At 37.4% G+C, this 125,055-nt stretch overlaps 5 protein-coding genes, 1 long non-coding RNA gene and 2 pseudogenes across 6 annotated transcripts; 7 read left to right on the forward strand and 1 right to left on the reverse strand.

The window, feature by feature from the left end:
* Window positions 1-4,676: 4,676 nt before the first annotated feature.
* On the forward strand, window positions 4,677-6,068 carry LOC122968992 (GTPase IMAP family member 4-like). Its single transcript, XM_044334554.1, has 2 exons — window positions 4,677-4,716; window positions 4,970-6,068. Coding segments are annotated over exons 1-2 (549 nt in total). The 5' UTR covers window positions 4,677-4,715; the 3' UTR covers window positions 5,518-6,068.
* Window positions 6,069-11,773: 5,705 nt separating this feature from the next.
* LOC122970077 lies at window positions 11,774-20,171 on the forward strand (annotated as a pseudogene).
* A 1,020-nt stretch (window positions 20,172-21,191) lies between these two features.
* LOC122969354 lies at window positions 21,192-22,484 on the reverse strand. Its single transcript, XR_006399000.1, has 3 exons — window positions 22,446-22,484; window positions 22,123-22,193; window positions 21,192-21,331 (listed from the first exon to the last, which is right to left on the reverse strand). It is a non-coding gene; the product is annotated as an uncharacterized LOC122969354 (long non-coding RNA).
* A 2,602-nt stretch (window positions 22,485-25,086) lies between these two features.
* On the forward strand, window positions 25,087-27,339 carry LOC122968960 (GTPase IMAP family member 2-like). Its single transcript, XM_044334510.1, has 2 exons — window positions 25,087-25,525; window positions 25,788-27,339. The coding sequence occupies exons 1-2, from the start codon at window positions 25,441-25,443 to the stop codon at window positions 26,333-26,335; spliced, it is 633 nt and encodes a 210-aa protein (XP_044190445.1). The 5' UTR covers window positions 25,087-25,440; the 3' UTR covers window positions 26,336-27,339.
* A 5,230-nt stretch (window positions 27,340-32,569) lies between these two features.
* LOC122970081 (GTPase IMAP family member 8-like) lies at window positions 32,570-36,378 on the forward strand. Its single transcript, XM_044336196.1, has 4 exons — window positions 32,570-32,591; window positions 32,855-32,911; window positions 33,243-34,637; window positions 36,335-36,378. The coding sequence occupies exons 1-4, from the start codon at window positions 32,570-32,572 to the stop codon at window positions 36,376-36,378; spliced, it is 1,518 nt and encodes a 505-aa protein (XP_044192131.1).
* Window positions 36,379-39,740: 3,362 nt separating this feature from the next.
* LOC122968564 (GTPase IMAP family member 8-like) lies at window positions 39,741-56,884 on the forward strand. Its single transcript, XM_044333910.1, has 5 exons — window positions 39,741-39,913; window positions 40,694-40,748; window positions 41,917-42,003; window positions 52,688-52,747; window positions 53,674-56,884. Exons 3-5 carry the CDS (start codon window positions 41,982-41,984, stop codon window positions 56,109-56,111), a joined length of 2,520 nt encoding a protein of 839 aa, XP_044189845.1. The 5' UTR covers window positions 39,741-39,913; window positions 40,694-40,748; window positions 41,917-41,981; the 3' UTR covers window positions 56,112-56,884.
* Window positions 56,885-65,616: 8,732 nt separating this feature from the next.
* On the forward strand, window positions 65,617-66,559 carry LOC122968931 (GTPase IMAP family member 5-like). Its single transcript, XM_044334476.1, has 2 exons — window positions 65,617-65,648; window positions 65,805-66,559. Coding segments are annotated over exons 1-2 (711 nt in total). The 5' UTR covers window positions 65,617-65,647; the 3' UTR covers window positions 66,515-66,559.
* A 114-nt stretch (window positions 66,560-66,673) lies between these two features.
* LOC122970090 lies at window positions 66,674-72,864 on the forward strand (annotated as a pseudogene).
* The last annotated feature ends 52,191 nt before the right edge of the window (window positions 72,865-125,055 follow it).

A 125,055-nucleotide genomic window follows, 5' to 3' on the forward strand; every position in this document is an offset into this window, starting at 1 on the left:
CTAAATGTTTTCTGTCAGTTTAAGAATATCAAGAGACTCATTTATTAGGGATTTTTCTAGTAGGCCTAAACAACTACACATGAACCCAAATAGCCTATAGCAATCGAGTACTTACCAACTTAACACTTTCTTAACACTTTCCCTATAATTTGTACCAAATTGCACCACCCTCTCTGTAAATTGTCCTAAAAATTGACCGTTAAATTCCTGCAAATTACTCTGAAAATTGACAGTAAATTTATATGAAATTAAGGGACCTGTAAAATAAAGTGTTATCGGTTATTTTCCTTATATTAAAATGATTCATTCTTTTTTCTATAAGTCCAGTGTGAACATACCAGTACAGATATAAAGACCATGGAAACATTACACAGTAAAGTGACACTGAGGCTGGTCAGCAGGTCAGACTGTGAACAGCTGCTGCTGAAATCTAATTTTCATTCCACCATCATCATGATCATCATCCTCAGACCTAATGATTCATCACACAGATCAGGTCTGAACAAACATCTGTCAGAACTGTTATATCTTGCCAGACTTTTATAGTTTTTATCATCGCACTCAACAATGTTTTATCATTTTATGTCACTTCCAGAAAAAATAGATCCCGTGAAAATCTGCCCATGTGATTGACAACTTTCGTTACCTTTTGACAGAACAAAGCGTCCTCATCCACACATTGCGGACGTAATGACGTAGTAAGCATAACCCATTTTTTTATGTGAACACGTTCATCTGTGAGGAGGATGGGTGGCGCAGAAAGAAAAAGTTCAGCCGGTGAGTAAATTCAGCTAATAGCTATACAATAACAACAAATAGAGTAAAAACTTTTTCTATCAGTGATGCGGGTGGATCAACAGAACCGATCACTGAACTTGACGAAACTTTAGTTTAACAACTGAAAATCGATCATTGATCAGGTGATTCTGTTCAGATCAGATTTAATCCACATCTTGTTATTATATCAGTAACTTCACTAACTGAGCTGGAAATAATTTTGAAACAGGTAGAAGCGAACTAGTGTCTGACAGACATCAGCTAAGGTTGAAAACACTTCAAAATTATTTCGATTGTTTGAAACGGAAATAAACCAAACGGCCCGCAATGAAACGAATGATTGTCTATATTTTAATATAAAAGAGTCTTAATTATTTCAGACGGTCTTTAATCAGATATTTTTTTCTCTAAAACGTGTCTGTGCGACTCTTACAACGTTTGAATTGTTTTATATCAGATTATCAACATCAACCGTGAAGTTAACACAAATAATAACCAGGAAGAGATGCAGCCATGTTGAGCTGTGAAGCTCCATGACTGACGACGTTTAACTCAACTGCTTTAATGCGTCCTGTAGACAACTTGAATAAATATAGATAGTTGCAGTGTAGTATTGATTAGTATTTCAGTGAGCTATGTTCCCTTTTTTTAATATAGAAATGATATTTATGATTCAATATATTTTATCACGCTAGTGTTACCATGATAATGGGAGTATGTAAGAAACCATTTAATAATAGATAATATTGAACAGACCTATAGTTCAGTGTAGTTGTAGCTCATTTGTAAAAATGTTTAGGCGGTATTGCCTTAAAAATGAGGGAAAAAATGGGGAAAAAAGAATGAATGAATGAAAATGAAAGAAATTAAATGTGTGTGTGTAGGCTGCAGTTTCCATGGCTTTCTGTCATTGTGAAGGGTTAGTAAATGCTGAAAGGTTTGGCCAAAGTACTGCTATAATAAAAATAGACTCTCTAGCATTCATTTGTGGACAAAAGGACAAGACCTTCCAGATGTACAGGATGAGTTATGTATGCCCATAAGTGCTTGTGATATTTGATAGAATTATAGCAGAAATGTGTCTGGATTTGTCCATATTGACATTAGTTACATAACTGCAGCTGTAACACAAAATGAACAGAACTCACCTGCTGCAGGCTGTGTTTCACTGCAGGTAGCTGGAGGGTTTGATATGATGTTAGATGTTGCTGACCTGCAGCTGTATTCAAACATACAGAACATCCAGACTGTTACACCACTGCACCAAGTCCTTTGTGTCATTCTACTGCATATAAAGTAGCACTGTACAAATAAACTTTATTTAATTTGACTAAGACCTACATTTAATTAGTAACAATGTGTAATTGTAACATTGAACAACAGCAAAAACAACAACAGTAATAATGATGATGATGACAACATAGACATATTATCAGTTACACAGAGACAACAAATATCTGGCTGAACTTCAGAGATCGGTGGAGATGGGAGATCAGATGTAACTTCTCCAGTAGCTGGAGGCTTCTGCAGATACGGTGGAAACCGCTTATAGTGATCACGTCTGTCCGGATCAAATTGATCACTATAAGCAGACAATTATTATAACCGATTTTTTTTCCTTTTTCTCAATTTCTCATGCAGATAACGATGATGACAAACAATCTGTGTAAAACAATCCCTGTGCAATAACTCTGTATTACCATAACATGTACAAATCAAATCATATTTACAGTTAACTGTAAATGTAAGTCCAATCAGACTGTTATTATTATTGTTGTGTGGTAAACAACAAAACAGTAATTTTTCACAAAGAAGCTTTCAGCTGACATAAGGCAACTTAAAACTCAAGATAATTTAACATGTTGTGCTTTTCTCTTTTTAGCCCAGCAGTTGGTCTCCTGTTAGTCTCTGATATTTCCAGCAGAGTGACATCATGGGGGCCACATCATGTAGTGAGTCCAGTCAGACTTTTAGTCTGGATAACACACTGTCCACATATTACACACATTATAAAAGAACTGTGCCCAAATAATTTTTTAGTTCTGGTTTCTGTTTGAGGTCATTAATATAACTATCATAATTTCATGAGGGGCACATGCTGTTTTTAGTCGTGCAAGTAAATGATCTTAATTTCTTTGTATTTCTGTTAAGATGAGACAGGTGGGTCAGAAAACAGCCACATTTAAAAACTGAGTCAAAAAAGCAGTAGAGTCATTGTTGTTTAACATCTGGTGAATTTCTTCCTTTAAAATCAACATGTTACACCAATGCAATCAACTCATCATCCAAATACCCAAATATCAGGACAGTTTTCAAATGGTGATGAAATTTTGAGCGAGCCAGTTCTCTGAAACTTTAGTTACAATAAATTGCCTGAGTGAAGATATTTTGGACACAGAATAGTCAATCTTTGATTTGACTTTTTCTGATCACATATCCTGTTGCATCTCTCAGCTCTAGACATATTTTACAAAAACTGTGTTCTGTATCTATTTAATTGTTCAGATACAGTAAAATGATTCTTGTTTCCATGCCCTAAACTTTCATTTATGAAATGAATATAAATATTCATGCCAAGAATAAAATACCGCAACTGATGATACTTCTCTGCATTTATCTACCACAAAATATCTGATGAATTAATCAAAAAAGAATCACAACTTTGTTCTGAAGGAGTCGAGTTTCTCTTCTTCTCCTTGTATTTATGTTTAAATGAGTCCAGACATCACAGGTACTGAGGTGTGGCCTTCAGATACTGATACAGATACAAGTATAATGGACTCAGTTCAGGCAGAGTAGATAATACTTGTATCAGTCTATTGAGGCTGTGAAAATGTTAATGCTGCTTGTGGACACCAACAATCATGAGACGTTTGAATGGTCGTTGTCATGAACAGAATTATTACTGATTACATGTGACTGAATGAATGATTTTATACATTTTCTGTATCTCTACAGAAGCATATCCCCCGAGACCCTCTGGTGAGTAAACTGGACTGAGACAGAATTACTCTTGTGTATATTAACACATTAAATTACAGTGTTTTTATTTTACAAAAAGTACAGCTGTGTTCTGTATCTATTTAATTGATCAGATACAGTAAAATTATTCTTGTTTCCATGCCCTAAACTTTCATTTATGAAATGAATATAAATATTCATGCCAAGAATAAAATACCGCAACTGATGATACTTCTCTGCATTTATCTACCACAAAATATCTGATGAATTAATCAAAAAAGAATCACAACTTTGCTCTGAAGGAGTCAAGTTTCTCTTCTTCTCCTTGTATTTATGTTTAAATGAGTCCAGACATCACAGGTACTGAGGTGTGGCCTTCAGATACTGATACAGATACAAGTATAATGGACTCAGTTCAGGCAGAGTAGATAATACTTGTATCAGTCTATTGAGGCTGTGAAAATGTTAATGCTGCTTGTGGACACCAACAATCATGAGACGTTTGAATGGTCGTTGTCATGAGCAGAATTATTACTGATTACATGTGACTGAATGAATGACTTTCTGCATTTTCTGTATCTCTGCAGTGCCAGGTCCTTCGAGACCCTCTGGTGAGTAAACTGGACTGACACAGAATTACTCTTGTGTATATTAACACATTAAATTACAATGTTTTGTATTTTACAAAAAGTACTGCTGTGTTCTGTATCTGTTTAATTGATCAGATACAGTTAGATTATTCTTGTTTCTATGTCCATCTGCAACACAAAGTCTAAAGTTTATGTCACAGAACCACATAGCATGTATTTATTCTTTAAAGAAATATATTTGAAAGATCTTTAGATATATTCATTCACATTCTGTGTAGGGAGCTTATGAGTGTGAATTCAGGCTTGTAGTTGTTAATTTTCTGTATCTCTTCTGTTTCAGATGTGTCAGAGCACCTTAGACGCAGCTTTGAATTACTGCCACCTAACAGTGAGTAGAACTGAACTGAGACAGACATTATTCTTGTGTATATTAACATTTAAAATTATAGTGTTTTGTAGCTGGTAGGTACAAACTCACATTTTATTTCATTTCATATTTTTAAGCTCACTGGTAAATATACAATTTTAAGAGAGATTTTCTTAAGCTTACTGTAAAGAATCTAGTTGTGAATCCACTTTTAATATAATCAGTTTGGATGTGATCAACACTGAGTTTATTTTCTAATTACTTTTCTTCTCAGTGTCTGAGCTGAGGGTTGTTCTGCTGGGGAACAGCTGGTCTGAGAGGAGTTCAGTGGGGAACTTCATACTGGGAAAGACTGAGTTCAGCACTGAGGAAGAACCAGATTGCTGTCTGAGAGTCAGAGGACAGTTGAAGGAGAAAGAAATAGTTCTCATCAACACCCCAGATCTGCTGCGTCCAAACATCCCTGAAGACAAACTAAGACAACATGTAGAAAACTGTGTGAGTCTCTCTGATCCTGGACCTCATGTGTTCCTGCTGGTTTTACAGCCTGAAGACTTCACTGAGGAACACAAACTGAGGATGCACAGAGTCTTGAAGAACTTTGGTGGTCGACCATTTGATCATTCACTGATACTGATATCAACACCTAGAGAGGAGAGTCCAGGTTTTATGGAAGAATACAGGCAACACCCACCCTTAAAAGACCTGATCAGAATGAGCAAGAACAGATTCCTGTGGAGGAAAAACCTTGAGCTTGCAGAGCTGTTAACACGGTTAGGTCAGATTGTGAGAGAGAACAACGGAGAACATCTGAACCTGTAGTTATTAAACTGCTAAAAGTGGATTTCAGTTAGTTGGACTTAAGTAAAAGATAAATTTAAAATGCTTTACTTTTTACTCCAAATGTCCAACTCAAGAATAAAATCATTTCATTCATCAGAAAGTGGTAGCCAAATTGTATAAGTTGCTGTATAAGTTTGACTGTCAGTATCTCTGAGCAGTCTGATAATGTGCACATATCTTAGCTACAGAACATAAAGGTAAAAGAGAGAGTCAGTAAAGGAAGGATTTAAAGATTTTCTTGTTTATTCAAAATGTTCTTTGAGCCTGTCAAGATGTAAAGAGGAACATAGTGTGTATATATGCAACCCAGTCTCACAGCAATTCATGAAATAGTCATGAAATTTAATGTAAATATTCATGTACATGGACATGATTTTTCCATTTTTTTCTTGACAGTCAGCATGATTTTCAAATTAATGTATTTTAATTTGAAGTTGGTTTTGTACCTTTCGCACTTTTTTCTGTCAGTTGGGACACAGGGGCCCAGAGGCTGTATTGTTTTTTCTCATTTGTTATTCATTTTTTGACTATAACTGCTACATTACTCAACATTTAATCATGAGATTTGATCCTTATTTTTATTTCTTTATTTTAATATTACCAGCCTGGTGGGTAGCTGTGTATGAATATGTTCCTCACTGTCAATTTTAATATCTTTACCTCTATCTAACATTTCTCAACACAAAACACAAAGTTGTCCTTGATAACTCAAGAAATGAAAGGTTATGGCCATTTACTTTAATTATTTCTCCTTCGATTCTGAGAAATCAAGTTTTTTTGTCAGTTTTAGATGATAGCGGCTACATTAGCCTACCCATGATCCTCAGCCACCGTTACTATGGTGAAGATGCCAGCTAAAGTCGTGACATAACCTGTATTGCAACTCCCTCACATAGTCAGTTAAGTTTCTACCATGGATGTATTATAAGAGCTGGATACTGAACTAAAAATGGTGCCCATTCAGTCTTATAGGAATTGCTTGGCTGGCGCATACGCCAAAAAAAGTTTCTAGCTTCCAGGTTTACTTCCATTTTGTGCGGCCCACTGAATATACGCAGTAGTGTTTCTCCTCTTGGTCCGTGAGTTCCCACTCGGTCCATAGACTTTACATTGTGATGACATCACAGATTTTTAAATCACTTTTCTCGGCTCTAGGAAAGTTTTACAAATATAAAACCTCCATGGGTCAAAAGTTCATTATAGACAGAGTCATAATTAATGTTGTTTGCAGTTCGATGTGTCCTGTCAACAGTTTTACAGATGTCTCTTTTAATATGGTGGTCTATGGGGAAAATGCTTTTTGGGCTGCAGGGGGATTTTTCGCTGCAATACCACAAGTGACCACTGGGAAAAAATGGCTGCAAGGCTGAGTGGCGGCGCCCTATCCAGCTCTTATTATACATCCAGGGATACTACTTTGGCACCATTTGGGTTATTTTTTGGTTCCTACCTATAATATATAGTAGACCTAGAGGCAGAACTAACTTCTGCCACTCCAGTGTTCTGCACATAATTAATTAAATAAACACCATGTAAGGCAAAACACCAAAAAAAGCACAAGAAAGAACAACAGCATGAGAGTTTTAATTATCAAGTAAATATACAAACATATGTATACAGTCTATACTAATCTAGATGAAAGAAAACAAGAACAAGGATGAAGCGAGCAAGACTTAGTCCCTCTTAAGTAGTAAGCAGCCTACGAGGTCATAAACTATTCAGTAAAGTTATCAGACAGGGATCCTACATCTTTTCAAATATGGGTCCGTGGCCTGATGTGTATCAATCTGGGGGTCCTTGACACCAAAAAGGTTGAGAACCACTGTGTTAAAACATCTGGAGGGGATCTTTAAATACGGTTTCATGTTCATGGTACATTTAAACTGCTGTGTTCAAATTTTGAAATCGACAATAAAACATTTTCTCTGAGGAAAACTTTCCACAGCATTCCCAAACCGTCATGATGGGGAGAGGACTGTGTTTAAAGGGGATAAAAGTAGTGAATGAGAACATGATTGTCGCTGCCTCTGACATACCCATCTGTATTGTATGATAAAGTATTCTTTCTGATCCCACCCTGTATACAAGTGTGTATTTGGCTCACCCTCTATCACATTGGGCAGGGCCTGAAACTTGACTGTGAGTCACAGCGCTGCTGGATCCATGAAAATAGAGCCCAATAAAGGAGCCACGTCTCTGGAACACTTTCTCCAGTCCAATCATGATCATAGTTGCTCAGAGGGTAGATCATATATTTTATGCACAATTTATTTAAACACAGTGTTTGTTTGCTTGGTGCTGTCAAAGTAAGATGCTATTTAAAGTTTGTTGTCATAGTTCAGACCAAAATTTAAAACAGAGTTTGTTAAAAGAACTTTTCTGTATGTTGCTCCTGATACTTTGAATCTCCACTAAATGGGTTTAAATTACAGTCACTGGTTTCTCTGGGCAGGTTTGAAGCTTTGCTGCAGGAACTCTGTTCATCATCATCTATCTACCAGTCAGTGATGTCAATGAGGTTTTTAATGCCATAAACAGACACTGTTTCTCAGTCCAATTTATTAAAGTTGTATTTTTATTTTCTCTTTTATTGTAGTTTTTATTCATGGTTTTATTATTTTATATTGACTAACAAGAGGTCAGTCTGTATTATTTGTTTTCATGGTGTTTGTCTGAAACTTGTTTCTGTCAGTGTTGGTTGGGACACTCTCACAAGATTTTTAATCTCAATGAGGGTTTCCTGCAAATAAAGATTAAATAAAATAAAATATTTAAAGTATACTATTTGATTTGAGCTGACGCGGAAACAAAATTCACCCATTTATCAGTGGATCAGACGATAAGCTGGTCTGTTACAGAAGCTGAGCACCAGACTAAAGATGAACAAGGAAATAAAACTCACTGTAAAGATTAATCAGCAAGATTATTGCTACAACTTTCTTTATTAATTATTCTAATTATGTCACTGATGGGAATACAAACAGTAATGAAGCATTGTGTAGAAATACTTTTACTCAGAGAATGTTCAGCAAACCCAGATACACACTTGTGTTTATGCACACACACACACACACACACACACACACACACACACACACACACACACACACGCACCAGACTATATTTCTGAATGAATGAAGCAAAAATAATTGTTTATTATACGGATGATATTGATGATTGAAGAGTTGTCACAAGTCTTTGGCTCTTAGACTCTACAGGGAGATTTTGAATCAAGGGACATCAGTCCTGAGCAGCAGCAAGATAAAAAATCTCATGGAGACCAGATACTGATGGTGGCTGATGACTCCTGCTGAGACTGATGAGACTGATGAGATTGATGAAGTGATGCACTGATGAATCTGCAGAGACTGGACGGTGATGGGGAGGTGACACCCTGAAAGCACTAAAGGCAGAGAAGGAGAAAACATATTTAGAAAGACAGATGCAACATGATGGGACTGAGAATGAAGGTGTGTCATCATGTTATTGGTTAGATGTGACCAACTGATGTTAATAGTTGATGTCTTAATTGATGCAATGACACACGAATCATGTTGTAGATGGAGATTTAATTAACTATGATGATTTGTAGAAAAATAGTCTACATGAAATCAAATAACCTGTAAAATGTTATATAATTATAATTGTGCAGTGTTATAATTGTTATTAAGACTGTGTCAGATTAGATTCTATGGTGGCTTTATAACTGTGGTTTGTGCAGAAAAATGGTTTCAGAAACACATTTTTAATATTAGTCCACAACTACAACACCAAAGTCAGCTACGGTCTCAAAAATTAGTTTGTAACAGTCAACACTCAAACAAAAAAAAATCAACATTAGTAAAAATTGAATATTACTAAGATACTTCTGTTCAATTTGCATTTTTATTACATCATATTTCTACTTTTCATATTCAAGTCTATAGTGAGTGTGAGATAATGCACAGCAGCAATACCTAAATACATCACCAGCAGGGGCATCACTAGAGATTTATGGTTACGGGGGCTAAGCCTTTACAGAAAGAGGAGGGGGGGGGGGGGGGGGGGGGGGGGGGTTAAAGGGCCCCAAAAAGTTTGTCATGAATTTTTAGAGTAGCAATAAGTGTAAAATCAACACAATAGATCTATCTCTTGATAGTTTGTATTAGGCACAGATCTCCTATGACTTAAATGCTTTCCATCCACTTACAACAGGCACAGATCAAGCAAAGGCATTGAAGTCAAGGAATGCTGCCTCCTCTCTCTTATATTTGTTGCAGGTTCTAAGTATGTTATTGATACACAGACTGATGTTTGATGTGTGAACCTCTAAAACTAAAAATGTCATAAAATCATTAGGCTAGTTTATTCCTATTATAGTATTCCGAGTAATAGGCCTATGTCATACAATTCAGTATTAGTTTTAACTGAAAGCTTAAACAACTCCCACTCGCTTTCTTTTTGATCACTAACCTCCATCAGACCTGCTCCATCAGACACGTCTGTCTGAGTCAAATTAATTTTTTTTTTCTTTTTCTTTATTTCTCATTCAGATTATCATCTAATTGACATTTGTATATTTATTACACCAATAAAAAAGTAATGAAATGGCAGCTTTGCTATTTACTGTAGCTGTAAAAATAAAAATAGAGTTACCGTAATTTTATTTTTCTCCCCATGTTTTCATGTATGAAAAGACCCAAAATGAACACTGTAAGTGGACTATTGATTACTATAAGTTAATTATTTAAACAGCATTTGTATAGGAATGATTCTGTCCTGAGCTTTTTGATCCATATAAGAGGTTGATCACTGCAACTGTGATCATATAAGTGGTTTCCACTGTATAATGTTAGTGTTATATAGCCTATCCTTTTGTCTTTTCTTCACTTAAACCTAAAGTTAGCTAATGTTAAGCAAGAAACAAATAAGTAACAACTTGATAACTCACTACATTGACCATCATTTGCCACAAGTTCATATTACAGCTTGGTATCTTCACTCTGTCACAACTTCAGTGGTTTCTGACCTCCGTTACAGTCTCTACTGTGGGCTCTGAGTGAGCAGCACAGCCAATGGAAACGCTGGATTAGAGCACCAGCAGCCTCTCCCGGGTCCTAGTGTCCAGCCATCTAGGTATATAGTGGATTTGGAGACACAGTGGCACAATTCGATTGACTTTAATGAAAAACGAATGAGATCAAACTACTGATGATTTAAACTAATAATGTACATTTATTTTGGGGGGGCTAAAGAAGATTGAAATAAACCTAGCGATGCCCCTGATCACCAGACATATTTTATGGTATGCGCTTGTGTAACGGGGACTATATTAACCTCACAGTTTATAATGACTCGTTAAGTCTCTTTACATTACTGATAACAGTGACAGACTACAGTCTCTGCATTGTGTTGTGATGATGATGATGGACTAACAGCTGACAGTTAGTAGTTGACTCCAACAAAGACACACAGTCAGCAACCTTGACCAGGATCAAAGACTTTCTATATTACAAATTACATAAAAGACACTATTGATACAGATGAATCAGTACACATAGATAATCACTCTGAATGTCAATATAGTTATAATTAGTAATAAAGTCTATCTCAGATAAGCTATACATTAATATTTACAGGTTTCCATTTAACAGTCACACACTCACCTGGGGGATACAAGCCCGGTCTGACTTGTTCCCCAGTGATGGGCTTTATAGCTGCATCATTACCTTGGATACTGTAGAGCCAGGTATTAAATATGAAATATAAGATAACAGCATGTAAATATGAAAATAACACAAATATGTACACCTTACAACTATTAAATAAAGGTAAAGTTAATGACAAAATTATATTCTATGTTACAAGATTTTGCTATTAAATATAGTGACCTTTTAAAGCACAAATTATGTATTTAATGTAATATGCAAGAAGCATATGTTACACTTAGAGAATTAAAACTGTGGAACTGAGGTGTGATTTTTTTTCCCTTTGGTCTAAAAAAATTACTGCCCTATCTTTTAATATATGATATTACACACGTGAAAGATCTGAAAACTTGAGTAAAAGCCCTCACTTTGGACTTTAATTGCTCCAAGAGTACAAATCACAACACAGAACACAACTTTGAATATTCAAAGTTTGCTGAATGTTTTAAAGTTTTAATGGGGTCAGTAGGCCAATGTACAAGTACAAGAGTGTCCGACTTCATATAAACTGCTGAAATATACTATAAATAAGAAAAGTAATAGCCTACATGGGCAAACAGGCTTCCAGCTGTAAGCGTGTGTGAGTAGTTAGGCCATGCAGAAGACAGAATGACAATAATAACTAGAGCACTTCACAATTTCTTGCCAAAAGCTGAAATTGATTGTGTTGCATCCTAAATGTAAAGGAAGAAGAGAGATTAATTTTGAGATTTAATAGAGAGAGGGACATAAGAAAAGGGAATGGAAAAGAAAATTTTTAAAACTTTTATATAATCACCGTAATCACTCCAGCACACTCCAGTCTTCTTTGCAAAAGGGGTATTGTTACCAACATAATAATGCAAATTTTATAAATGTGAAAAAGAGAATAATATGCTGTTATGGTTTTGTGCTCTTACAGATAGCAAAGTGACAGAACTCCCGAGGGTCCACAGCAGCATGAGATTACCACCTTCCTGTGAGTAAAATTAAACTGAGATGGAGCTGCTCTTATGTTTTATAATATTTTTCAAAAGATAGATGCACAGTTATAAGATTGACTTAATTACGCCAATTTCATGAAAAAATAAGGAATCATATTTGATTTATTTTATGATTTACAATATCAAAGGACAGTATGCAAATTTTGAAAGTTTGAGTGGCTACAAGACTCAAGCCTTAAAGAGTAGACATGCCATTTTTCTGACTGATCTCAGTCATGTAAAATGATGCTTGGTGTATTGTTGCTCGGATTAAAGCTACTAACAGTTGGCTTTTCTAATTTAGTGTTTTTATTTCAGTGTCTCAGGAGGTTGTTTCATCACGTAAGTCTCCATCTGAATTCAAACCAGTTTTAAACCTGGTTCTGTGTGGGAGGAGAGAAGCAGAGAAGACATCAGCAGTCAAGGCCATTTTAGGTCAGACAGAGCTTCATTCAGTTTCCAACTCATCAGAGTGTGTTAAACATCAGGGAGAGGTGTGTGGACGTCGGGTTTCCCTGGTGGAGCTGCCTGCCTTGTATGGAAAACCCCAGGAGGCAGTGATGGAGGAATCATTCAGGTGTATCTCCCTCTGTGATCCTGAGGGCGTCCATGCCTTCATCCTGGTCCTACCTGTGGATCCCCTCACTGACAAAGACAAGGGAGAGATAAAGACCATCCAGAACACATTCAGCCCTCAAGTCAATGACTTCACCATGATTCTGTTCACTGTGGAGTCAGATCCTACAGTTCCAGCTGTTGATGACTTTGTAAGAAAGAACAGAGACATTCAGGAGCTCATTCAGAGCTGTGGAGGAAGACATGTTGTTCTCAACATCAAGAACAAGCAGCAGATCTCTGAGATGTTGGATATTGTGGAGAAGATGAGAGATGAAGGATCCAGATGCTTCACAAAGGACATGTTCACCAAGGCTCAGATTGAGAAGCTTGTAGAGCAGGAGAACACCAACACAAGACTTAAGACTGAACTGCAGAATGTGACACAGAGAAGTGATGATGAAAATCAGAGCAGAGAGAGTCTCAGGATGGTGCTGAAAGGGAAGACTGGCAGTGGGAAGAGTGTGACTGGAAACACAATTTTAGGCAAAAATAATTTAAAACCAAAAATTAGCCCAAAGCAGCGACCAAGTCTTGCGAGCAGGCAACAGGAGAGATAGATGGCCGGCCAGCTGTTGTGGTCAAAACCCCCGACTTGTTTGATACGACTCTCTCTGATGATGAAGTTCAACAGGAGCTTCTAAAAGGCATCAGCATGGTGGCTCCTGGACCTCATGTGTTCTTGTTGGTGCTGCAGATCGGGAGCTTTACACAAGAAGAAAAAGACTCTGTGGAGCTGATCAAGAGGGTTTTTGGTGAAGGGTCCAGAGATTTCATCATCATCATCTTCACCAGAGGAGAAGAACTGAATGATCAGTCATTTGAGAGTTACATTGAAGACTGTGATGACTTTGTCAAACAGCTAATAAATGAGTGTGGAGGCAGATACCAGGTCTTCAACAACAAAGATCAGACAAACCGCACACAGGTCAGAGAGCTGCTGACCAAGATTGAGAACATGGTGAAGAAAAATAGCAGCAGCTGCTACAAAACTGAGATGTTAGAAATGGCAAAGGAACAGATACAGGGACAGAGGATCAACAAAAGAAAACATGACGAAATGCAACAGATAGAAAAAAAACTAGAAGCAAAAATATCTGAAATGGAACAGAGAGCTAAACATGGGGAACAAAGTAATCTAAAATTGGAAAAACAAATAAAAAAACTGAGACAAGAACTGGAAGATATGAAGATAAAACATGATGAGAACAAAAACAAATGTAACATCCTGTGATTAGTGGGCAGAACCACTATAAATGAAAACGTGATGCTAGCAGCTGGCACCAAGGCCTAACCTCATTCCAAAGAATGAGATTCTTTAGCTTTATTTTACGTAACTTGAGAAGCTTCATTTTATATATTGTCTGGATTTAGAGTTTAAATATTTATGTGCTTAAATAGCACTTTTAAGAAAGAGTTAATTCCTCTGCTCTCTTTTTATCCTATAAAGTTACACCATCTCTCACTCTATTATCTGAAAAATCATAAATGTAGTAAATTTATATAGAGCTGCAATGATTAATCAGTGAATTGATTAGTTGCCAACTATTAAATTAATCACCAAGTATTTTGATAATCCTTAAATTGTTTGGAGTTACACTTAAAGAAAAAAATGTCCAAATTCTCTAATTCCAGCTTCTTAAATGTGAATATTATCTTGGGCTTTGGGAGACAGTGATCAACATTTTTCACCATTTCCAGACATTTTGTAGAACAAACATCTAATCAATTAATCTAGAAAACAATCAACAGATTAATCGATAATGAAAATAATTGTTAGTTGCCCTAATCTCCTAAAATTACACCGGCTCCCACTCTACATTTTATCTGACTGATAAAAAATTTAGGAATCAAATTATATTCCTTTTTCTTGATTTTCTTCTCTCAACACAGTCCCACATTGGTGCACTCTCAGATCATCTCTGGGTAATTCAATAAACTGGGGAATTATTAGTGTAGAAAATACTCCTTCCTGCCCAGACCTAGGTGGGCGGGACACCATCTACAAGCCACACCTGAACTGATAAGAGGCCTGGCTCAGTCTCTTCCCATTGTCTGCTGCAGCATGGTGAGCTGTGCGTATTAGCTTCCTTCTCCTGTTGACTGTGCATCAGATGCATTCTTAAACCTTTAAATCATCATCATCATCATCATCATCATCATCATCATCATCATCTGCCAGTCAACTATTCATTGTAAACCTGTGGACAAGACAATAAACTGTTGAACAGCTCTCATCCCTGGTCCTAGTCCTCATACTTTAACTGGTGTGCCAATGCAAAGGCATTTACAATATCCAGCTACCACAAAAGTCAAGTTTTTTACAATTATTGTAAAAAAATCATTAATCATTAATCATTATATTTTAATGCTATGGGGAGTTTGTGAAATTTGCAGCAAATGAACAATTATGTGTTTTGTATATGTAAGACCCATTTTTTGTTAAACTTTTGTTTGCTAAAACTTCCACCACTTGGGGGAGTGGTTCCACTTTCAATTACACGGAGGTTAATATAATTACTTGACACAGGTATTGCTGACCTGGGAGAAGCAAACAGCTATTGACAGTGTGGTAATGGTTGTAAATGAATATTATGTTTTCTTTTGTCTGTATTATGGAAATAGACTTATTACAGAAAAAGTGGATGTACTATGTTTGTCTTACAGATTGTAAGTAATAAATCACATTTGTACTGGAAACAGTGGAAAGTTTGTCATCTTTGCATCAAAATAAATCAATCAGCAACTGTTGTGGCCTTTTTTGATAGGCAAAGGGGTCAGTATGTATATATATATATATGAGATGGGATGGAAGCCACCAAATGTCAGACATGAATGTGAGATTATTCGAATTTGACACAGACTTGCAAATATGCCTGAACAACAGCTCACTAAAAAGAAATTTAGTTGGGACATTTTGTATAAACACCCCTCAAGTTGTCAGGTGAAGTTTTGATGATTCCCTTTATATTTTCCATAACAGATTACAGCGTAATATTCAGGATGCCCAGTGCAAACTGTTACTAATGTACAAAGAAAGATGGTGTGTTGATGTTTGGTTCAAACTTACATTATGGACATATTGTCTGATGAATAACAGCGTGGAGCCTTATGTGAAGCAGAATTTATCCAAAAGTCAGAGATCTCCGAGGTGAGACTGAAGACGAAGTCCATTTTGTTTTATTGCTCATTGTTTAATGATTTAAGGGCTACACTGTTTAGTAAAATGTCTTTAATTTCTGATGACTTTTTCTGGATGAATGACTGTAAGAAATGAGCCGTGTTTCAGGAAGGAAATCTTTTGTGTGGCTGATTTTATGTGTAAATCACAGAATAGAAGACAAAGTTCTCTGTTTGTAATGTCAGTTTGTTCTTGTCTATGTTTGACAGTGTTTCACCACTACAACTATATTTTGGTGTCTTGTGAGTTCATTTGGGCTGAGCTCCTGTGTGTACATGACACTAACTGACTCACTAACTCACTCCATCACTCACTTAGCCAACAGGCAGCTTAGCAGGCAGAACGAGTCATCCATTAATCATAGAGGTGGGTGGTTTGATTCCCAGGTCCTGTTTATAAATGTCCTTGAGCAATACGCTGAACTAATCAGCACCCTGCATGGTTTCTCACTGCAATCAGTGTGTGAGTGACAAGCAAAGTGAAAAGTGCGTTTGATTAAAATCGCAATTAAAAAAAAAAAAAAAAACTAGACTATTTACCAGTTCATTAAGAGTGGAAATCATTAACCTGAACAAGGTGTTTCCTCAGTTTGTTTTATGGAGCTCCCTGTCAGAGGTGTTATCAGGTTGGTACTTCTGACGTTAATTGTCTTTCAGTCTGTGTTGTATCTACTGTGAACACATATGTTTAACTGTTTGGCTCATGTGACCTTTGATATCTTCCTGAGAACTCTTAATGGCTTTTCCCTTTTTACACCTGTGATTTAGTCACTAGACACAAGTCCTGTTTCCATATTTTGCTTTTGTCCACCTTTGTAAATCAGAATTATGAAGGTGGCCACAAAATCAGGTCAAGTGCAAGTTTATCAGAATGTGTTTTAATGGAGGTCAACTTTATTTTATTTTATTTTTTGTGTGCAAATGTTTAGAAATCAACACAAAGTTAGATAGCTACTGTCTGAACTGCATTAGTCTCAGACACTGTTAAAGAATATGATGTGACAGAGGGAAAAGTCTCATCTATCATGAGGACACATGTTGGTCCAATCACAGGAAAACTATCAACCACGACCCCTGCAGGTCCTCACCAACACTGACTGAAAGACACAGAACAAAACTACAAACTGCAGCCTCCAAAATGACCCCTGAGCTGAATCAGCAGCTCTGGCAGCGTCACACATTAATAACATTATGAGCTTCACAAAGCTTGTAGCTGCTGTCGCCTTGTAGCTTGTGTTCTTGTTATTTTGTCCACCTGCTGTATAATCAGTGGATGGTTTAATATAGGTGGGATCCTCTATGATCCACTGAACCTGTCTTGTGTGTTTTACACTGTTGTGTCCAGCAGGTGGAGCTCTCCTTTTGATAGTCATGAAGACATGACTGGTCATCTGTTTTTATTGGTTTATATTTATATTCTATTTATGTGTTCTCTCTGCAGTGCTGTTGTGTTTTTGAGATTTTATCCACATTTTTATTTATTTTCCCCTTGACCCTCAAACTTCTGTCTGTGTTTTTATTTGATTGTCATTCTCAGTCTCTGTAAAGCACTTTGGTCAACATTTGTTTTTTTTAAATATGCTCTATAAATAAATTGACTTTGCTTTGACTTGACCTTGTCACGGACCATTTAGGCCTGAGGACATTAAAGGACAGGTTCACAATTTTTAAGTGTGTCTTAAACCACCGTTAGGTGTCCACGTGAACAGTGAAAGAGGTTTTCCTCGCTGTAATCATTCCTCTTGTTCATACTGGATATTAAAAGATCCCCTTCAAATGTGCTTTCAATGGAAGTGATGAAATTACTATTTCATACAGAGTATTTTTATCTGTCTTAAAATATGTCTGGCAGTAGACTCAAGTCAGTCTCTAAATGGTTTGCTCAACTAGAGACTGAGGACAATCTCCAAGCTTTTGTTGGTAGAAACAATTAGAGAATTTAAAAAGAAACCTGCATTGCAGAACCAATCCAAAGTCTTTAGGGCAGCCTTTCATATTGGGACAGTGACTTGAAGTTCACTACAGAGGAGAATGGGTGCAGAGCATTATTTCCAGTAAGGTGTGTCCTTGACAACATGTAAGGGGTGTACGTTTGTCAGCAGCTGTACTCTCCACTGTTTGAGCAACTACCATGCATTCAGAAATCCATAGATGATCTGCAGGCAGGGAGATCTCTGATAGTCTGGTATCGCAAGACTAGTCTGAAGTTGATCCTTAAATACATTTCCATTTTCATGGTACATTTAAACTGCTCTGTTCAAATTTTGAAATCCTGGATGATAAGACATTTTCTCTGAGGAAAACTTTCCACAGCATTCCCAAACCATCATGATGGGGGAGAGGCCTGTTTTTTAAGGGGAAGAAAGTAGTGAATGAAATTGGACACGATTGTCAGCGCCTCTTACAAACCCATCTATATTGTATGATAAAGTGTTCTTTCTGAATCTTTCCCAATAGGGAGCCATGTCTCTGGAACACTTTCTCCAGTCCAATCATGATCATAGTTGCTCAGAGGGTAGATGATATATTTTATGCACAATTTGTTTAAAAGTTTGGTCTGAACTATGCCAACAAACTTTAAATAGCATCTTTTTGTTGACTGTACCAAACATTCAAACAGAGTTTGGTAAAAGAGCTTTTCTGTATGTTGCTTCTTATACTTTGAATCTCCACTAAATGGGTTTAAATTACAGTCACTGGTTTCTCTGGGCAAGTTTGAAGTTTTGCTGCAGGAAGTCTGTTCATCATCATCTATCTGCCAGTCAGTGATGTAAGGCAGGTTTATTTGTATAGCACATTTCAACAACAAGGCAATTCAATGTGCTTTACATAGAGCATAAAAGGCATCAAAACAGAATATAAAAGCAACACAAGTAAAAAGACATAAAAACAACTAAAAAGTGTTAAGTTTGGAAATAAAAAGAAGCTTAAATAGAATAAGAAAGATAAAACAAGAGACTAAAAGTTACAGTGCAGTGTAAAATATTAACCCTCAAATTTGGTTGAATAAAAGGAAAACAGAAAAGTCTTCAGCTGCTAAAAGAACTGAGAGTTGCAGCTGACCTGCAGTTTTCTGGGAGTTTGTTCCAGGTATGTGGAGCATAAAAACTGAACGCTGCTTCTCCATGTTTAGTTTTTACTCTGAAGACAGAAAGCAGACCTGATCCAGACCACCTGAGAGGTCTGGATGGTTCATAATGAAGCAGCAGATCAGAAACGTATTCAGTGGGATGTCAATGAAGGTTTTAATGCCACAAACAGCCACTATTTCTCAGTCCAATGTATTAAGGTTGTATGTTTATTTTCTGTTTAACTGTAGTTTTATTCATGGTTTTATTATTTTATATTGACTAAAGAGAGGTCTGTCTGTATTACTTGTTTTTATGTTGCTGCCTGTGTTTTTTAGGACTCTCTAAAGTATACTATTTGATAAACTGTTAATGTATTTTTGGAATGAGGATTGTTGTAATTTGAACTGACACAGAATCAAAATTCACCCATTTATCAGTGGATCAGCAGATAAGTTGGTCTGTTACAGACACTGAGCACCAGACCAAAGGTGAACAAGGAAATAAAACTCAAACTATAAAGATTAACCAACAAGATTATTGCTACAACTTTCTTTATTAATCTTTCTTATTCTGTCACAGCTGGGAATACAAACAGTTATGAAGCATTGTGTAGAAATACTTTTATTCAGAGAATGTTCAGCAAACCTAAATACACACTTCAGTTTATGCACACACACACACACACACACACACACACACACACACACACACACACACACACACACACAGTCTTGGTTCCATCACTTCAGAGGCCATTACATTAACTAACTCTAACCACTGGCTTAACTTTAAACCAAGTCTTCACCTTAAAATTAATGAATTACATTATGTGGACTTACTTTTTGTCCCCAAAAGAGAGGTGAATCCCCACAATGTGAGGAATACTTGTTACACACACATACATACACACACACACACATGCATGTCCACAACTAGCCCAGGGCAGTGGTTCCCAACCTGGGGGTCAGGACCCCCACAAGGGGTCGATGGATTAATCTCAGGGTTTGCAAGAGGATAGGACAAAATTAGCACCGTGTTACTGGTTAAACATCTACCAATCTGTGTCATACCTGTTCAGCGTCCTGCCCACTCTCCTTGGAGGAGGTCGTATCAGGTGAGGTTTTTATCAGTGTGGAGAGGTTGTACTTTCATTTATGTTCACGGAGAAAGAAGCAGTAACAGTTTCATTGGTAAGTGATATCAATTTAAATTAAATCTGAACAAATAGGAATCAGTATAACTGTAAGGACTATTTCTGTCAATTGTTCATTGATAACTGATTGTTGATAATCTGTCTCAGGTTTGTGTAATACCATGTCAGTCACATTTTGCCTTGACTAGGCATGAAAATTACATGCGTGTATGAAGGTGTAGTACCAGGAGAGGACCATGATTTTATGGTGTGACAACACTGTAGTTAAGGTCTGGTTAGGTTTAGGCACAAAATGATCACTTGACAGGTGGTGTAAGTTAAAGTTTAAAAAACTGTCCTGACTCATATTTGGAAACGCAGGGCCGGCTCTAGGCAAGATAAGGATTTGGTGCCCCCCCACCAACCACATTCCACTCAAAGTACCCTACCAGTACCCTACCAGTGCTGCCTCATCACCACCCGCTAGTTCTACAGTAAAAATATGGACAACAAACATCAGACACCACAATGGTTGCGAGACAAAAATATATATTTTTATAAATTAAATTTACTCCTCAAACAAATTAATCACATATCAAAAAGAATGAATAAATTGTTAAATGTTGCCAACTACCTGTTAGTAACATACAGACACTGGCACTTGGTTATTCATAGATTACACTCGATAGATGACTCCCTCCATGATGTCATGTGCCTAAAATATTCTGGGCTGTTCTCATGGCTTTTGAGTATTTCACTGCAGTTTTTACATTCATTCAATCCATTACTGATTAGTTTGTAGTTGTTTGTTTTGTGAGAACAGTTTGCAGCAGAAGCAGTAAAGACTTTTTTTTTTCTTGGAATATACCACCCAGCTTCTCTTGATTTTCTCTCCATTCACTAATTTTCTGTAAAGTGGTGGTGATGGGAACTTCTCTCATCCTGTCATTTTGGAAATGTAGAGTCTTATTTGACCCGATATGGCCTCTGCTGACTAACAGCATCCTCATCATATCAGACAGGATCTATAGCTGCTGCCTTGATGGACTCACATACTTCAGGATCTGTTTCAGTTGATGGTGTCTGCAGGCTGTAGAGTAGCAGCAGTGGATGTTGTGTCTGTTGTTCCTTCACCTGCGGCCAAATCTAAACATACATGCAAATATAGTTATTAATACTTTAGTAAGAACACACAATGATTCATAAATTACACATCAGGCAATAAATACATCTGAAGCATAAATTATAAATAACAGTTGACCAGAACTGTTCAATTACATGAGTGAAAAAAGGTCAAGAATCCAGGTTTAAATTACTTTTGAATAAGTTATTCTAGCTTTAATGTGTCCTGTAGACAACTTGAATAAATATAGATGGTTGCAGTCTAATATTGATTAGTATTTCAGTGAGTTATGTTCCCTTTCTTAATATAGAAATGATATTTATGATTCAATATATTTTATCACGCTAGTGTTACCATGATAATGCAAGTGTGTAAGAAACCATTTAATAATCAATAATATTGGTATTTGACTTGAACCTTAAACAGACCCATAGTTCAGTGTAGTTGTAGCTCATTTGTAAAAATGTTTAGGCGGTATTGCCTTAAAAATGAGGGAAAAAATGGGAAAAAAAGAATGAATGAATGAAAATGAAAGAAATGAAATGTGTGTGTGTAGGCTGCAGTTCCCATGGCTTTCTGTCATTGTGAAGGGTTAGTAAATGCTGAAAGGTTTGGCCAAAGTACTGATATAATAAAAATAGACTGTCTAGCATTCATTTGAAGGACAAGACCTTCCAGATGTACAGGATGTGTTATGTATGCTCATAACTGATTGTGAATATTTGATAGAATTATAGCAGAAATGTGTCTGGATTTGTCCATATTGACATTAGTTACATAACTGCAGCTGTAACACAAAATGAACAGAACTCACCTGCTGCAGGCTGTGTTTCACTGCAGGTAGCTGGAGGGTTTGATATGATGTTAGATGTTGTTGACCTGCAGCTGTATTCAAACATACAGAACATCCAGACTGTTACACCACTGCACCAAGTCCTTTGTGTCATTCTACTGCATATAAAGTTGTACAGTACAAATAAACTTTATTTAATTTGACTAAGACCTACATTTAATTAGTAACAATGTGTAATTGTAACATTCAACAACAGCAAAAACAACAACAGTAATAATGATGATGATGACAACATAGACATATTATCAATTACACAGAGACAACAAATATCTGGCTGAACTGACCTGCTTCAGAGATCGGTGGAGATGGGAGATCAGATGTAACTTCTCCAGCAGCTGGAGGCTTCTGCAGATACGGTGGAAACCGCTTATAGTGATCACGTTTGTCCGGGTCAAATTGATCACTATAAGCAGACAATTATTATAACCGATTTTTTTCCTTTTTCTCAATTTCTCATGCAGATAACGATGATGACAAACAATCCGTGTATAACAATCCCTGTGCAATAACTCTGTTTTACCATAACATGTACAAATCAAATATATTTACAGTTAACTGTAAATGTAAGTCCAATCAGACTGTTATTATTATTGTTGTGTGGCAAACAACAAAACAGTAATTTTTCACAAAGAAGCTTTCAGCTGACATAAGGCAACTTAAAAATCAAGATAATTTAACATGTTGTGCTTTTCTCTCTTTAGCCCAGCAGTTGGTCTCCAGTTAGTTTCTGATATTTCCAGCAGAGTGACATTATGGGGGGCTCATCATCATCTGGTGAGTCCAGTCAGACTTTTAGTCTGGATAACACACTGTCCACATATTACACACATTATAAAAGAACTGTGCTCTCTTCCCTGTTTTTGTGACAAATCACCAAATGTTGTTTTAGTTCTGGTTTCTGGAGCTGAAACTAGCTGTTTGAGGTCATTAATATAACTATCATTATTTCATGAGGGGCAAATGCTGTTTTTAGTCGTGCAAGTAAATGATCTTAATGTCTTTGTATTTCTGTTAAGGTGAGACAGGTGGGTCAGAAAACACATTTAAAAACTGAGTCAAAAAAAGCAGTGGAGTTGTTGTTGTTTAACATCTGGTGAATTTCTTCCTTAATATCAGCATCTTACACCAACACGATCAACTCATCATCCAAATACCCAAATATCAGAACAGTTTTCAAATGGTGATGAAATTTTGAGCGAGCCAGTTCTCTGAAACATTATTTACAATAAATTGCCTGAGTGCAGATGTTTAGGACACAATAGTCAATCTTTGATTTGACTTTTGCTGATCACATATCCTGTTGCATCTCTCAGCTCTAGACATATTTTACAAAACTGTGTTCTGTATCTGTTTAATTGATCAGATACAGTAAAATTATTCTTGTTTCCATGCCCTAAACTTTCATTTATTAAACGAATATAATATTCATGCCAAGAATAAAATACCGCAACTGATGATACTTCTCTGCATTCATCTACCACAAAATATCTGATGAATTAATTAAAAAAGAATCACAACTTTGTTCTGAAGGAGTCAAGTTTCTCTTCTTCTCCTTGTATTTATGTTTAAATGAGTCCAGACATCACAGGTACTGAGGTGTGGCCTTCAGATACTGATACAGATACAAGTATAATGGTCTCAGTTCAGGCAGAGTAGATAATACTTGTATCAGTCTATTGAGGCTCAATCAGCTTTTCCTCCATTTCTCTCACACCACAAACCTTTCTTCTTCTTTTGTTTATTTACCAGTAAGACTTCCTCGGTGACACACCATCAGTCATCATGCCAAAATCAGATTCAGTTTTTATTATGGACCAATCTCTGTGCTGAAATGTAGAGAAAAGCCTGAAACACTGGAGGCAGCAGTGGCCCCTCCACTCACTGTAAAAGTAACTTTACTGTCTGCCTGCATCCTCAATACTTGTATCAGTCTATTGAGGCTGTGAAAATGTTAATGCTGCTTGTGGACACCAACAATCATGAGACGTTTGAATGGTCGTTGTCATGAGAAGAATTATTACTGATTACATGTGACTGAATGAATGATTTTATACATTTTCTATATCCCTGCAGTGCAACGTCCTTTGAGACCCCCTGGTGAGTAAACTGGACTGAAACAGAATGACTCTTGTGTATATTAACACATTAAATTACAGCGTTTTCAATTTTACAAAAAGTATAGCTGTGTTCTGTATGTGTTTAATTGATCAGATACAGTTAGATTATTCTTGTTTCTATGTCCATCTGCAATACAAAGTCTAAAGTTTATGTCACAGAACCACATAACATGTATTTATTCTTTAAAGAAATATATTTGAATAATCTTTAGATATATTCATTCACATTCTGTGTAGGGAGCTTATGAGTGTGAATTCAGGCTTGTAGTTGTTAATTTTCATTTGTTGTTTGCTGTTTGCTCCCATTTAGAATAAGTACTGTAGGTGTCCGGTGCCTCATGTGTAAGTATCTTTAGAAGTCACTGGAGGGCAGTGCAAACTGGTTTTGCAGCTGGGAGAAAGTCTTCAACTCATTTCCAACAAATATTGATTGATTCCAATCAGACTTTTCTCTGTCCACCTCCTGAAAGCAGCATCCCACATGGATGGGAGGAAGTCTCTGTTAGCAGCTGCTGACATGACTCTGGACAGAGAAACCTGCCCTCCCAGTTTCTCCCTAACTGTGTCCCAGACCCTCAATGTGTGTCTAATCCATTCATTCTTTACTTTAAGTTTGCTCCGAGACTTTTTGTTCAGAAAAGGTCAAACAGACAGAGAAATCTCTGGGTTGAGCTCTTCTCTATCTGGACCCATCCAGTCTCCTGATTATTACTAATCCATGTCACCACAGCACTGAACCGAGCTGCCTAGAAATATCATCTGAAGTTAGATTGACCCAGACCTCCTCTGTCTTACTCTAGATCTAATCTTTACATCACCAAATATAACTGATGATCATATTTCATAGCAGTGTGTCACACAAACCACTTGTGTTGCTTCTCTGTATTCATCTACCACAAAATATCTGATGAATTAATCAGAAAATAATCACAACTTTGCTCTGAAGGAGTCAAGTTTCTCTTCTTCTCCTTGTATTTATGTTTAAATGAGTCCAGACATCACAGGTACTGAGGTGTGGCCTTCAGATACTGATACAGATACAAGTATAATGGTCTCAGTTCAGGCAGAGTAGATAATACTTGTATCAGTCTATTGAGGCTGTGAAAATGTTGATGCTGCTTGTGGACACCAACAATCATGAGATGTTTGAATGATCTAATGAATGGTTTTGTACATTTTCTGTATCTCTTCTGTTTCAGATGTGCCACAGCACCTTAGACGCAGCTTTGAGTTCCTGCCACCTTTCAGTGAGTAGAACTGAACTGAGACAGACATTATTCTTGTGTATATTTAAAATTGTAGTATTTTGTAGCTGGTAGGTACAAACTCACATTATATTTCATTTCATATTTTTAAGCTCACTGGTAAATATACAATTTTAAAGATTACAATGGCTGACAGATTCTCTTAAGCTTACTTTAAAGAAACTAGTTGTGAATCCACTTTTAATATAATCAGTTTGGATGTGATCAACACTGAGTTTATTTTCTAATTTAATTTTCTTCTCAGTGTCTGAGCTGAGGGTTGTTCTGCTGGGGAACAGCTGGTCTGAGAGGAGTTCAGTGGGGAACTTCATACTGGGAAAGACTGAGTTCAGCACTGAGGAAGAACCAGACTGCTGTCTGAGAGTCAGAGGACAGTTGAAGGAGAAAGAAATAGTTCTCATCAACACCCCAGATCTGCTGCGTCCAAACATCCCTGAAGACAAACTAAGAAAACATGTAGAAAACTGTGTGAGTCTCTCTGATCCTGGACCTCATGTGTTCCTGCTGGTTCTACAGCCTGAAGACTTCACTGAGGAACACAAACTGAGGATGTGCAGAGTCTTTAAGAACTTTGGTGGTCGACCATTTGATCATTCACTGATACTGATATCAACACCCAGAGAGCAGAGTCCAGGTTTTATGGAAGAATACAGGCAACACCCACCCTTAAAAGACCTGATCAGAATGAGCCAGTACAGGTTTCTGTGGAGGAAAAACCTTGAGCTTGCAGAGCTGTTAACACGGTTAGGTCAGATTGTGAAAGAGAACAACGGAGAACATCTGAACCTGTAGTTATTAAACTGCTAAAAGTGGATTTCAGTTAGTTGGACTTAAGTAAAAGATAAATTTAAAATGCTTTACTTTTTACTCCAAATGTCCAACTCAAGAATAAAATCATTTCATTCATCAGAAAGTGGTAGCCAAATTGTATAAGTTGCTGTATAAGTTTGCCTGTCAGTATCTCTGAGCAGTCTGATAATGTGCACATATCTTAGCTACAGAACATAAAAGTAAAAGAGAGAGTCAGTAAAGGAAGGATTTACAGATTTTCATGTTTATTCAAAATGTTCTTTGAGCCTGTCAAGATGTAAGGAGGAACATAGTGTGTATATATGCAACCCAGTCTCACAGCAATTCATGAAATAGTCATGAAATTTAATGTAAATATTCGTGTACATGGACATGATTTTTCCATTTTTTTCTTGACAGTCAGCATGATTTTCAAACTAATGTATTTTAATTTGAAGTTGGTTTTGTACCTTTCGCACTTTTTTCTGTCAGTTGGGACACAGGGGCCCAGAGGCTGTATTGTTTTTTCTCATTTGTTATTCATTTTTTGACTATAACTGCTACATTACTCAACATTTAATCATGAGATTTGATCCTTATTTTTGTTTCCTTATTTTAATATTACCAGCCTGGTGGGTAGCTGTGTATGAATATGTTCCTCACTGTCAATTTTAATATCTTCACCTCTATCTAACATTTCTCAACACAAAACACAAAGTTGTCCTTGATAACTCAAGAAATGAAAGGTTATGGCCATTTACTTTAATTATTTCTCCTTCGATTCTGAGAAATCAAGTTTTTTTGTCAGTTTTAGATGATAGCGGCTACATTAGCCTACCCATGATCCTCAACCACCGTTACTATGGTGAAGATGCCAGCTAAAGTCGTGACATAACCTGTATTGCAACTCCCTCACATAGTCAGTTAAGTTTCTACCATGGATGTATTATAAGAGCTGGATACTGAACTAAAAATGGTGCCCATTCAGTCTTATAGGAATTCCTCGGCTGGCGCATACGCCAAAAAAAGTTTCTAGCTTCCAGGTTTACTTCCATCTTGTGAATTGAATATACGCAGTAGTGTTTCTCCTGTTGGTCTGTCAGTTCCCACTCGGTCCATAGACTTTACATTGTGATGACATCACAGATTTTTAAATCACTTTTCTCAGCTCTAGGAAAGTTTTACAAATATAAAACCTCCATGGGTCAAAAGTTCATTATAGAAAGAGTCATAATTAACGTTGTTTGCAGTTTGACGTGTCCTGTCAACAGTTTTACAGATGTCTCTTTTAATATGGTGGTCTATGGGGAAAATGCTTTTTGGGCTGCAGGATTTTTCGCTGCAATACCGCAAGTGACCACTGGGAAAAAATGGCTGCAAGGCTGAGTGGCGGCGCCATATCCAGCTCTTATTATACATCCAGGGATACTACTTTGGCACCATTTGGGTTATTTTTTGGTTCCTACCTATAATATATAGTAGACCTAGAGGCAGAACTAACTTCTGCCACTCCAGTGTTCTGCACATAATTAATTAAATAAACACCTTGCAGGCAAAACACCAAAAAAGCACAAAAAAGAACAACAGCATGAGAGTTTTAATTATCAAGTAAATATACAAACATATGTATACAGTCTATACTAATCTAGATGAAAGAAAACAAGAACAAGGATGAAGCGAGCAAGACTTAGTTCCTCCTAAATAGTAAGCAGCCCACAAGGTCATAAACTATTCAGTAAAGTTATCACATGGGGATCCTACATCTTATCAAATATGGGTCCGTGGCCTGATGTGTATCAATCTGGGGGTCCTTGACACCAAAAAGGTTGAGAACCACTGTCTTAAAACATGTCTGGAGGGGATCTTTAAATACGTTTTCAGGTTCATGGTACATTTAAACTGCTGTGTTCACATTTTGAAATCGACAATAAAATTTTTTTTCCTGAGGAAAACTTTCCACAGCATTCCCAAACCATCATGATGGGGAGAGGACTGTGTTTAAAGGGGATAAAAGTAGTGAATGAGAACATGATTGTCGCTGCCTCTGACACACCCATCTGTATTGTATGATAAAGTATTCTTTCTGATCCCACTCTGTACACAAGTGTGTATTTGGCTCACCCTCTATCACATTGGGCAGGGCCGGGAACTTGACTGTGAGTCACAGCGCTGCTGGATCCATGAAAATAGAGCCCAATAAAGGAGCCACGTCTCTGGAACACTTTCTCCAGTCCAATCATGATCATAGTTGCTCAGAGGGTAGATCATATATTTTATGCACAATTTGTTTAAACACAGTGTTTGTTTGCTTGGTGCTGTCAAAATAAGATGCTATTTAAAGTTTGTTGTCATAGTTCAGACCAAAATTTAAAACAGAGTTTGGTAAAAGAGCTTTTCTGTATGTTGCTCCTGATACTTTGAATCTCCACTAAATGGGTTAAAATTACAGTCACTGGTTTCTCTGGGCAGGTTTGAAGCTTTGCTGCAGGAACTCTGTTCATCATCATCTATCTACCAGTCAGTGATGTCAATGAAGTTTTTAATGCCACAAACAGCCACTGTTTCTCAGTCCAACTTATTAAGGTTGTCTGTCTGTTTATTTTCTTTTTTATTGTAGTTTTATTCATGGTTTTATTATTTGACATTGACTAACAAGAGGTCAGTCTGTATTACTTGTTTTTATGGTGTTTGTCTGAAACTTGTTTCTGTCTGTGTTGGTTAGGAGATTTTTAATCTCAATGAGGATTTCCTGCAAATAAAGACTAAATAAAATAAACATTTAAAGTATACCACTTGATAAACTGTTAATGTATTTTGTAATGAGGATTGCTTGTAATCTGAGCTGACACAGAAACAAAATTCACCCATTTATCAGTGTTCAGATCAGCAGATAAGCTGGTCTGTTACAGAAGCTGAGCACCAGACCAAAGATGAACAAGGAAATAACTCACTGTAAAGATTAATCAACAAGATTATTGCTACAACTTTCTTTATTAATTATTCTAATTATGTCACTGCTGGGAATACAAACAGTAATGAAGCATTGTGTAGAAATACTTTTACTCAGAGAATGTTCAGCAAACCCAGATACACACTTGTGTTTATGCACACACACACACACACACACACACACACACACACACACACACACACACACACACACACACACCAGACTATATTTCTGAATGAATGAAGCAAAAATAATTGTTTATTATACGGATGATATTGATGATTGAAGTGTTGTCACAAGTCTTTGGCTCTTAGACTCTACAGGGAGATTTTGAATCGAGGGACATCAGTCCTGAGCAGCAGCAAGATAAAAAATCTCATGGAGACCAGATACTGATGGTGGCTGATGACTCCTGCTGAGACTGATGAGACTGATGAGGCTGATGAAGTGATGCACTGATGAATCTGCAGAGACTGGACGGTGATGGGGAGGTGCCACCCTGAAAGCACTAAAGGCAGAGAAGGAGAAAACATATTTAGAAAGACAGATGCAACATGATGGGACTGAGAATGAAGGTGTGTCATCATGTTATTGGTTAGATGTGACCAACTGATGTTAATAATTGATGTCTTAATTGATGCAATGACACACGAATCATGTTGTAGATGGAGATTTAATTAACTATGATGATTTGTAGAAAAATAGTCTACATGAAATCAAATAACCTGTAAAATGTTATATAATTATAATTGTGCAGTGTTATAATTGTTATTAAGACTGTGTCAGATTAGATTCTATGGTGGCTTTATAACTGTGGTTTGTGCAGAAAAATGGTTTCAGAAACACATTTTTAATATTAGTCCACAACTACAACACCAAAGTCAGCTACGGTCTCAAAAATTAGTTTGTAACAGTCAACACTCAAACAAAAAAAAATCAACATTAGTAAAAATTGAATATTACTAAGATACTTCTGTTCAATTTGCATTTTTATTACATCATATTTCTATTTTTCATATTCAAGTCTATAGTGAGTGTGAGATAATGCATACCTAGCAATACCTAAATACATCACCAGCAGGGGCATCACTAGAGATTTATGGTTAGGGGGGCTAAGCCTTTATGGAAAGAGGAGGGGGGGTTAAATGGCCCCAAAAAGTTTGTCATGAATTTTTAGAGTAGCAATAAGTGTAAAATCAACACAATAGATCTATCTCTTCATAGTTTGTATTAGGCACAGATCTCCTATGACTTAAATGCTTTCCATCCACTTACAACAGGCACAGATCAAGCAAAGGCATTGAAATCAAGGAATGCTGCCTCTTCTCTCTTATATTTGTTGCAGGTTCTAAGTATGTTATTGATACACAGACTGATGTTTGATGTGTGAACCTCTAAAACTAAAAATGTCATAAAATCATTAGGCTAGTTTATTCCTATTATAGTATTCCGAGTAATAGGCCTATGTCATACAATTCAGTATTAGTTTTAACTGAAAGCTTAAACAACTCCCACTCGCTTTCTTTTTGATCACTAACCTCCATCAGACCTGCTCCGTCAGACACGTCTGTCTGGGTCAAATTCAGATTACCATCTAATTGACATTTGTATATTTATTACACCAATAAAAAAGTAATGAAATGGCAGCTTTGCTAAAAATAAAAATAGAGTTACCGTAATTTTATTTTTCTCCCCATGTTTTCATGTATGAAAAGACCCAAAATGAACACTGTAAGTGGACTATTGATTACTATAAGTTAATTATTTAAACAGCATTTGTATAGGAATGATTCTGTCCTGAGCTTTTTGATCCATATAAGAGGTAGATCACTGCAACTGTGATCATATAAGTGGTTTCCACTGTATAATGTTAGTGTTATATAGCCTATCCTCTTGTCTTTTCTTCACTTAAACCTAAAGTTAGCTAATGTTAAGCAAGAAACAAACAAGTAACAACTTGATAACTCACTACATTGACCATCATTTGCCACGAGTTCATATTACAGCTTGGTATCTTCACTCTGTCACAACTTCAGTGGTTTCTGACCTCCGTTACAGTCTCTACTGTGGGCTCTGAGTGAGCAGCACAGCCAATGGAAACGCTGGATTAGAGCACCAGCAGCCTCTCCCGGGTCCTAGTGTCCAGCCATCTAGGTATATAGTGGATTTGGAGACACAGTGGCACAATTCGATTGACTTTAATGAAAAACGAATGAGATCAAACTACTGATGATTTAAACTAATAATGTACATTTATTTTGGGGGGGCTAAAGAAGATTGAAATAGACCTAGCGACGCCCCTGATCACCAGATATATTTTATGGTATGCGCTTGTGTAACGGGGGACTTATTCTCGGACTATATTAACCTCACAGTTTATAATGACTCGTTAAGTCTCTTTACATTACTGATAATAGTGACAGACTACAGTCTCTGCATTGTGTTGTGATGATGATGATGGACTAACAGCTGACAGTTAGTAGTTGACTCCAACAAAGACACACAGTCAGCAACCTTGACCAGGATCAAAGACTTTCTATATTACAAATTACATAAAAGACACTATTGATACAGATGAATCAGTACACATAGATAATCACTCTGAATGTCAATATAGTTATAATTAGTAATAAAGTCTATCTCAGATAAGCTATACATTAATATTTACAGGTTTCCATTTAACAGTCACACACTCACCTGGGGGATACAAGCCCGGTCTGACTTGTTCCCCAGTGATGGGCTTTATAGCTGCATCATTACCTTGGATACTGTAGAGCCAGGTATTAAATATGAAATATAAGATAACAGCATGTAAATATGAAAATAACACAAATATGTACACCTTACAACTATTAAATAAAGGTAAAGTTACTGACAAAATTATATTCTATGTTACAGGATTTTGCTATTAGACATAGTGACCTTTTAAAGCACAAATTATGTATTTAATGTAATATGCAAGAAGCATATGTTACACTTAGAGAATTAAAACTGTGGAACTGAGGTGTGATTTTTTTTCCTTTTGGTCTAAAAAAATTACTGCCCTATCTTTTAATATATGATATTACACACGTGAAAGATCTGAAAACTTGAGTAAAAGCCCTCACTTTGGACTTTAATTGCTCCAAGAGTACAAATCACAATACAGAACATAACTTTGAATATTCAAAGTTTGCTGAATGTTTTAAAGTTTTAATGGGGTCAGTATGCCAATGTACAAGTACAAGAGTGTCCGACTTCATATAAACTGCTGAAATATACTATAAATAAGAAAAGTAATAGCCTACATGGGCAAACAGGCTTCCAGCTGTAAGCGTGTGTGAGTAGTTAGGCGATGCAGAAGACAGAATGACAGAGAGAGATTAGAGATTAATTTTGAGATTTAATAGAGAGAGGGACATAAGTAAAGGGAATGGAAAAGAACATTTTTTAAACTTTTATATAATCACCGTAATCACTCCAGCACACTCCAGTCTTCTTTGCAAGAGGGGTATTGTTACCAACATAATAATGCAAATTTTATAAATGTGAAAAAGAGAATAATATGCTGTTATGGTTTTGTGCTCTTACAGATAGCAAAGTGACAGAACTCCCGAGGGTCCACAGCAGCATGAGATTACCACCTTCCTGTGAGTAAAATTAAACTGAGATGGAGCTGCTCCTATGTTGTATAATATTTTTCAAAAGATAGATGCACAGTCATAAGATTGACTTAATTACGCCAATTTCATGAAAAAATAAGGAATCATTAAGCTCACATTTTATTTATTTTATGATTTACAATATCAAAGGACAGTATGCAAATTTTGAAAGTTTGGGTGGCTACAAGACTCAAGCCTTAAAGAGTAGACATGCCATTTTTCTGACTGATCTCAGTCATGTAAAATCATGCATGGTGTATTGTTGCTCGGATTAAAGCTACTAACAGTTGGCTTTTCTAATTTAGTGTTTTTATTTCAGTGTCTCAGGAGGTTGTTTCATCACTTAAGTCTCCATCTGAATTCAAACCAGTTTTAAACCTGGTTCTGTGTGGGAGGAGAGAAGCAGAGAAGACATCAGCAGTCAAGGCCATTTTAGGTCAGACAGAGCTTCATTCAGTCTCCAACTCATCAGAGTGTGTTAAACATCAGGGAGAGGTGTGTGGATGTCGGGTTTCCCTGGTGGAGCTGCCTGCCTTGTATGGAAAACCTCAGGAGGCAGTAAAGAAGGAATCATTCAGGTGTATCTCCCTCTGTGATCCTGAGGGCGTCCATGCCTTCATCCTGGTCCTACCTGTGGGTCCCCTCACTGACAAAGACAAGGGAGAGATAAAGACCATCCAGAACACATTCAGCCCTCAAGTCAATGACTTCACCATGATTCTGTTCACTGTGGAGTCAGATCCTACAGCTCCAGCTGTTGATGACTTTGTAAGAAAGAACAGAGACATTCAGGAGCTCATTCAGAGCTGTGGAGGAAGACATGTTGTTCTCAACATCAAGAACAAGCAGCAGATCTCTGAGATATTGGATATTGTGGAGAAGATGAGAGATGAAGGATCCAGATGCTTCACAAAGGACATGTTCACCAAGGCTCAGATTGAGAAGCTTGTAGAGCTGGAGAACACTAACACAAGACTTAAGACTGAACTGCAGAATGTGACACAGAGAAGTGATGATGAAAATCAGAGCAGAGAGAGTCTCAGGATGGTGCTGAAAGGGAAGACTGGCAGTGGGAAGAGTGCGACTGGAAACACAATTTTAGGCAAAAATTATTTTAAACCCAGAATCAGCCCAAAGCCAGCGACCAAGTCTTGCGAGCAGGCAACAGGAGAGATAGATGGCCGGCCAGTTGTTGTGGTCAAAACCCCCAACTTGTTTGATACAACTCTCTCTGATGATGAAGTTCAACAGGAGCTTCTAAAAGGCATCAGCATGTTGGCTCCTGGACCTCATGTGTTCTTGTTGGTGCTGCAGATCGGGAGCTTTACACAAGAAGAAAAAGACTCTGTGGAGCTGATCAAGAGGGTTTTTGGTGAAGGGTCCAGAGATTTCATCATCGTCATCTTCACCAGAGGAGAAGAACTGAATGATCAGTCATTTGAGAGTTACATTGAAGACTGTGATGACTTTGTCAAACAACTAATAAATGAGTGTGGAGGCAGATACCAGGTCTTCAACAACAAAGATCAAACAAACCGCACACAGGTCAGAGAGCTGCTGACCAAGATTGAGAACATGGTGAAGAAAAATGGCAGCGGCTGCTACAAGACTGAGATGTTAGAAATGGCAAAGGAACAGATACGGGAACAGATAGAAAAAAAACTAGAAGCAAAAATATCTGAAATGGAACAGAGAGCTAAACATGGGGAACAAAGTAATCTAAAATTGGAAAAAAAAAAAAAAAACTGAGACAAGAACTGGAAGATATAAAGATAAAACATGATGAGAACAAAAACAAATGCAACATCCTGTGATTAGTGGGCAGAACCACTATAAATGAAAACGTGATGCTAGCAGCTGGCACCTAACCTAACCTCATTCCAAAGAATGAGATTCTTTAGCTTTATTTTACGTAACTTGAGAAGCTTCATTTTATATATTGTCTGGATTTAGAGTTTAAATATTTATGTGCTTAAATAGCAAATAGCACTTTTAAGAAAGAGTTAATTCCTCTGCTCTCTTTTTATCCTACAAAGTTACACCATCTCTCACTCTATTATCTGAAAAATCATAAATGTAGTAAATTTATATAGAGCTGCAATGATTAATCAGTGAATTGATTAGTTGCCAACTATTAAATTAATCACCAAGTATTTTGATAATCCTTTAAGTTTTTGGAGTTACACTTTAAGAAAAAAATGTCCAAATTCTCTAATTCCAGCTTCTTAAATGTGAATATTATCTTGGGCTTTGGGAGACAGTGATCAACATTTTTCACCATTTCCAGACATTTTGTAGAACAAACAGCTAATCAATTAATCTAGAAAACAATCATCAGATTAATCGATAATGAAAATAATTGTTAGTTGCCTTAATCTCCTTAAATTACACCGCTCCCACTCTACATTTTATCTGACTGATAAAAAATTTAGGAATCAAATTGATAAGAGGCCTGGCTCAGTCTCTTCCCATTGTCTGCTGCAGCATGGTGAGCTGTGCGTATTAGCTTCCTTCTCCTGTTGACTGTGCATCAGATGCATTCTTAAACCTTTAAATCATCATCATCATCATCATCATCATCATCATCATCATCATCATCATCATCTGCCAGTCAGCTATTCATTGTAAACCTGTGGACAAGACAATAAACTGTTGAACAGCTCTCATCCCTGGTCCTAGTCCTCATACTTTAACTGGTGTGCCAATGCAAAGGCATTTACAATATCCAGCTACCACAAAAGTCAAGTTTTTTACAATTATTGTAAAAAATCATTAATCATTAATCATTATATTTTAATGCTATGGGGAGTTTGTGAAATTTGCAGCAAATGAACAATTATGTGTTTTGTATATGTAAGACCCATTTTTTGTTAAACTTTTGTTTGCTAAAACTTCCACCACTTGGGGGAGTACTGCCACTTTCAATTACACGGAGGTTAATATAATTACTTGACACAGGTGTTGCTGACCTGGGAGAAGCAAACAGCTATTGACAGTGTGGTAATGGTTGTAAATGAATATTATGTTTTTTTTTGTCTGTATTATGGAAATAGACTTATTACAGAAAAAGTGGATGCACTATGTTTGTCTTACAGATTGTAAGTAATAAATCACATTTGTACTGGAAACAGTGGAAAGTTTGTCATCTTTGCATCAAAATAAATCAATCAGCAACTGTTGTGGCCTTTTTTGATAGGCAAAGGGGTCAGTATGTATATATATATATATGAGATGGGATGGAAGCCACCAAATGTCAGACATGAATGTGAAATCATTCGAATTTGACACAGACTTGCAAATATGCCTGAACAACAGCTCACTAAAAAGAAATTTGGTTGGGACATTTTGCATAAACACCCCTCAAGTTGTCAGGTGAAGTTTTGATGATTCCCTTTATATTTTCCATAACAGATTACAGCGTAATCTTCAGGATGCCCAGTGCAAACTGTTACTAATGTACAAAGAAAGATGGTGTGTTGATGTTTGGTTCAAACTTACATTATGGACATATTGTCTGATGAATAACAGCGTGGAGCCTTATGTGAAGCAGAATTTATCCAAAAGTCAGAGATCTCCGATCGAGGTGAGACTGAAGACGAAGTCCATTTTGTTTTATTGCTCATTGTTTAATGATTTAAGGGCTACACTGTTTAGTAAAATGTCTTTAATTTCTGATGACTTTTTCTGGATGAATGACTGTAAGAAACAAGCCGTGTTTCAGGAAGGAAATCTTTTGTGTGGCTGATTTTATGTGTAAATCACAGAACAGAAGACAAAGTTCTCTGTTTGTAATGTCAGTTTGTTCTTGTCTATGTTTGACAGTGTTTCACCACTACAACTATATTTTGGTGTCTTGTGAGTTCATTTGGGCTGAGCTCCTGCGTGTACATGACACTAACTGACTCACTAACTCACTCCATCACTCACTTAGCCAACAGGCAGCTTAGCAGGCAGAACGAGTCATCCATTAATCATAGAGGTGGGTGGTTTGATTCCCAGGTCCTGTTTATAAATGTCCTTGAGCAATACGCTGAACTAATCAGCACCCTGCATGGTTTCTCACTGCAATCAGTGTGTGAGTGACAAGCAAAGTGAAAAGTGCGTTTGATTAAAAGCGCAATTAAAAAAAAAAAAAAAACTAGACTATTTACCAGTTCATTAAGAGTGGAAATCATTAACCTGAACAAGGTGTTTCCTCAGTTTGTTTTATGGAGCTCCCTGTCAGAGGTGTTGTCAGGTTGGTACTTCTGACGTTAATTGTCTTTCAGTCTGTGTTGTATCTACTGTGAACACATATGTTTAACTGTTTGGCTCATGTGACCTTTGATATCTTCCTGAGAACTCTTAATGGCTTTTCCCTTTTTACACCTGTGATTTAGTCACTAGACACAAGTCCTGTTTCCATATTTTGCTTTTGTCCACCTTTGTAAATCAGAATTATGAAGGCGGCCACAAAATCAGGTCAAGTGCAAGTTTATCAGAATGTGTTTTAATGGAGGTCAACTTTTTTTTATTTTATTTTTTGTGTGCAAATGTTTAGAAATCAACACAAAGTCAGATAGCTACTGTCTGAACTGCATTAGTCTCAGACACTGTTAAAGAATATGATGTGACAGAGGGAAAAGTCTCATCTATCATGAGGACACATGTTGGTCCAATCACAGGAAAACTATCAACCAAGACCCCTGCAGGTCCTCACCAACACTGACTGAAAGACACAGAACAAAACTACAAACTGCAGCGTCCAAAATGACCCCTGAGGTGAATCAGCAGCTCTGGCAGCGTCACACATTAATAACATTATGAACTTCACAAAGCTTGTAGCTGCTGTCGTCTTGTGGCTTGTGTTCTTGTTATTTTGTCCACCTGCTGTATAATCAGTGGATGGTTTAATATAGGTGGGATCCTCTATGATCCACTGAACCTGTCTTGTGTGTTTTACGCTGTTGTGTCCAGCAGGTGGAGCTCTCCTTTTGATAGTCATGAAGACATGACTGGTCATCTGTTTTTATTGGTTTATATTTATATTCTATTTATGTGTTCTCTCTGCAGTGCTGTTGTGTTTTTTAGATTTTATCCACATTTTTATTTATTTTCCCCTTGACCCTCAAACTGTCTGTGTTTTTATTTGAATGTCATTCTCAGTCTCTGTAAAGCACTTTGGTCAACATTTGTTTTTTTTTTTAAATATGCTCTATAAATAAATTGACTTTGCTTTGACTTGACTTTTTCATGGACCATTAACATTTAGGCCTGAGGACATTAAAGGACAGGTTCACAATTTTTAAGTGTGTCTTAAACTAACAGTTAGGTGTCCATATGAACAGTGAAAGAGGTTTTCCTCCTGTTCATACTTCAAATGTGCTTTCAATGGAAGTGATGAAATTACTATTTCAAACAGAGTATTTTTATGTGTCTTAAAATATGTCTGGCAGTAGACTTAAGTCAGTCTCTCAACGGTTCGTTCAACTAGAGACTGAGGACAATCTCCCAGCTTTTGTTGGTAGAACCACTACCTTAACTTTAAACCAAGTCTTCACCCTAAAATTAATGATTTATGTTATGAGGACTTACTTTTTGTCCCCAATAGAGAGGTGAGTCCCCACAGTGTGATTGTGTAAACAGATTTATGTCCCCACAAGATGAGGAATACCTGTTACACACACATACATACACACACACGCGCATGTTCACAACTAGCCCAGGGCAGCGGTTCCCAACCTGGCGGTCAGGACTCCCACAAAGGGTCAATGGATTAATCTAAGGGGTCGCAAGAGGATAGGACAAAATTAAAACATATTTCTGGCACACAAAATTGTTTTTTTGCAAGCTTTCTTTAAATTGTCACTTTATTTATTCTAAATCACTGCATTTTATCTCTTTAAGTGTCTAAAAGTTATTGAAATAAAATAAAATAAATCCTCTTTGATGACAGTGCAATGTGTGATGAGGGTCCCAGGTAGACTTTGTTGTATTTTATGGGGTCACAAGCCAAAAAGGTTTGGAACCACTGGCCTAATGGACTAAGATGTCAGCATGAACTGCATGAACTGCAACTCAGCACATTAAACATATTATGCTTATTGCTGTTTGATGTTTTTATTTTGTCCACATTTCTGTTCATGGTTGTCATTTAAATAATTTTACAGTTGTGATATTTTTAAAGATGGTTTGTGGTCAGACTGACTTCAGTTTAATATCTCATATTGATTGTTCACCTGTCTGGTTGTGTGTTGGAAGAAAGAACATTACAGTACAGTGAGTGGTGGGTATGATGTGTGTGTCTGTATATATTTGCTACTAATATGTTTTAAATACGTTATTAAACATAGTTTCTAGTATATATGTTAAATAATAATAAGTAATTGAAGGCATCAGGTGGAGACATAGTGAACTGATCATTTCATTGCATTGATAACTTGTTTATTTCTGCATATGACAATAAAACCTTTGGATCCTTTGAATTACATCGTTTTGACTTTAATGAGACAATTTCTGTCTGTGTTGAAATTATGAGCAAGAAGTGAAATATTTCATCATTTAAGAGACTAAAGAGGAAACTGAAAATACAACAAAGCATTTATAGATTCTCCTCTGATAGAAAGTTAATGAGAAATAAAGAAGAGAACACTGCACAAAATTAAAATTCCTAGTCTGTCAACAAGATTTAATGGGAATCTGTTTATCTGTACATATGTTCTGATAAAGGCCATCATGAGATATTCAGCAAATATTACATTTAAACAAAACATATGAATATCATTTAAACAGCAAATAATCACAGAAAACCTACTACAACCATTTTTTTCTTTTTCTTTCTGGTTTTTTGTTTTTAGAAAGGAGTCTGAACGTGTTGTGATATCTGCAGGAAGTCTTAAACTGAGTTTCACTTTCGATTCTTGACTCATGTCGCAGCAAGAATTTCACCGAGGAGAGAAAAGCAGAAAAGACACAAACTGACATCAGTGACCGAAAATTCAACATCATCAGGTGAGTTTATGTTCAGATCATTTTACTGTTGTATTAATTTATCACATTTAATCACTAACTGAGCCGTTAAGTTTTCTGTTCATTAACTTTAAACTGATGGACAGACGAGCTTTAAAAAAACTGACGATTTTCTGTTGTTGCTTGAACTGCAGTCAAAGGATGGTTTCAGTCAGTGTTCAATCTGAAAAATCATCTCAAGTCGTTTCTGTGCAACAAAGTTGAAGGTTTCATTAGTTTTATTTCATATCGATATTCATTAATGTCGGCGGTAATTCCGCCATTTCGGATTTCAGAGAAAAACACAGAATCAGGAAGTTAAAAAAACTCTCATTAAAGTTACATTTACGGACATTTAGATTGATCACTTTTAAATGAAACACAAGTCTTTCTCGAGTTCAGCTTCATCAGTTAAAACACGTTTTATATTAAACCCTTTATTTTAGGAACACACACACACACACACACACACACACACACACACATGCACAGGTTTGTCTTTCTATAGTTGTCAGGACACTCATTGACATAATTTATTCTCTGATCTCTAACCAACTTTAACCAGAACAACTAAATGTTCAAACCTAAACTGAAACTAAACCCAACTCTAATCTTAACTAAAACTGAGTTTTAACCCTTTGAATCTTTTGGTCTTTGTCCTTTGAAGTAGTGACCAACAAAATGTCCTCACAAAGACAGAAAGACACACATACACACACAGTAAAATATTTGGTGACTAAAGAACTATTTAATGAGCTTTATTTCTTCGTCTCTCCCCTCCAGCTGAATCAGTCTCTGATGTTTCCAGCAGAGTAGATTATGGCGACTGAAGGATCTGGTGAGTTCAGTCAGACTTTATTAGTCCCAGTGATGGAAAGTAACCGAGTACATTTACTCAAGTACTGTACTTAAGTACAGTTTTGAGGTATTTGTACTTTACTTTATACTTCCACTCCACTACATTTCAGAGGGAAATATTGTACTTTCTACTCCACAACATTTATTTGACAGCTTTAGTTACTTTTCAGATGAAAATTTGACACAATGGATAATATAACAAGCTTTTAAAATACAACACATTGTTAAAGATGAAACCAGTGGTTTCCAACCTTTTTGGCTTTTGACGTATTACAAAAAGCAGTGTGTAGTCGCGGTCACATTTCACATGTCTATGAGTTGTTAACAGCTCCACCAAATAGTGATTTTTCCCTCTAAACTTCTCAAATGCTTTCATTTCAATAAATATTCAAATGATCCAATATTTCAGCAAAAATCAAAGATTAGAGAAAAAGTCCAAAAACTGAAAACAGATTTGTGTATCAGAACTTTGTTTTTTCTTCTTTCCTCTCCCATTAATCATCTCACCACCCCTCAGATTTATCTGCTGACCCTTTGGAGGGGCCCGACCCCTAGGTTGGGAACCACTGGACTAAACTAGCTAACTGTATATAAAGTAGTGTAAACTAGCTCCACCTCCAGCAGCTACAACAGTAACATGCTGCTCTAACACTGATGCTTCACTATTAATAATCTAATGATGTCATATATAATAATATATCAGTCAGAGGGACCAAACCACTACTTTTACTGCAATACTTTAACTACATCAAGCTCATAATACTTATGTACTTTTACTGCAATACTTTAACTACATTGAGCTCATAATACTTATGTACTTTTACTGCAGTACTTGAACTACATCAAGCTCATAATACTTATGTACTTTTACTGCAATACTTTTCTATATATCATACTCCTAAAAATAGATGTTAAGAGACTGCTGCAATCCTTACTTGCAGGCCTCCCCACATGTACATTCAAACCTCTGCTGGTGATCTATAACTTGTAAATTTCAGACACATAAAGACTGGTGTCATCGTCATAAAATAACATGCCGGTAACTGAGACAACCACAAAAAGAGAACTGGCTCCAGGTTGTTGAAACTGTCCTGGAGAATGATTATTTTTAAAAGAATGAGAATCATTTTGTTCTTTTGTGTTTGAAGGGTTTTAAAAGCAGACCACTGGTCTTCAGCTGAGCTTCTTCTGGTGTTTCCAGCACAGTGACAGGATGGCAGCTGCTGCAGCATCTGGTGAGTATAGTCAGATTTACAGCAGAAATATGCAAAAACTCTATCAAGTTGTTCAGAGTTACTATGTTTGATACTAAATTGAAAATACGTAGTTGGGCAGGCTAAAAGTTCATCCTCATATCTCAGTTGTAAGGCCGAATCTTTACCACTAGGTGGCGACACAGCGTTACACATTTACTAGCAGGATTAATTCGCACATATTAGACAAGCCTTTCACCACAGAGCATGAAGTGCAGTGCACCTGCTGCACTTTATTACATTTTAATATTTTTTCATGTGAGAAAGTAACCATGTAGATTCCCAATATGTGGTACGTTTACCACATATGACGACGCAGGACTTGGGTTGCAGCTCTTTGGTGATTTACCGCTGGCTCTAATGTCTCTGCAGCATTTTGATGTAGGAGTGTTAATACTTTATTAATGAATTACCTCGTCATTAGGGCACCACCTCCTTTTTGGTTAGGATTTGTTGGTGCTAGGAGGGAGCACTAACCCTTGTTCAATTTAATTAATGATTCAGTCTCATAATCGTAAGTTCTTGTCCCAAACAGTGACCTCTGTTTACTGCAGCTCAAAGAAACAACCAAACACTTTTTAAATTAAATGAAGACATTTATTAATAGTTAAACGTCTTGAGGGTACATGATAAAGCATAGATGATATACAGAAAATAATAAATAAAAAGAAATTAAAATAAATAAATAAATAAGGCCTAAGAATGATAATAAAAATAATAAAGAAAATTATTCAGCAAGAGTAGCTCAAAGTGCGTGACTCGAGGCTTTACGTATTGCACCAGGGAATGCTAAGGGGCTAATGCTAAAGCTAATTCAATTTCTCTAAATAAATTCTTTAACTTTAACGTTATTTGACATCAACCTTTGACCACAAAGCCATGTTATGCCTTACTGTTGAGGTGTCATGTCGTGGTAGAGGTGTCATCTTGGCAGGTCCAGCGTTGTTTGACGCAGCATCACCAGCGGTGTTGCTGTGAGAGAGCCCGTATCAGCTGTGGGCTGTGGCGCATCTCCGTAGATGCAGAAGCGTTGAATGCCGGTAAAGTATCAAGCCGTTTCAGGCTGTTCTGAAAGAGTCTTTAGGCCGGCTTCACTTCTGGTTTTCAGTATTGCAGAGAGCATTTTCTTCTTCTTCTTCTTCTTCTGGAGCTTACGTTCAGGCTTTACTTGGCTTGTAATAACTTGAGTTAAGTGTTGATAAAGTTTAGTCTGACTACGCTCAAATCTTCAGCATCGTCTACTTCAAAATAAAATACTGTACATATTTACTTCAAAATTAAATCACTATACATGGAAATACAAGACTTAAGGTTACTAATAAAACAGAAACAAATTAACTTGTTACAATAAAAGACTAAATACGGATATATTTGGTTGAAAAATAAAAGTGACGTCTTAAGAGTTTTCTTGAGTTCTTGAGGAATTTGGGGAAATCTAATTCTGAGTTTTAACATGCAAAAACTCACACTTCAAGTCACTGTCGCTTATTATTTCACATTAAAGCTGTAAACACATTCTTTTCATAATGTCCAAGCATTCATGATATTTCTGATTAATAACAGTCCTGTCAGCTTGTATCATATTTGTAAAACCATTCAAGAAACAGTTAAACAGTTTACATGATTCATGATAAGTCAATTCTTCTAATAAGGAACATTAACCTTCATATTAACACTTCATGATGTCTAAACATACAATTTTCTCAAACTATTTACACATCTTAAACCATCTGAAATAAAGTTTAAAACTATAGTGAAAGGAAATAAAGTTAGGCAACACTTATGTGATAAGATTATTTTCAGAAACATATTTAAATCTAAGTTGCTAAACTCTTACTTCATAATATAATTTATTATTTAGCAATAAAAGAAAAGTTTAAACTCAGATCCTTCAAATATTATCTTTACATTCCTATTATTTTAGAAACTTTATTCTTTCAACACAACTACTTGTCTAATTTAACTACTAGAATATGATTGTCTATGAGATTAATAAATCACAAGTTAAACACTTTAAATACAAATACATGGTTATCAAACATTCATTAACTCTTCACACAGGGGAATTTAGCTCTTGTCAATAGAAGGCAGTATTGTTACCTGTAGTATAAAAGGTTAATAAAATGTAAGTCCTGTATCTCTTTAGTAGATAGTCATACATATATGAAAGTTATACCATTCTTCTTGTATTTACATGACAAATAACATGACATAAGTTGCATAATGATCAGACTTTTAATTCACATGAATTTCAGGTTTGCCTCAGATTTGCAGGGAGTCCCCAGGAATGTGGATTAGTTTATGGTGTTGTTGATAAGAGTCTGTCTTCCCTCTAAGGTGGGAGTTGTTTTCCTCCAATCCAAGTGGCCTTTAGGGTCACTTCATGCTTTTAGTTCGTGTCATAATTCAACTTATCGAAATGGTTTATTAGGAGCTTTCTGAGTCTGTTGAGCATCACTGATCAAACCCCCACTTAGGGTTACAAAGGTCAGTTCTGCAGGCCGAGGGTCTGCTCTTACGAACTTAGGAATCCAGGGAGTCTGTCTCTTATTTTCCTTAAGAATCAAAGATTAGTTAACACAATCAAAGAACAAGCGGTTGTCCCCCTACATTGATATATGATATAATTCCTTTTGGAAGATAAATGTAGGTCTCACTGATGAAATCAACACTTGTAACTGCCACTTCAGTTTGTCTGAATGTAAAGTGAACATTGCGTTTCAGCAACATTTTGCTACATTGTTATGTAGCAAAATAAATTAGAACGGAATCTAATATAGACTGATGTGTTCTTTTTAATACATTTGTATTTATTGAAATGTGGTGATATCTATAGCTACATATAGAGCCAGCAGTGCCGGAATGAGTTTTCAAGTGGGGAGACATCCAGCTTTAGACGTAATGACGAAATAGTCATGATCAAGCCGACGCTATTTCAGCGACAACTCTAATGTAGCCTGTCTCGCCTCGTAATTTGGTCGCATGGTTTAGTAATTAATGTTACACAATGTTTAAACTGCAATGTGTCTCAAGAATAAAACATGAGACGCTACTTTTGCTGAAAAGAAAGTTGGAAAAGAGACTGATCAGCCCTGCTAACCCAACATCTCATTCATGAAAAGGTAGAATATCCAGTTATAACCGACTATCAGATTTAATGAGCCATAAATGTTTTCATATCAACATGATGCCTGCTCCACCAGTCTGTACAGCTGTCAGTGAAATAAATGAGAAATAAAAAGAACATAAAAGGACAGAACTCCCCATGCACAGCCAGTATTTTCAGACAGGTGCTGGTCGGTCACAGGAACATGTAAGGTGAAAATCAAAATTAACCAGTGCACACTGAGATGACTTTACTGTGACTTTATTCAGAGCGAACAACGCGTTTCGCCTGTAGCTTCTTCAGGTTCGCTCAGTACAACTGCTGAGTACTCACAGGTGTGATAAATACATTTGAGTCACATGACTAATTATCACAGTCTTCATTTTCTCAAAGTGAACATTTTACAAAGGGCAAGAAAATGAAAATATACATATTACAAAAAACATGACATGATTAATGTTGCACAAAGTTACAAGAATTACACCATTTTATATAATTAAACTTCATTACATCCCGTAAACAACTGACTGAATAGGATGGGTAAAATTACCTCAGCAGAATGGACTACAGGTCCTACAGCCGTCCCTCTACATCACTAAATGGGGACCTAGTGGCTCATCTCTCCATAAGAGTCCAAATAGCCTGTGGAGAGAAATACAAGTTAATATTTACATATCACAGACAAAAACTCAAATCCTGTGTTTCATAAAGTCCATAAGGTTCAATAGTATTCAATTCATAAATCAAAAATGCCTCCCTTCTTAAGAGCTGGTTAATCAAGTTACCACCTCTTGGATTGGGTCGCACTCTTTCAATGCCGATAAATTTGATGGACGTAGCCGACCCATGGTTTTTCTCCTTGTAGTGTCTAGCAACGGCATAATCCATATCACCATTTCTACTGGCAGCCTTATGTTCGGCAACTCTTAGATTGCGCTTTGTTTGGCCTACGTACATTAAGCCACATGCGCATTTCAAGATGTAAACGACATGTGTAGAGAGACAGTTAATGAATTCTTTTATGTCATATTTCTTTCCTGTATGAGGGTGATTAAATGTCTTGGTATCAAATGTGTTTGAACAGTGTGCACATTTTCCACATCTATAATTTCCATACACTTGTTGAGAAAGCCAATTAGTTTGTGTAGGTTCCTTATACATAGAACTGACAACAATATCTCTGACATTTCTGCCTCTTTTGAAGCAGAAACGAGGTCTAGAGGATGACAAATGATTCAAACTAGGGTCACATTCTAGGATTTTCCAGTGTTTGTTTATAATCTGTTTGACTTGCATAGATGCCGTACCTTATTCAGACACAAAAGTTACTCTGTTTTCAATGTGTTTCGGGGGAGGATATAATAATACTTCCCTATCCACATTGTTAGCTTTATCAACAGCTTGATCAATGAGTGTCTGGTCTTATCGCCTTTGTTTAAAACGTTGAGACATTTCTTTAGCCTTAGTTTGATAATCCTCTTCTTTACTACATATTCTTCTCAACCTCACAAACTGGCCATATGGGATGTTACTGATCATATGGTGAGGGTGGAAACTTGTAGAGTGTAGAATGGTGTTTCTGTCAGTTTCTTTTCGATAAATAGATGTGTCCAATTTCAATTCAATTCAATTATTCCATAGTAAAATGCAAAGAGGGATGAGTGCTATTTATATAGTCACTAAATGCCCTAACTTCATCCTCAGAGCCTGTAAACCCCATAAAGATGTCATCAATGTATCTTCTAAAAAACAAGATGTTGTTAGCAAAAGGGTTGTTGTTAAATATATGTCTGTCTTCTCACAAACCCATGAACAAATTGGCAAAGTTGGGAGCAAATGGTGACCCCATGCTTGTACCTCGAGATTGCAAGTAATACTTGTTGTCAAACAAAAAGTAGTTAGATTTTAGAATAAACTTAGTGAGTGACATAAGCAATTCTGCTGGAAGTGCATCTTTTCTAGGTTCAAGGTAAAAGTCCATAGCTTCCAGTCCACCATCATGTGGAATGTTGGTATACAAACTCTCCACATCGAAAGATACCAAAAAAGAATCGTCAGGCATAGAGATGTCCGCCACCAATTTTAAAATATCTCCAGTGTCCGCCACATATGACGGTAGTGTCTTTACAATGTCTTTAATGAAGTAGTCCACAAATTGGCTCAAAGGTTCAGACAATGAGTTGCTACTCGCTACAATTGGTCTACCAGGAGGATTTTCCAAGCTTTTATGTATCTTTGGCAATAAGTAAAAGACAGGCGTAATAGGATGTTCTATTTTTAAAAAATCATATTGACTCTTAGTAATCCACTTATTCTCAATTGCATTGTACAAAATGTCATCTCTCTCTCCCATGTATGTCTCCACTGGGTTTTGCAGCAATGGTCTGTAAAAAGTGGTATTACTTAACTGTCTTAAAGCTTCAGTTACATAGTCCTTTGTGTTTTGTATCACCTCAGCTCCACCTTTATCAGCTGGTTTTATAATAATTTTTGGATTATTCAATTCAATTCATTCAGAGCTTTTCTTTCTAATAGACTGATATTACAATTTTTGAGACTGTTTTTAGATTCAACAGCTGCCTCAATATCCTTTTCCACTAGTTTACTAAATGTAGCAAGTGTGGAATTTGGGACGCCAAGAGGCATGAAGGTGGATTTTTTCTTAAACTTGTTCAGAGGGTCTGATATTCCCCCTGTTGCTTCATTTAACTTACTGTGGAAGAAGTGTTTTAAGTGTAGCTGTAGCTGAAAAATTTATAAGAATCAACTTTCGATTGAAATGCATGTACTTTATTAGTAGGGACAAAGGATAGTCCACGATTCAAGACGTTTAATTGAGGGGTAGTCAGAGTATAATCAGAGATATTAATTACCGAGTTGTCATTCCTCCGATGGCGCTTCTGTCCCCTTCTGGTTTTCCTCTTTGTGGGCGCCCTTTTCCCCCTAAAAAACATTCATCCGTGGAGGACGTGCTTGTTTGCCCCTGATCACTCGTCACCTCCTCGCTAGTCAGAAGAAGCTCCCGGCATCGTCCTGGCCGGCTGCGGTCCCGGTCTCTTGGTGTGCATCTGTGTCTTGGTTTCTGGCTGCGCCGTGTATCAGATTTCCAAACAGGTGTCCAATTGTAGACAGTTCCTCTTCTATAATCCTCCGCATCTCGTTCATACTTTTTTATTTTGTAGGCCTTTAGTTCATCCTCAAAGCTTGTCAATTCCTCTCTCAGTTCAGTTTCCATCGTGGTGAAATTAGTGATGTCCATACGGTTCTTTAGCATAGTTCTTAGGTCTTGTAACTCAGTCTTTACTTACAAAGCCTCTTGCTTAGTTTGTTCAATAATCAGTAAAGTCAGATCAAACAAGCACTTGTTAAGAATCTGTTCACACTTTTTTCTAAATTCAGGATCTTTATTGCCCAGTATGGGTTTCTTATTTATTCTCAGTCCTCTGGGAATTTGTTTGTTATGCCAGTATTCAGACAGTGCAATCCTGTGCCATCTCAGGCGGATATCTTTTTTCTCCAGATACATTATCTTCAATCTCTGATCATTTAGACTCACTGTTGACTTTTAATTTTGGCAATCCTCAAACAGAGAATGCTGAGAAATTATGTTGTATGCCTCCGCATCACATAAGGAGAGGCACACCGCTTGGTTCAGGTGCTCTGCTTGGCCGCCCATCTTGGTCCGTATTGTGGCGTGCAATCAAGGGCAAGGAAACCTCCCGCAATGTTTCCAACAGTATATAAAAGGACAGAACTCCCCATGCACAGCCAGTATTTTCAGACAGGTGCTGGTCAGTCGCAGGAACATACGGTGAAAATCAAAATTAATCACTGCACACTGAGATGACTTTACTGTGACTTTATTAAGAGCGAACAACGCGTTTCGCCTGTAGCTTCTTCAGGTTTGCTCAGTACAACTGCTGAGTACTCACAGGTGTGATAAATACATTTGAGTCACATGACTAATTATCAGTCTTCATTTTCTCAAAGTGAACATTTTACAAAGGGAAGAGAGAAATAAAAAGAGCCGTTTCACTGATTGTGTTGCACTGGTGAGGTTCTCTAACAGTAGAGCAGCTGTCATTGCGTGCGGCTATTTATAGGGCCCATATCGTTAATTCATCACCATCGTCAGCAGTGATATCTCAGATGTGGCTCATATCTAAACCAACTTTACAAGGTGTGACACAAGTAAATTACAAAGTAATTACTCAATGTTACCTTAATAAATACTCCTTTGATTGGCATTTTACAAATCAGTGTAAATGCAAAAAACAATCACACAATCAGTGCAGCTGGTTATCAACATAAACAAACAATGTTTTACTAAAAGATTCCGTCTCAGCTCATCTCCACCTCATCACATCACCCTTAGATCGCTTTAGAAAAACATGTGTACGCCTGGTCTAAAGAATGCGTGAGGTGAGCACATTCTGCCTTTATAAATACCAGTTTATGTGCAGGGAATGGCTTATGGATGGTTTTGGATGGTCATATACATCATTCATGTATCTGGCCACAGGTGTTTTTTTCAGCCGATTTAATGAAGGTAAACATAGTGAACGAACGCGCATAACGGCACTGCACTCTAGTGCAGCATCTTAGAGGCTGCAGATTTATCAATACCGCAGAGATTTAATGAACTGAAGGAGAGGAAGATTGAAGATTCTGGGGCAGTGGAATTTATCGACCTTGTTACTAGTCTAGACTTTACCCAACATGTGAGGAACACTACTCACAACCATGGAAATACACTGGACCTTATATTACAAAACGTATTGATGTTGATGTTTTATCTATTTGACAGGTTCCTTTTTCTGATCACTCTTGTGTCTTTTTCAAAGTTTCTCTCTGCACTCCAACTAAGTGTTCAGAGCCTGACACATACACTCATCACCATAATGACACCACTGCTAGGTCTATACTGGCTGAGTGTTTACCTGATATACTTGACTCCAGTAGTGCAAATTCTGATTCCTTTAATCATCTCACAGACAATCTGAATAGTGCCTTGCTCAAAACGCTCGACTCTTTTGCTCCTCTTACAACCAGAAAACGTACTTGGATTAAATCAGCGCCATGGTTTTCAGATGACACCAGTGCACCCAAACAGATCTGTAGAAAACTTGAGCGCAGGTGGCGTATGACAAAACGAGAGTTATCACCTTGCCTGGGTTGAGTTTTAAGAAGTGTAAACATGCACTTTCAGCTGCTAGGACAGTATATTTCTCTTACTTGATTAACATTAATAAAAATAATCCACGGTTTCTGTTTGATACTGTTGTCTAACTCATACAGAATATCCCTGCTAATAGCTCTTCATTCAGTGCTGATGATTTTCTAAAATTCGTCACAAATAAGATTGACTCAATTAGAGATAAAGTCACTGGTCCACATTCCTCTCAGAATGATATCTATGAACTCTCTAATACCTGGATGGATGCAGGCACTGTGACCCAGACCAACTGCACCCTTTCACAGTTTGAAATAATTTCCCCTGAGGCCCTTACCAGCCTGGTAACTGCTTCCAAACCTACAACCTTTTAATAAGATCCTATATCATTTAATCTTTTTAAGGAACTGTTTCATGTTTTAGCTAGTCCTGTCCCCATGGGCTTAGTTTCCTCAGCTTTTAAAACTGCTACTATTAAACCGTTGCTTAAAAAATCTAATATTGAGCCCCAAATTCTGAACAATTATCGACCATTTTCCAATCTTCCTTTTATGTCAGAATTACTTGAGAGAGTAGTCGCTGATCAACTCACTGCCTACTTATCCAACAACAATCTTTTTGATAAATTTCAATCTGGCTTTTAGTCCAATCATTCTACTGAAACTGTCTTGACCAGAGTAGTCAGTGATCTACTAATTACTGTTGATTCTGATCAAATATCATTGTTGCTGCCTCTTGACTTGAGTGCAGCTTTTTACACCATGGGTCACAGCATACTTCTAGGCCACTTAGAGAAGCATATTGGTATCCAGGGGACCGTGCTTTCATTGTTTCATTCATATTTATCAAATAGAACTCAACATGTAAGTTACAATACAATCTCTGAAGTTTCTGAAATAAAGTTTGGTGTACCCCAGGTTGTATCATTGATGGCTGTATTACTTCTGAAAGCTCGACCATCAAAAACCTTGGTGCGATTTTTTTATTCTTGTCTGACATTTCAGCCTCAGGGCTATTACCAAGACAGCATTTTTTCATCACTTCATTACAGCCTCCCCTAGGACAGACTGATGGTAGCATTACGGTAGGGCCCTATAGTTTCTGTGATAACAGAGTCATGGATAGAATCACAGAATTGACTATTTCAAAAGCTATAACACAGATTCCACAGGGGCCTACATTAAGTCAGTGCTCAAAGCTGACTGGAGATTTGAAAATATGACTACATAATGTGTTATAAATAAGTAATTTATTCAACACACATTTTAAAAAAATCAACAAATATAGGAGAGCCTTACAAAGAATCTGACAATGTAAAGTCTTGGAATGCTGTGTTTTCAACAGCAACAAAAGACATTAAATTATAATAAATAATATCAAAGTTTTTGCACTCTACAAAAACCTTGAAAACAGTCCTGATTGCCTACTGATTCTTAGAACCTTGGAATGCCAGGCACATTTCAACAACAACAAAATAAATTAAAATAAATAATATCAAAGTTTAAAGTTTAGTTAAAAACTGGTATTCAAGTCCTAATACACTGTCCGATACACTGTTATAGATTCACATAGTGCCAAGTATCGATACATGTTTTTTAAACAGGACTGGTCAGAATTGATTCAGCTACTTTAGTTTACCACTGCCAGAGCACCACAACCCTCCACCTCCTTATGGTGCTAACAGACTGGTGATGATCAAATGGACAGCAATTGTAGGTGACAACAAAGAAAAAATGCAAGCAAAATAACCAGACATGAGCCGCTGCAGTCCAACTCTCCTGGTCTGAGCTGACAGTCACTTGTGTTGAAGCTGAGCTAGTGGCTCAATACATTAAAAAAAATCCCTGATGCTTTGGCCCCACAGGGGCTCAACTTAGTAAGAAATTCAACCTGCAAGTTGCTCTTTAACACTGACATGATAATTAAAAGGAAAATATTCAGGGCTGCTCTCACCATAAAATAAGGCAAAGTGAAAATATAACAGCATGAATTATTAGCAACCTCCAAGTCCCTCATAACTTGTGTCCCCCACAAAATTCCCTAACTCTTTACTACTGTGAACATTTCAAAATGAATCAAAAACCTTCACATGGTGTTAGCTTACAGTTAGCTAACAAGCGCAGTTAAGTGCTAAACATTACAGCTAAGCTAACATTGCTGAGTCACTGAGGTTGATTTGATAAGCAGCATACATGCTCTGCCTTTAAATTAAAAATAATATCAACATAGATAATTTTTGATATATTAAGTTTTTGAAATATCGTCCAACTCCTGGTTTTAATGGACTTTTTTCCTAGAGTCACTGTGATTTTTCTACTGAGGAAAGTCTCAACAGTATAAAGGAATCTGAAGTGTAAAATTTGTCTAAAATATAATTTTTCTTACAGAAGGAAACAAAGGGAGACCTCTGAGCCACAGCAGGAGCTATCAGTTGCTGCCCCCTGACAGTGAGTTCAACTGACTCTGTTTAGGTGTTTTGAGGTATAATTTGCCAGCATTTCATAGTACATGGACACAAACTATGAGATTAATTTAAGTAAAGGAAGTGTTTGCAGCAGAATTTATAGAATTTTTTTCAAATTGTAATTCATTTGAAAACTCGTACATTTAAAGGTATTTAACAAAGGCACAAGATGTTGATCTTGTTCTTCCTATGTTGGTAACTGAGTTTATTGATGTACTGTACTGAGGTATTTGATTGCTGATAATTGACACAAGCCAAACTGGTTTAAAGTGTTGAACAGCTGCCTGCTGCTGCCAAAAACGACACTATGAGAGCAGTGACAGTGAACTAAAACAGTTAAGTTGCAGCTGGGTAAATCAGAGCAAGAGCGGAAAGATGCTGAAATGCTTTATAGAGCTGAGGGGAGCTGCTGAGGCATTTGAAGGACCAAGCTATAACATAATTTAATAATAATTTTATTAACATAATTTAACTGGATTAATTAAGCCATGTTTGAAGAACAGGGCCAGGACACAAACATTTATTACTAACATTTTAGTCATTTCGTCACCACATTGCTCAAGAGATAAAACTATTCAGTCTGTAAGGCTGCTTGGATTTTATTAACTGATCATATTGTAAGTAAATCTATGTATAATATACTGTATATAGTACACATGAGTTGAGATGATCTCTGGTAAATATGGCCACAAATAGCACAAAACGCCTACATCTGTGCTGAGAAGTAGTTTGGATTGGCAGAGGCACAGGCATGTGTAACTGCACTGCATCACTGTTTTTGCATTAAAAATTCAAATTCTGGGTGGCTGACAGATTTTCTTCAGTTCCACTAGTGAACAATCATCTTGTATCATAATCCTGTTCTATTCAGTGCTGGTTCATCTTTCTAATTCATTGTTTTGTTTCCAGTGTCTGAGCTGAGGGTTGCTCTGCTGGGGAACAGCTGGTCTGAGAGGAGTTCAGTGGGGAACTTCATCCTAGGAAAGACTGAGTTCAACACTGAGGAAGAACCAGACTGCTGTCTGAGAGTCAGAGGACAGTTGAAGGAGAAAGAAATAGTTCTCATCAACACCCCAGATCTGCTGCTTCCAAGCATCTCTGAAGACAAACTAAGAAAACATGTAGAAAACTGTGTGAGTCTCTCTGCCCCTGGACCTCATGTGTTCCTGCTGGTTCTACAGCCTGAAGACTTCACTGAGGAACACAAACTGAGGCTCTGCACAGTTCTTCAGCTCCTCAGTGATCAATCATTTGATCATTCGCTGATACTCATATCAGCACCCAGAGAGGAGAGTTCAGGTTTCATGGAAAACTACATGAACCATCCACCCTTAAAAGAAATGATCAGAATGTGTAGATACAGATACTTGAAGCAGAAGGACCTTGAACTTCCAGAGCTGTTAACACGTTTGGGTCAAACTGCACAAGAAAACAATGGAGATCATCTGAGCTGTGAAGCATTTGATGATGAGGATGCTGGTTTAACCATGACACTAAAGTCTGAACACATTAAACCAGTTTTAAACCTGGTTCTGTGTGGGAGGAGAGGAGCAGAGAACACTTCAGCAGTCAAGGCCATTTTAGGTCAGACAGAGCTTCATTCAGTCTCCAACTCATCAGAGTGTGTTAAACATCAGGGAGAGGTGTGTGGACGTCGGGTTTCCCTGGTGGAGCTGCCTGCCTTGTATGGAAAACCTCAGGAGGCAGTGATGGAGGAATCATTCAGGTGTATCTCCCTCTGTGATCCTGAGGGCGTCCATGCCTTCATCCTGGTCCTACCTGTGGATTCCCTCACTGATGAAGACAAGGGAGAGTTAGAGACCATCCAGAACACATTCAGCTCTTCAGTCAATGACTTCACCATGATTCTGTTCACTGTGGAGTCAGATCCTACAGCTCCAGCTGTTGACTTTGTAAGAAAGAACAGAGACATCCAGGAGCTCTTTCAGAGCTGTGGAGGAAGATATGTTGTTCTCAACATCAAGGACAAGCAACAGATCTCTGAGATGTTGGATATTGTGGAGAAGATGAGAGATGAAGGATCCAGATGCTTCACAAAGGACATGTTCACCAAGGCTCAGATGGAGAAGGTTACAAGACTTAAGGCTGAACTGCAGAATGTGACACAGAGAAGTGATGATGAAAATCAGAGCAGAGAGAGTCTCAGGATGGTGCTGATTGGGAAGACTGGCAGTGGGAAGAGTGCAACTGGAAACACCATTGTGGGTGAAAAGCATTTTAAAACCAGAATCAGACCAAAGCCAGCAACCAAGTCTTGTAAGAAAGCAACAGGGGAGATTGATGGACAGCTCATCACTGTGGTCACCACCCCCGGCTTGTTTGATAAGACTCTCTCTGATGATGAAGTTCAACTGGAGTTCAACAAATGCATCAGCATGGTGGCTCCTGGACCTCATGTGTTCTTATTGGTGCTGCAAATCGGGAACTTTACACAAGAAGAAAAAGACTCTCTGGAGCTGATCAAGAAATATTTTGGCAAGAAATCAGGAGATTTCACCATCATCATCTTCACCAGAGGAGATGAACTGGACGATCAGTCATTTGAGAGTTACATTGAAGACTGTGATGACTTTGTCAAACAACTAATAACTGAGTGTGGAGGGAGATACCAGGTCTTCAACAACAAAGATCAGACAAACCGCACACAAGTCAGAGAGCTGCTGACCAAGATTAAGAACATGGTGAAGAAAAATGGCAGCGGCTGCTACAAGACTGAGATGAGTAATGACACTGAGGAACTCAAAGAAATGGAAGTGAGGAATATCTTGAAACAGAAGGAAGAAGAGATGAAGAAAAAAGAGGAGGAACTCAGGAGAAAACATGAGGAGGAGATGAAAACACTAAAAAGAAAAATCAGTGAACAGAGTGGAGAAATTGAACAGGAGAAAAAACTGAGAGCAAAACAGCTGAAGGACAAGGAGGAATGCTTCAACAAGGAGCGTGAGGGGAGAAAGAAAGAACGTGAGGAAGAGGAGAGAAAACGGAAAAAACAAGAAGAAGCTCAGCGTCAGGAATGGAGAAGAAAACTGGAGGATTCAGAGAGAAGAGTTAAATCAGAAAGAGAGGAAAAGGAAAGCGCTGAGAAGAAGCTGGAGCAGTGTAGAAAAGAGATGAAGAGAGATCGAGAGGCCTGGGATAAAGAAAGGAACAACATTTGGGAACGAGTACATCAGGAAGATAAAGAGAACCTGGAGGAGGTGAAGACAAGCCTCAGAAATCTCCAAGAAGAGTACCATCGCAAGAGAAAGAAATGGACATATTGTTTCTTTGTGCTGTCGTTGTTCCTAGTATTGTTATTGTATTATGTATTTCTGCATCATACATAAATACACGCTAAGTTAAAAGAACATGCACAAGATTTTTACAACTTGATAAAGGATAGAGTTACACATTTTACAGATGAATGCCTACATGTTCAGTTTCAGATTTCAAAAGGCTGTATTCATGTACTTGAAATCTTACTTGTAAATACTTTTCTTAATGTGAAAATAATGTCTAATGTGTTTCTTTTAATTATCTGTGCATCTGTCCATGTTTAAACTATGTGTTTATTCTTATGTACAGGTCTATCCTGAAAAAGATCCCTCTCAATGAGACAGATATTGTCAGAGATGTACCTTTCAGCAAAACAGATGCTTTTCTATGTGATTTAAATGTAAATATAATACATGAGAGCTCTTTATATATTTCAATACATATCTTTATTTTTAAGTACAATAAAAGGAGGGTTTTGTTTTATAAATTGTTTGTACATAAAGTACCAGTCAAGAGTTTGGAAACAACTCCCCATTCACTTTCATGAGAAAGTGTGTTAAAACTTTTGACTGGTACTTTATTTTATTTAATAAAACTTTTTAACATCCTTAATGGCAATTCACACAAAGCAAATGTACTGTGTTTATCTGATAAAACATAACCTCAGATTTACCTGCTTGTGTCCCCTTAAAACAAAACTTACATCTGTTGTCTTGGTTCATGTATGTGTTGGTTCAGTTTTGTTAGATGACACTGGGAGGCTTCTTAATGAAAAATCTGGAGACACAGATACTCTATTTATATAAATAACCTGATCCCAGATTAATAAAATATGTTCTGTGAACTGTATGTCCTCCATTTGTTCCATAACCAGAGTTTGCATTTAAAAAGATACACACAAGATATTATAGGTCTTTATTTTGTGCACACAAGATAAAAATATTTTGGGACTGGTAGCTCCATAGTATCAAGCAATGCAGACAGTTGCAATTTTATGTTTCTGCTGCCACAGCAGTACGAGGGAAGTTCTGTCTTGTCAGGTTACTAAAGTATAATCTGTTTTTCCGTTTGAATCAGAAATGGAAAAACAGCTGTTTTTCATTTTTTCATTTTAATCTAAAAATGAAAAACTGCTCAGTTTATAATTTTTTCACTGTCCATTAACATTGAAAATCAAGTGGAACAAAATGGGAGAGACGGCTTGTTTTTTGGTTTGGTGTAATTTCCATTTTTTAATTTTTCCCTTGTGAATTGAAGACCACAGATAACTGAAATGAATGAGAGGGTGAACCAGAAGTAAAAGAAAAAATAATAAAAGTGAAATGTGCAAGAACTTTACTGTCAGGAGAATGAGGCACTTTCTTTGTAAATGAATTGGTTGCCTGTAGCTAAAGTTAGCTAGGTAGTGTGATATATAGTGATATTATTGTAGTTGAGTGGCATTAATTAATATTGTGGAAACTGTTACCCCATTCCATATTCCCTAAAATAAAGAGCATCTATAAAATCACCAGCAGAGGCCCCCATCACCACTATGAAGGTTGTAACATGGACATACCTCTAAACAACTATAATAATAATAATAATAATAATAATAATAATAATAATAATAATAATAATCATCATCATCATCATAATAATTTAAAATTTTAATTTTTAATTAAATCTACATTCCTCTATCATTACAAGTGGGGTTACAGACTAATTTTACTGACGTGGATCTTTCTAGAAGTACTTGCGGTGGATGGTGGCGGGGCTGGACTAATCGTACTCCTGCTTGCTGATCCACATCTGCTGGAAGGTGGAGAGGGAGGCTAGGATGGAGCCACCAATCCAGACGGAGTACTTCCTCTCTGGGGGAGTGATGATCTGGAGGTGTAAAGGAGGGAAAAACAGGTTAAACAGGGAAGCAGGATTTCCCTAATATGACCAGTATTGTGCAAAATTATCTGACATGTTTTATTTAATTCGGGGGGTTGATAAAGCCCAAAAACTCCAACATTAGGAGTTCAGTAACAGGCAAGTGGGGTTTGAAAACTGAGGGTCATATTTTAAAAACTGCAAATAAAAAAAATCTGTTTCATTTCAGGATTTTTCCACCTTGTAAATGTGGTCAAGAAAACATTAGAACAACCTGACTGGCTCCTAATCTGTGTCTCAAGTCCAAACTACTTATGAAATGAATACTGTACAGAACATATGACAAACTAATCATCCAAGCATACAGCTTTTGCAGCTAGTATAAGATGTAGTTGTCCATGTGTGGGAATTGATACATGGATATCAAACAGCAACTGCTAATTAAACTTCAAAAATAGACAGATGTTTTTCCATGGATTTCATTTTTAGTTTTCTGAGGCATTCCTGGAGCAGTTTTTAAACATCCACAACTTTTGATTGACTTTGGGACTCAGCTTATTTTGTTCAGTTTGCAAACCAAATTTCTCAGGAGGACAAAAACATTTTGACAAGTTAAAGTAACTTGTAATGTGGCATTAAAATGATCACTAAATAGTGTCCCTTCTCTAAAGGTTAACAGATCAGATTTCCCAGTAAACTGATGACCAAGTTTGTCCACTACAAGGCAGTAGAACCTACAAGTTAGGGAATACATATTAGGGATGTGCAGAGAGCCCAGTATTTGTATTTGTATCTATATTTGATAAAAGATACAGTTGTGTTAAATTACAGTTTTTGTTTTATTATGCTCTTAATTTCAGGATATTAAAGTGTTGAAATAAGTATTTATGAATAAACTATCTTAAGAAGGAGGTCCCTACACCTAGTCTCAAACTCCAGTCTCCCAGATCATAGACGACTGCACTGACATTGCAGACAGACCTCTACCTATTTATACACCTATAGCATAGAGACAGCACAGTGTGTAACGTGTAGAGAAGAACTTTAAAGGATATTCTTGCTTTGCACTTTTCATTTATTGCCTAACTTTGTGGAAAGGAGAAGGGAAACAACAGGTTATGCAGAGACCCCCAACTCTGGGAGTGATGTCCAAATTAGGAAATGTGCGTCATGCAGCAAGTGGATGTGACTCCCCTTTTTGAGACCTGCTGATAGACATAACAGCGGAGCAGAGGAGAGACACTGAGATAGTGATGTGACCAACCTGCATGCTGGTATTTAACTTTTTTTTTCTTCCCAAAAACAAATATTTAAAAAAATATTAGTACGAAATAAATGTTCGTAAAAAACCCACTATTTGTGCTTTTCCGAATAATGTATTTGTATTCGGGCACACCCGTAATAAATACCACCTTAAAGTATGACCTGCAGACAGACTGTCACTGCTGCAACAAGGTTTATCAAGCCTCTGCTTTGTACCCCTTCCTGACACTGATGTGCATGAAGAAGTGGAGTGTGTTAATAAACTTTCTCTTCTTTCTTTTTGGATCTGGAGTCAAACTAAGACACCATCCAGAACTTCCAGTTAAAGCAGAGCAGACAGTAACAGCAGCAACAACTGCTGTAAATGATTTAGGTTGTATTCTAGATCATCAGCTCTGAGGGGACGCCATGGCACTAAAAGTTCTCAGTCAGGAAAGCAGCTCTGCTAGATGGTGGAACATTAAAACCTCTGGCTGTGCTTTGGTTCAATGTCTCTTTGATGATGATGATGATGATGATGATGATGCCACCTGCTGGTGCAGCAGTTCTCCTCAACTCTTCAAAACAAGCTCCAGACTGATCAAAATAAGCTTATTATGGTCATATCCAAACTTCCTCTATGAGCAAATGTCCAAAATCTCTATTTTCTTACAGTGGAACGAAGAATTATTCAAATAAAGTTTGTCTCACGTTCAAAGAATACAGCTCCTGGTTACTTAACCAACTATTTTAGTTTGATCAGAGATTATCAGAGCGATGCAACAAGAGGAAGTTTAACTAATATTATTCCTTTTAGATTCACAGACAGAAATACATTTACACAGCTGCAGTTCTCTGAAGCAACAAGAGTTTTAAAGTCTTTATAAAGTTGATGAAAAGTCAATTATATTTTTTTTCTTTGTATACTTCTATTTGCTTGTTTGTTTTGTTGTTGCATCTGTTTTAATCTTCCTCTATCAGCCATTTTACTCCCTTTTACATTCAGAGGAAAACAATGGAAATTAGCTTTTATCTTTATTGTGTTTTTATCCTCAATCATATAATGTCAGGACTGGGTGACTGCAGTGTAGTATGTACTTTTATTGTTGTCACATCTATCTATCTATCTATCCATCTATCTATCTATCTATCTATCTATCTATCTATCTATCTATCTATCTATCTATCTATCTATCTATCTATCATCACAGTACCATCACTAACTAACACTGACTGAAAGACACCAGACAAACTACAGCCTCCAACATGAACATCAAACACCTCTGACAGGATCATGAAACAACATCATGAACTTCACAAAGCTCATACATGTTACAAACTGTCATATTTAAAGTGTTCCTGTTATTTTGTCCACAATCACAACTGCTGTCAGCCTGTTAAAATGCTCTGCACCTCACCTGTGTGTGTTTACACTGTTGTGTCCCGCAGGTGGAGCTCTAACATCAACTTCAGCTTCACTAACTGTTGCAGGTTTGTTACTACTTGACTTCATCAATATCTTTACTGTTAATATTTGTCCCATTTAAACATGTTATGGGAACATAAACATAAATATAATATTATATAATGATGTAAAACACAGTAGACACAACAGTCTGGATCAACTGGACCCACTTTTATCTGTAGCAGACTCATAATTAATTGACAGTAACAAGTGTTTGTTGTTTTTTTAAAGAGTAGATATCTCAGTGTGAAGTTGAGAAATTATTAATAAGAACAACAGTTGTCATTTATATTGAACTTTACTGATAGAAGGTTTTAATGAGAAGAGAAACCTGCTGTAATCATTTTGGATGTGATGATTATTGTTTTATATTTTACAAGTTTTAAAGTAAAATATTTGACTTGACTGTTTTCTTTGCCAAACACACAATTCACAGAATATCAGTTAAACATCAGATAAATCAAAAAGTTTAATGTTTAGAAGTTTTAAAAATCGTGTAGAAATTATTGGCACATAGTTAGAATAGTTTTCTTTATAGATCACATTAAAACATAATCTGTTCTGTTAATAGATGAGTCTTCTCGACATGCGGAAACATTTAGGTTGCAACATTTAATTTAAGGTGTGTTGAAACATGATACTTGTTCTGAGTCGCTTCTTAACTTTCGTTTTTATTCTCCTGCTGATGACGGAGTAAGAAGTTCAGCCGGTGAGTAACTCAAACACAGATAAATATTAATTCATATATTAATGAGATAGAAGCGGTCTGTCTGTGATGTGGATTAGTGAGAACTGATTAAATACATGACGATAGATTTATATGAATAACTTTAATTGAATAATAACTTAATTGATCATCGTCAGGTGATCAGATCAGTTTATTATCACAGTAAATCAGCAGATATCGTTTATTAATCTGAAAAATGACTCCAGTCGTTTCTGTGTGACTCAAAGTTTAAACTGTCAGTGTTTTATCGCTTATCGATAAGGTTCATTACTGCAACTAGACCGTAAATCCGCCATTTTAACAACAGGTAGAGAAGTTACGTAACTCTGATGTTACATTAACAGAATTTCAGGTTCATCACTTTTAAATTAACGAAAGTCAGATTTAAAATTTACTCGAGTTAAACATGTTCAAATACTTCATTTATTTTAGGTTTATTTCAGGACGTTTTTTTTTTACAGAGAACAAAGCTCTGATTGACCACACCCAACACACACACACACACACACACCCAACACACACACACACACACACACACACACACACACACACACACACACACACACACACAGACAGACAAGTATTTCCAGTTTGTCAAATGTGAGAATTCGTTGTTTTCCTTTGTCGTACATGATAGTAAACTGAATATTTTTAAGTTTTGGACTGTTGGTCAAATAAAACAAGACATTTGAATAATCAATAATAAAAATAACTGTGATTATGTTTTGTCACAGTTGGTGACTTAGAGCTCTTTGTCTTCAGCAGAACTTCCTCTAACTGTGTGAAGAAGAGAATTCACAGTATTGTTTAATTCTCCATTCAGGTGTTGAAACCCAGCAGTTGGTCTCCAGTTGAATCAGTGTTGATGTTTCCAGCAGAGTGATATTATGGCGTCTGCAGGTGAGTCCAGTCAGACTTTATTAGTCTGGATATCTCTCCTCTCTCTCTGTCCACATATTACACACATAATAACATCACTTTGTCCTCAGACTGTGAGCCTGAATTCAATTCAGCTGATTCACCAACAGCTCTGATTTTCTTGTCTGTACAAAGACAAACAGTCTCAGATGGTCTGTTTGCTTGTTTGTTTTGCACTTTCATCTGTTTGATCAATTCCTGACTTCAGAGCAATTTTGTTCTCAGTTTGTCATGAAATGCAATTTTTATGCAACATTTTGTTATTTACTAAAGATTGATATATGCATCAAAATACAACTTTTAATGGGTCTGTACAGTCAGAGAACAGATGAGTCATTAATAATGTCATTAACATGACCGAGTGTGATTTTTGCAACAAAAAAAGTCAATACTGTATTTTAACTGTATTTTGATGATGTTGCATGTGCCAATAATTTCTATGCAATTTGAAAACATTTTCAACTTTTGATCTCTCTTATGTCAAGTTTAACTGATATTCCTTGAGCTGATATTTACTGTAGTCTTTTAAATCAAAGGCAAATAGAACTATTAGCAGCACAATCTGGTGTGTTGTGTGATTTTGCTGCTATGTGGTTTTTCTCCACATTTGATCTGGGACACAGAATGCTATCAGTAATCTATAAACTGAAGGAAACTGACACACAGTTGTTTTTTTATGATCATGTGTGTTAAATATTGTATAAAACTCGTCAATCTTAAAGGATTTTAAACATTTATGTCTCTGAGGTTTGATTATAACTGTGTTTTTCTGAATTTCTACAGAGGAAGATGATGGAAAATCCCAGAAGAGCAGGAGCAGAAGCCCTGACCGTGAGTGAAATTACCCTGAATGAGAATGTGTTGAACATTTTCTTGAACGAATAAAGTGCAAAATGCTCAAATAGTTAAACCATCAAATGCTTAAACTAAATTACAGTTTCTGCCTCTAATCATTGTTCGTTGTTCAAATGAAAGATTCAAGGAACTAAACCCCAAATAGATTAATAGATGATTAGAAAGCATTACTGAGATAATAACATGTAAATCACTTAAATAATATAAGGATTTTTTATTTAATGTGATGTTGTAATGTAGAACCTCACAAAACGTCATAACTTTTTGCAAGTTGTAACATTATAAGTTTAGTGGCAACTTTTATGTTAAAAATATAATAACCCCATATATATATGTATTGTAATAACTAAATAAATATATATCATGTATCAAGCTGGCCATCACTCATTACTACTGTAAAGTAAAACAAGCAGTCTCCATAAATCAGTTGCATGGACTGATGTAAAAAGTCTTGCTTTTGGTTTTATTAAGCCAAGTTATACAGATAATGCAGTTCTTTGTGCAACAGGCTTGTGGATATGACATAGCACTGCTTGAAACTGAGAATGTCAGCCAGAAAAATAATATATTACTTTAATATAGCCACAGGACTCTGTGAAGAGGCAACTGCGAACTTCTTGAAGACACCTTTTTTGTAATTTTTTGCCTCTATTTAATATGGCAGACTGTTCTCACTCCCAACTCGTCACATATCAAAGCTTGGTTAGGACCCCGTGGTATCACTTTTTAACGCACTGGGTACCCCTTTAGCGGGGTTGGACTGATTGGAAAGAAAAAACCCATGTTGTATCTTGGAGGCTAAAATCTTCATCTCTGTGGTGGGAGGAAGTTAAAACCCTTACAACCCCTACTGAAATCATGTTCCCGTGGCTATGGTAAGTGTTGAAAAGAAAGCACATCATGACACTCTGTAGAGCAGATTTAACATAATCTAAAAAAAAAAGACTTCCTAAAACCTTGATATTACAACTTCAACTTTAAGTTGGATTTAAAGGACTCAACAGAGTCAGACTGTTTGATGTCAGCAGGGAGATTATTCTAGAGAAAGGGGGTCTGATAGGAAAAGGCCCTGCTGACTTCTTTTTAACTTTGGGGACACACAGGAGCCCTGTAGTTTAGTGTAGAGAGCTTGAGATGGAATATAAGGTTGAAGGACATCAGACAGGTATGATGGAGCCCATTTAGGATTTTATAACTCATCAGAAGCACCGTAAAGTCTGACCTAACATAGCCAATGAAGGAAGTCTAGGATTGGTGTAATGTGGTCAAATTTTCTGAAAACAGAACATTACAGTAATCAAGTCTGGATGAAACAAATGTGTGTATTAGAGTCTCTGCATCATCCATGAATAGGGACGACCAATGATCAAACTGGTGTCTGTGTCTAGCAGGGCCAACGACCAGCATTTCAGTTTTATCAGAATTTAAAATCCAAAATTTAGTGACATCCAGTTTTTCACAGCAGCCAAGCAGGTTTCTAATTTAGTAATTTGAGTGTTTTCATCAACCCTAAAACCCATAATAGGAGCAAAGAAGTCGAGTCCGAATCCACAGCAAGTGGAAGATCATTTACTATTCTGGTTAGAGCAGTTTATGTTTTTGGGACAATACCAGTCATAAGTGATAAATTAACAACATTGAGCATTGAATGACCCCAAAAAGGCCAGAGGTTTTTGGAAAGTTTAGTTGGTAGGGAGTCAACTTGACAGATGGTTTAGAGGCTGACACCAGCTAAGACAAACACTCTCAATATTTGTAAGAACAGAGACTATCTGGGACTGTGGTGTTACTCATCAGTAGTTATAGGGTGGTTATATCCTACAGTGGTATAAGAGGAGTTCATTTAATGTTACATCACTTCTCAGTTACATTTTTTTCATTGATTTCTAGTTAGAGAGTCTTACAGTTGAAAATTGGTTAAATCTTTGTAAATCAAACAATGTAATGCACGACCAGTCAGTCTTACAATATCTGCTCTGGAAACTCTGGTACATTAGTTTGATACAGTAACTAAATAGTGTTTGTGTCCAAAAAATGTTTGCAAAAACCTCAGAACATCTAGCCCTTTATCTGCTGTCTGTTTTATCATAAGCGTTTGGTTAAAGGTGGATTTTTTTGTTGTTGAGGTTTGAAAGGTGTGCACATTTGCTTCTCTGCGACCTACAGTTACCCATAATACCCCTCTCTGCATAAGTTCATGGAGACGTTTACGTGTATCTTTGGAGAACCATAAATCCACCATAAGATTGAAGCTGTACAGATGACTCTTTTTTCTAATAAATCTGCTCATCACAGGCTCCACAATTAACTATGTAGCCTAGTGTTGTTTTTTTTCTGGAAGCAGCATTTAATTCAATATAATCTGGATGAAAATATCCTCAAGACCAGAGGACAGAAACAATCACTGCATATTTGAATGATGCCATTGTTAGTGGCCCCAACAGACCCATTAGAGAATGGATGTGAATAAAATAAAGAATTAATTTGTATATTTCTATATCCTTGCAGTCAGAGATAGTGTTGGATATCTGCTGCCTCTGAGTGAGTCAGACTGAACTGTTATAAATTGTTTTTGTTTATTAAAATGGAATTAAGTGTTTCATAGGTGGAGGGAATAAAATAAAAGATTTAAAAAACTAAATCACAGATTGATAGAAAATATAAAAATAATAACATTTAACTTTATTTTCATTTCAGTGTCTGAGCTGAGGGTTGTTCTGCTGGGGAACAGCTGGTCTGAGAGGAGTTCAGTGGGGAATTTCATACTGGGAACGACTGTGTTCAACACTGAGGAAGAACCAGACTTCTGTCTGAGAGTCAGTCGACTGATTCAGGACAAAAAAATAGTTCTCATCAACACCCCAGATCTGCTGCATCCTGACATCTCCCAACACAAGCTGTCAGAACATGTAAAAACCTGTGTAAGTCTCTCTGATCCTGGACCTCATGTGTTCCTGCTGGTTCTACAGCCTGAAGACTTCACTGAGGATCACAAGAAGAGGTTACAATCAATCCTTGAATGCCTCAGTGATCAATCATTTAATCATTCACTGATACTGATATCAACACCCAGAGAGCAGAGTTCAGGTTTCATGGAGGAATATATGAAACATCCACAGTTAGGAGACTTAATCAGAAAATGTAGATCCAAGTTGTTTTGGCAGAAGAACATTGAACATTCAGAGCTGTTAAGGATCATGGACCAAATTGTGAAGGAAAGTGATGGAGATCATGTGAGCTGTGACATATTTAAAGAAGCAACATCTGTTTTACCAAGTAGTCATGGAAACCTGAAACAAGAGGAAACATCTGGGATCAACTTGGATGCTTTTAGAGCTGCTGGTGGGTTCAGGAACATTTTTTACTGTGATGAATACAAACGACCTTTGATTAAGTTTGAACAATAAGTTAAGAGTTATTTTGGTTTACATTAATTTTTTTACAGGGCTGAAATATCTCAAGGATTCAGCAAAAAATGACTGAGTAAACTTACTAAATATTATCATGTGCAGTTAGACATTTATAAGATGAAGTTGATGAACTGTAATTGATGGTTTTGTCTTTTCACAGGGTTCAGACCTCATACATCACAAACTCCATCACCACCTGAACGTACAGTCAACCAGTGTAAGTAAATTAAATTCAGCCCTTATAATATGTTATTATTGTAACATTTCCTTCAAAATTTGATCTGCCGTTCAAAGGTGGTAAACCATGATGTATTCTATCTGTGACCATCTGTTTGAATCCAAACTCTCCTTGTGTTGGTGCAACAGCTGTGTCTTGTCCTGCAGCTGGGGACGTTCCTAAAATGCACCGTTCATCTGTTTGCTGACTTTGTAAAACTCAACCGCCGTGTAATGTTAGCTTGTTACTACATGTTTACTTGTTGTAAACATAAACTGTGGGAACTAGCATGGTTAGCTTGCTAAGAACATAATTTTGGTAACTTTCTGTTCAGCCAAGCAGCATCCCTCCTTTTCTACTGCTTTTATTGTTTCATCTTCCATTTATAGAAACAAAGATATAAACAATCAGTATTTTCTGAGTGAGAGGTCAAACTGGCAGGACAGTTAGGAGCTTCCTCATGGCTTCATCACACTGCCTCCCTGATCTCCAACAACTCTGTCTTTTGTGTCTTTGTAGTCTCCACGTGATGAATTATACACGTGGATAACAGTGAACACTTTCACACAGTCTCTCCTTGAAGACGTCCTTAGTGTTGTCCTCAGTTTTAAACTCAAAAGGTGACAGAAGTTGTTTGAATTGAACCAAAGAGAGTTTTAGAGAGAGTTTAATCCTAGTTTACTTTCACTCCTCCTGACAGCTGACTGATCACTGCATAAAGCAGCTGTGTTGTTAGAAATGTTCTGTTTGCTTGCAGTCCTAAATAATATAATACATCTCCTGCTGCTTTCATGCCATAAATATATAATAAGCATAATCAATAACATATTTCACTTTTAGGCTAGTTGTTACTTTGTATGAGAGATTAAACTGGTTAAATAAGCCACTTAAGAATCTAAATGCTGCTCCTACTAGCTCTGAATCAAGCTTGTTAGGTTTGGGTGTGAGTTTTTTGGAGGGTGTTTTATCAGGGCTGGGTACCAGGGTTCCTCCTCAGCACTGAAGGAGTGAGCAGCACCAGAGGAGCTACTGTATCTGTCACAGGTTGTCTCCCTCTGCTGTTGTAACTCTCTCTGCACCCACTTTGTTGTTTTCACTACTTTCTGGTTCCTTTGATGAGCTCATTTTATGATGAAACAATGCTGGTGTACTGGTGGGGATATAATAATTCTTCATGGGGCTATAGCTCCATTTAGCCTCTACTAGGGATGTGCAGAGATCCCAGTATTTGTATTTGTGTCTGTATTTGTTGAGGCAGCAAAAGTTATTTGTATTCAAATGAAAGTGGAAAAAGGCTTAAAATCACTTTTAATTTTAGAAAATTAAAGTGTTACAATAAGTGTTCATGAATAAATTACCACCGGGTCTCAAACTGGAGTCTCCCAGATCATAGACGAATGCGCTGATTACTGAGCTAAAACTTTACTCATATACTATTTATACATCCACACCACAGAGACAGCACAGCATGCAATGTGTAGGGAAGAACTTCAAAGGCAATTATTGCTTTGCACTTTTCATCATTGCCTATTTTTTACAACCTAACTTTGTGGAAAGGAGAAGTGGAACAACAGGTTATGGAGAGTCCGTTGGGAGCACTTTGCATGTGTCAATTGCTCAGCTTTATCTCTGGGGAACACCCCCAACAAATAATTTTTAAAATATTTGTATGAAACAAATATTCATATAAAACCCACTATTTGTGCTTTGCCGAATAATGTATTTGTATTCAGGCACACCCCTAGCTTCTACCTATAACTTATGTCTATGTCTCCACCTCCATCTCCCTCTTCAGCCTCAAATTCCCTTCCCTCAGAAGGCAGTCTGTGTGAATGTGGAAGTTATTCAGACTTAAAACTGTGGTGTGAAATTAAGTATGATGCAATTCTTGTAAAACAAAAAATAACACAAATGTAGCTTCTGTCTGACCTCCACAGTCTGGATGTGAAAACGTTTGTGTGGAGTCTCTCATTAAACCAGCAGGAATTACTTTCAGTCATCAAACTCCTGATTTCTGTCACTGTAATCAGAAGAAATTCATCATTTCATACAAATCTGAAACACATGATGCTGTAAAAATGAAACATCGACCAGCTGCCAGGAAACATCAGTGAGGAGGTGGACTAAATTCTTTTATCGTAACCTTTATTTTAATGAAATTTGATTGCTATATTTATTTATTTATTGACAATTCTGTTTTTACTGAGATAATAAATCATATTTAAATAGTTTTAGATCTCTTTTTCTTTAGTTTTTAACCAAAAAGAAACAAACAATAACAACATCAGCAAGAGACAAAAAATGGGAAAATCACAACAGTAATAAATTAAATTAAATAGAATAGAATAATTATCCACCCACCCTCCAGTCATTGAAATATTGTCATATAGCAGCATATTAAATAAAGGCAGTGCACCTGTACATTTGATAAAATATCAAAGGTAGTGACTTTACATCAAGTAGGTTTCTATATATTGTATAAGAACAGGTGTTAGTCACATTATATTCATATATGTATCCACACATGCACACACATGCATACGCATACATCAATAAACACATACGAACATACAGTATACAGACCTGTTTTCATATATATACGTCCATCTATAATTGATGACTATATTTACAACAAGTAACTGGTTCTATAGGGTCTCCTGGACAGATTTATTGGCACAAGAATTACATCACAGTGATATACGCGTGTTTTAAAGTGACTTAACACCACAGTGATGGTGACTTGTTTACTTCCACCTGTAACTTGTGTTTGTCCAGATCAATATCTCAGATTTGTCTGTAAGGCTGTTTTGTCATCATGGTTGAGTACCTGCTGTGTCGACTCACCTGTTGCCACTAACTCTGAACTGTGATAATGTGTTTTTTCTCCTTGTTGTTTTACAGTCTCTACACTGAGGATTGTGCTGGTGGGGAAAAGTGAAGACAAAAAGAAAAAACTTGGAAACTTCATCACTGAAAATCAGGATTTTCATTTCCCAAAAAAAACAATATTCAAACACTGTGTTGCCACCTGTGGAGAGTGGAGAGGAAAATCATTGACTGTGGTAAAAACTCCAGACATCTTCAGTCTGTCTGAGCAGAAACTGAGAGAAGAAGTGATGAGGTGCATAAATCTTTGCTTCCCAGGACCAAATGTTCTGCTGCTGTTAGTGAAGACTTCTGAGTTTAAGGAAGAGGACAAACAAAGACTGAAGTTCATCCTGAGTTTGTTTGGTCAAGATGCTTTTAAACACTCCATGGTCATCATCACACACAAGGAGAATGCAACAAGTTTCAATGTGAATCAGCTGATTGAAGACTGTGGAGGAAGACACCACAACATGTTTGAAGAAGACCACAGACAGTTAATGGAGAGGATTGAGAACATTGTTCATCGAAACAAAGGAACCTTCCTCACCTTCACTGAAGAGACCATTAAACCAGTTTTAAACCTGGTTCTGTGTGGGAGGAGAGGAGCAGGGAAGACTTCAGCAGTCAAGGCCATTTTAGGTCTTCAGAGCTTCATTCAGTCTCCAACTCATCAGAGTGTGTTAAACATCAGGGAGAGGTGTGTGGACGTTGGGTTTCCCTGGTGGAGCTGCCTGCCTTGTATGGAAAACCTCAGGAGGCAGTGATGGAGGAATCATTCAGGTGTATCTCCCTCTGTGATCCTGAGGGCGTCCATGCCTTCATCCTGGTCCTACCTGTGGATCCCCTCACTGATGAAGACAAGGGAGAGTTAAAGACCATCCAGAACACACTCAGCTCTCCAGTCAATGACTTCACCATGATTCTGTTCACTGTGGAGTCAGATCCTACAGCTCCAGCTGTTGTTGACTTTGTAAGAAAGAAGAGAGACATCCAGGAGCTCATTCAGAGCTGTGGAGGAAGACATGTTGTTCTCAACATCAAGAACAAGCAGCAGATCTCTGAGATGTTAGATACTGTGGAGAAGATGAGACAATCTAAAGATAAACCATGTTGCTATACAACTGAAACATTTGCACATGCCCAAATGGAAAAGATCAACATGCTACAGACTGAACTTACACAACTTCAAACAAAAAGCATGGTCACCTGTAAGTACACTTTTAAGAGCTTTGATCTTGTTTTGTGCTGTTGATTAATGCAGCATTTGTAAAGTAACACTTTTTGTTCTGATGTTACAGGTGATGATGAGAATCAGAGCTCAGAGAGTCTCAGGATTGTGCTGATAGGGAAGACTGGCTGTGGAAAGAGCACTTCAGGAAACACCATTCTGGGAAGAAAAGAGTTTAAAGCTGAATCAAGCCAAACATCAGTCACCAAACGTTGTCAGAAAGCAAAGAGTGAAGTAGATGGTCGTCCTGTCATTGTGGTAGACACTCCTGGTCTGTTTGACACAAACTTGTCCCATGAAGAGGTTAATGAGGAGATGGTGAAATGCATCAGTCTTCTGGCTCCAGGACCACATGTCTTCCTGTTGGTGTTACAGATTGGCAGATTCACACAAGAAGAGAAGGAGACAATAAAACTCATCAAGGAAGGTTTTGGGAAGAATTCAGAAAAATTCACCATCATTCTTTTAACTGGAGGAGATAACCTGGAGGATGAGGAGATGTCCATTGAGGATTACATTAAAGAGAAATGTGATGATTCCTTTAAGAAGCTGATTGCTGACTGTGGAGGAAGATACCATGTGTTTAATAACCGTGAAAAACAAAGCCGCACACAAGTCAGTGAGCTGACAAACAAGATTGACTCCATGGTGAAGAAAAATGGCGGCAGCTGCTTCACCAATGAGATGCTGCAAGAGGCCGAGGCAGCAATAAAGAGGGAAGTGGAGAAGATCCTGAAGGAGAAGGAAGAAGAGATAAAGAGAGAGAGGGAGGAACTTGGAAGAAAACATGAAGAAGAAATGAAGGCAATGAAAAGAAGAATGGAAAAACAGAGAACAGAAATTGAACAGGAGAGACAACTGAGAACAAAACAGCTAAAGGAAATGGAGGAAAAAATTAAGAAGGAGTGTGAACAGAGAAAGAAAGATCAGGAAAAAAGAGAGGAGGAAATGCAAGAAAGGAAAAGTCAAGAAGAAATTGAGCGTCAAGAGTGGGAACAAAAACTTGAAACTCTGGAGGAAAAAATTAAATCAGACTCAGAGTCAAAGGAAACCACTGACAGACAGTTGAAGCAGATTAGAAAAGAGATGAGAAAAAAACAACTGGCTTGGGAAATGGAACGAAAGGAGTTTTGGGACAAACAACATCGAGAAGAAGGAAAAAGACGACAGGAGGAACAAATAATACTTGTACGGCTCCAAGAAGAATATGAGAGGGAAAGAGAAAAATATGAAAACAAAAGAAAAGAACAAGATCGATTCAGAAGAGAACAGGAGGAGAAAGAGAAACAAGAATTAAAGGAAAAGTATAAGAAGAAAATGGAGGAAATGAGGAAGAAATATGAAGAGGAGGCCAGAAAACAAGCTGAAGAACTTAATGAATTTAGAGAGAAATACACCAAGGACTTCGAAGCTCTGATAGAAAAGTATGACGAGGAGCTGAAGGATGTGAGGCAAAGATATGAGATGTTAATGAGAGAGAAAAAGGAACACAAAAATGAGTTCACTCTTTTGCAAAACCTCTCCAGCCACAAAGAAGAAAGTCTAAAAGAAGAATTGAAGGAACTGCAGAAAAAGCAGGAGGAACAGATGAAATACTTAAAAAAGAAATACAAGAACAAGTGCATCATTTCATGATGATGCTACATTATTTATTTAATGAAAGGAGCACAGAATATTCAAGGAAAACTGAGCTGTAAAGACTTTTGCCTGCTGACTCAGGTTACTAATATTTGATTGGCCACATTGATCCAAATGCAGTTGATCATAATGGCTTACTCCAGACAGTTCACTGTGTGTCACGTTAAAATGCAACTTCCAATAATAGCCTGGACCAATCATAAAGGAACAGCTGAAATAATATTCATACGAGCACTGACTGAAACAGCTGTAGTGACAAGAGCAAGCATGTTCAAGAGAAACTGAACTGGCTTTAAAGGTTTGCCTGACATTATCTTTGAGCAGTTTAATAATGTAAATATTAAATAGAATGTCACCTTGTTTCCCTAAACTACCCAATTCATAAATATTACACCAATATTTACATGTTTAAAAATGACTGTTACATTAAAACAACATAAATGATCTCAAAAGTGTTTTTAGAAATTGTCAGACGTGAATTGATGCCAACAGGTCCTCATAATTAAACAACACATCTGACTGCTGACTGTGGATGAGGATACCATGTATTCAATAACAAAGATCAGAGAAACCATTAACAAGTCAGCAAGTTGCTGACTAAGGTTGACACCATGATGAAGGAAAATGGAGGCAGCTGCTACACCAATGAGATGTTCTAAGAGGCCGAGGCAGCAATACAGAAGGCAGTGGAGAAGATCCTGGAACACAAAAATGAGTTTACTCTTTTGCACAACCTCTCTAGTCACAAAAAAGAAAGTCTAAAAGAAGAATTGAAGGAACTGCAGAAAAAAACATTAAGAACAGATGAATAACGTGCTTCATGTCGTGATCACAAATGTGTTTAACAGTCAGATCATCAAGTGAGATATTTTAAGTTGCTGCTTCCAATATTATAACCAGAAATAATCAACAAGTAACATCTGGAATGATGTTCATTAAATGACTGACTGCAACAGCCGTAATATTTTAATTCAACTAAATGTTTTTCTGCGTGGAATGATCACTAAACATCCGAGAACAAACATGTTGAGTGCAAACATCTTAGTTACAGAACATAAAAGTAAAAGAGAGAGTCAGTAAAGGAAGGATTGGAAGATTTACTTGTTTATTCAAAATGATCTTTGTGCTCATCAAGATGTGAGAACATGATGTGAACATATTACAGGATGTAAATAAAACACTGACAGGACACCTGAAATAACATAATGTGATGTAATAATGTAATATCACCTCTTTTCCTTTAACATCCAATTCACTATTATTACTGCAATATGTAAGTTTAAGTCAAATCAATATGACATGTAAATAGTTGTGTAGAAACATTAATGTTATAAACTGAATGTCACTAATGTGTTTGGTTCAGTTCTGTTCGATATTTTAAAACAGATATACATATTTTTATTTTACATTCTTTGATTTTTTAAATTTATTTTAAACACACATATATAACTGAAGCAGTGAATAATAATGTTGTCAGCTGTCTGACACTTCACTATTGTAGGAGCTGTTTGTTGGTTTGTTTTGTTTGGTTGTTGTTTTGTTTGTTTGGTGATTGGTATCGTCTGATTGTTTGATTATTCTACATGTTTGTTTTATTTAGATTTGATTTTGATAGTATTTTCTTTTTGAAAGTTTCTTTTGTTTTGTTTAATTATTTGCTTGTTTAGCATATTTAGTTTTTGGGTAACTAGTATTTTGTTTTGTGAACTAGGTAACACTTTGGGCACCTGAGGTTATACAGGCAGGCAGGCAGGTTTAGGACCAGCATGCACCTGGATGGGCCTCTGATTTTTTACTAGAGCAAGAGAAGCAGCAGGAACCAAGATTTATTTGTTCTTTTGTTTACTTGCTTGTTTTTGAGAGATAAATCATAAGAAATGCAACGTCCATTGTCCCTGCAAAGTTTTTTGCAATGAGACAATGGATGTTGATTCTAAGTTTGATTTAAATTTGATTTTGATTTTTGACAAATGGCCACTACAAGTATTGTCTGATGCTTTTGTTAGTTGGTCAACAATTGTTCTAGTTGTAATGTTTTTAATACTTTTATAATCTGCAAAAAAATAAAATAAAATAAAAAATAAAAAAAAAATATATATATATATATATATGCACAAATTCTTAAATAGCAAAAAGGTAACTGACATTGCACCCAGCAAGGCAATCAGATATTTACAGACAAAACCCTAAAATATTCTGGTGTTCAGATTAGCAAAAACTGGAATGGTTGTTAAATTTTGATGCATTTAAGTTAATATATGGTAAGCCTCTGACAGTAAATCACAATGTCTGCACTATTTAATGATGGTCTCTAGATTTGAAGGTGAAAGATTTTCTTTTTACAATATATACGTTGTGCTCTGGTCCTGGCTTGTTGGAGTTTATGGTGTCTTGTAAGCCCATGTGGGCTGGGCATACAGTTGTATGCATGACACAATAATAAAAATTTAATTCATTCATTCATTGTAAACATGACAAAAATGGGGATTTTGTTCCTTTTGTTCCTTCCTCCCTAATTTTGACTTCACCTAATGAATCAGCTCAATAAATCAGATAATTGATACTCATATTTAAATATTAATGATATTGTATAGGTCAATTCATTCTGGACAAGCCTATATTTTATCCTAACATATGCAATATTTTTTTAATCTTTACTTTTCAAATAAGTTTTAGTTTGAGATGAGATAATGAGCTTCAAGATGTTATGACTGATGTCTCCTCATAATGAATGTTTTAATGTTAGCCTGTGCCTGTCCCCCGACCACTTAAATCAGTTAAATCTAAAATAAACAAAAGAGGAGTCACTCATAAAAATCTAATAAAAATGAACACCACTACCGCAATAGTACAACAAAATAAGAGAATTGAATGTGGACTCTTAAGCATTAGATCATTATCATCCACAGCCGTATTAGTAAATGATCTAGTCTCACATTATGGTATTGATTTATTTTGTCTCACTGAAACCTGGCTGCGTCATGAAGAATATGTTAGCCTAAATGATCCACTCCTCCCAGTCATACTAATACTCTTCCACAATGACTGAGATTTATAAAACAGAACCATGCATTTGCACAACTCTATTAATCTGACAAAAGACTGAGTATGCATACTTCTAGCTTTGTGCGTACAAACAGTTTTAGTAACAATTTAAATGTAATGATCTGCAAACTGCCCTCAAACTAGATTCTTTCATCCCCACTGAAGAAGTTAAAGCTTTATTTTCTGATGTTATTAATGACTCTTGTGATTGTTTTTTTTAATTTAGTTTTGTCACTTCATTGGTTGGTTGTCTAGATGTGCTGTTATCGTAAGTTGTTATTGTTGTGTTGTTGTTTGACTGTGAATGTTTCTTGTTCGCAGGTCTTTCTTGAAAAAGAGATCTTGATCTCTTGATCTACATAGCGACACAAATATGTTGGTTTTAATCAATCATGTAGAGAATAGCTGAGAATGTCAAGTATTTGGAAAAAAATGACAAATAAACTGCACTTTAAAGATTGTAGAGTTTATTTCATCAATGCAAAAGCATGCAAGCGGTAACAAGTGAATAACTAAGTCAAAAATTAAAAATCCAATAATTAGGAGTGGGTGATGTAATGATATATACCATTTGATGATATAAGTGCATTAACCATTAGAGATTTTCCCATATTGTTTATACTTTTAATCATCTCTGTGTGTATTGTGGATATTGTTGCAAATCGCTGAGCAGGATTGATTTATATTGATGCTGTATATTTATATGATGTTTGCATCAATGTCACCTGACCTTAATTTGTATTCAAACTTCTGGATCAGCCAAATAGAGAATGCCTGTCAGGTGATTTTAACCATTAACAGTTTTCCAATTGATCTTCTTGGAACTTTGCTATATGATATATATCAATATCACAATATAAAAACCACATATACTGTGAGAGAATTTTATCCTTATTACCCACTCCTATCAAACATAATCACATGATTACATACTGAATATTGAAAATCAATGTCTTAAAACTGGATAGATGATAGCCTAAATGGTAATGAAATAAAATGTCAACCAAAAAAATCTTAAAACAAAAAAGTAAAACATTTTGAAATATGGGGTAAATGGTGATAAACTGTTCTCAGAAACTGGTTCATCAAACCACAATGTATTACTGAATAAATGCATTTTTTGTCAAAATGTCAAAGTGCATCAGTGACTAATGAAAACTGATATTTTACTTTTTAATACAAAATGTCACCATCATCCTGTGATTAACCATAAAATTATAAGTAATTAGTGATGAGAATAAAATGTTTAAATCTGTGATGAATAATTAACAAGACACAGTAACAGTTCCAGGCAAGTCATGGAAAAAAGGACAAAATGATCCAAAAAGGCATAAAAAAGCCAAACTCATAGATGGAGATATAGCAAAAAGAGTCAAAAATAAGTTTCAGTCTTTTTGCTATTTTCACTAATTACCTTGACATTTTTTTGTCTTAAATTTTTTTTTATTTGGTTGAAGTCACTTACTTCAGAGCTTTGATTGAATGTTGAATGACTAAATATTTTCTAATGCCAGGAACATAAAATAGTTTCTGACACATTAATGCTGGTTAATATTTTATCCTCGACTGTCCTTTTTCCAGACTTTCTAAGAACCCCCAGAATCTTTTATTTTCAATTTCTTTTTGGGGTAACTGTTATTCACACTGTATTATTTTGGCCCCACATTCATATAAAATGCAGTGATTATTAATAACTCAATCACAAAGAGGTAACACACCTACAGTCCGTATCCTAAATGGTAGCAGACACCAAACCAAAAATGAAAATTAACAACAAAACGCCTGCATTCACACCAGGGAAGCTGTCTCATCATTCCGTTGGCTGGATAGAGCCCGCTGTTCCTGTGTTCAAACAAAGGACAGAGAATGGTTAATAAAAGGGGTTAGGGTGGGAGGGACTTGCAAACTGAGACAAGGAAAAGGAAAACAACCTCTATGTTTCTTGCAAGGAGTCAGGACACCTGCTGCTTACTCTATGTAGAAAGATAGAGCTAGCAGCAGAAGTGCAGCAGCAGCAGCTCTGTCTGTGTGGACACTGCATACCCCATGAGCATGCTTGTGGTGCACTGCCAAAACGTTCCAGATGGAACTCGCACTCTAAAATTATTTTTCTGCATGTCGGACTAAGCTGATTATTAAACTATTTTGACAGTAATTGTTCGGGTCACAGAGCGTATTCTTCATACAACTGCATGCACTGAACTGTAATGTCCATACTGTGACGGTTCGGGACAAATACACCGTTACACCCCGACTAATAAATCTAATTTATTATTGCCCCTTATATTGCCTATTACTGCCCTTTTAAATGTCCGATTAAAAGCTGTATTCTTAATTGAGTTTGTACATTCAGTTTTATTTCTCTTTTTAAAACTGCATTTTCAAATTGATTTTATTCCATTATTTATGCAGGAATTCATTAATTGAAGCTTATTTAGCGACGTTTCAGGAGCTGGACCACAGCTCAACTGTGCCACTTCTGGCATTCCTATAAATACTACCTAATCCTCTCCTTTTCTTTCACTCTCGTATTCCACTAGTAAAGTTTTAGTTACAAAGACTTGATTTCCTGCATTCTGGTGAATTTTAGTGCATGTGAATAACAAACTAATGAGCCAACAACAGAACAATGTACTATTATGAACCTCAAATAAAACCTCAAAGGTACATATCATCAAGGAGGGACTACTGTGGCACCAACACTGCTCTCTTCACCTTCAAAAAGTAAAAAAGCAGTAACATGCCATATTTTCAATGTACCATTATAATAGTTAACCACTCTCTCACCTGTTTAAAACTATTTTTTTCCATAAAATTACCCTAAACTGCTTATATTTGATTTTTCTAACATGTCTTGTACCTGTAGGTTGTTCTGAAGTAGTGGGCTTCTGTACTACTGTGGCATCAATGCTACTCTCTCCACCTCCAAAAAGAAAAAAGCAATAGCACAGCACACCATATCTTTTAAAGCCCCTGGAAAGGCAAATCCATGACCGGCTCTTAATTTGGGACCTAATGTGCATATAGTAAACACCTAAAAGGTATGAGAACATAACCTTTGACATAGCCTATGTAATTCTTTGGAAAGTCTCTCTCCCTTCCCTTGTTACTGAGTTGCAGTTAGGCTGGGCTAAGCAAGGGTAGGAGAGATCAATCATCTCTCTCAAATTTAGGAGAGAGATGATTGACGTGGCTATCCGGCCAAGCTGACATCACAACACTTACTATCATCTCCCCTGTGAGAAAACAATGCACTGCACTTTTCTTTTCTCTTTGATAGATTGAGAATTCAAATTAGCCTGGCATGATTTGAAAGCTACTGTGTTAAGCTAACTAGCAGACTGGGGTACACTACCCAAATCTGTATTAATAATGGAGTGGATAAGTAGCTCAAAAGTGTAGTACAGCAAAGCTAATGCTAACTGTTTCATGTAAGTGAATGAAAGATGCTAAAACACTTAGCTTCTTGATCTGGGAGGTGTAGTTTAATAAAAACACAGATATGTGTGGTCTAGTGTGCTAGTTAGCCGATTAGTCAAGATAACTAGCAGACTACTGGGGTAGATGATAATAAGCTCAAAAGTTTTGCATAGAAAAGCTAGTGCTAACCCTTTCATGAGGGGTACAGTCAAATAAAAGCACAGATTTTGATGGTCTAACCTATTCTGATACTTAGTCAATAAGCTTAGTCAACTTAGTCAAACTTTCTAACCAAGTAGGGTCCATTTTATAGATTTGGTAATTGAATGGAAAATAAAATGGTACTTCAGCTGAAAGTGAGCTATCAATCAGTCGTGATCTGAACACACCCACACAATCATGAGAAATGGTTTGAGCAGCCAAATGAGCTGTTTTTGAGCTTGGTTTCCTAATAGTTTATTTTCGTTTTGATTTTTGTGGATGCTTAAAGAGACACTCAACTTTGATATCATATATGCATTTTTACTATTTCAAGCCACATGTCCAGAGGCTTTACTGTACCAATATAATACAGTTAACAACTCTCTTCACCTATTCAAAGAACAGAGCAAGAGCACAATACCCTACTCAGTTTACTGATGTACACAAACAGTTAACCATCAAAGGTTAAAATAGCCCTTTAACCAACACAAACATTAAATAACAAGTTTCAACAAATTACAGTAGCCTGAATAGTGATAGAAGACGTTGTGTTGTCTCAATAATTTTAAATTATGAGCTCAAAGTATGAACTCACTGACTGAAATGTTCACCAAACTGACTGAATTTTCAAATAATATTGATCATATTAACCAGACTAGATATGGCAATTATATGCCATCAATATTTTTGAGGAAATTGGAAAGTGAACTACTAATTTTATTATTGATTGTCCATATTCTTGGCAGCTTTAACATTGTCAGGGGACGATGATGACGCATCGGTAACACTATCTACGTTAGGTAGGAAGCAAACATTAGATAGCACATTTATTTACCTTTCTTTTTTTCTGTCTTTCCCTCCCTGCTCCACCCTTCCTCTTTTTTCCATCGTCTTGCTGAAAAGTCATTTAGCCGCTCTAGATGCACTTCCTGCCAAACAAAACGTGTAACTGCCAACTACTTTCTCTCTCTCTCTGTCTTCTACTGCCTGGCTGTCACAGCACGCAGGCAGTGTTGCATTCAAAGTTCTCAGCCTGTGGTGTGCCTACCGCACCATTTAGCAGGCCAGACCACCAGGAAAAGACTCAGCGCTCCCGATTGCCAGTCTGGGCTTGTTTGCAGGGTTCTGAGGGGGTTCATTGCCTGGGTGCTATTGTGGATTCCTGTAAGCTTCCCCACAACAAAGTCAGCAAGTGGAAGAACTACGCTCATCAATTGTTTTTCTTAATAAATCATTTAAACCCATCTTGTTCTTGGTGTGGTCCTTGCTAGTGAATGTATTTTTAAATGATGTACTTATTGGCTATTTTAAAGTTACATTTGTAAATCCCTTTTTAATTTGAACAATTTATTGATGGATAATTATTTCATTTTATATTTCCTCTTTTTAATTGTACAATTGCTTATTAATTAATGAATTGCTTTATTACTATTTCCGTGACCTTTGTGGTCCTCCATATCGAACAACATCTCCTTCTCCTTCATTAAAAATCCAGAATCTCTGAATATGTAAATATTGTTGATTTCTTAAGTTTTCCTGCTGGACACCAGATGTCTCCTCCTTCACTGTAAAGTCTATTCTCAGTGTTTGTGCACTGGAGGCTTCAAGTTTCCACATCACACTTGTGTAATTTGCATACTGGACCAAATTGGCTACAAACTAGTTGTGATGTCACAAATCCTGCTTGTAGGTTCACGTGTTAAACTGAGATTTAAGGTGAACTCAGAGAAACTTTCCTCCTTCAGCAGATGAATGTGAAAACAAACTCTGCACATACATCATTCTGCACAGAGAAGAGAACAACATCCAACTGAAGGAACAAGAAGAAAAATATGTTTTTGAGTGGAGGAGGACTTTAAAGAATAAAAGTTTAGACTTTGTGTTGCAGATGGACATGGAAACAAGAATAATCTTACTGTATCTGATCAATTAAACATATACAGAACACAGATGTACTTTTTGTAAAATACAAAACACTGTCATTTTATATGTTAATATACACAAGAGTACTTCTAAGTCAGTCCAGTTTTACTCACCTCCAAGGACGGCCTCAGCTGCCCCTGTAGGGATACAGAAAATGTACAAAATCATTCATTCAGTCACATGTAATCAGTAATAATTCTGCTCATGACAACGACCATTCAAACGTCTCATGATTGTTGGTGTCCACAAGCAGCATTAACATTTTCACAGCCTCAATAGATTGATACAAGTATTATCTTCTCTGCCTGAACTGAGACCATTATACTTGTATCTGTATCAGTATCTGAAGGCCACACCTCAGTACCTGTGATGTCTGAACTCATTTAAAAATAAATACAAGGAGAAGAAGAGAAACTTGACTCCTTCAGAACAAAGTTTTGATTAATTCATCAGATATTTTGTGGTAGATGAATAGAGAGACGCAACACAAGTGGTGTGTGTGACACACTGCTATGAAATATGATCATCAGTTATATTTGGTGGTGTAAAGATTAGATCCAGAGTAAGACAGAGGAGGTCTGGGTCAACCTAACTTCAGCTGATATTTCTGGGCAGCTCTCATTAAATCCTTTAAACATCTCCTTCTCCTTTATTACTAATCCAGAATCTCTGAATATATAAATATTGTTGATTTCTAAAGTTTTCCTGCTGGACACCAGATGCCTCCTAAGTCACTGTAAAGTTCATTCTCAGTGTTTGTGCACTGGAGGCTTCAAGTTTCCACATCACACTTGTGTAATTTGCATACTGGACCACGATTGGCTACAAACTAGTTGTGATGTCACAAATCCTGCTCGTAGGCTCACGTGTTAAACTGAGATTTAAGGTGAACTCAGAGAAACTTTCCTCCTTCAGCAGATGAATGTGAAAACAAACTCTGCACATACATCATTCTGCACAGAGAAGAGAACAACATCCAACTGAAGGAACAAGAAGAAAAACATGTTTTTGAGTGGAGGAGGACTTTAATGAATAAAAGTTAGACTTTATGTTGCAGATGGACATGAAAACAAAAATAATCTTACTGTATCTGATCAATTAAACAGATACAGAAAACAGTTGTACTTTTGTAAAATTCAAAACAATGTCATTGTAGATGTTAATATACACGAGTAATTCTGTCTCAGTCTAGTTTTACTCACCTTCCATGATTTCTTCATCAGCTGCCTCTGTAGAGATACAAAATCATTCATTTAATCACATGTAATCAGTAATAATTCTGCTCATGACAACGACCATTCAAACGTCTCATGATTGTTGGTGTCCACAAGCAGCATTAACATTTTCACAGCCTCAATAGACTGATACAAGTATTATCTACTCTGCCTGAACTGAGACCATTATACTTGTATCTGTATCAGTATCTGAAGGCCACACATCAGTACCTGTGATGTCTGGACTCAATTAAACATAAATACAAGGAGAAGAAGAGAAACTTGACTCCTTCAGAACAAAGTTGTGATTATTTTTTGATTAATTCATCAGATATTTTGTGATAGATGAATCCAGAGAAGCAACACAAGTGGTTTGTGTGACACACTGCTATGAAATATGATCATCAGTTATATTTGGTGATGTAAAGATTAGATCCAGAGTAAGACAGAGGAGGTCTGGGTCAACCTAACTTCAGATGATATTTCTGGGCAGCTCAGCGCTGGGTTGACATGGATTAGTAATAATCAGGAGACTGGATGGGTCCAGATAGAGAAGAGCTCAACCCAGAGATATCTCTGTCTGTTTGACCTTTTCTGAACAAAAAGTCTTGGAGCAAACTTAAAGTAAAGAATGAATGGATTAGACACACATTGAGGGTCTGGGACACAGTTAGGGAGAAACTGGGAGGTTTCTTTGTTCAGAGTCATGTCAGCAGCTGCTAACAGAGACTTCCTCCCATCCATGTGGGATGCTGCTTTCAGGAGGTGGACAGAGAAATAAAAGGTGCAAAGTACAAGTACAAACATGCACTCCTGTGATATTGTACTTAAGACCATGAAAACCTGAACAAAAAGGACATGAACACAGATTATTTTGTTCGCAAGTAGTTATCAACTGTGTGCCCAACATCAAGAGTTCTTCATAATAGTTTATCTTTGCTTCGAACAATGAACAAAGTAAAAAAAAAAGACTCTACTTGGAATAATAGTTTGCGACTGAAAACATCAATTACCTCATTAAATCCCTAAAACATCATCTCCTCCTTCTCCTTATTACTAATCCAGAATCTCTGAATATGTAAATATTGTTGATTTCTTAAGTTTTCCTGCTGGACACCAGATGTCTCCTCCTTCACTGTAAAGTTCATTCTCAGTGTTTGTGCACTGGAGGCTTCAAGTTTCCACATCACACTTGTATAAGTTGCATACTGGACCATGATTGGCTACAAACTAGTTGTGATGTCACAAATCCTGCTCGTAGGTTCACGTGTTAAACTGAGATTTAAGGTGAACTCAGAGAAACTTTCCTCCTTCAGCAGATGAATGTGAAAACAAACTCTGCGCATACATCATTCTGCACAGAGAAGAGAACAACATCCAACTGAAGGAACAAGAAGAAAAACATGTTTTTGAGTGAAGGAGGACTTTAAAGAATAAAAGTTTAGACTTTATGTTGCAGATGGACATGAAAACAAGAATAATCTTACTGTATCTGATCTATTAAACATATACAGAACACAGTTGTACTTTTTGTAAAATACAAACACTGTCATTGTAGATGTTAATTGTTAGTATGATTTTTGTCTGACCCTATATATTTTACTGATTTTAGGTGTTGGACATGTGACATAAACATTCCAGAGTCTGCATGTCACCTTAGGTAATATGGTATAGCCCTTCGGGGGGGCCTTATAGATACAAACAATGGGTCCATGGTCAAGTTCGGAACTGTTCCAGATGTGGTATGTTGTGACACATAATATGTTGTGAGGTAGCTGTCAATCACTTGATGGATGGCTCCCAACTGAATTACTGCCCATGGAAAACATGTTATTCATGTGATAAGATACAGATGTGTAACCCTATATAAGCTATGCATCGACAGTGGTACGTTGCCCAGACCATCTTTGTACATGGAATGGACCCGATGGCCATCGTCTAATAAACGTCTTCAAAATAAGAACTTCATCAGCTCTTCCTTTGAACGATATTATCACATATCCTTCCTTTCATTAATATACACAAGAGTAATTTTGTCTCAGTCCAGTTTTACTCACCTCCCATAATGGCCTCAGCTGCCTCTGTAGGGATACAGAAAATATATAAAATCATTCATTTAATCACATGTAATCAGTAATAATCCTGTTCATGACAACAACCATTCAAACGTCTCATGATTGTTGGTGTCCACAAGCAGCGTTAACATTTTCACAGCCTCAATAGACTGATACAAGTATTATCTACTCTGCCTGAACTGAGACCATTATACTTGTATCTGTATCAGTATCTGAAGGCCACACCTCAGTACCTGTGATGTCTGTTCTCATTTAAAAATAAATACAAGGAAAAGAAGAGAAACTTGCTTCTTTCAGAGCAAAGTTGTGATTCTTCTGTCATTAATTCATCAGATATTTTGTGGTAGATCAATACAGAGAAACAACATAAGTGGTTTGTGTGACACACTGCTATGAAATATGATCATCAGTTATATTTGGTGATGTAAAGATTAGATCCAGAGTAAGACAGAGGAGGTCTGGGTCAACCTAACTTCAGATGATATTTCTGGGCAGCTCAGCTCAGTGCTGTGGTGACATGGATTAGTAATAATCAGGAGACTGGATGGGTCCAGATAGAGAAGAGCTCAACCCAGAGATATCTCTGTCTGTTTGACCTTTTCTGAACAAAAAGTCTTGGAGCAAACTTAAAGTAAAGAATGAATGGATTAGACACACATTGAGGGTCTGGGACACAGTTAGGGAGAAACTGGGAGGGCAGGTTTCTTTGTCCAGAGTCATGTCAGCAGCTGCTAACAGAGACTTCCTCCCATCCATGTGGGATGCTGCTTTCGGGAGGTGGACAGAGAAAAGTCTGATTGGAATCAGTCAATATTTGATGGAAATGAGTTCAAGTCCTTCTCCTATCTGCAAAACCAGTTTGCACTGCACTCCAGTGACTTCTATACATATTTACATATGAGGCATCACACACTTACCAGTACTTATTCTAAATGGCAGCAAACAGCAAACCAAAAATGAAAATGAACAACTACAAGTCTGAATACACACGCACAAGCTCCCCTACACAGAATGTGAATGAAAATATATTTAAACATCCCCTCCAGACATGTTTTAGGACATATTCTGCATTGACTAATAATTTGTGTCTGATGTGGTTTTTCTACAAAGAGGTTAATTTACCTCATTTAATCCTTAAACAAGATCTTCTCTCTCATTAAAAATCCAGAATCTCTGAATATGTAAATATTGTTGATTTCTAAAGTTTTCCTGCTGGACACCAGATTTCTCCTCCGTCACTGTAAAGTCTATTCTCAGTGTTTGTGCACTGGAGGCTTCAAGTTTCCACATCACACTTGTGTAATTTGCATACTGGACCAAATTGGCTACAAACTAGTTGTGATGTCACAAATCCTGCTCGTAGGTTCACATGTTAAACTGAGATTTAAGGTGAACTCAGAGAAACTTTCCTCCTTCAGCAGATGAATGTGAAAACAAACTCTGCGCATACATCATTCTGCAGAGAAGAGAACAACATCCAACTGAAGGAACAAGAAGAAAAATATGTTTTTGAGTGGAGGAGGACTTTAATGAATAAAAGTTTAGACTTTGTGTTGCAGAAGGACATGAAAACAAGAATAATCTTACTGTATCTGATTAATTAAACAGATACAGAACTCAGATGTACTTTTTGTAAAATACAAAACACTGTCATTTTATATGTTAATATACACATGAGTACTTCTGACTCAGTCCAGTTTTACTCACCTCCAAGGACGGTCTCAGCTGCCCCTGTAGGGATACAGAAAATGTAAAAAATCATTCATTCAGTCACATGTAATCAGTAATAATTCTGCTCATGACAACGACCATTCAAACGTCTCATGATTGTTGGTGTCCACAAGCAGCATTAACATTTTCACAGCTGCAATAGACTGATACAAGTATTATCTACTCTGCCTGAACTGAAATAAATCAGGAGACTGGATGGGTTCAGATAGGGAAGAGCTCAACCCAGAGATATCTCTGTCTGTTTGACCTTTTCTGAACAAAAAGTCTTGGGGCAAACTTAAAGTAAAGAATGAATGGATTAGACACACACTGAGGGTCTGGGACACAGTTAGAGAGAAACTGGGAGGGCAGGTTTCTTTGTCCAGAGTCATGTCAGCAGCTGCTAACAGAGACTTCCTCCCATCCATGTGGGATGCTGCTTTCAGGAGGTGGACAGAGAAATAAAAGGCGCAAAGTACAACTACAAACATGCACTCCTGTGATATTTAGACCATGAAAACCTGAACAAAAAGGACATGAACTGCAGATTATTTTGTTCACAAGTAGTTATCAACTGTGTGCCCAACATCAAGAATTCTTCATAATAGTTTCAGTTTCAAAGACTGCCTTTTTTCACTTACGTAATATCGCAAAAATCAGACACATCCTGTGTCAAAAAGATGTAGAAAAACTAGTCCACGCATTTGTTACTTCTAGGCTGGATTATAGCAATTCCTTGTTATCAGGCTGCTCTAACAAGTCTCTAAAGACTCTCCAGCTGGTCCAGAATGCAGCTGCACGTGTACTAAGAAAAACTAGAAAAAGAGATCACATGTCTCCCATTTTAGCTTCGCTACATTGGCTTCTTGTAAAATCTGGAATAGAATTTAAAATCCTTCACCTAACTTACAAAGCCCTTAATGGTCAGGCACCATCATATCTTGAAGAGCTCATAGTACCATATTATCCCACTAGAACATTGTGCTCCCAGAATGCAGGCTTACTGGTGGTTCCTACAGTGTTTAAAAGTAGAATGGGAGGCAGAGCCTTCAGCTATCAGGCTCCTCTCTTGTGGAACCATCTTCCAGATTCGGTCCGGGGGGGCAGACACCCTCTCTATGTTTAAGAGTAGGCTTAAAACTTTCCTTTTTGATAAAGCTTATAGTTAGGGCTGACCAGGCTCACCTTGGATCAGCCCTTAGTGTCCCCATGATGTCCCCCGGACATCGACTTCCCATGATGCACTGAGCTCCTCTCTCCTCCTCTCCATCTGTATGCATTCATATAACATCAATTCATATTACTAACTTGGCTTCTTCCTCGGAGTTTTGGTTGCAGGCCAAGCCTTCGCAGTCCTTCGCAGTCCTGTTGGCATCCTTGCCTGGCTATTGTCTTAGCCCTTTGTCGCAAGTGTTCCTGCATTATCTTCACTATAGTCTCTAGTGTTTTTTGACCCCGAATCTGCTTTTTTTGACTCTGCCTCTGCTTAGCCCTTTTGGTCTTGTTGCCTTCTCTGACTGCCTGCCCGTGTGCCGAACCTGCCTAGGTAAAGACCTTGTCTTTTGAAAACTGACTGTGAGTCGTGCGTTTGGGTCTAGCCCTGGTGTATCAGACATTCTTGTCAGGAACGAGAAAAAAAACATGCTTTTGAGTGGAGGAGGATTTTAATTAATGAAAGTTTAGACTTTGTGTTGCAGATGGACATGAAAAAAGAATAATCTTATTGTATGTGATCAATTAAACAGATAAAGAACACAGATGTACCTTTTGTAAAATACAAAACACTGTCATTGTACATGTTAATATACACAAGAGCAATTCTGTCTCAATCCAAGTTTTACTCACATTTCACGAAGGCCCCAGCTGCGACTGTAGGGATACAGAAAATGTACAGAATCATTCATTTAATCACATGTAATCAGTAATAATTCTGCTCATGACAACGACCATTCAAACGTCTCAAAATTGCTGGTGTCCACAAGCAGCATTAACATTTTCACAGCCTCAATAGACTGATACAAGTATTATCTACTCTGCCTGAACTGAGACCATTATACTTGTATCTGTATCAGTATCTGAAGGCCACACCTCAGTACCTGTGATGTCTGTTCTCATTTAAAAATAAATACAAGGAAAAGAAGAGAAACTTGCTTCTTTCAGAGCAATGTTGTGATTCTTCTTTCATTAATTCATCAGATAGTTTGTGGTAGATGAATACAGAGAAGCAACACAAGTGGTTTGTGTCACACACTGCTATGAAATATGATCATCAGTTATATTTGGTGCTGTAAAGATTAGATCCAGAGTAAGACAGAGGAGGTCTGGGTCAACCTAACTTCAGATGATATTTCTGGGCAGCTCAGCTCAGTGCTGTGGTGACATGGATTAGTAATAATCAGGAGACTGGATGGGTCCAGATAGAGAAGAGCTCAACCCAGAGATATCTGTCTGTTTGACCTTTTCTGAACAAAAAGTCTTGGAGCAAACTTAAAGTAAAGAATGAATGGATTAGACACACATTGAGGGTCTGGGAAACAGTTAGGGAGAAACTGGGAGGGGAGGTTTCTCTGTCCAGAGCCATGTCAGCAGCTGGTAACAGAGACTTCCTTCCATCCATGTGGGATGCTGCTGTCAGGAGGTGGACAGAGAAAAGTCTGATTGGAATCAATCAATTATTTGATGGAAATTAGATGAAGTCTTTCTCCCAGCTGCAAAACCAGTTTTCACTGCCCTCCAGTGACTTCACAGGTACTTACCTACATTACTTGTTCTAAATGGCAAAGAACAGCAAACCAAAAATGAAAATGAACATCTACAAGCCTGCATTCACACTCATAAGCTCCCCTACACAGAATGTTAATGAATTTTTACTTAAAGATCTCCTCCAGGAATGTTTTGAGACATATACAAATACTTTGGTTTGAATAATAATTTGTTTCTGATATGGTTAACCTACAAAAAGGTTCATTTATCTCATTAAAGTCTTAGAACAACATCTCCTCCTTCTCCTTCATTAAAAATCCAGAATCTCTGAATATGTAAATATTGTTGATTTCTAAAGTTTTCCTGCTAGACACGATGTCTCCTAAGTCACTGTAAAGTTCATTCTCAGTGTTTGTGCACTGGAGGCTTCAAGTTTCCACATCACACTTGTGTAAGTTGCATAATGGACCACGATTGGCTTCAAATTAAACATAGCACAAAAAGTAAGGACATTTGTGTTTGGTAGATTATTTCTTTGTTGTAACAATGCTTCTTGGCAATAAATCTAATACCGTTGGAAAGCCTGTTTATTTCCCTTTTAAATGGTGCCACAGTTATAAGGAACATGCATTTGTGGGATGAGCATCAGAGCTGAGTATGTGCGTTGCGCCCATGAAAAATTTGCCAAATCTTCTATGCCAGTGCCAAACAGCTTATTTTGCTGTTGCTATTGACTCTTGTTTTGAGCCTCTGGTACCCTCAGGTGCTGGCAGCACCTGTGAGCATGGGCCTGCTACAGTGGTCTGTAGATGTCTGCTTCAAGAATCGGCATGCCACGTTTGACTGATCTGGATAGGGCCCATGCGATAGGCCAATTTCAAGATGGTGTTCCGCAAAACCAAGTTGCAGCATTATTTGGAGTGAGCCCTAGTACCATCTCCAAAGTGAAGGCCAAGTTCCATATAAGGGGGGATGTCAGAGACAGGCCGTGAAGTGGGTGTCCCAAGAAGACGACACCCCACGAAGACTATTTCCTCACCCTGTCAGCAATTAGGTACCGTAGGCTGTCTTCTACAGATTTGCAGTCAAGGTTTGCAGGATGATATGGCCGACAGCTCTCTGCCCAGACAATCCAGAACAGACTGCACGCAGCCAATCTCCAGTCTCATAGGGCTGCCAGGAGGCCTGCCATGACTGCCCCTCACTGTCAGGCCCATTTGCGCTCGTGTCGGCAACACGTGCACTGGAACCTGAACATGTGGAGGAATGTTATGTTCAGCAATAAGTCCAGATTCTGCCTACAGCAGTTGGATCGTAGGGTCAAAGTGTGGAGAAGACTTGGAGAATGCTATGCTGATTGCTGCACCGATAGAGTAATATCTTTTGGTGGAGGCAGTGTGATGGTGTGGGGCGGCATCTCCCTCACTGGAAAAATGAGGCTTGTCATCATTGGAGGCAATCTCAATGCAGAGAGATATCGAGATGAGATTCTGCAACCAGTGGCAATCCCATATCTCCACAGTCTGGGACCGAATTCTATCCTCCAAGATGACAACGCTCGCCCCCACAGAGCGGGGTTTATCAAAGACTACCTCCAGAATTTGGGAGTGGAGAGGATGGAATGGCCTGCCAACAGTCCCGACCTCAACCCCATTGAACACTTGTGGGATCAGCTGGGGTGTGCTGTTCGTGCCAGAGTGACCAACACAACCACTTTGGCTGACTTGCGACAAATGCTGGTTGAAGAATGGGATGCCATCCCACAGCAGTGTGTGACCAGGCTGGTGACCAGCATGAGGAGGAGGTGCCAGGCTGTTGTGGCTGTGTATGGTTCTTCCACACACTACTGAGGCTCCTGTTTGTTAAATGAATAAATTGTTAAATTGCCAATATGCCTTGTTTCTTCAAACTTCAATCGCCCAATCCACCAAACACCAAAAAAGAGTCAACGGCAGAATAAGCTGTTTGGCATTGGCAGAGAAGATTTGGCAGATTTTTCATGGGCGCAACCCACATACTCAGCTCTGCTGCTCATCCCACAAATGCATGTTCCTTACAAATGTGACACCATTTAAAAGGGAAATAAACAGGCTTTCCAACGGCATAAGATTTATTGCTAAGAAGCATTGTTACAACAAAGAAATAATCTACAAAACAAAAATTTCCTTACTTTTTGTGCTGAGTTTAGTTGTGATGTCACAAATCCTGCTCATAGGTTAACATGTTAAACTGAGATTTAAGGTGAAGTCAGAGAAACTTTCCTTCTTCAGCAGATCAATGTGAAAACAAACTCTGCACATACGTCATTCTGCACAGAGAAGAGAACAACATCCAACTGAAGGAACAAGAAGAAAAACATGTTTTTGAGTGGAGGAGGACTTTAAAGAATAAAAGTTTAGATTTGTGTTGCAGATGGACATGGAAACAAGAATAATCTTACTGTATCTGATCAATTAGACAGATAAAGAACACAGCTGTACCTTTTGTAAAATACAAAACACTGTCATTGTAGATGTTAATATACACAGGAGCAATTCTGTCTCAATCCAAGTTTTACTCACATTTCATGAAGGCTTCAGATGGCCCTGTAGGGATAAAGAAAATGTACAAAATCATTCGTTCATTCATTAGTTTTTGTCAAATACAAAACACTCAGATTTTTTATGTTAACAAGAGTAATTCTGTCTCAGTCCACTTTTACTCACCACTCTTGTTGGCCCCAGCTGCCTCTATAGGGATACAGAAAATGTAAAAAATCATTAATTCAGTCACATGTAATCAGTAATAATCCTACTCATGACAACAACCATTCAAACATCTCAAACATCTTTAGAAAATGTATTTAGTTTCTTTCCAGTCCTGGCAGAAGGGCATATAAAGAATGATAATATTACTTTATCTGATCAACTACATAGATGAGAAGAAAGTTGTAGTTTTTGTCAAATACAAAACGCTGAGATTTTAGATGTTAACAAGAGTAATTCTGTCTCAGTCCACTTTTACTCACCACTCTTGTTGGTCCCAGCTGCCGCTATAGGGATACAGAAAATGTAAAAGAATCATTAATTCAGTCACATGTAAACAGTAATAATCCTGCTCATGACAAATACCATTCAAATGTCTCATGATTGTTGGTGTCCACCAGAAGCATTAACATTTTCACAGCCTCAATAGACTGATACAGGTATTATCTACTCTGCCTGAACTGAGACCATTATACTTGTATCTGTATCAGTATCTGAAGGCTACACCTCAGTACCTGTGATGTCTGGACTCATGTAAAAATAAATACAAGGAGTAGAAGAGTAACTGGCCTCCTTCAGAGCAAAGTTGCAATTCTTCTTTCGTTTATTCATCAGATATCTTGTGCTAGATGAATACAGAGAACCAGCAAGTGGTTTGTGTGACACACTGCTATGCAACCTGATCATCAGTTAGATTTGGTGTTGTAAAGATTAGTCTTGGCAGGATCAGGGTCGTGTAGGGCTGGAGCCTATTCCAGTTTATGTCGGGTGAGTGATGGGTACACCTTTGCAGGTCACCAGTCTATTGGCCAATTCAGAGTCACCAAAACACTGACCACACACAGAGCTGCTGTTTTCTGCCCCAGCAGTGACTCATGACTCACAGATTTCTCCCACATGTGCTTCTTGTGGTCGAAACGTAATCTGTCATACAGTGTTCATAGTGATGAGTGCAGGAGAGCAAACGAAGAAAATAAATCACACTTTAAATGGACCACATACCTACAGTATTTATTCTACATGGCAGCTTAAACCAAACCAAAAATGAAAATTACAACACTACAATATTTCCCTTTGAAAAACTTTGGAGTGGAAGTATAAAGTAGCAACAAATGGAAATATTCCAGCAAAGTACAAGTTCCTCAGAACTGTACTCTTATGTACAGTACTTTAGAAAATGTATTTAGTTTCTTTCCAGTCCTGGCAGAAGGGCATATAAAGAATGATAATATTACTTTATCTGATCAACTACATAGATGAGAAGAAAGTTGTAGTTTTTATCAAATACAAAATGCTGAGATTTTAGATGTTAACAAGAGTAATTCTGTCTCAGTCCACTTTTACTCACCACTCTTGTTGGTCCCGGCTACCACTGTAGGGATACAGAAAATGTAAAAAATCATTCATTCAGTCACATGTAATCAGTAATAATCCTGCTCATGACAACAACCATTCAAACATCTCATAATTGTTGGTGTCCACAAGGAGCATTAACATTTTCACAGCCTCAATAGACTGATACAGGTATTATCTACTCTGCCTGAACTGAGACCATTATACTTGTATCTCTGTACTTCTATCTCTGGAAATGTATTATTCATCAGATATCTTGTGGTAGATGAATACAGAGAACCAGCAAGTGGTTTGTGTGACACACTGCTATAGAACCTGATTGTGAGTTAGATTTAGTGTTGTAAAGATTAGTCTTGGCAGGATCAGGGTCATGTGGGGCCAGAGCCTATTCCAGTTTATGTCGGGTGAGTGATGGGTACACCTGTGCAGGTCATCAATCTATTGGCCAATTCAGAGTCACCAAAACACTGACCACACACAGGGCTGCTGTTTTCTGCCCCAGCAGTGACTCATGACTCACAGATTTCTCCCACATGTGCTTCTTGTGGTCGAAACGTAATCTGTCATACAGTGTTCATAGTGATGAGTGCAGGAGAGCAAACGAAGAAAATAAATCACACTTTAAATGGACCACATACCTACAGTATTTATTCTACATGGCAGCTTAAACCAAACCAAAAATGAAAATTACAACACTACAATATTTCCCTTTGAAAAACTTTGGAGTGGAAGTATAAAGTAGCAACAAATGGAAATATTCCAGCAAAGTACAAGTTCCTCAGAACTGTACTCTTATGTACAGTACTTTAGAAAATGTATTTAGTTTCTTTCCAGTCCTGGCAGAAGGGCATATAAAGAATGATAATATTACTTTATCTGATCAACTACATAGATGAGAAGAAAGTTGTAGTTTTTATCAAATACAAAACGCTGAGATTTTAGATGTTAACAAGAGTAACTCTGTCTCAGTCCACTTTTACTCACCACTCTTGTTGGTCCCGGCTTCTTCTGTAGGGATACAGACAATGTAAAAGAATCATTAATTCAGTCACATGTAAACAGTAATAATCCTGCTCATGACAAATACCATTCATATGTCTCATGATTGTTGGTGTCCACCAGAAGCATTAACATTTTCACAGCCTCAATAGACTGATACAGGTATTATCTACTCTGCCTGAACTGAGACCATTATACTTGTATCTGTATCAGTATCTGAAGGCTACACCTCAGTACCTGTGATGTCTGGACTCATGTAAAAATAAATACAAGGAGTAGAAGAGTAACTGGCCTCCTTCAGAGCAAAGTTTCAATTCTTCTTTCGTTTATTCATCAGATATCTTGTGGTAGATGAATACAGAGAACCAGCAAGTGGTTTGTGTTACACACTGCTATGCAACCTGATCATCAGTTAGATTTGGTGTTGTAAAGATTAGTCTTGGCAGGATCAGGGTCGTGTAAGGCTGGAGCCTATTCCAGTTTATGTCGGGTGAGTGATGGGTACACCTGTGCAGGTCACCAGTCTATTGGCCAATTCAGAGTCACCAAAACACTGACCACACACAGAGCTGCTGTTTTCTGCCCCAGCAGTGACTCATGACTCACAGATGTCTCCCACATGTGCTTCTTGTGGTCGAAACGTAATCTGTCATACAGTGTTCATAGTGATGAGTGCAGGAGAGCAAACGAAGAAAATAAATCACACTTTAAATGGACCACATACCTACAGTATTTATTCTACATGGCAGCTTAAACCAAACCAAAAATGAAAATTACAACACTACAATATTTCCCTTTGAAAAACTTTGGAGTGGAAGTATAAAGTAGCAACAAATGGAAATATTCCAGCAAAGTACAAGTTCCTCAGAACTGTATTCTTATGTACAGTACTTTAGAAAATGTATTTAGTTTCTTTCCAGTCCTGGCAGAAGGGCATATAAAGAATGATAATATTACTTTATCTGATCAACTACATAGATGAGAAGAAAGTTGTAGTTTTCGTCAAATACAAAACGCTGAGATTTTAGATGTTAACAAGAGTAACTCTGTCTCAGTTCACTTTTACTCACCACTCTTGTTGGCCCCGGCTTCCACTGTAGGGATACAGAAAATGTAAAAAATCATTCATTCAGTCACATGTAATCAGTAATAATCCTGCTCATGACAAATACCATTCAAATGTCTCATGATTGTTGGTGTCCACAAGCAGCATTAACATTTTCACAGCCTCAATAGACTGATACAAGTATTATCTACTCTGCTTGAACTGAGACCATTATACTTGTATCTGTATCAGTATCTGAAGGCCACACCTCAGTACCTGTGATATCTGGACTCATGTAAAAATAAATACAAGGAGTAGAAGAGTAACTGGCCTCCTTCAGAGCAAAGTTGCAATTCTTCTTTCGTTTATTCATCAGATATCTTGTGCTAGATGAATACAGAGAACCAGCAAGTCGTTTGTGTGACACACTGCTATAGAACCTGATTGTGAGTTAGATTTAGTGTTGTAAAGATTAGTCTTGGCAGGATCAGGGTCATGTGGGGCCAGAGCCTATTCCAGTTTACGTTGGGTGAGTGGTGAGTACACCTGTGCAGGTCACCAGTCTATTGGCCAATTCAGAGTCACCAAAACACTGACCACACACAGGGCTGCTGTTTTCTGCCCCAGCAGTGACTCATGACTCACAAATGTCTCCCACATGTGCTTCTTGTGGTCGAAACGTAATCTGTCATACAGTGTTCATAGTGATGAGTGCAGGAGAGCAAACGAAGAAAATAAATCACACTTTAAATGGACCACATACCTACAGTATTTATTCTACATGGCAGCTTAAACCAAACCAAAAATGAAAATTACAACACTACAATATTTCCCTTTGAAAAACTTTGGAGTGGAAGTATAAAGTAGCAACAAATGGAAATATTCCAGCAAAGTACAAGTTCCTCAGAACTGTACTCTTATGTACAGTACTTTAGAAAATGTATTTAGTTTCTTTCCAGTCCTGGCAGAAGGGCATATAAAGAATGATAATATTACTTTATCTGATCAACTACATAGATGAGAAGAAAGTTGTAGTTTTTATCAAATACAAAATGCTGAGATTTTAGATGTTAACAAGAGTAACTCTGTCTCAGTCCACTTTTACTCACCACTCTTGTTGGTCCCGGCTTCTTCTGTAGGGATACAGACAATGTAAAAGAATCATTAATTCAGTCACATGTAAACAGTAATAATCCTGCTCATGACAAATACCATTCATATGTCTCATGATTGTTGGTGTCCACCAGAAGCATTAACATTTTCACAGCCTCAATAGACTGATACAGGTATTATCTACTCTGCCTGAACTGAGACCATTATACTTGTATCTGTATCAGTATCTGAAGGCTACACCTCAGTACCTGTGATGTCTGGACTCATGTAAAAATAAATACAAGGAGTAGAAGAGTAACTGGCCTCCTTCAGAGCAAAGTTGCAATTCTTCTTTCGTTTATTCATCAGATATCTTGTGCTAGATGAATACAGAGAACCAGCAAGTGGTTTGTGTTACACACTGCTATGCAACCTGATCATCAGTTAGATTTGGTGTTGTAAAGATTAGTCTTGGCAGGATCAGGGTCGTGTAAGGCTGGAGCCTATTCCAGTTTATGTCGGGTGAGTGATGGGTACACCTGTGCAGGTCACCAGTCTATTGGCCAATTCAGAGTCACCAAAACACTGACCACACACAGAGCTGCTGTTTTCTGCCCCAGCAGTGACTCATGACTCACAGATGTCTCCCACATGTGCTTCTTGTGGTCGAAACGTAATCTGTCATACAGTGTTCATAGTGATGAGTGCAGGAGAGCAAACGAAGAAAATAAATCACACTTTAAATGGACCACATACCTACAGTATTTATTCTACATGGCAGCTTAAACCAAACCAAAAATGAAAATTACAACACTACAATATTTCCCTTTGAAAAACTTTGGAGTGGAAGTATAAAGTAGCAACAAATGGAAATATTCCAGCAAAGTACAAGTTCCTCAGAACTGTACTCTTATGTACAGTACTTTAGAAAATGTATTTAGTTTCTTTCCAGTCCTGGCAGAAGGGCATATAAAGAATGATAATATTACTTTATCTGATCAACTACATAGATGAGAAGAAAGTTGTAGTTTTTGTCAAATACAAAACGCTGAGATTTTAGATGTTAACAAGAGTAATTCTGTCTCAGTTCACTTTTACTCACCACTCTTGTTGGCCCCGGCTTCTTCTGTAGGGATACAGACAATGTAAAAGAATCATTAATTCAGTCACATGTAATCAGTAATAATCCTGCTCATGACAAATACCATTCAAACATCTCATAATTGTTGGTGTCCACAAGGAGCATTAACATTTTCACAGCCTCAATAGACTGATACAGGTATTATCTACTCTGCCTGAACTGAGACCATTATACTTGTATCTGTATCAGTATCTGAAGGCTACACCTCAGTACCTGTGATGTCTGGACTCATGTAAAAATAAATACAAGGAGTAAAAGAGTAACTGGCCTCCTTCAAAGCAAAGTTACAATTCTTCTTTCGTTTATTCATCAGATATCTTGCGGTAGATGAATACAGAGAACCAGCAAGTGGTTTGTGTGACACACTGCTATGCAACCTGATCATCAGTTAGATTTGGTGTTGTAAAGATTAGTCTTGGCAGGATCAGGGTCGTGTAAGGCTGGAGCCTATTCCAGTTTATGTCAGGTGAGTGATGGGTACACCTGTGCAGGTCACCAGTCTATTGGCCAATTCAGAGTCACCAAAACACTGACCACACACAGGGCTGCTGTTTTCTGCCCCAGCAGTGACTCATGACTCACAAATGTCTCCCATGTGCTTCTTGTTGTCAAAACATAATCTGTCATATAGTGTTCATAGTGATGAGTGCAGGAGAGCAAAAGAAGAAAATAAATCACACTTTAAATGGACCACATACCTACAGTATTTATTCTACATGGCAGCTTAAACCAAACCAAAAATGAAAATTACAACACTACAATATTTCCCTTTGAAAAACTTTGGAGTGGAAGTATAAAGTAGCAACAAATGGAAATATTCCAGCAAAGTACAAGTTCCTCAGAACTGTACTCTTATGTACAGTACTTTAGAAAATGTATTTAGTTTCTTTCCAGTCCTGGCAGAAGGGCATATAAAGAATGATAATATTACTTTATCTGATCAACTACATAGATGAGAAGAAAGTTGTAGTTTTTGTCAAATACAAAACGCTGAGATTTTAGATGTTAACAAGAGTAATTCTGTCTCAGTCCACTTTTACTCACCACTCTTGTTGGCCCCAGCTTCCTCTATAGGGATACAGAAAATGTAAAAAATCATTAATTCAGTCACATGTAAACAGTAATAATCCTGCTCATGACAACAACCATTCAAACATCTCATAATTGTTGGTGTCCACAAGGAGCATTAACATTTTCACAGCCTCAATAGACTGATACAGGTATTATCTACTCTGCCTGAACTGAGACCATTATACTTGTATCTCTGTACTTCTATCTCTGGAAATGTATTATTCATCAGATATCTTGTGGTAGATGAATACAGAGAACCAGCAAGTGGTTTGTGTGACACACTGCTATAGAACCTGATTGTGAGTTAGATTTAGTGTTGTAAAGATTAGTCTTGGCAGGATCAGGGTCATGTGGGGCCAGAGCCTATTCCAGTTTATGTCGGGTGAGTGATGGGTACACCTGTGCAGGTCATCAATCTATTGGCCAATTCAGAGTCACCAAAACACTGACCACACACAGGGCTGCTGTTTTCTGCCCCAGCAGTGACTCATGACTCACAGATTTCTCCCACATGTGCTTCTTGTGGTCGAAACGTAATCTGTCATACAGTGTTCATAGTGATGAGTGCAGGAGAGCAAACGAAGAAAATAAATCACACTTTAAATGGACCACATACCTACAGTATTTATTCTACATGGCAGCTTAAACCAAACCAAAAATGAAAATTACAACACTACAATATTTCCCTTTGAAAAACTTTGGAGTGGAAGTATAAAGTAGCAACAAATGGAAATATTCCAGCAAAGTACAAGTTCCTCAGAACTGTACTCTTATGTACAGTACTTTAGAAAATGTATTTAGTTTCTTTCCAGTCCTGGCAGAAGGGCATATAAAGAATGATAATATTACTTTATCTGATCAACTACATAGATGAGAAGAAAGTTGTAGTTTTTATCAAATACAAAACGCTGAGATTTTAGATGTTAACAAGAGTAACTCTGTCTCAGTCCACTTTTACTCACCACTCTTGTTGGTCCCGGCTTCTTCTGTAGGGATACAGACAATGTAAAAGAATCATTAATTCAGTCACATGTAAACAGTAATAATCCTGCTCATGACAAATACCATTCATATGTCTCATGATTGTTGGTGTCCACCAGAAGCATTAACATTTTCACAGCCTCAATAGACTGATACAGGTATTATCTACTCTGCCTGAACTGAGACCATTATACTTGTATCTGTATCAGTATCTGAAGGCTACACCTCAGTACCTGTGATGTCTGGACTCATGTAAAAATAAATACAAGGAGTAGAAGAGTAACTGGCCTCCTTCAGAGCAAAGTTTCAATTCTTCTTTCGTTTATTCATCAGATATCTTGTGGTAGATGAATACAGAGAACCAGCAAGTGGTTTGTGTTACACACTGCTATGCAACCTGATCATCAGTTAGATTTGGTGTTGTAAAGATTAGTCTTGGCAGGATCAGGGTCGTGTAAGGCTGGAGCCTATTCCAGTTTATGTCGGGTGAGTGATGGGTACACCTGTGCAGGTCACCAGTCTATTGGCCAATTCAGAGTCACCAAAACACTGACCACACACAGAGCTGCTGTTTTCTGCCCCAGCAGTGACTCATGACTCACAGATGTCTCCCACATGTGCTTCTTGTGGTCGAAACGTAATCTGTCATACAGTGTTCATAGTGATGAGTGCAGGAGAGCAAACGAAGAAAATAAATCACACTTTAAATGGACCACATACCTACAGTATTTATTCTACATGGCAGCTTAAACCAAACCAAAAATGAAAATTACAACACTACAATATTTCCCTTTGAAAAACTTTGGAGTGGAAGTATAAAGTAGCAACAAATGGAAATATTCCAGCAAAGTACAAGTTCCTCAGAACTGTATTCTTATGTACAGTACTTTAGAAAATGTATTTAGTTTCTTTCCAGTCCTGGCAGAAGGGCATATAAAGAATGATAATATTACTTTATCTGATCAACTACATAGATGAGAAGAAAGTTGTAGTTTTCGTCAAATACAAAACGCTGAGATTTTAGATGTTAACAAGAGTAACTCTGTCTCAGTTCACTTTTACTCACCACTCTTGTTGGCCCCGGCTTCCACTGTAGGGATACAGAAAATGTAAAAAATCATTCATTCAGTCACATGTAATCAGTAATAATCCTGCTCATGACAAATACCATTCAAATGTCTCATGATTGTTGGTGTCCACAAGCAGCATTAACATTTTCACAGCCTCAATAGACTGATACAAGTATTATCTACTCTGCTTGAACTGAGACCATTATACTTGTATCTGTATCAGTATCTGAAGGCCACACCTCAGTACCTGTGATATCTGGACTCATGTAAAAATAAATACAAGGAGTAGAAGAGTAACTGGCCTCCTTCAGAGCAAAGTTGCAATTCTTCTTTCGTTTATTCATCAGATATCTTGTGCTAGATGAATACAGAGAACCAGCAAGTCGTTTGTGTGACACACTGCTATAGAACCTGATTGTGAGTTAGATTTAGTGTTGTAAAGATTAGTCTTGGCAGGATCAGGGTCATGTGGGGCCAGAGCCTATTCCAGTTTACGTTGGGTGAGTGGTGAGTACACCTGTGCAGGTCACCAGTCTATTGGCCAATTCAGAGTCACCAAAACACTGACCACACACAGGGCTGCTGTTTTCTGCCCCAGCAGTGACTCATGACTCACAAATGTCTCCCACATGTGCTTCTTGTGGTCGAAACGTAATCTGTCATACAGTGTTCATAGTGATGAGTGCAGGAGAGCAAACGAAGAAAATAAATCACACTTTAAATGGACCACATACCTACAGTATTTATTCTACATGGCAGCTTAAACCAAACCAAAAATGAAAATTACAACACTACAATATTTCCCTTTGAAAAACTTTGGAGTGGAAGTATAAAGTAGCAACAAATGGAAATATTCCAGCAAAGTACAAGTTCCTCAGAACTGTACTCTTATGTACAGTACTTTAGAAAATGTATTTAGTTTCTTTCCAGTCCTGGCAGAAGGGCATATAAAGAATGATAATATTACTTTATCTGATCAACTACATAGATGAGAAGAAAGTTGTAGTTTTTATCAAATACAAAATGCTGAGATTTTAGATGTTAACAAGAGTAACTCTGTCTCAGTCCACTTTTACTCACCACTCTTGTTGGTCCCGGCTTCTTCTGTAGGGATACAGACAATGTAAAAGAATCATTAATTCAGTCACATGTAAACAGTAATAATCCTGCTCATGACAAATACCATTCATATGTCTCATGATTGTTGGTGTCCACCAGAAGCATTAACATTTTCACAGCCTCAATAGACTGATACAGGTATTATCTACTCTGCCTGAACTGAGACCATTATACTTGTATCTGTATCAGTATCTGAAGGCTACACCTCAGTACCTGTGATGTCTGGACTCATGTAAAAATAAATACAAGGAGTAGAAGAGTAACTGGCCTCCTTCAGAGCAAAGTTGCAATTCTTCTTTCGTTTATTCATCAGATATCTTGTGCTAGATGAATACAGAGAACCAGCAAGTGGTTTGTGTTACACACTGCTATGCAACCTGATCATCAGTTAGATTTGGTGTTGTAAAGATTAGTCTTGGCAGGATCAGGGTCGTGTAAGGCTGGAGCCTATTCCAGTTTATGTCGGGTGAGTGATGGGTACACCTGTGCAGGTCACCAGTCTATTGGCCAATTCAGAGTCACCAAAACACTGACCACACACAGAGCTGCTGTTTTCTGCCCCAGCAGTGACTCATGACTCACAGATGTCTCCCACATGTGCTTCTTGTGGTCGAAACGTAATCTGTCATACAGTGTTCATAGTGATGAGTGCAGGAGAGCAAACGAAGAAAATAAATCACACTTTAAATGGACCACATACCTACAGTATTTATTCTACATGGCAGCTTAAACCAAACCAAAAATGAAAATTACAACACTACAATATTTCCCTTTGAAAAACTTTGGAGTGGAAGTATAAAGTAGCAACAAATGGAAATATTCCAGCAAAGTACAAGTTCCTCAGAACTGTACTCTTATGTACAGTACTTTAGAAAATGTATTTAGTTTCTTTCCAGTCCTGGCAGAAGGGCATATAAAGAATGATAATATTACTTTATCTGATCAACTACATAGATGAGAAGAAAGTTGTAGTTTTTGTCAAATACAAAACGCTGAGATTTTAGATGTTAACAAGAGTAATTCTGTCTCAGTTCACTTTTACTCACCACTCTTGTTGGCCCCGGCTTCTTCTGTAGGGATACAGACAATGTAAAAGAATCATTAATTCAGTCACATGTAATCAGTAATAATCCTGCTCATGACAAATACCATTCAAACATCTCATAATTGTTGGTGTCCACAAGGAGCATTAACATTTTCACAGCCTCAATAGACTGATACAGGTATTATCTACTCTGCCTGAACTGAGACCATTATACTTGTATCTGTATCAGTATCTGAAGGCTACACCTCAGTACCTGTGATGTCTGGACTCATGTAAAAATAAATACAAGGAGTAAAAGAGTAACTGGCCTCCTTCAAAGCAAAGTTACAATTCTTCTTTCGTTTATTCATCAGATATCTTGCGGTAGATGAATACAGAGAACCAGCAAGTGGTTTGTGTGACACACTGCTATGCAACCTGATCATCAGTTAGATTTGGTGTTGTAAAGATTAGTCTTGGCAGGATCAGGGTCGTGTAAGGCTGGAGCCTATTCCAGTTTATGTCAGGTGAGTGATGGGTACACCTGTGCAGGTCACCAGTCTATTGGCCAATTCAGAGTCACCAAAACACTGACCACACACAGGGCTGCTGTTTTCTGCCCCAGCAGTGACTCATGACTCACAAATGTCTCCCATGTGCTTCTTGTTGTCAAAACATAATCTGTCATATAGTGTTCATAGTGATGAGTGCAGGAGAGCAAAAGAAGAAAATAAATCACACTTTAAATGGACCACATACCTACAGTATTTATTCTACATGGCAGCTTAAACCAAACCAAAAATGAAAATTACAACACTACAATATTTCCCTTTGAAAAACTTTGGAGTGGAAGTATAAAGTAGCAACAAATGGAAATATTCCAGCAAAGTACAAGTTCCTCAGAACTGTACTCTTATGTACAGTACTTTAGAAAATGTATTTAGTTTCTTTCCAGTCCTGGCAGAAGGGCATATAAAGAATGATAATATTACTTTATCTGATCAACTACATAGATGAGAAGAAAGTTGTAGTTTTTGTCAAATACAAAACGCTGAGATTTTAGATGTTAACAAGAGTAATTCTGTCTCAGTCCACTTTTACTCACCACTCTTGTTGGCCCCAGCTTCCTCTATAGGGATACAGAAAATGTAAAAAATCATTAATTCAGTCACATGTAAACAGTAATAATCCTGCTCATGACAACAACCATTCAAACATCTCATAATTGTTGGTGTCCACAAGGAGCATTAACATTTTCACAGCCTCAATAGACTGATACAGGTATTATCTACTCTGCCTGAACTGAGACCATTATACTTGTATCTCTGTACTTCTATATCTGGAAATCTATTATTCATCAGATATCTTGTGGTAGATGAATACAGAGCACCGGCAAGTGGTTTGTGTGACACACTGCTATGCAACCTGATCATCAGTTAGATTTGGTGTTGTAAAGATTAGTCTTGGCAGGATCAGGGTCATGTGGGGCGGGAGCCTATTCCAGTTTACATTGGGTGAGTGATGGGTACACCTGTGCAGGTCATCAATCTATTGGCCAATTCAGAGTCACCAAAACACTGACTAGACACAGAGCTGATGTTTTCTGCCCCAGCAGTGACTCATGACTCACAGATGTCTCCCACATGTGCTTCTTGTGGTCGAAACGTAATCTGTCATACAGTGTTCATAGTGATGAGTGCAGGAGAGCAAACGAAGAAAATAAATCACACTTTAAATGGACCACATACCTACAGTATTTATTCTACATGGCAGCTTAAACCAAACCAAAAATGAAAATTACAACACTACAGTATTTCCCTTTGAAAAACTTTGGAGTGGAAGTATAAAGTAGCAACAAATGGAAATATTCCAGCAAAGTACAAGTTCCTCAGAACTGTACTCTTATGTACAGTACTTTAGAAAATGTATTTAGTTTCTTTCCAGTCCTGGCAGAAGGGCATATAAAGAATGATAATATTACTTTATCTGATCAACTACATAGATGAGAAGAAAGTTGTAGTTTTTATCAAATACAAAACGCTGAGATTTTAGATGTTAACAAGAGTAACTCTGTCTCAGTCCACTTTTACTCACCACTCTTGTTGGTCCCGGCTTCTTCTGTAGGGATACAGACAATGTAAAAGAATCATTAATTCAGTCACATGTAATCAGTAATAATCCTGCTCATGACAAATACCATTCAAATGTCTCATGATTGTTGGTGTCCACCAGAAGCATTAACATTTTCACAGCCTCAATAGACTGATACAGGTATTATCTACTCTGCCTGAACTGAGACCATTATACTTGTATCTGTATCAGTATCTGAAGGCTACACCTCAGTACCTGTGATGTCTGGACTCATGTAAAAATAAATACAAGGAGTAGAAGAGTAACTGGCCTCCTTCAGAGCAAAGTTGCGATTCTTCTTTCGTTTATTCATCAGATATCTTGTGGTATATGAATACAGAGAACCAGCAAGTGGTTTGTGTGACACACTGCTATGCAACCTGATCATCAGTTAGATTTGGTGTTGTAAAGATTAGTCTTGGCAGGATCAGGGTCGTGTAAGGCTGGAGCCTATTCCAGTTTATGTCGGGTGAGTGATGGGTACACCTGTGCAGGTCACCAGTCTATTGGCCAATTCAGAGTCACCAAAACACTGACCACACACAGGGCTGCTGTTCTCTGCCTCAGCAGCGACTCATGACTCACAAATGTCTCCCATGTGCTTCTTGTTGTCAAAACATAATCTGTCATATAGTGTTCATAGTGATGTGTGCAGGAGAGCAAACGAAGAAAATAAATCACACTTTAAATGGACCACACACCTACAGTATTTATATTACATGGTAGCTTAAACCAAACCAAAAATGAAAATTACAACACTACAATATTTCCCTTTGAAAAACTTTGGAGTGGAAGTATAAAGTAGCAACAAATGGAAATATTCCAGCAAAGTACAAGTTCCTCAGAACTGTATTCTTATGTACAGTACTTTAGAAAATGTATTTAGTTTCTTTCCAGTCCTGGCAGAAGGGCATATAAAGAATGATAATATTACTTTATCTGATCAACTACATAGATGAGAAGAAAGTTGCAGTTTTTGTCAAATACAAAACGCTGAGATTTTAGATGTTAACAAGAGTAATTCTGTCTCAGTCCACTTTTACTCACCACTCTTGTTGGCCCCGGCTTCCACTGTAGGGATACAGAAAATGTAAAAAATCATTCATTCAGTCACATGTAATCAGTAATAATCCTGCTCATGACAACAACCATTCAAATGTCTCATGATTGTTGGTGTCCACAAGGAGCATTAACATTTTCACAGCCTCAATAGACTGATACAGGTATTATCTACTCTGCCTGAACTGAGACCATTATACTTGTATCTCTGTACTTCTATATCTGGAAATCTATTATTCATCAGATATCTTGTGGTAGATGAATACAGAGCACCGGCAAGTGGTTTGTGTGACACACTGCTATGCAACCTGATCATCAGTTAGATTTGGTGTTGTAAAGATTAGTCTTGGCAGGATCAGGGTCATGTGGGGCGGGAGCCTATTCCAGTTTACATTGGGTGAGTGATGGGTACACCTGTGCAGGTCATCAATCTATTGGCCAATTCAGAGTCACCAAAACACTGACTAGACACAGAGCTGATGTTTTCTGCCCCAGCAGTGACTCATGACTCACAGATGTCTCCCACATGTGCTTCTTGTGGTCGAAACGTAATCTGTCATACAGTGTTCATAGTGATGAGTGCAGGAGAGCAAACGAAGAAAATAAATCACACTTTAAATGGACCACATACCTACAGTATTTATTCTACATGGCAGCTTAAACCAAACCAAAAATGAAAATTACAACACTACAGTATTTCCCTTTGAAAAACTTTGGAGTGGAAGTATAAAGTGGCAACAAATGGAAATATTCCAGCAAAGTACAAGTTCCTCAGAACTGTACTCTTATGTACAGTACTTTAGAAAATGTATTTAGTTTCTTTCCAGTCCTGGCAGAAGGGCATATAAAGAATGATAATATTACTTTATCTGATCAACTACATAGATGAGAAGAAAGTTGTAGTTTTTATCAAATACAAAACGCTGAGATTTTAGATGTTAACAAGAGTAACTCTGTCTCAGTCCACTTTTACTCACCACTCTTGTTGGTCCCGGCTTCTTCTGTAGGGATACAGACAATGTAAATGAATCATTAATTCAGTCACATGTAATCAGTAATAATCCTGCTCATGACAAATACCATTCAAATGTCTCATGATTGTTGGTGTCCACCAGAAGCATTAACATTTTCACAGCCTCAATAGACTGATACAGGTATTATCTACTCTGCCTGAACTGAGACCATTATACTTGTATCTGTATCAGTATCTGAAGGCTACACCTCAGTACCTGTGATGTCTGGACTCATGTAAAAATAAATACAAGGAGTAGAAGAGTAACTGGCCTCCTTCAGAGCAAAGTTGCGATTCTTCTTTCGTTTATTCATCAGATATCTTGTGGTATATGAATACAGAGAACCAGCAAGTGGTTTGTGTGACACACTGCTATGCAACCTGATCATCAGTTAGATTTGGTGTTGTAAAGATTAGTCTTGGCAGGATCAGGGTCGTGTAAGGCTGGAGCCTATTCCAGTTTATGTCGGGTGAGTGATGGGTACACCTGTGCAGGTCACCAGTCTATTGGCCAATTCAGAGTCACCAAAACACTGACCACACACAGGGCTGCTGTTCTCTGCCTCAGCAGCGACTCATGACTCACAAATGTCTCCCACATGTGCTTCTTGTGGTCGAAACGTAATCTGTCATACAGTGTTCATAGTGATGAGTGCAGGAGAGCAAACGAAGAAAATAAATCACACTTTAAATGGACCACACACCTACAGTATTTATATTACATGGTAGCTTAAACCAAACCAAAAATGAAAATTACAACACTACAATATTTCCCTTTGAAAAACTTTGGAGTGGAAGTATAAAGTAGCAACAAATGGAAATATTCCAGCAAAGTACAAGTTCCTCAGAACTGTATTCTTATGTACAGTACTTTAGAAAATGTATTTAGTTTCTTTCCAGTCCTGGCAGAAGGGCATATAAAGAATGATAATATTACTTTATCTGATCAACTACATAGATGAGAAGAAAGTTGCAGTTTTTGTCAAATACAAAACGCTGAGATTTTAGATGTTAACAAGAGTAATTCTGTCTCAGTCCACTTTTACTCACCACTCTTGTTGGCCCCGGCTTCCACTGTAGGGATACAGAAAATGTAAAAAATCATTCATTCAGTCACATGTAATCAGTAATAATCCTGCTCATGACAACAACCATTCAAGTGTCTCATGATTGTTGGTGTCCACAAGGAGCATTAACATTTTCACAGCCTCAATAGACTGATACAGGTATTACCTACTCTGCCTGAACTGAGACCATTATACTTGTATCTCTGTACTTCTATATCTGGAAATCTATTATTCATCAGATATCTTGTGGTAGATGAATACAGAGAACCAGCGAGTGGTTTGTGTGACACACTGCTATGCAACCTGATCATCAGTTAGATTTGGTGTTGTAAAGATTAGTCTTGGCAGGATCAGGGTCGTGTAAGGCTGGAGCCTATTCCAGTTTATGTCGGGTGAGTGATGGGTACGCCTGTGCAGGTCACCAGTCTATTGGCCAATTCAGAGTCACCAAAACACTGACCACACACAGAGCTGCTGTTTTCTGCCCCAGCAGTGACTCATGACTCACAAATGTCTCCCATGTGCTTCTTGTTGTCAAAACATAATCTGTCATATAGTGTTCATAGTGATGAGTGCAGGAGAGCAAAAGAAGAAAATAAATCACACTTTAAATGGACCACATACCTACAGTATTTATTCTACATGGCAGCTTAAACCAAACCAAAAATGAAAATTACAACACTACAATATTTCCCTTTGAAAAACATTGGAGTGGAAGTATAAAGTAGCAACAAATGGAAATATTCCAGCAAAGTACAAGTTCCTCAGAACTGTACTCTTATGTACAGTACTTTAGAAAATGTATTTAGTTTCTTTCCAGTCCTGGCAGAAGGGCATATAAAGAATGATAATATTACTTTATCTGATCAACTACATAGATGAGAAGAAAGTTGTAGTTTTTATCAAATACAAAACGCTGAGATTTTAGATGTTAACAAGAGTAACTCTGTCTCAGTCCACTTTTACTCACCACTCTTGTTGGTCCCGGCTTCTTCTGTAGGGATACAGACAATGTAAAAGAATCATTAATTCAGTCACATGTAAACAGTAATAATCCTGCTCATGACAAATACCATTCAAATGTCTCATGATTGTTGGTGTCCACCAGAAGCATTAACATTTTCACAGCCTCAATAGACTGATACAGGTATTATCTACTCTGCCTGAACTGAGACCATCATACTTGAATCTGTATCAGTATCTGAAGGCTACACCTCAGTACCTGTGATGTCTGGACTCATGTAAAAATAAATACAAGGAGTAGAAGAGTAACTGGCCTCCTTCAGAGCAAAGTTGCAATTCTTCTTTCGTTTATTCATTAGATATCTTGTGGTAGATGAATACAGAGAACCAGCAAGTGGTTTGTGTGACACACTGCTATAGAACCTGATTGTGAGTTAGATTTAGTGTTGTAAAGATTAGTCTTGGCAGGATCAGGGTCATGTGGGGCCAGAGCCTATTCCAGTTTACGTTGGGTGAGTGGTGAGTACACCTGTGCAGGTCACCAGTCTATTGGCCAATTCAGAGTCACCAAAACACTGACCACACACAGGGCTGCTGTTTTCTGCCCCAGCAGTGACTCATGACTCACAAATGTCTCCCACATGTGCTTCTTGTGGTCGAAATGTAATCTGTCATATAGTGTTCATAGTGATGAGTGCAGGAGAGCAAACGAAGAAAATAAATCACACTTTAAATGGACCACATACCTACAGTATTTATTCTACATGGCAGCTTAAACCAAACCAAAAATGAAAATTACAAAACTACAATATTTCCCTTTGAAAAACTTTGGAGTGGAAGTATAAAGTAGCAACAAATGGAAATATTCCAGCAAAGTACAAGTTCCTCAGAACTGTACTCTTATGTACAGTACTTTAGAAAATGTATTTAGTTTCTTTCCAGTCCTGGCAGAAGGGCATATAAAGAATGATAATATTACTTTATCTGATCAACTACATAGATGAGAAGAAAGTTGTAGTTTTTGTCAAATACAAAACGCTGAGATTTTAGATGTTAACAAGAGTAATTCTGTCTCAGTTCACTTTTACTCACCACTCTTCTTGGCCCCGGCTTCTTCTGTAGGGATACAGACAATGTAAAAAAATCATTCATTCAGTCACATGTAATCAGTAGTAATCCTGCTCATGACAAATACCATTCAAATGTCTCATGATTGTTGGTGTCCACCAGAAGCATTAACATTTTCACAGCCTCAATAGACTGATACAGGTATTATCTACTCTGCCTGAACTGAGACCATTACACCTGTATCTGTATCAGTATTTGAAGGCCACACCTCAGTACCTGTGATGTCTGTACTCATTTAAAAATTAAGACAAGGAGAAGAAGAGAAACTCGCCTCCTTCAGAGCAAAGTTTTGATTCTTTTTTGATTAATTAAGCCGATAATTTATGAATACAGAGAAGTCATCTTTTATAGTATGTGGTGATGTAAAGATTAGATCCAGAGTAAGACAGAGGAGGTCTGGGTCAACCTAACTTCAAATGATATATCTGGGCAGCTCAGCTCAGCCTATCCCAGCTATGCTGAGTGAGTGGCGGATACACCTGGACAGGTCACCAGTGTATCTGACAATTTAGAGTTACCAAAACACTGACCAGACACAGAGCTGCTGTTTTCTGCCCCAGCAGTGACAAAAATGTGTGTGTTCTGTACATGTTAAATGGACCATGAAACTATATTACTAGTTCCAAAGGCCAAAGCTTACAGCAAACAAAAATGAAAATCAACAACTACAAGCCTGCATTAACAGTCATATGCTCCCCTACGCAGAATATGAATGGAATTATATTTAAAGATCCCCTCCAGATATTTATAATCATATATAGATAGATAGATAGATAGATAGATAGATAGATAGATAGATAGATAGATAGATAGATAGATAGATAGATAGCGAGAGAGAGAGAAAGAGAGAGAGAGAGAGAGAGAGAGAGAGAGAGAGAGATTCAGATATTTTGTGGTAGATGTATCAGTATATTATATTACATTAGCATCATCAGTTGTTGTATTTTATTTTTGGCATTCATGAAAACTTTCATTCACTGAATCAATACAAGTTTAGACTTTGTTTCCAAGCCGGTCATGGAAACAAGAATAATCTTACTATATCTGATCAATTAAAGAGATAGAGAACATAGTTTTTGTAAAATATGTCCAGTGCTCTGATGCAACAAGATATGGGATCAAAAAGTCAAAATTTTGAGAGTCCTATATTGTGTGTCCAAAACATCTTCACTCAGGCAATTTATTGTTTACTGTGTACTGGCTTTCTCAAAATTTCATCACCATTATGAGAACTGTCTTGATATTTGGATATTTGGCTGCATGCCCAGACTGGCAGTCAGGAGCACCAGGACTTTTACCAGTGGCCTGGCCTGCTAGATGGCCCGGTAAGCTAGCCACAGGTTGTTTTTTTTTCTCAACCTGAATGCAACACTGCCCTATGAGCTGTGACAGCCAGAGAAAGAGTTGAGAGAGAGAGAGAGAAAGAAAGAGAATAGTTGGCAGTTATACGTTTCGTTTGGCAGTAAGATCATCTAGAGTGGCTAAATTACTTTTCAGCTAGATGGACGGTGGAAATTGGCATCATTGGCATATCTAGTCTGGTTAATGTGGTCAACAGACACCAAAAGTCATTTTGGTGAAAATTTCAGTCAGTGAGTTCATAGTTTGAGCTCATAATTTAAAATTATTGAAACAACACGTCTTCTGTCACTATTCAGGCTACTGTCATTTGTTGAAACTTGTTATTTAATGTTTGTGTTGGTTAAAGGGCTATTTAACCTTTGATGGTTAAGTGTTTGTGTATATCAATAACTGAGTAGGGTATTGTGCTCTTGCTCTGTTCTTTGAATAGGTGAAGAAAGTCATTAACTGTATTATATAATGGTACTTTAAAAGTTATGCTGTGCTGTGCTATTGCTTTTTTCTTTTTGGACGTGGAGAGAGTAGCATTGGCGCCACAGTAGTACAGAAGCCCACTACTGCAGAGCAACCTGCAGGTACATGTTAGAAAAATCAAATGTTTGTAGTTTAGGGTAATTTTATGGAAAATGTCGTTTTTTAACAGGTGTACTCAAACTTCTGATGGTTGTATATTAGTAAACAGAATAGGGTGCTGTGCTCTTGCTCTGTTTTCTGAATAGGTGGAGAGAGTTGTTACATGCATTATAATGGTACATTATAAAAATGGCATGCTCTTGCTTTTTTTCATTTTGAAGGTGGAGAGAGTAGCATTGGTGCCACAGTCATTGTAATGTGTCATTTCCCTCCTTAATGATATGCACCTTTGATTTTATTTGAGGTTCATAACAATATATTGTACGAAGCAGTTATTGGCTCATTAGTTTGTTATTTACATGCACTAAAATTCACCAGAATGCAGGAAATCAACTCTTTGTAACTAAAATTTTCCTAGTGGGGGACCCTCAGACCCCCAACTTAAAATATGTTCTGGCTGGGACTATATTTCACACTATATTTCCTGGCCTGTATGATGTTCCCAGTCTGCTTGGCTGTTGAGTTGATTGTGTTGGTGTAAGGTTAAATGGTGCAAGAAATGCACTAGGTATTTAACAACAATGGCTCCACTGTTTTTTGTCAATCAGTTTTTAAATGAGGCCAGTTTCTGACCCACCAGTCTCACCTTAACAGAAATACAAGGATATTAAGATCATTTACTTATACACCTAAAAACAGCATATGCCCCCCATGAAATAATAATAGTTATATTAATGACCTCCAAACAGCTTTTTTCAATTTTGGAAACCAGAACTAATGAATATTTGGTGATTTGTCACAGTAATAGGGAAGAGGGCACAGTTCTTTTATGATGTGTGTAATATGTGGACAGTGTGTTATTCAGACTAAAAGTCTGACTGGACTCACCAGATGATGGTGAGGCCCCCATAATGTCACTCTGCTGGAAATATCAGACACTAACTGGAGACCAACTGCTGGACTAAAAAGAGAAAAGCACAAAATATTAAATACTCTTGATTTTTAAGTTGCCTTTTATTGTTTTGTTGTTTACCGCAACACAATGACAATAAGAACAGTCTACTTGGATTTACATATACATAAATGTGTATCTGTTTATTTATAATTGAATATAAATTGTAATATATTGGATTTGTAGATGTAATGGTAATACAGGTTTATTTCACAGGGTTATCATCACATGTCTGATTTTAGTGTTCAGGAGTGTGGTGACATGTGGAAAGAAACCAAGCATAAGAACAGTTTCTTTCCAAACGACATCACACTCATGAACACTGAAATCAGACATGTGTTGACAAACAAACAATCACTGTTCAACAATCCCAATGTAATAAACCTGTATTATACAACACATAGTTCTGACCAAGCAATCTGATTGTTCAAGTAGACATTTAGAACGTGCTCAAATCAGCATGACAGCACACCTAGCCGTACTCAAATGAAAAAAGCCTCATCACTAAAAAATATTACTCTGCCATTCATCAGACCTATGGACCGTGACGTCGCACTATCAGTAACAGTCCTTTCTGGGTAAATGACTGGTGGTTAATTTGAATTGCAGAGATCTGTGAACTTGGCAAACTTGTATTTTTCTGTTGTCATTTTCAGTCGTAACTGTAACGTTTGAAGATATATAGTTAAACACGGTGGTCCAACCTATCTGACATTTCTGCTGGCTTTATTTTATGTAATGTGTTGCTTTGCTAGTGTCTTTTTTTGAAACTAGATTGAACTGAACTGATTTGGGGTTGTGGAGAAAACAAAACGGACCCTTACACACGCACACAAATACTCACACACAAAACCCGAACCCTTCTTCACTCTTCATCGTTACCCGGCACCCCCATACACAGCAAAACAAAGGACTTAGGATGTCAGTCATACAGTCTGGATGTTCTGTATGTTTGAATACAGCTGCAGATGAAGCAACATCTAACATCATATCAAACCCTCCAGCTACCTGCAGTGAAACACAGTCTGCAGCAGGTGAGTTCTGTTCATTGTATGTTACAGCTGCAGTTATGTGACTAATGTCAATATGGACAAATCCAGACACAATTTTGCTATAATTCTGTTAATATTCACAATCAGTAATGAACATACATAACTCATCCTATACATCTGGAATGTTTGGTCCATATGTCCACAAATGGATGCTAGAGAGTCTATTTTTATTATGTCAGTACTTTGGCTAAACCTTTAACCGTTTTCTCACCCTTCACAATGACAGAAAGCCATGAGAACTGCAGCCTACACACACACATTTCATTTCTTTCATTTTCATTCATTCATTTTTAATGCAATACCGCCTAAATATTTTTACAAAGGAGCTACAACTACACTGAACTATGGGTCCATTTAAGTTTCAAGTCAAATATCAATATTATTGATTATTAAATGGTTTCTTACATACTCTCATTATCATGGTAACACTAGCGCGATAAAGTATATTGAATCATAAATATCATTTCTATATTAAGAAAGGGAACATAGCTCACTGAAATACTAATCAATATTAGACTGCAACTATCTATATTTATTCAAGTTGTCTACGGGACGCATTAAAGCTAGAATAACTTATTCAAAAATAATTTAAACCTGGATTCTGGACCTTTTTTCACTCATGTAATTGAACAGTTCTGGTCAACTGTTGTCTATAATTTATGCTTCAGATGTATTTATTGCCTGATGTGTAATTTATGAATCATTGTGTATTCTTACTAAAGTATTAATAACTATATTTGCATGTATGTTTAGATTTGGCCGCAGGTGAAAGAACAACAGACACAACATCCACTGCTGCTACTCTACAGCCTGCAGACACCATCAACTGAAACAGATCCTGAAGTATGTGAGTCCATCAAGGCAGCAGCTATAGATCCTGTCTGATATGATGAGGATGCTGTTAGTCAGCAGAGGCCATATCAGGTCAAATAAGACTCTACATTTCCAAAATGATAGGATGAGAGAAGTTCCCATCACCACCACTTTTACAGAAAATTAGTGAATGGAGAGAAAATCAAGAGAAGCTGGGTGGTATATTATTTGTTATGAAACCATTGTGGTGTCTGATGTTTGTTGTCCATATTTTTACTGTAGAATGAGCAGGTGGTGATGAGGCAGCACTGGTAGAGTACTTGGAGTGGAATGTGGTTGGTGGGGGGGCACCAAATCCTTATCTTGCCTAGGGCACCCAAATATCTAGAGCTGGTTCTGTGTTTCCAACCATGAGTCAGGACAGTTTTTTAAACTTAAATTTACACCACCTTTCAATTGATCATTTTAATCCAATTAATCCAATTTTTCCCTAAACAAGCGGTTTTTGTCCCTAAACCTAACCAGACCTTAACTACAGTGTTGTCATACCATAAAATCATGGTCCCCTCCTGGAACTACACCTTCATACACGCATGTAGGCTACTTTTCATGCCTAGTCAAGGCAAAATGTGACTGACATGGTGGACTGGCGGTGCTATTACAAAATTTGTTGTGATACTGGGTTGGAAAAGCATACAAAAAAACACAAAGTGGTTAATTGATGACTATAATCTCAACTGAAACTTTGCTAGCAGACTTAAAAAATGTGCAGCCTGCAGCTAAAGTTATAAACTTTATAACTGTTGTAATACTTTGTACTTCTGTTATCATTATTGCTGTAATCAAATGAGAGTTTATCTCATTAATTTTTCTTTGGACTTTAGACTCTAGAGTCTGAGACATAGATTTATCTGCTTATTAAAGATGGAGAAATGCATTATTTTGTCCAAATCAACAAATTTAAAGAGAAGATTTTTACAAATGTAAATTCAACAAATCACGTCACTGGATGTTCTTCTTTCAGACTGAGTTTCAAGATAGAATCAGATATCCTGCAGTGTGTGACAGCTGTCATTTATTTCTCTTAGACAAATTCAATATGCAGAACTTACCTGAGGTGACTGTCTGTTATCCTTGACTGTAGGTCTGTGATCTTCTACTGGTAACATGAGTTTATACACCAAATTTAGGTCTGTAATTTACAGACAGCGTTTCTGTCTGATCACCAGACTTCAACAGTCGACATGCACCTGAGAAAGATTATCAACAATCAGTTGACAATCAGTCTTCTGGATCCAGGACCACATGTCTTCCTGTTGGTGGTACAGACTGGCAGATTAACACCAGAAGAGAAGGAGACATTAAAACTCATCAAGGAAGGTTTTGGGAAGAATTCAGAAAAAATCACCATCATTCTTTTCACAAGTGGAGATTCACTGGAGGATGAGGAGATGTCCATTGAAGATTACATAGAGTAAGAATGTGATGATTCCTTTAAGAAGCTGATTGCTGACTGTGGAGGAAGATACCATGTGTTTAATAATCATGATAAAAAAAATCGCACACAAGTCAGTGAACTGATAAACAAGATTGACTCCATGGTGAAGAAAAATGGCGGCAGCTGCTACACCAATGAGATGCTGCAAGAGGCCGAGGCAGCAATAAAGAAGGAAGTGGAGAAGAAAGAGAAGGAAGAAGAGATGAAGAGAGAGAGGGAGGAGATGGAAAGAAAACATGAAGAAGAACTGGAGGCAATGAAAATACAAATAGAAAAACAGAGAGCAGAAATTGATCAGGAGAGAAAACTGAGAGACAAACAACTTCAGGAGAAGGAGGAAAAGATTCAGAAAGAGCATGGAGAGAGAAAGAAAGAACAGGAAAAGAGAGAAGAAGAAGACAAGAAGAGGAAAAACCAGGAAGAAATTCAATGGCAGCAGTGGGAACAAAAACTTGTAGTTTTGGAGAAAAAGATAAAGTCAGAATCAGAAGAAAAAGAAAACATTGATAAAAAAGCTGATGCAGAGCAGAGAAGAAATGAGAAAAGAGGCCTGGGAGAAGAAACAAAAAGAAATGTGGGAGAAACGTCAAGAAACGAGATGAATATAGACGACAGGAGGAACAGAGAAGATTCAAAAACCTCCAAGATGTTTGATGAAAAACTTAAAATGCTCTCAGAGCCTTATCCTGAGTTTCATGTAGAGCTGATGTTTGTTTGTCAGAACTTCATTTCTTTGAGCAGTGAGGAAAAAGATAAAGTACCGGTAATTCTTAAGAGATACAGGTGTCTACCACTCATTTATGTTAGATAGAATAGAAGGCAGAATTAACTGCAGTTTCTAAACCTTTTCCTTCTGTAAACAGTCTTTATGCTGTTGTATTCTTCCTTTAATGCCAGTTTGTTAGAAATTATTTTTGTTTTCTTTTAAATATTACGGAGCCCCTAAAGGGACATGGGGAAAATTTTTTTTTTTAGATATGTTTCTCGTGCGCACGAGATAACCTTCTTGTGTGCACGAGATACTTCTTCGTGCGCACAAGAAAAACATCTCGTGAGCACGAGATCAGCATAATCAACAATAGGAGTTGTGCTTGCTGTGATTCAGCCTCCAAGACAAGCACAAAGGATGGCAGCAGAAGTAGATTTATTCTCGTTCCTGAAAAGGCGGAATATACCTGATAGTGTCATCAACCAACTAAAAGATGACAAGGTGAGGATAATTGTTAACTTTCACATAAAGTAAGCAATAGCCTACATTTAATGTTGCTAGCTTTCTGGAGGCAGTGTAATTTTGCAAACGTTTGCCTTGCATTTTACAGATCGACATCAACGTCATAGGTGTTATGACAGATGAGGAGTTAAGCCAGTATATCGTAAGATATGGGGACCGACTTGCGCTCAGAGCATTTTGTCGTCAAAGAACTGTGACAAACGAAGAGTCGGGAGGAGTAGACACAGTGAAGTCCTCTCTCATGCAGAAATTAAGAGACAGATTAAGAACTCCTGCTAACAGTGACACACAAGGCCCCGGTATTGGCAATAAACATGCAGCCAAAGTCACCCGGCGGCTTGAAATGGGATGGCTCCACTTTGAGAGCGGAACTTATCACCAGGTCAGAACGAGAAAAGGAGGAGGAACACGGAATCTGTTGGTCCAGAAATCAGTGACTATGGGTGAACTGGTGGAGACACGCAAAGGCTTGTTTTTTCCAAATGGGCATTCATCCAAAGGACCAATGGAAGACTTCAAGTTTGACATTTGTGATTACAGTCACAATTCTGTGCCCCATGAAGTCATGGTGGGCCAGCTGTACAAACAGACTAAACTACGAATGCTGCGCATCTACACAACCACCAAGGCTAAAGACATTATACTCCTCTCAGATGAATCATCAGACTTCGAGCCAACACATAAGAGGCCAATGAAGGTAATTTATCTTCTGCCACATTTGTGGTATCAATACATAGGCTACTGTAGATATTTAATTTATATTGATTGGTTGTTTATTGCTATGGTTTTAAAACGGCGCAGATTGTGAGTGAAAATGCTGCACTATAAGTAGAATTAATGACTTCCTTTATGGTTGGTGTGGTTGTATACCACACCTGTCTCATATGCTGAGTATGATGTATGCTGTAAAAAGATATGCATTTGATACATATTTATTGTTCTCAAAGAGTAGCCAATTTAATAAGTTTCACCTTAGCTTTCCTACCTGTGCTCTTGTTCAATGTGACCTGTACATTCACAGATGTCGGTTATTTTTTAGGATAAATCTATTGTCTTAACTCTATGTCAAGTCTGTATAAGCCCATAATTTGCTGATTTGCTGACTTTTTTATAGGCTAGGACAATGAAGACACGATCCTTGAGGAACAAGACCAGGAGACGTCATCAAGTGGATCATCCAGAGAGCTCACCTGATTTAGATCTAGCTCCCAGTGGCTCAATGCAGAAAAACCATGAAAAAGTAAGCCCCGGTATTGCATTTTTATGGACCCAGTCTGTGCTATACAGTACAGAACTTGTATTGTCTGAAGATTTTTTTGTACCAAAATGTTCAGTATTCTTTGAAATTCAAACAAAAATTGATTAATCAAAAGTCATAGTTTCCTGTAGTGGTGACACATAGACAGGTGAAGTCTATGAGGACACAGAAATGGCCTTTAAGAGACCACAATTTTGTTGTAAGTTGTAAATCCATCTTAAATTTTAACTGCAGTTAAGATGGGAGTCATGGATCTGAAGATGACTGTTTAAAGCCTGTGCCAAATCAAGATGCAGACCAGTTGTTAAGTGATGTCTCAGATTCCCCTCTTGCTCCTGCCATTCAACAATCTCTTGAGGACTTTGAAGTGAACTTTGGACCCATTGCTGGTGATGATAGTGATAATCAAGACACCACCCTTCCCTGGAATCCACATGACTTGAGCAGCATGCAGGTACAATGTAGAACTAAGTTCTAACAGTACTGTAAAATTATTAGTGCCATTGTCAATTACTTTAAAGAGTTTTTCTTATTCATTATTCTGTCTATAAAATGTACAAGAACTGTAACATTACCATCCCAAGTTCTCTCACCCCAAGCTCATGTTTTTAAATTCATTTTTCATCCAAACATTCCAAAACCAATTTCCAATTTCATGCATCATAGTATGAAATAGAAAAGCAGCAAATCTAAAACCACAACATTATCACCATTTTTGCATGCTAACTGATATATTGATTGTCAAGATCTTTGATTCTTTTTCTGTTCACTAAGTGATTAATCACACCTAATTACCTTTTTAAAATATCTTGCAGCACTCTACATTCAATGATGGACCTGTATCATCAAGCTGTCTTCCAGCATCACCAGATCCATTTGACAAAGAAATCCTCCTTTTGAAATTAAGACGAGTAAACATAGTTGATGATGTCCTTAATGTCTTCATGGATCCAAAAGTGCTGAATGCTAGTCTAAGAATGGAGTTTACAAATGAGAAAGCTATGGACAGTGATGGTGTGTCAAGAGAGGCGTACTCCGCATTCTGGGACCATTTCTTGGACCAGTGTGAGGGGGAAGATGAACGAGTACCCAGACTACGACCAGACTATTCTGAGAAGAAATGGCAAGCTCTGGGAAGAGGTTGAAAGGATACTTAGACCACAAAATCCTACCAATCAGACTGTCACCAGCCTTTGTTCTTGCCTGTTGTCAAGGAGTTAGCTCAGTGGATGAAGAACTCTTGATGATATCATTTGCCAGATTTCTTTCAGAGAATGAGCGTGCATCGCTTGAAAAAGCATTACAGGGCAACATTGATGAAACTGTTGAGGAGGACTTACTCGATGTCTTCTCAAGAATGGGCTCACACTGCCTGCCCCCTAAAGACAACTTACGGGCTGCCATTTTAACAATGGCACACAAAGCTCTTCTTCAAGAGCCAAAGTTCATAATTGACTGTTTCCACTCCAGTGTTCACAATGCTATGCCAACACTCATAACCAAAGACAACATAATGGAGCTCTATGAATCTAAGAGGCCAACTAACAAGAAAGTGGCCCAGATGATAAAACCATCAACTGAAAGCCTAAATCCACAAGAGCAGACTGCTCTTAACCACCTGCTACGGTATGTGAGAAGCATCGACCAAAGAAGACTGGAGATCTTCTTACGCTTCTGCACAGGATCTACTGTGCTGTGCAAAGACACAATCGAAGTAACTTTTAATGCATTGTGTGGTTTAAGTCGCAGGCCTGTAGCACACACATGTGGTGCAGTTCTTGAGTTACCATACACCTACAGCTCATACCCTGAGTTTCGTAAAGAATTTGATAATGTCTTGTCTGGTGACTGCTTTACAATGGATATTGTGTAGTGAATGCAAAGGATCTCATCCCTCTTCTACACTGAGATTATTATGGCATTTGTCTGAAGCAAAACTGTTTCTACAGATTTACATTTATTTAGATTTAAATCCTTGAAGCATTGTTCATTTATTGTTCTTATTAAAACAGAAACAGTTGACATTTTTTGATTTTTTATTTTCTTATTGTAAATGATTTTTCTGTAATTTGTTAGTACACTGAGATTGAAATTTTCCACAAGACGGTTAAAGATTCATAATTTTGATAAGTCAGTAGGGTCTGCTCTCACAGGTGAGTGTCCCTTTTTGTACAATTACTACATTTTCATGTACATCTTTGCAATGCAATTGTTATTCTGAATGAAGTTCATCATTCAGCATTTTCGTCAGCATTCAACAAAGAAATACCTGTTCAATGCACATACAGTACTATTTCAAATGGCTGTTTTTCTTTGAGCCTCATATGGTAAATATACTGACAGTTAACTACGAAGAGCATAATATTCTCAAATAAATATTCAGTTCCTCTTTCATGTCCTGCCTTGTTGTTTCTCTTTGTAGTCAGTGTGCATATAGTGACATATCAATCCTTTTTGCCCCTCAATTTTGCTGCAAATGTTCTTAATGTCTGTGGCATAGCACTGTTCCAGTGTAGTCAGTGTGCACATGTTGTACCCCTGAATAATCTGAATAATAATCCATCTCAAATTAGAGAGCGGATGTTATCTCATTCCTCAAATGCAGGTACAAATCCAATGCTTGATAAGCATCAGCTGGAAGATGCAGCTGTGACTCTGCCATCAGAATGTTGCAGATGTTGTAGATGTCTGTGTCACATGGCACTGCTGGTCGAAATGTGCAGTTATTCTGACACAACTGTGCATCAGCTCTGTCCACTGGGGAAATGCAGTCATAAATTGTGTAGAGTTCTGGGAACATGTACATGATTCGGGGGCGACCACTGGGCACCCCGTCATTCTTTAATGGTCTGATGACATGTGAATCCCACACATGGATGGTCTCGTCTAATTCATCCTGGAAAAACAGTATAGAGAGAAAGAAAAGTTAATTAATATGCAATTTGTTATTCTGATCATGCGCTCCTTAAGTAAGTTATGAGATGACTTGAAATAAATCATGTTAAATCTTGAAGTTTTTGATGAAGTTAGGAGAAATTGAGTGGAAAAGGACCAGCATAAATAATTGAATAAATTAATAAAAATAAATTAATAAAAACAGTGTTTGCTGCCCACTATGCTTGTACTGGGGAAAAAATCACTATTATATGATGAGATGTTATTTCATGCGGATAGTTAAATGAGTGAAGTTGTCACAACTCTTCTTCTGTATGTCTGTGTCTGTATGGAGACAGCTCTACCCGCTGAGAGAGATTAGACTACAGGACACTGGTGAAGTGAGTTTCAGGGTGAATATTTAACACTGTTGAACCCACAATGAATATCCGAACAGCTGTCAAAAGTTCAACCTGAAACTAACTTCACCACCGTGCTGTTGTCAAATGAAGACAGAAATCATCAGATCAATTTTATGATTGTTTCACAGCGGTAACGTTCAACATAATACATCTAGAAGTCGAGTGTTAAGTAAAGACAGATTATAGTTATTTGAAGAAACGCGATCAAGAAGAAGATATACCAAGCAACAAAAATAAAATAGCTTTAGGCTTTTGCTGAAAATTTTCAGATGTAACTAAAATCTTGATCATGAATTTTACATAAGTAACTGTAAATTAATAGGCCTAAGCCTAAACATTTTTCTCCAGTAATGTAACGGATTACAATTTTGTTTATTTTGTAATTAAATTAGGCCTACCTAACCCCCCAACACTGATTATGAATTAATAGGCTATTGTAGGACACCGATGACAGTGATTAAGAAGACAGATGGACATGATGAGACACGAGTCCTAATATTCACAACCAGTGTCCGCTCATGGGAGGATGTTAAAAGAAAAAACCAACATTTGTGGGCCTCAATTTAGGATGAAAATAGATATAACAATGCATTGTAGCTTACCTGAATGATACTCATAAAGCAGAACTGAATTAGACCTCGGTCCAAATATGTACCGCCGAACAAACCATGGTCCTTCAGGTCAGTGAACAGAGAGATGTAGAACTCCATTGATTCCTTTCTGAGGAAACCCCACCAACTCTCTATGCGCTGATTTGCTGTGCTTGCCCCTTCGATGTAGCTGTCAATATCAGAGCCGTCATGAATGTTACGACGGAGAAAATGCTGAAAGTCTCTGACTTTAACATTTTCAGTGCCCCAGTCGCCTCTGACAATTCTTGGACAACCACCGAATTTCTGGACTGCCTCCATATAGTAGCCTACAATGATTTTTGGGTCACTGCTGGTCGTAAATGCATTCATCCAGATAATTTTCTGGGAAAATCCGTCAATACAGCCGTTTATACAGATACCAAATGGTTTCAGTTTGTCATAAGAGTCAAAGTGCCAAATATAATTGGGCCCTTTTGCAAAATAGTTTAGACGATGGAGCCGCCTCCTTCCTCTGAGTTCAACACCCCTTGGGTCAAGTTCTTTAAGAATTAAGCGTACCTCTTCTTTCTTGATGTGTAATCCATTCTCCTTGCATTTAGTGTACATCCACCTATACCCACACAGCTGGCCACTTGTTTGTAACTGTTGGTGAATGAAATCAACCACACGATCCAAAGGGCTGTATCCCTTGCGCCAAAACAGACTACATGCCTTCAAAATTCGTTTTAAATGTCTTTCAGACACAACATAGCGATGACGACTTGCAAGCAAAGCAGATTAACTCCTGAACTGGCATTTTCACACAGACCTCAAACCAAATGCAGTGGATATCCCACAAAACATGCGCGCGCATCCAATGCTTTCGCTCCATTTCGTGTGAGCACGAGATGTTTTCTTGTGCGCATGAAAAAGTAGTATCTCGTGAGCACTAGAAATTTTCTCGTGAGCACTAGAAATTTTCTCGTGAGCACTAGAAATTTTCTCATGCGCACGAGAAACATCAACAACAACATCTAAAAAAAATTTTTCCCCATGTCCCTTTAGGGGCTCCGTAAAAAATGAGGGAGAACATGATGTTTGTAATATCAGTGAAATGAAATGTTTAAATGTTATTCAGCCTTTTTTCTCTGCAGCATCCAAATCATCAATATCACAGTAAATATTAAACAAGCATGAATATCATTTAAACTGCTCATCAGATGAATCAAAATGATGAAAAATGTGTTTATAGACGATGAACGCTTTGCTTTTTTTGTTACATTGTAGCAGAAAGGGGATGAGGGGATAGAGCAGTACAGCGCTTTGCATCCTTAAAGTACAGGGAAGGGGAGTGGTGCAGGAGAGGGAGAGGAGATAAATGAGACACACTTGTGAGCCAGGGGAAGGGGGGAAATTGACAATGTAGCTGAGGGGAGTGAAAGGGAGGAGAGAAATAAGTAAACTTAAGTTTCTGGACAACCACCTAACCTCTTAAAACGAAAATAGTCAACTATATAATTAAAGCTGCAAGCATCATTGAATGGGCCCTCGTGCCTCTGCGCATGTCAGGCTGCGGCGCAATCGAAGGGCTTCTGTTACGGGCATGTAGATGTCTTCAGACAATGCAAGAAGGAGATAAACATCACTTCCTTTGTCCACTATTTTGCCTGCTGCTGGGGCTGCTTCGCTGAAATTTCCTAGGGGGCGCTATTCAGCCAGTTTGCATCACTGATGGAATATTGTCATGTAGACGTGTTCAGGCCGGGACTCTTATCAAACATGTAAAGTTTGGTGCAGACTGGAGCATTTACAATAAAGTTATAGCAACTTCCTCTGTCAGGGCGGAACATCATATCTCAATGGTGTGAGGATGAGGATTTTCTGCAGGGTGAGACATGTCTGTCTTGCTCACACCTGTGTCATCAAAATTATGCAAGTTTTGGGCCCATTCACTTGAATTTCAATTAGTAAATTGAAAACTCTTGATGAGTTTGTGTGTAAAACAAATTAATTTCCTAATTTTCATCAAGTCTATTTTTAGAAAAGTAAAGACTTTTAACCCACATGACCTGGTCAAAGTTTGATTGAAATGTGTACTGTGAACATTTGTGCTTCCACATAGTTTTAGATACAAACTTCATTCGAACTTTGAATGAGTCACAAGACTTTGACCTACAAATCTTGAATTTACATGTTTGTCTTATCTTTTATTGTTTTTGAGATATTAGAGTGTGAGTTTTAAAGTCTTTTCTTGCTCCTCCTGTGATTTTATAATGACTGTGTATTGCAGAATGTTTCACAGCACTGAGGGAGTGACATCACCAGGAGCAGTTGGAGAGGAGGATTTTGTGATCAGATCACAAATTTGGTCTTTGAAAACGGAAATGATGTCCGTGTTTCTTTGCATATGGAGCAGGGAAGTGAGATTGGATCACATGTGGTCACTCTGGACGCACGTGGAGACGCATGTTAATACCAGGTGTAAACAGGACCTAACAGACTGTTTTCATCTCATGTTCTGTTCATGCTTCTATTACTGAGAGGGTGAAATACTTTAAGTTGGTTCAGGATGGATTTAATATTCAAATCATCTCTGTGAAGATGAAGAAATGATAAATATTTTTACCAACGTGAACCTTATTTTGCATCCAATATTAGCCTGCAACACATTTGAAATATGATTATAAACAT

Source organism: Thunnus albacares, chromosome 2, assembly GCF_914725855.1.
Source record: "Thunnus albacares chromosome 2, fThuAlb1.1, whole genome shotgun sequence".
In the NCBI taxonomy this organism is placed as follows: Eukaryota; Metazoa; Chordata; class Actinopteri; order Scombriformes; family Scombridae; genus Thunnus; species Thunnus albacares.

Bases quoted from the DNA above. Each gene is read 5' to 3' on its own strand.
- LOC122968960 (XM_044334510.1), top strand. From the start codon at position 25,441: ATGGTTTTGTACATTTTCTGTATCTCTTCTGTTTCAGATGTGCCACAG. The intron at 25,526-25,787 runs GTGAGTAGAACT...TTTTCTTCTCAG, and splicing joins TGAGTTCCTGCCACCTTTCA to TGTCTGAGCTGAGGGTTGTT.
- LOC122970081 (XM_044336196.1), top strand. From the start codon at position 32,570: ATGGGCAAACAGGCTTCCAGCT. The intron at 32,592-32,854 runs GTAAGCGTGTGT...GTGCTCTTACAG, and splicing joins GGGCAAACAGGCTTCCAGCT to ATAGCAAAGTGACAGAACTC. The intron at 32,912-33,242 runs GTGAGTAAAATT...TTTTTATTTCAG, and splicing joins CATGAGATTACCACCTTCCT to TGTCTCAGGAGGTTGTTTCA.
- LOC122968564 (XM_044333910.1), top strand. From the start codon at position 41,982: ATGGCAGCTGCTGCAGCATCTG. The intron at 42,004-52,687 runs GTGAGTATAGTC...TTTTTCTTACAG, and splicing joins GGCAGCTGCTGCAGCATCTG to AAGGAAACAAAGGGAGACCT. The intron at 52,748-53,673 runs GTGAGTTCAACT...TTTTGTTTCCAG, and splicing joins TCAGTTGCTGCCCCCTGACA to TGTCTGAGCTGAGGGTTGCT.